Source organism: Larus michahellis, chromosome 24, assembly GCF_964199755.1.
Source record: "Larus michahellis chromosome 24, bLarMic1.1, whole genome shotgun sequence".
NCBI lineage: Eukaryota > Metazoa > Chordata > Aves > Charadriiformes > Laridae > Larus > Larus michahellis.
Genome location: NC_133919.1, coordinates 1,718,682 through 1,853,563, shown reverse-complemented (window position 1 = coordinate 1,853,563; position 134,882 = coordinate 1,718,682). Strand labels below are relative to the sequence as shown.

The following is a 134,882-nucleotide window of genomic DNA, read 5'->3' as shown; positions in this document are numbered from 1 at the left end:
AGGACTCCACAAGATTATGCACAGTTCCTACTTCTGCCAGTCATTTGTCACCTTGGTCATCTTCAGCAAGTCATCTGGGACCACTTTCCCAGGAGTCCCAGTTATACTGGAAACCTCACTGGCACTGCGTTCCCACCCAAATGCGGGAGAATCTGCCAAGGAAACTCTCTTTACAAGCTCTTCAGGGATGTGGCTGCTGCTCATTTTATCTCTGTACAGAGCATGCAGGGGAGCCCTGCTGCCAGCTGTAGCATCTGAAAGATTAGGGAATAACACTGCCATTAACAACCAGGCTTGCCTGAATTTTAGCTCCATCTCTCCTGTTGCCTCACCAAATAACTCTGGGCAATGCATTCACTTCTAACCCTCAGTTACCTCTTCCTTAAAGATGGAATAACAATGACTTGCCTCATACAGCTGTAATAATTACAGGTGGTGCAGAACCAGCACAGGATGTTACTGTATAGGTGCTAGCCAGTGTTTCTTTTCTTTTCTGCAGTTATTTATAAAAAAAAAAAGGTCAAGTGTCACAGTAAGTCAGATTTAACAGGGAATGGTGGAAAGGCAAAATGGGATAGGAGGACAGTTTGAGTTCAAATACACATTTTCCTTGATTGTTAATGATATTTTCATATATCAAATTGGCTCCATAATTAGGAGCCAAAAGAAACAGAGGTTGTTCTGGGGGAGAGGAGGAGGCATGAGAAGACAAGAAAAGGGATATTGCTGTTGAGATAAAACTGAAATCTTCAGCCTCTGTCTGGTCTTCTCGCTACCTTTCATTCTTTCTCTTCAAAGCACAATTTCCACTATATTTGTCCCTGAGCATTCAGCCTTGTGTTGCCTCGGTGTTATGTGTTTCAGATTTATCTGCATTCCCAGAAGATGTCTTCCTACAGACGGATGATCAGCTCCCACTGCCTTGCACCCTGCGAAGTCACCTGCCCACAACCAATTGCAAATGCCTGGAGTGAGCCCTGTGTTACATCCTGTGGTGATTCGAGAGCCGTGATCTACCCGCCACCTGTGGTCATGACCTTCCCTGGCCCCATTCTCAGCTCCTGCCCTCAGGAGAGCATCGTGGGCAGCTCAGCACCATCCACCATTGGGAGCTTGGTTGGATCCATGAGCTCTCTGGGTCCCAGTGGCTCCTATGGCTCTAGGAGCTTGTACAATTATGGGAGGTCATATTCTTCCTATGGATCCAGTGCTTATGGTTTTGGGAGCTGCAGACCATGTTAAATACGCAGGAGCAATCACCCAACACAGAGGAAGATGTTCCTCCTGTTACTGCCACTTTGTTCCTGGAGCATGAACTGTGCGTCTCTGAAAATCATACATGCAATCTCAAGCTAGCAGTTTAATTTAGTTTCCTGACTATTCTTTCCAGTAGCTCCTAATAATGATGGCCTCAGATTAGTTATATCCATGATCTTGGCTGGTTGAAAGTGGGATGAGATTGTATAAATCTTCCCATGCCATGAAAAAGAGTAACATATGTGGAATATATAACCCTGGAGGAATTCTTGGCTTGCAGCCTCTAATGAGACCCTGGCAATATTTTCCCCATGTTTTTAATTCTCCAAAAGATCTTTTACATCTTACTTTCTCATTAAAATATTGTGCATCAGAATTCTGAACTTTCTTGTCTTTTTTTTTGTCCAATATTTTTTGTTTATATACCAGTCTTGGTGAGCATCAGTCCCTGTAGTGAAACACGACAGTGTTTGCTTTCTTTCAATGCCTAAAGTTGTAAGGTGACCAGGTCCTTTAAGCAGGAGCGAACATAATGACACAAAAGTAATTTCATGCTGGATAAACATGTTTTGTAACCCTTACAACTAAGTTTGAAATTTCCTCCAGGACAGGTGTGGTTACAGTGTGTATTTGGTACATGTTAGCAAAGGAGGTTAAACAGACAAGTAACTTTGAAGATCTTCCCTGTGTCTCACTACTTGCCCAAGGCTCCAATTTAATTATATCCCTATACATTGGTTTTGTGAAGTCTTTCATTGTTTAAAAATAGCATGTAGTGATCTGTGGGCAGGACTTTCCTTTGAATAGCCAACAGGAATTTTTAACTGAATAGCAAATCTTCACTGAAATTCTGTGAGTTCTTTGAACTTTCCCATTAATACCTCTACATTTTTGGCAGCCCCAGTTAAGATAAATAAAAGAATAATTCTTAAGTCTTCCCTGAAGAACAAAACATATCATTCAGGCCAAATAATATTTTCCATCTCAGGAATTTTACACTTAAATTACGGTCTACTCACAGATGGCTGTGGATACTCGGCATATCCAGCACTTCTCTTCGTACAACAGCAACCTGGTTCCAGGGTGCTCAGTGTGTCCTGTGGAGCTGTTTTTCTAGTGATGCAATTTGCATAAAATTAGCACAGCTATTAAGAGTCATTCGCCCCATCCTCTGCTTGGAATGCCAATCAGGATGGACCAGACATCAGACACTGCTCAGCACTTCTGCTCCTCTCTGTGTGAAGCCACTGTTCCTGGGAATGCCAGCAAAGCACTGACAAACTTCACTACACTTGAGCAGGCTCATTGCAGGCAAACCCCATCTCAGGCTGCAGAAATTTGTTTGGACAGGATCAAGTATGTGGTAATAACTTCAAAAGGTTTGGAGGTGTGACTTCACTTGTAAAACTAGGTGAAATGAGATGGGGCTACAAAGATGTAGCCAGGCAACACCTCTTTCTTGTTAGGATGTGTCTGAAGGCTTGGTCTTGTTTTCATGCTTCCTCTGTCTCCAATTTGCTGCATGATTATTCTTGGAGTCACTAAGACTAGGTATGAAGAGCACTAAAGCAACTAGATCAGATATTTTCAAGACGCATTGCTATGGTTTTGATCACTATAGAAGTCTTTTCAAGATTTTTGTTTTCATCCCACACAGAATGGTAGAATTACCCATCTTGCTCCACCTCTGCACTGGACTTGCAATAGCAGGCAGTTTGTCCTGCTGCAGTGAAAGGATGCAGTCAGTCATCCTTCATTGTGGATGTTGTCAGCAGACCTGGATGGAGCTGCTCTGCCTACCCACTTGTTATACTACAGAAAAGGCACACATGGGAGCTAGAAGTTAGAGTCTGGACTATTAATAGATCCCTGTAGTATGAATTAATTGATTGATGGACTCTATTGCCTTGGAATGGTGCTTGAAGACATAGTACTCCACAACACCGCTGAAGTGACTGTCCCTTGGAGAGCAGAAACTGCAAAATTCTCATTGCTGGTTCTCATCTGCCAGCCTGAATTTGAATGTTATGACCATAGACGAGAGCAAACACCAAAGGACAGTTCTTTAATTGCCTTCCATTGTTCTGTACTGCTCCTGACTATCAGCAATCTGCCACTTCCCAAATGCCCAGCAGGATTAATTTGCGTTACACTTCCATGTAAGTGTAATCATGTAATCACAGATGAACAGAGTAGAAGAGAATTAAATTCCACTGGCAGACCCAATGCATCTCAGGTCACACCACATGAAGATACAAGATGGGAGGAACATCAGCTGCTGGTAATCATGACTACAGAATCACAGAATGGTTGGAGTTGGAAGGGACCTTTGGAGATCATCTAGTCCAACCCCCCTGCCAAAGCAGGTTCACCTAGAGTGGGTTGGACAGGATCACATCCAGGACGGTTTTGAATATCTCCAGAGAAGGAAACTCCATGATAATCTGGAAACAGTACTGAGATTCTGATGGTTTGTTGGCCACTGCAACACAGGGATCACATAGAATTGTACAATGGTTTGGGTAAGAAGGGAACCTTTAAAGGTCTTCTAATTCCCCCTGAAACGAGCAGGGGTGTCTTCTAGATCAGGTGTAACTGTGAGGTCTTTTGCAGTTCTTGGTCAGCCACAGGACGTCCAGGCTGTTGACAGCACTGACAACTCAGACTCCTGTTCCTCCTGTCAGGGAAACAAGTAATTGTCAAGAACAAGGAAGAAACAATAAATGAAATCACGCTGTCTCATGTTGAACTATAGAGGTCACTACGCTCTCCTCTCTCTCTTCTAAATGTGCTCTGAGCATGTGTTTATATCCTAGTACAAGGTAAGACTATCGGTAAATGAGATGCAATCAGAAGTTGATTCATAAAGGTGTTGTAAACACAGCCTGAAGGATATGTCCTCCCCACGCACTAAATTACAGTTCAAGACAGATATCTGTGGGAGTTAAGCCTTTCATGCTTGATTTAAATAGGTGGATTCACTAAATATTTAGTCACTACTAGAGCCTAATGGTTTTTCATGTGGTTCAGACTCACACCACCAGTAAATAGCCTGCAGGCACAATGGCTCAACATAACAGAACCAGAAATATGCTCTGCTGAATGCCAGCTTCTTTCCCGGGTTTGATTCTGGAGGAATTAGCAAAGTCACTACTTGCAGTCTACCTTTTATCAGTTTTGCAGTTGGAGGACCTGAACTTGAATGTTTCAGATATTTTAAATAAAATGCGCTACCAGATAAACCTCAAGAAAGGAATCTTTTTTTAGTTCATTCTCCCCTTTTACTTAGAAAACAAGTTATGATAAACCATGTCTTGAATCCTGAGGTCACTGGTTTTTGGAAGTGCTCAAGGTCAGGTTGGATGGGGTTTTGAGCAACCTGTTCAGTGAAAGATGTCCCTGCCTGTGGCAGGGTGTTGGACTAGCTGATCTTTAAAAGTTCTTTCCAACCCAAACCATTCCATGATTCCATGATTCTATGATTTGTTAAATTTCCAGTATCCTGTATACTACCAGACCTGCCATGTACAGTCTTTCAGCTAAAATTATTTTCACTTATTTTCCTCTTTTTCTAAAGCAGATGAGAGTAACAGAGAAAAGCAAGCCTGATCTAACCAGTGGAATAGAAAAGTGGAAACAGACTGTATGTCAATTGTTAGATGCAGATATTGGAGAGAGGAATTCAGTTCTGGGCTTTGCCAAGCGATTCCTTTGTCACCTGGGGAAAATATTTACTAATGTTTTTATTGGTATGGAAAACATGGCCTTTAATCTCTGTATAAAAGATGCCTATCTGCAAAGAAGGGAAAAGAGCAATGATGCTCATGCTCTGCTTGTCTTGTTTATTCACTCTGAAAGCACTTGAGGGCAGGGATTGGCTTTATTCTTTGTGCAGCACTGAATGTGCCTCCTTTACAATTTGAGCTAGCTCTATTACCAGAAGCTTAGGACTGAGTCTCTGCTTCTCCTGAGACTGTACTACAGTTATTTCTTAGAGGAAATGGGTATTATTCCTCTTTTTAACTGGGGTGGAAAGGCTGATAACTGCATGCAGGAATAAGTATTAGTTGCATGGAGTGTTTGGGGATTAAGTACTGCTAAGCAAGGTCAATGCTGTAGGTTGAGCATTTGTCGTGGTTTAGCCCTATCCCCACCGGAACCAGGACAGCATTGTATCTGTGATTTTTATAGGTGCAAATTTACATTTGGAAAGTACTCTGCTGAGCAGCACCTTAATGGCATTTGTGGTCATGCCGAGCTCAACATGGAAACCCACAATTCCCTATTTGGATGCTCATGGAAAGGGCCCCGCTGAAATAATGTTTAAATAGCAGGAGTTAAGACACTATGTTATTTTAAACTTTTCATATCTTCAAAGGGTGGAAAGCTGCTACTCAGGAGAATCATAATGGAAACATTTGTGACACTGTAAATTCAGTCTGTGCTAAAATGTTTTGCAGTACAGCTTAGTTAGCAACTTGGTCCTGCCCATGGGGAGATACCAGCCAGGGCAGGCTGTGGAGGAAGGGAGGAAGGGAAACCATAAGGCTGCTGTGTGATGCAACAAAATTTTAATGAGCAAGAAATGCTTATATTTGCAAAGCGAGATATCACAGAATATGAAAAATCTGTTTCCAGACAATTTCAGAGAATGTTCAACAAATGTCCTGCTCAGAGGTATTGCTGTCCTCAGCTGGCTTTCTTCTGTCTGTTGTGCAGCTGCCGATGAAGATACTTGTCATTATAAGTCATGTCCATATGGAACAGGCTGCCCCATGATGGTTAAAAAAAATGGGAAAGCCAGAACAGGCAACAATAGAACCTGAAGAGTAAACAAAAGTAGAAGATCAGAAATGCTAAGTGGCAGTAGCTCCATTGCAGGGCTGCAGGAACGCTGAACACCCATCCTCATTGCTCTGCATTTGGGCCTTCACATGTGGCTCTTCTGAGACCTCTCTGGGTCCTAACAGGGTCCACAGCTGCTGCGGAGGAACCGGCTGGACCGGCGGGAGGAGTACGGGCTGCAGTACCCGCTGCCGAACGTGGAGAGGGCTGAACTCCCATATCCATACTGGGCCCCATATCCTAGAGAGCCCCCATAACCGTAGAGGCTCCCAGCACCACAGAGGCCCCCCAGTCCCAGGGAGCCCCCAAAGGCAGGTGCTCCGGAGGAGCCCACCACGGCTTGCTGGGGGAAGGAGCTGAGGATGGGGCCGGGGAAGGTGATGACAACCGGGGGCGGCTGGATGAGGGCCGTTGAGTCAGGGCACTGGCGGACACATGGCTCATTACAGCTGTTAGCGATGGGCTGGGGGCAGGCGATGCTGCTGGTGGTGGGGCACAGGTCGTAGCAAGACATTTCTTTGCAGGGATGAAGGCGATCCTGAAACACAGAGAACAGAGCTGTGTAAAAACAAAGCATGAGATGTACCGGAACAACATGACAAGGTTTGGTGCTGGTTTGTTGGGGAAGAGGCAAAATGATCACCAGCATAAGCAAAATTGATGATGCTGTTCACAAACTTTCCTGTCAATCAGCATTGCTCTCATCTTCCCCATGCAGTAATCCCTGCACTTGTCAAATCTGCCAAGCCGGTTGAAATAGCTACTTTTTTCTTTTAAAAAAATTTGTGTTCCCTTCCTGAGGAACAGAGTGTCAGCAGCACATTTTTTTACTAAAACGCCAGCTCTCCTCCCTGGTGAATGCGTCTTGGAAGCCAGGAACAGCAGGAGCTACATTAGAGCCGATCTCCTTACATCAAATGGGACAAAAGCAGGTTCTGGCTTAGGAGAGATCGGATGGAGTCAAGAACCCAGCACTGCTTTGATGACACATTTCCTCCTCCTTTCCTGTCCCCTGTTTCTTTTCCATCTCTTCGAGGTAATATACTTTCAGTTGCTCCCTTTTAGTTCTGCATTCTCTTAATCTCTGTAATCCCTCTGGTAAAATCCCCAAAACACTTGAGTCTGGGGATAGATTCATATATTTGATATAATAAGTACAGATACCCTATAATATCCTTCTATCCAAATATTTATTGGCATAGCAGTGTAATGTCATACAGAGTGCGGAGCAGGTTGGTAAAACATAAAGAGCCGATATCCCTCATCAGATAAAAATACAGTTTGCAAACTAACATTTCAGCTAAACATCTGGTCACAAAAGTTTGTGGCTTAGCACTTTTTCCAGTAAAAAAAGGGGAAAGATTATTTTGTTCATAAAGTAGCCCTGAAATGCAGAGAATCAAGTCACTAAGCCTAGCGTATCTGAACAACTAATCACGATCTGGATTTACAAAGGGACACATGACAAACACACTGCCTCAGACCACTGGTCTCTGGTGAAAATAACTAGGGTTTAAATCATACAGCATTTAGTTTTTACCTATCCATGAAAACTAAATACAAGCTAGGATTATTCTGCAATAGATTTTCCTTGTAGATAATGCTCTTTCTTCAGCTGGGTGGTTAAACAGGTCAGAATATGGCCATGTCTCTCTGATTCAGTCATTAACCGAAATGGTACAGGAGAATTCTGCATTTTAAAACTGATGTGATCCTACGTTTTCAATCTGCTAACAGTATAAGAATGCCCAAATATGAATTACAGTGAAATAAATGCCTCAAAACCTGGCCTTGACTCTAAAATCCTACCAGTAATACAACTTGCTAACACGCTAAGAAAAAAAAAAAAGAGAGAGAAAGAGAATTAAAAAATAGTCCTAAAAACTCTAATGTAATAGCAGTGAACAGTATTCTAAGCTGCAGTGCAAAGGCATTCTGCCATCTAGAATGAAATAAAATGAAATGAAATGTCATCAGACTTACCTGATGCAGAGGAGAGTATGAGGAGAGGGAGACGGAATGACTCTGCCTACCTGCTCCTTTTATACAGTACTTCGGATCGCCTGGGGGGGCTGAGGCACACCGTGCACATGAAGTCATAATCATCGACCAGCCCCAATTTGAAGCACATAGAACTTCCCAAAGTGATGAAACTCTTTTCGCTTGCTGTTTGCAAAATCACCCTAAATCTCTGAAGAGCATGATATGCACATTCCAGCTCCCAGTTTTCTTTCATCTTGAAGCCTAATTGACCAGCTTCGTTGCTGGTATCATTCCACCCTGCTAACTGGCATTGAGGGAGGAATTAAACTGGTTCTATTTATTTAACACTTCCTTCATTAACTTCCCGTAATGATTTTAATCAGAGCTATAACCTGCTGTCATATACATGTTTGTATTTAAGTGCTTTAGATCTAGGCTGTCATCTAATCTACTCACACATTTTGCAATGAAATATTCTGTGAGGTGGAAGACACCTTCTGATCCTTTTCCCACCCACAGCCACAAAACATCAGAGAGGTCCTGCATGCATGGCAATCACGGACATCATCTAATGGTCTTTGATTTAGAAATTCTCAATTTTCCTTGCTGCTTGGCAAGACCAGCAGAAAACATAGTATTTTAGTACCTGAAACAGTGTTTAAACCAAAGTCTAAAGTTTTCCCTTCAGGGATATCAGTATTTTTTCCTTATTTTTCCTTATATTTCACTTGGAATCTGCAGAGGCACACAGAGGTTATCTGGCAGGGTCATCAATGTGGAATGGCTGCTAATGCAAACAGATTAATAGTTTCTAGCTAAGCTGTACTGACAAGGCAGAGCTCCGAAGGAGGATATAACACAAGACAGTGGTGAAGCAGGTGCAGATTTCTCAGTTTCTATGTGAAATTATACGTTTCCATCCACCACTGCATTCATTCAGTCTATATCTTCTCTTTCTTTTTGTTCCTATGATGGAGTGCAGTTTGCCTTTAGATCTACCCCTTCAGCTTACAAAGTGATTGAACCAAAGTTTTGATGGAGGATATCACAGGAACCATTTTTGAGTGCTTCTTCCCAGACTACTGAGTAAGTGGTAGGAAAAGGGATGGAATTACCCAAGGAATAGTTATTGCAACAATGGATTTTTTTTTTTCTTCTTTCTTTGCTGACTAGCAGGATATCACCTGCAGAGCACATATTGCTGCAGAGCCCAATTTTCACTGCCAAGATTTCAAGTACTTTGTCTTTTGAAATTACTCAGCCTTCCCCAGTACTTAGTGGGGAGGGACAAGAATTTCTGCGAGACAATTCACCCTGTCTTAGATGCTTACCTTCCCAGAATTGATATCACCCTCAAAACATAACAATTTCGCCTTCATCGACTATGGAGGCAGCTGAAACACCCAGCTTTTAAACAGGGAAGGTTTGATGAAGTATGTCCCACCCATCTTCCCATATTCTGAAATTCTGTGTAATAAGCAGTGCCTGGTCCAGCCTCAGAAATCATCGTTTGCTGATGAATTAGTTTGTTATTTAACAAACACAGCAACATTTCTACCAGAAGTTATATGTAAATGATGAGGTTGTTTTTTCACCCGACTTTGTGATGGCCCTAGGGGATCACAAGAGCAGCAATACTCACAAATGGTGTTCAAATATCTTTTGTCTGTGTTTTTAAGCACTTCCCAAACCCTCCTTAGTAGTTTACACATGAAGTAGTCCGTCATTATTGTAATATAAGTATGTGGTTAGATTCAAGCAGCTCAGCATTTTGAAACATATTTATTAAATTGTACTGCTCAAGTGCACTCTTCCTGTTCCCTTTACCAGCTCATGATTTCTAACCTTAAGATTTCACTTGATTTTCTTTTATAATTTAGGTTTTCATTTATTTGTTTAAGTTTGTGTATAAGCTCCTTCAGTGCCAATGTTGTATTAATTCCCATTCCCTTCAGTGTTTGTAGCACAAAAATCTGCAACCTCTGCCTCTGTTCTCACATTTTGAAAGCTTTTCCTAGGACTTTCCTAGCCTATCAGTGAGTGTTCTGCCTTTCTTCTTGGTTTTAAAGATATGTTCAGCTTCCTTAAAAAATATATTTAACAAGTTGCCTGTATGCTGGCTAAGAAACTGTTTACCTTTGTTGTGACTAATGAATTCACCTCTAAAACATGAAGAAACGGAAGAACTGGGTAGTCTGGGAGACAAGACATGGGTCCAGATGATTTTAAAAAGTACTTTGCAATGTATCTTTTGATTTTTCCCCTTGAAAAGTACAGGATAGTCCTGTCCAAATCTTAATTCCAACTTCACACAAGGGTTGCTGATTTCACAAGAAAGACACGATGTTTTCTAACAATTATACTTTATCTAACATGGGTAAGGAAGGATGGAAAGAGAACCTGCGTATGAAAGCAGATGGTAATTATGATTAACATTTGAGCCACCAGCACTATGTCAACCAATAAAAGAGGTAAATAAATGAAGCCAGCATAATTCCTCCTGTCATTTTAATGTATTTAATGGAATGTTACCAGGAATGAGTCTTGCCAATTAAGTGCTAAGATGAAAGAAATATTTGTTTTGTAATTTGCATTTCATGCAGTGTGAGAATTTGAATCAACTAATAAACATAAATATTGAGCAAAACTGTTTCATCATTTTGAGGTGAACCGTGTGTGATAACTATGGGCTGGTGTTAATGGGACACTCAGGTTCTTCAGGCGGTTTGAGGAAATGTATAAAAAGTCCCTCCTGAAAACCACCTTGTATTTACTTCTCTTGCTTTCTTCTTCCTAGAGCTAGCTGTTTTCTAGATATCAAACTGTTCTTTTTCCGTAAATTTAAGTTAGTCCTCTTTTGTCATTTATGAGGAGGCAAAGCTATATGCGGATTTTAAGGGCTAAACTGGTGTTTTCCACAATGGATTGTATAGGAGGTGTCTGCTCCTATATGGACATTAGATTAGATCTACTTCTAATCTCAAAGTTATAATCTGCTAAACAGATACCAAAACCCGAGGCTGTAGCCCTACAAACGGCTCTGTGCTCTTGCTCCTCAACAGCCTCAGTCGCAGCCATGGTTAACAGAGGATACGTCCTCTTCACAGTTAATTACTTGGTCTTCCAATTGCCTGAGGAAGCGTGTTCTATATTCCCGTTTCCGCTCAGCAATGATTAACCATCACTTAGAAATCATTTTTCTTACAGACCTTATATAAAGTTGAGGAATTACATCCACAGTAGCAAGTAGATCTCGGTGAGGTGGCCACAATCAGGTGGGATGGATCTGGAACTAAATGAGTGTTGCAGAGGATCCAGACTGCTGTGCCTTTCCCATTTCCATGAGATCTCAGCTTTTCTTCCTGTTCCAGGGGACTTCGTGCTGTGTTACACTTACACTTAGTCCTGTCTCCAGTTGGCCAATTCATGTCCAGCGCCAGCGCCAATAGCTGTAAGGAGCAGACTGCCCTGGCTCGAGGGCAGCAGCTCAGCCACTATCCATTGTCACCACCTTACAGCCCAGATGTTCCTTCCTTCAGGATTGCATAGCGGGATCTCTGTTAGCACCCATTCTTAAGGGCTCCTTTTGTTGCAGGAGCTTTTGTTATGGTAGTCTTCATCACAACAGATTTTCTTACAGATTTTCAGGTCCTGGCAGCAAGTAGATCATCCCTGTTGGCTGTTGTTTTTATACTGGGTACCACTGTGGAAGCTGTGGCTCTTGCTGGAAGAGCTATTCAATTTACCAGAGATAACTAAGTAAAAAGAAATAAAAGGCAGATTTAGAGCTGATTTTTTAGGGAATGAGTGCTGGGAAGTGTGCTGTCTGCACTGTTCAGTGACAGAGCATGGACCTGGGCATGCGCAGCAGCTCTTGCCATTCTTTCTTCATATTCTGCCTTTAGTTCCTGGTTGGATATTCTCTGAACGCTGTTACTTTATGCTTAGCCATACTTCTTACTGTAGCAAAATATGTAGCCTAAGATCTTTTGGCAACTGAACCACATAAAGAAAACTATCTTGTGAGATAAACATCTACTTGAATCAGGAGATGGTTACTTGCTTTACTGATAACCTAAAAAGATATGCCATGTATGGTGCAGTATTTTTGTTCAGGTTTAGGCTACCTATATAATATTTACAGAAATTTATTTATATTTAATATATATATAACTTAAACAGAACCAAAGAAGTCCCAAACCCAGAAACTCTATCAGATATACTGTGAAATTATGCACATGGTCCTTCTTGTGGTTTTGGAGAAGTGTCATCTACACACAGCCTGAAATTTGGAGTGTGAGACAATTGAATAGCAAGGATCTAGGCTGGGCTGTGCTAGAGAAACCCAGAATCTGAACTCCATTTAATGTCAGTCACCAATCTTCCAATAAGAGCTGTGCTGGTGAAATGATTTGTATCACGTTGGATTAGAAGTCTGCAGTGGAATAAGGAAGAGCTTAACTTTCTGAGGGTGAACAGACATTTGTGGTCCTAAGAATTATCTGACAAACTCACGAAGGGGTACTCTAACAAAGCGATGTGTAGAGAAGGCTGCTCTTCACCTATGACCAGCATTTTGTGACCCTGTTATTGCAATTCTGTGGTGAAACAGGCCTAGCAAGGGCTCCTCATGGAGACTTTCACTATGTGGGCAGGGTTTGCACAATATCATTGCAGCTATATGTACACCAGGCAGCTTTATCCAGAAAAGTTGGCAAATTCAGAATGGATGAGAGTGCAAAACCACAACACACTTATTTTAAATGATGCAACAGAATTTTAATGAGAAAGAAAAGAACACAAGTACATTGCAATATCAAGAATGTATATCCAAGATGTCAGTCAAATGCATTTTGAAAGATGCTGTTAGATGTCTCACTGCATTCAGTTACAAGGATGATAAAGCAGAAGATAACAAGGAATTGAACCCATGAAGAGATCAGGAGAGAATTCAAAGGAAAAAAAAGGAGAGGTGCAGAACATGCAGATGGCACTGCACTGAGCAGGATTTGTGAGCTCTTTCCCAAAGCCGTCACTCATCTGCTCACTGGTGAATCTGCATTTTGCTTTTCACTTGAACATTATTCAGTGGATTTTCCTGTTGTGTTTAGCAGGGCCCGCAGCTCCCACGGTTGTACCTGTTGTACCAGTAGGAGTAAGGGTTGCAATAGCTGGAACCATAGGGTCTACCATAGCCATACAGACCCCCGTAACCCAGGGAGCCCCCATAGCCCCACAGACCCCCATAGCCCAGGGAGGAGCCATAGCCACCATAGCCCCACAGGCCCCCATAGCCCAGGGAGGAGCCATAGCCTCCGTAGCCCCCAGAGCCCCCAAGGACAGGGGCTCCAGAGGATCCCACAACGGAATCCTGGGGGAAGGAGCTGAGGATGGGGCCAGGGAAGGTGACGACGACGGGAGGTGGCTGGATGACAGTGGTGGAGTCAGGGCACTGGCGGACACAGGGCTCGTTGCAGCTGTCAGCCAGGGGCTGGGGACGGTAGACGCCGCAGGCGGAGGTGGAGCACAGGTCGTAGCAAGCCATCTTGTAGGGATGGAGGTAAGTGGCAACACACACTGATGAATAAAAGAAAGGTATAAATTAAATGGGAAATAAGAGTTTGAAAGTTGGCTACATGGACTAGAATAATGGCATTATCTTTCACGTCTCGATTGTCCTTCCTTCTCTTCAGTCTTTTCCATGTGACATCTCTTCCTCTTGTAAATCAGCACTGCCCAGTTTGCATTCTGAGCAGTCATCTCTTCTAATGGTCTCATTCCTAATTTCTTATACTTGGTTCCCTTTGAAAAGTAGTTCTTTGCTCTACTCCACTGTCAAACACTGCAAAAAGATTATCCATCATTTTACTTTGCAAATTACTTCCACTATACATTTCACCTACCCTTACAATGTCCATGTCTAAAAGATTTTTTTTTGTTTTCTATTAGCAAAAACAAAGCAGTGTAACCTGACAACCAGCAAAGCCCATGGTAAATTAATAGGTAGCTGGAAGAACAACTCTGGCATATTGACTTGTAACGTGCTTCCAGAAGCAATAGCTAAAATCATGCTGCCAGTATGCTGGACATGCTATAAACTTGGATTAAATAAGGCATTCCCTGCCCTGAAATGCTTGCAAAGTAGCTTGAGAGTCGCAGGGTGAGTGAAAAGATTTTTTGATTTCCCAGATGGGAAACTGGTATACTCAGATACCTAGGGCTGAGTTTCTACACCAGTAGGCTGATTTGAGCTCTTCAGAAAGATTTTTTGCCATAGGACCTGATCCAATCTAAAAGAAAACCTGTGGAAGGACTAGGAATCAATACCACCTGTGAACAATTTCTTCCCCCAACTAGAACCAATAAAATGTTAGATTGGGAGGGTCTTCTGGAGGTCATCTAGTCCAACTTCCTGCTCAAAGTGAGGACAATGTAAAGGCTAGGCTAAGATTTCCTAGTTTCATTTCTGTTTTCTAATAATTCTTTAGACAATACTTCTCCATTCTTTCTGGTTAAGCTTGTCACCTCCACAAATATAAACATACACATAGACACATAACAAAAACTTACATGCAAAATCCTTAAAAAATCCCTAGTGATTGAACTAGCCTTCTTTTGATGTTTTGGAAGCTGCTTTGATAGCTCAACTTTCTACTAACAGGAAACAATAATTTTTGAAAAGTCTAGTTTTACCATTTTAAACCCGAATACATGGATATCCAACACTAAATAAGAAAAATAAATTCATGGCAAGATCATCTAACATTATTAAGAATCTTGGAATACTTATGGATGATTCCAACCTTAATTAAAACTATCAGAAAAGAGATACTCAAAGTTTAGGAAAGAGATCAGGTAGAATGATACTTACGTTGTTCACGGAGGTGAATAAAGCGAGCAAAGTGGAATGAAGAGCCCTGAGTTGGGAGAGCTTTTATACAGTTCCCTAGATCATGGGGATCACCTAAGGTGCAATTTCTGCATGTGCGTAATTGGGGCAAACCCAAACCTAATATGACACGTAGGTCCTCAAAGTTTTGCTGACTATTTGTTTATTTGTTGGTTCGAAGTCTCATGAAATATGATAGGTGCATTTCATCACAGAAGCCTCTTTCATCTCAAATGGTTATCTGTCATATTCATTCCTGTTATCATTCCATTCACATCCTTGGTGTTACAACAAGAATTATACTAACGCTCTTTCTCAGCTTCTCCATTATTAATGGCAAAACCGAGCTGCTCACTGCATGGCTGTGGTCCCTTGATGCGCACAGATTTTTCCATTAAATCCAGGCTGTAAGACACCTGGAGACAAAATGGAACTCATTAGAGCAACTTTGGGTTGTCATTTTTATCTTTATCATTTGCACTCTCAGTTACTTAGTGTAAGAACAATACGGCACCCAAAGGAAGCCATAGGAAACCATAGAAACCATCTTCTGGTCCTTAAATGGTTTTATCTTGTTTGGCTTTTGCTCCTGAACACAATGCTGGCCTCATCCAATGAACGAGGAACTTGGGGAAATACCTCTTGCTCTCTTTGTTATGTATTCAGTCATGGATTACCCTTCCTGTCCTTTTCTCAAACACTGGCAAGTCCTTTGGACTATTTTAAGCAAAAGGCAGGGATATAATATAAACCACTCAGATTTTTCTAACAGATCTCTCTCACCGTATTTCAACCCAATTTGTAGCCTAGAAGCAAACTGAAATTTACCCTTTCTGTTCTCAATATTGAAAGGCACTTCCTTTGTGAGGTGTCACCCACATTTTGCAGTCTTCTGTCTCCTGATACAAAACCTTCAGGGATCCATCCTTAGTTCCATCTTCAGATCAGGCAACATTGAAGCCTACTGAGAAAGGAAATTAAATGAAACATGACTGGTGGCATCTTGCTAAAGCTATCTGGAAATATCCCACAATAGAGACAGAGAAATCATTTACATGGATAAAGGCTGATCATTGATAGAATTGTAACATCTCAAGAAAATAATCAAGTCCTCTGTTTCTGTGGTCTGATGTGCAACTGAGAATGATAAAGCTAGACTGATTATACAGCTTATGAAATGCTGTATTTTATTTAAATTTTATATTTCCTTCTGTACTTCTACATTGAAAAATTCTGAACATGCACAAATCCCCAGTATTCAGCCATGAACTGGTTATGCCAAGGACACAAATACCTTGACTTATGTATTTGAATGTGATGTCATTCCATAATTGCTAGGCACCTAAATCCAGGTACATGCCTTTAACCTAATTGTAAGAATGCATTCTCAAACCATTAGTAGATAGTTTGAGGCACTTGAAAGGACTTGCTCCCTGGAAGCTGGAAAATAATGTTGTCCAAAAAAACTTCTAACCACCTCAAAGGCTGAGAAACCCACCTCATAATTTAGAGATAATCTATGGCATAGAGTCTGCAGTATTAAAATAACACATCTGTAAACAAGGGAAGAACCAGCCTTTGTTTGTGTGGTGTGTTCCAAATTCATAATTGTTGCCTGTTCACAGAAACTGCCACCTCAGCCCTGTTCTGGAGTTATGGCTTGCAGCAACAATAGTGTATTGCAGGAAGTCATGAATTCCTGAGAATCAAAGTCAGTAATTCAAAGCACTTCTGTTACATTTCAATTTTTGCATCAGAGGACCCATTTGTACTGAAAAAGCTTAGCTTTCCTCAGCTTCCTATTAAATATTCTCAAGTACCATCTTTGGTACTAACAGCATCAAACCAACAATACCTGGAAAAAGTCTCTTTGTGGTCTTCAATCCCTTTGTAGCTTTACTTAACATCAGAAACTCATTCCTTGTTCATCTCTTAAAAAACAAAAGCAAGCCTCAGGAAGACAAAGCCTTCCTGTCTTCTCCGTGAAATTCTGCAGGCTTAGCCCTACACATCTTTGTAAGACAATACAACTGTTTGAGTGACTGATGGATGGAGAAACTGATTCAGTTCATATCTGCATGAAAAGAGTTCCCAGCACTCCAAAAAAAAGGTTTTCACCATTTTTTTCTGCTCAAGGTTAAATTTCAATTTCCATATGAGCCCTATTTAGAGTCTAGAGCATACATTGTATGTCCCTGGAATTGCTGCTGCTCTTCTGAGTGGAATTGTCCCCATTACAGCCAGTGTCAAATACTACTGGAAAACATCATAAAGGGTGCTGTGTCCCCCAGCTGTAGGTGAGGAAGATAAAACAGGCAGAAACCACCCCCAACTTTTCTGCATATCCCATTGATAGTCTCTAACTTTTGTCCTGGCAGGTTGTAATGTGAATTTTATGTACGTAAACAAAAATCCTGTCCATGACAGTAGTATGTAATTCTGATAAACCCATGAGATGCTCTCCAGGTGTTAAGTTAATACAAGAGGATCTGGTTTAGTAATTTCTGTTGTAATTTCAAGGAAGTGACTGGAATAATGCCAGGTTTTTATTTTCCCAAAGTCATCACAAGATGAAAGAATTCTCTGTAATCTAAAGTAATGTTCAGGTCCTTACTACAAACAAATTTGAAAGGACTCATAAACTCCAATAATGAACTCAGCAATTTCATCATCTTGATGGGTTACACGTGTTTGAAATCGGGGCGGGCAACCAGTGTTGATTTTGTACCTCCAGCTGCTCCAATATAAAAGCTCTTCTCTCTCATAGCTCTTCCAAACACTTCCCTTGACTTCTTGGAGACTTGGGTAAGTCTGATTCTTCTTTATTGCTATCCATGTATCTTTCTATTGCTCGTTTCAACATCAGTTGGTGTCCGCCACCCATACTGTTGAGTGTATCTCTGTTGTTTTGGGACATAGATTCTCTTGCTGGCTCTGGGGTGGCAGGTGCACCTATTTGGTGTGGGGGACCCTCCAGAGTTCTCAGTGTCGGAAACACTGGACCCTGAAGTGACTGGACAATGCTCTTAGTCATCCGGTTTAGTTTTAGGTAGTCCTGTGAGGAGCACAGAGTTGGACTCGATGATCTTCATGGATCCTTTCCAACTTGAGATATTCTATGGTTCTTACTTCAATGTATTTAACCTATTCCAAAATTTGCATATGAAGTTCAACATTTAATAAGGGCTTCACAACTGCAGCCATTCATGCAACCTGATGAACAAGCGATGCATCTGAGAAAGTTGTGTGTGTTGTCCTGGTACAGCAAATCTTCTGGCTGTCCTTTACTTTCTTGCCTTCATATTCTTCCTCAGAACCCTGCTAAGGACTTGCAGGACATAGTGAGTGAAGAATAAAGTCACTCTTGGAGAAAATAACTAAGTTTAGAGGGGAGAACATAGCCTGAATTCTTGGGTTTGCCAAGGACTACTGGTTTGTCCTGGGAATAATAATTTGAAATTAGTTTTTTTGAAAGATATTAGGGACTGAAACACTATTTATATTGAAATTGTCCAGGCTGTGTCCATACAGTGGCTGCATAGATGGGAATTGGGATAATAACACCACCATTTGTCTTTTATTATCTTGTCAAATGGCTTTCTGAGCAATCTGGGTAGTGACAATCCTATAATCTGTTGTTCCTACAACTCAGCAAAATTGGGCTGAGTGGTAAGAAGAAGCTACTATAATTAAGTTATACATAAACTACATCTCATGGAAAACTTGGATTTGGGTTCAGCAGGTTTACTACTGACTCATCAAATGTCCTTGGACAAAGTCACTTTGCTCTCCTTGGTTTTGCTTCTCAGTTTTCAGTTTAATGTGTAGAAATATCTCTAAGTTCTTTGAAGGTTGTTCATGAACACTTTCAGAGCTAGGCAAAACATTTTCTGTGTGCTTTTGGATGTGTAGACATCTTTTAGAGAGTTTTCAAAAATCTACTATTTGAAAAATGAGGGTTATGATTGCAAAGTGGGAAATCAAGTTATTTACTCAAAATCCTGTACTTGACTCATTATTTTAATGTAAAGTCTTGAAGTCTGTCTTCTACTTAGTCTAATAATCAGTGTGTGTTGCAGCTTACCTCCATCCCTACAAGATGGCTTGCTACGACCTGTGCTCCACCTCCGCCTGCGGCGTCTACCGTCCCCAGCCCCTGGCTGACAGCTGCAACGAGCCCTGTGTCCGCCAGTGCCCTGACTCCACCACTGTCATCCAGCCGCCTCCCGTCGTCGTCACCTTCCCTGGCCCCATCCTCAGCTCCTTCCCCCAGGATTCCGTTGTGGGATCCTCTGGAGCCCCTGTCCTTGGGGGCTCTGGGGGCTACGGAGGCTATGGCTCCTCCCTGGGCTATGGGGGCCTGTGGGGCTATGGTGGCTATGGCTCCTCCCTGGGCTATGGGGGTCTGTGGGGCTATGGGGGCTCCCTGGGTTACGGGGGTCTGTATGGCTATGGTAGACCCTATGGTTCCAGCTATTGCAACCCTTACTCCTACTGGTACAACAGGTACAACCGTGGGAGCTGCGGGCCCTGCTAAATACTGCAGAAATATCCCAAGTAAGGAATAACCGGCAACTGTGAGATACGATCTTGATCCACAGCCATCATCCCAAAGGAGATGTTGTGAAGTCCTGCCACCCCACTGCAGTGGAGCTGGGACCACACAGCGCGTCCTTAGTTTCTTCACCCTTTACTCATGGTCTTTTGGGCTTTTTTCCATCTATGTGTATAATGGGCGGGATAAAACACTTAATTTGTATTCTTATAAAATGGCACTTCACTGTCCAGCTGAAGAACAACAATTATGGAAAGAGTTGCCTGCACTCTGATGCATATTCTTCATATTCTACAATGCATTTCTGTGAACGTTCATTAAAGTGATTCTACTCTGCATTAAACAAATCAACTTTTAGTTTTCATTTCTTCTACTATGGATAGACAACTCTCCTCTCTATAGCTGGGGAAAACTCACATCCTTACATAGGATGAGGCTCAGACTTCAAACACACAGCTGAAATGGTCCAGCTATTATTGAAATCAGTCACCACTTGCAGCACTCAGTGCATGCATTTGGGAAGAGGAATCCTCCCTCCCCAGTTGGCCTGGGTTCCAATAACAACAACATTATTTTTAGAAAGAAATCAGACTAAGCCTCCATTCCCTAATGAGCCATTTAAACATCTTTGCTGATCATAGCAGGAGCAGAGCTGGTGGCTCAGCTGAGGCTGGATTCAAAGCAGATTATGGGGCAAAGGGTGGCAGATGAGGCCCTCAGGTGGGAGGGATGGTCCTGAGCCAGAAGTGATTTAAGGAGGTGGGGAGAGAGTGGTGAAGGGTATTGGGATGGAGCTGCTGAGAAGGAGAGAGTTGGAGGAGCTGCAAGAAGAAAAAGAGCTCCTCAGAGGTGGGTAGACTCTATCTAATGGACCTTTTAGATGAGGAATATCATGGGAGAGGCTGAAAGTTAGAGCTGCTCAAAGTAGGGGTTTCTGCTGTGAGGGTTTCCCATGCAGGAGGAGTTGGGAAACACAACAATGGTGTTGAGGATGTGTGTACAGGGTTATGACTTTTTCTACCTTTTAGGCTTTCCAGGTACCATAACTTTGTTTTATCTGTTCCGGCTCTTCTTCTGGCACAGATGAATCAGCCCTTGGGGCAGCTGAATGGAGTTTTCTGTCAAAAAAACATCCAACACCTTAGAGTTCATGATTATACAGAAAGACTATTACACACATTTCAGATTGAAACATTCCATTGTATGGTCCAGAAAACTTTCTTTCTTTAAGGATTTGACAGAAAATTAGGTTAACTTTCAGTAGAAACTATTACTAAGGACAGAGTTTAAGTATTCGAGGGAGAATCTGAAGTTTAAGGAGATAAAGACTTAGTTGGAAGAAATTTTTGCTGAAGTCTAATGTTTTTAGGAAAAAGTTTAAAATTAGTTACCTACTCTTTCATTTCTCTACCACTACTAAACTGTAACCAGTGAATGTTCAACCAAGAAGGCAAATTCTACAAAAATGTCAAGAATCTTTATCTGAAAAATGGGGAGGGCAGGACAGTAGCTATTTCTGGGCTGAGGGCTTCAAACTGCTTTTATTCATTTGAAATCTCTGATTTTTTTTGCGCTGGACACTCATCCTACATAGTTTAGACTGTTATTGACAACTGCACAGGTTAGACTTCTCCAAAGGCAAATAACAAGAGTGAAAACATGAGACAAGAACAGCAGAACATGGCAACTTTGATGCAATAAACTTTTAATGATAGTGAGGTAAAGAATACATTTTCAGAGTCTCCGACAAGTATCAAACTGTTCTCCAGACAGGGATACATTCACACAGGGTTGATTATTTTTTTTCTTCCTGAGTCTTAGCTGTTAATTGCAACAAACAGGAACCATTTTGAGCAACTTTGTTACATGTTTTCCCCCAGGCAATATGGAAATGTGACAGTAGAAGCATTAAGGCAGAAACTGAAAGTACAAGTTAAGAGGAGAAATTCAAGGGGGGCTGCAAGGGTACAGCTCCCTGGTCTTGGAACAGAGCAGTGGAAGCTCAGACCTCTTTAGCTGTGAAACCATCCCATCTCGTTTGTTGGTTATGCCTCACTTGGGATATTTCTGTAGGATTTAGCAGGGCCCACAGCTGCCACGGCGGTACCTGCTGTACCGGTAGGAGTAAGGGCTGCAAGAGCCAGAACCATAAGATCTACCATAGCCATACAGACCCCTGTAACCCAGGGAGCCCCCTCCACAGCCCAGGGATGAGCCCCCATAGCCCCCCAGACTGCCATAGCCCCCCAGACTGCCATAGCCCCCCAGACTGCCATAGCCCCCCAGACTGCCATAGCCCCCCAGACTGCCATAGCCCCCCAGACTGCCATAGCCCCCCAGACTGCCATAGCCCAGGGAGCCCCCAAGGACAGGAGCTCCAGAGGACCCCACAACAGAACCCTGGGGAAAGGAGCTGAGGATGGGGCCGGGGAAGGTGACGACGACGGGAGGTGGCTGGATCACAGTGGTGGAGTCAGGGCACTGACGGACACACGGCTCATTCCCACTGTCAGCCAGGGGCTGGGGACGGTAGACACCACAGGCGGAGGGGGAGCACACATCGTAGCAAGCCATCTCGCAGGGATGGAAGTCAATCTGTAAAACACGGTCATTTAGGTTAACAAAGAAATATCAAACATTAGGTTATGATGAAGCAGTCCAACAGGGTATCAGTAGTAAACCTGAGAAGTAAAAGTGTTTTCTATTACTGTTCTTCCTAGAACTGTAACCTGGAGGCTAGTTTGGACTTTAGTAAGACAAAGTCATGTACTTTTCGATTGTATCTTTGGTATTTCCAGATGAGCTAATTTTAATACTATTACATTACTATTGGTTGAGGGTTTATACTTAGTAAGTTTGATGTTTCCTGTTTTCAGCTCTGCAGAACTCTACTAAATGCAGCCATATGAAACCATGTATATGAACTGTTCTTTATCTTCTAAAATAGTCAAGGAATTCTTTAAAATGGTAAAATGTTGCAAGTTTGGGATTCAAAATTGCTTGATATACCCCTCTTCTGGAGCCTATCTTTACAGAGCCTGGTAATGAATGCGATAACAAACATTATTTCAAGCAGCACATAATCTACGTATCACTGTCAGCCTGGCAGTAACTGAAGAGGACTTGGCCCTAAATTAAGACCCTGGGTTCTTGACAGGAAGTTAAGTTTAGCAAAGTTGTAGAGAAATCTGACTTACCCAATTCACGAAGGCGAGTAAGGCGAGAGAAGTGGATAGAAAGACTTCGTGCAGAGAGTTTTTATACAGCTCTGTCGATCGCCTGGAGGATATTAGGCATCCTGTGCGTGAGTTCATAATTAGGTACCAACCCCAAATTGTAGGACACGTAGTTTCTCAAAGTGCTGAAATTGTTTTTGCTTATTGCTTGTGCGTTGCAGGCATTTCAAACCCACACATAGCATGACATGCACACTCAACCACAGAACTATTATGTCATGGCTTTACATGTAGGATTATTTTTTATTATTCCATTGCTCCCTTTAACATTAGGGGAGGAAGTAAGCTGATTTAATTTATTTAAGAGTCCTGCATTGTTAGGATGGCAGGAAGACAGTCATTTCTTTTGTCCAGTTACAGGTCTTTTAGTGTAATGAACAATATACCTGGAGAAAAAATGGAATTTCTTTTAGGATCTCAAAATGAAGGCCGGAAACAAAAAAAGAAGGGTAACAACATTCTTTCTGCAGGCTTAGTTACCACTTCTACCTCCAGCTACCCAATACAAGCCAAACGCAATAATCGGGAGCATATTTTAATGGCTTTTGGATGGTTTTCTACTAGTTGTATTTCAGTCCCAGAAACAGGGAAATATTTCAGCTGTCAGTCACAGGTCTATAGAAACTGATTCTTCTGAGTTGTTTCATGAGCATTTCTTTACTTTATGCATTACCATGTTTTCTCCTCCTATTGTTATGTGTTAGAGAGACATATCTAAGAACACAGGACTAAGAAAAGCAAGTGTCGTGGTTTTGGCCAGATTGGCCAATCAGAAGGACAGATGGCCCTCCCCCTGGCTCTCTCCCCAGAGAGGAGAGGAAGAGAAAAGGAGATTTATGAGTTTAGAAAAAAGAACTAAACCACTTTAATGAAAATAATAATAAATAAGGAAATACGAAATAATAATAAAACTTAAAAAACGTATACAGCTCCCAGGATGATGGTCGCGTCACCAGCAGACACAGGGAAAGTCCCAGACTGGAGTCAGTGATGGACATGATCTGTATTCCGGAACTAGAGTCAGGAATGCTCGGATTGGGATCAAAGGCAGATGAACAGACAGGGTCCTCCTCAGATGTCGACCATTGAAGAAAGAGAAAAACAAACCAGAGCAGCCTTGCCCCGTTGATCCCTTAGCTTTTATACTGAGCGTGATGCGTATGGGATGGAATACCCTGTTGGTCAGTTTGGGGTCACCTGTCCTGTCCGCTCCTCCCTGCAGGTGGGACCCCTCTATGCTTCTCTGCTTCCGACCCTCTAATGGGGCAAACAGCGAAGTTAGCTGACCTTGGTTGTTATAGCAATAAGTATAAGCAAGAGCCTCGCTCCGTACCATTCCTTGGTATAATCAGGTCTTATCACTCCGAGAGTGAACAGTTTCTGAACAATACGCTGTTAATTTCAGACTTTAGTCAGTTAGAAGAGGCTCAGCTAAAAAGTAAAATTACAAATCAGAAAATTGGTTCTGTTTTACCTCAAACCAGGACAGCAAGTAAATCAGGTGATAAGACATGGCTACTGAAAAGGATTCTAGCCCTGACACAATGAAGAGAGACTCCATTGGTTTTGGGTTTGGTTTTTGGGTTTGGAATTTTTTTGGGGGGGTGTAATAGTTCCATTAACATAAGTAGATTTCTGCTTCTGGACCAATGTGCACTTTAATAAAACATAAGATAGATTTTATTCTTAAAGTCAAAGAAAGGAAGGTCCAAAAAGTGTTATAAAACATGAACTGATTACGGGAAAGACCCAAGTGACTTTAACTTCCTTATTTTAATGTGATAATCTCTCCTAATAGTGGGGTGTATGCATCCAGGCGTACTTTTTATGTAATTATGACACAGTATGTACAAGCTAGTAATGAGTGTTCTTGAGGTATTTGAAAATACCTTGGAATGCCCTCATAAAACTTTGAGGTGGCCCTTTTCAGTATTGTAGCTGAGGAAATTTCCATATGTATCTCCAGATTTGGAAAAGCTCATAATTTGGAAATAATATGTGGTCTGAAGATAACTATGTTCATGATTATGATAACCATGATAATGATATAGTGTTACAACAATGGCATAAACAAAGAAAGAAACCTCAGCAAAAGCCAGCATTTGCTTTTCCCAGCAAATTCCCACCTCATAATTACTCTCTACTGAAAGATGCCATCAATGATGGTGTTACCTGCAAGATCAGGTATAGTCCAGGATCAAGGACTCCTGAGGAGCAAGATAGAAATCAAAGGAAACTTCAGAAAAATGTATCCTCTCAAACTTGTGGATCAAACTGAGCTGAAAGTTTGAATATCCCTGACTGCTTATGATTTCAGATATTCACTGGGAATCTGTCCACTTTTTGATGTCACTTCAATGACACTTTGATGTCTAAAAGGTTGCTTTTATCTATTGGGTATGCAAGTGAAAGAAGAGTCACAGAAATCCTTTAATACCTGTGAATGGTCTTCGATTTAAGCAGGAAGTCTCATCAGTTTATATTAAAAATAAATATCTCTCCTCTCAGAACTAAATTGAGCTTTAAGCTGTAGTTTGAGGGTCCGATAAAACCTAAGGCTGTTTTGGACATGTGCCTCTGTGTGTTCGGGAATGCCCACAATATAATCTCTGCCCAAAATTCAGAGAGTATTGGGAATCCTCCATGGATTCCAATATGAATTTTATCATATCTCGGAAATAAACATAAGCACATAAGAAATATTGCCCACTCTCCTGAGGATTTAACAATAGACTGCATTTTATCTTTAAGAAGAGAGAAAACTTATGTACGGGACTTTGACAGCAACATCTCACAGCAGGTTATTTCTGATAAATGTTTGGGCATTATTGTCATATAAGACAGCAAAAGAAGAATATCTGTGTATAAGCAGTTTACTACATGGCTCAACTCCAAAGAGAATAGAAAATTGATATTAATTTTATGAATCGTGTTTTAGGATGAAAGATGTATTGGTTTCACCCATCACTCTTTTAGATGAAAGAACCTTGTGTGATGTAATGCATGTGTTACGTTACATGATAATTGAAATCAAGTAATAAACAAAAACAGAGAGCAAAAATTTCATCACTTTGTGGAGCCATCAATACAAAAAATGTGCCGTGTCAACTAATTAGATCCACATTCATAAAACCAGCTTCTCATCCCTCAGGCAGTCTGAACTGTATAAAAGCTCTCCCTACTCAGGGTTCTTCCAACCTCTTCTCTTCACGCGCTCTCCTCAGCAAATCGGGTAAGTCTGAATCTGCTCTTTACAACTACTGGAGTAAGTCTTTGCTATACAATTTAATCTAGGATGGTCTCTTCCATTAAGAACTAGTGAGTACAAGGTTAGGTGAAAAGATAAAGCTTACAAAAATGATTGTATTATGGACAGCTATTCTCTGCATTCAGGGTTGGCATTTAACTTCAAAGCAAACTGAAAGTTTCTCGATATTGCAGAAAATTAAGTTCGTTATTAGTTCACTTCCAACAGCTGAAGAAATTATGTGACTAGATCAATATGCATTCCCCTGCCCTGTTTGCCTATATGGGAAATTATTTGAAAAGTTTAAGTCTTCATGGTTCACAGGGAAATCCTGAGCTTAGGAGCAGACCTTCCATTATCTGCAGTTTATTCCATTACAAATCAGTCAAGGTGCTTTTACATTAACTCAAGATAAATGGGCATGAACACTACCAGAGATCAGGCACTGGCTTAGGCAGAGGAGGTCACAGAGATGAATTGAGAGCTGTTGAAAATGCTCTGTAAGAAATTTATTTAATTAAGAGAAAGAGGGGTATTGGAAGGAATTTAAGAAGCTGACAGGAGAAGAGATGGGTTTTTCATGTTAATGGGGGCAAGTTGTTTAGAGTCAGATTTTTTTTTCAAAAGAGATCAGAGCCCAGAATCAAAACAGTGTGGTGTTAAGCTAGTCGCAAATATCTTACTGCCCTGATTCAATGTTTGGAAACTGGCGGCAATAATCTTTGCAATTTTCTTGTAATGGTCTCATCAAACAACTTACTGAGTAAAATCTGAATAGACAATTACTTATAATCCCTGTTCTCACAAGGCTTAGAACAAAGGAGATCAGTGGGAAAGAAGAGTTAGAGTCATGAAATCCATAACAACACACTCTACTCTTGGAGTCCCAGTCCTTGCTGATCCAATGACTCACCAAAGCATCAGAGCAAATAATTTAGCTGTTCTGCTTCAATTTTCCTATGTAATAGACATGAGCAAATTGGTGTACTTCAAAGCACTCCTATCTGGGGAAAGGCAGAGAACTCTCTAGCACTTTTATGTATGTAAATAATATCTTATACTTGGTTAAAATCAACTCTTGTAGATTGACTTCCATTCCTGCGAGATGGCTTGCTACGATGTGTGCTCCCCCTCCGCCTGTGGTGTCTACCGTCCCCAGCCCCTGGCTGACAGTGGGAATGAGCCGTGTGTCCGTCAGTGCCCTGACTCCACCACTGTGATCCAGCCACCTCCCGTCGTCGTCACCTTCCCCGGCCCCATCCTCAGCTCCTTTCCCCAGGGTTCTGTTGTGGGGTCCTCTGGAGCTCCTGTCCTTGGGGGCTCCCTGGGCTATGGCAGTCTGGGGGGCTATGGCAGTCTGGGGGGCTATGGCAGTCTGGGGGGCTATGGAGGCTCTCTGGGCTACGGGGGTCTGTATGGCTATGGGGGCTCGTCCCTGGGCTGTGGGGGTTTCTATGGCTATGGGGGGGGCTCCCTGGGTTACAGGGGTCTGTATGGCTATGGTAGATCTTATGGTTCTGGCTCTTGCAGCCCTTACTCCTACCGGTACAGCAGGTACCGCCGTGGCAGCTGTGGGCCCTGCTAAATCCTACAGAAATATCCCTTTACTAAAGAACGTCTGGGAAATGCATGATACAGTCTTGATCCTCAATGGAGCTCCTGAGTAAGGGGCAGAGCATCAAAGACTTCCACTTAATAGAGTGGAGTCAGAATAACTCCATAAATTACACTTCTCATTTCCTTCTTCATTTGCCTCATCACTTCTTCCTTGCTCCGGCCCCTGCCCAGATGTGCAATTGCACCTTTGTCCCACCGGGCACTTGCTTGTCTCTGCAACGACCACCGCCTGCCAGAAGCCTGAAGGAGCAGCTCTCTTGAAGCCTGGGGGGACAACCTGCCTGCCTCTGCCTTCCGTGTCTTTCTCTGTTCAATAAAACAAGCCTGCCTCCAACCCCTGCCTCTGCGTTTTCCCTCTCAAGGCCCAGGGTGGGCTGCAGGGCCTCCTCGCCCTGCCCGTGCTCCCCGCCAGCCGGGCCAGGGCAGTCTCTCAGCCCCAGCAGAGCCAGGCCCAGCTGCCTTTGGGGACAGCCCCCAGCCCTGGCCACACGCAGTCCTGCTAAAAAACCTATATGCCCAGTATTTCATTTCTATGAGCTGAAATTATCATCTCCCCCACACTAATTATTCTATCTGCCAAACTTTCAGTGATTAGTCCAATTTTTTTTTCCACTAGTTAATTTAGTGCTGGCATTCCTTTTGATTTTTACATCTCCCCAGATAATGTATTAGAAACCATCAAACTGTGTTAAAAGACAAAGTGGAAAAACATGGCCTGAAGTTCTCTCAAAGCATATTCTGAAAAGGAACAATAGGAGGGAGGTAAACAATGGGAAATAATTTTTAAGATAGGTATCTGATGAGCCAAGATGAAGCACTACCTTTTCTTTTTTTTGTTAGTCACTGCTGTGATAACAGTTGCCTCAGGGAAGTTTTGACTGAGCACAAGTTGCTGGAAGAAGCAAAAAGAATATGAACTAATGCATTACAGAGGATTTACCTGTTACTTTGCTGAGACTCTTTCAAAGAAAGACACCGTGCATGAAAGTACATTTTCTTAGTCTCAACCTTCTGTCAGTATCATGCAATAGCAAGTCCGGTTTTAACAGGTAATTTCAACACCCCTGTAACTGGATGGCAAATGGCTGTATGCTGTAAGTACTAACAGGTTGAAATGGAAATTAATGTATAGTACTTGTGAATCTCACTTCTCTTTCAAGAAAATACTATTTTATTTTTACTGATTAGCAAATACTTATTGAGACTATTTTGACCAAAAGAAAAGCCCTTCACTGAAAGGTTCTCCTCTCTCTCCTCACTTTATCCTCCCTGTCCCAATGCTGCCTGCCCTCATGGGCCTGGGCTTTTGGGGAAAAGTCTGGGGGGCCCAGGAAGGTTCTGGATCTTGCAGGGCCTAGCTGAGACACCAACTCCTGCCCCACGAGCGCCTGGACTGTGAGAAGAGTTTTTTTTTGTTTTTTTTTTTTTCCGAGGAGATCAGCTCCAGTGCAGGTAAGTCTGTGCTGGGGAAGGAAATCGCGGCAAAGAAACAGCCAGGGGCTCGTTTTTGAGGCTTTTAAAGCCAGGAAAAGGGGCCAGCCTGAGCTGGTACCTGGCCCTTCAAGGGGGCGGGGACAGCTGAGGAGCCGAGGGCGGAGCCACCACCCCCGGCGGCAGGTGTTAACGAGCAGAGGGTGGGACCACTCTCCCCCCTCATAAAAGAAACCCTTTGGGAGTGCAGCGACCAGGTCGCTGCGCACTGAGCAAACACTGAGCAAGCGAGCTGCAAGTGGGCGTTCCCTGGGTGTGACCCGAGGTATCACCCAGGTGCACCACAACGAGAGTGTACTTCCTGGGCTGGAGAAGGGGGTGGCCAAGCAGGGTGTGACACACCAGTCCAATCACAGCGGTCTGCACAGCAGTTCGTGCAGGACAGAGCTGAAAGACTGCTAACCCGGCTAGGTAGTGATGGTAACTACTCGCAAGATGACTGTGGCGTCCATGAGCTCCACAACCACCAGGTCTGATGCCGCCTCTCAGACGGAGCTCTTGTGGGAACATGCTACCACACAGACATCGGGCTGTAGGGTATGCCCTGCTCTTACGCCAGTGTTGGATGGCAATGATGGGCATACCTGTAGGAGATGTGCTCAGGTAGAGGATCTTCTCCAATTAGTCATGGAGCTCAGGGAGGAGGTAAGTAGGTTGAGGAGCATCAGGGAATGCGAGAGGGAGATAGATTCCTGGAGCAGAATCCTGCATCCCATGACAGAAACCCAGCAGGCAGATAAAACCCCTGCAACAGAGAGCTCCATATCCTCTCTCACCTCAACTGAAGGCGGTAACCTGGAGGACAGGGGGCAATGGCAGGAAGTTCCTGCGCGGCGCAACAGGCGCTGCACTCGAGACTGCCCAATGACTACCCCATCTTCCCAGGTGCCATTACTTAACAGGTACAGTGCTCTACAGAGGAACCTGGATGATGACGAGCACAATATTTCTCCTATTTCTCCTACCCTGGAGCCGTCAGCAAGGTCTAGTCAGACCTCCCCCTGCATCAAAACCTCTGTGGTAAAGAAGAAAAGACGGGTTCTTGTCATAGGTGACTCATTACTGAAAGGAACAGAAGGCCCAATATGCAGGCCGGACCCGGTACATAGGGAGGTCTGCTGCCTCCCTGGGGCCCGGGTCAAGGACGTGAAGAGGATGCTTCCTTCCCTGGTACGGCCCTCAGACTACTATCCACTTTTGCTCTTTCAGGTAGGCAGCGACGAGGTAACAAGAAGAAGTCCAAGGGCAATGAAGAAAGATTTCAAAACCCTGGGACGGCTGGTCAAGGGATCGGGAGCGCAAGTTGTGTTCTCGTCTATTCCCCCAGTTGCGGGGAATGATGAGGGGCTAAATAGAAGGACCCAGCAGATCAATGCCTGGCTTCGAGCTTGGTGCTGCTGGCAGGACTTTGGGTTCTTTGATCATGGCCTGATCTACAAAACGCCTGGCCTGCTGGTAACAGGCAGGAATACCTTGACCTCCAGGGGAAAAAGGGTTCTAGGACAAGAGTTATCGGGGCTCATTGAGAGGGCTTTAAACTAGATCTGAAGGGGGGTGGGGATGGTACTGGGCTTGCTGGTGAGGTGCCAGGGTGTAGTTGCTCAGCGCTCGTGGGCCAGTGTGCCAGTATTTCTGAAAGCCAGAAGGCACACCGCATCTCAAGGGTCAAAACTACACACCCAACTCCCTCTCTGAAATGCTGATACACCAATGCACGCAGCATGGGGAATAAGCAGGAAGAGCTGGAGGTCTGTGTGCGGTTGCGGGGCCATGATCTCATTGCAATTACTGAGACGTGGTGGGACAACTCGCATGACTGGAATGCTGTCATGGATGGCTATGTCCTTTTCAGGAAAGACAGACCAGCAAGGCGTGGTGGTGGAATTGCACTCTATGTGAGAGAGCATTTGGAATGCATCGAGCTCTCACTAGGGGCGGATGAAGAGCGGGTTGAGAGCTTATGGGTGAGGATTAAGGGACAGGCAAATACGAGGGACACTGTTGTGGGTGTTTATTACAGGCCACCTGATCAGGATGGGGAGACTGATGAGGCTTTCTACAGACAACTGAAGGTAGCCTCGCAAGCGCAGGCCCTGGTTCTCATGGGGGACTTCAATCACCCCGATATCTGCTGGGAAGACCACACAGCCAGGCATGCACAGTCCAGGAGGCTCCTCCAGTGCATTGATGACAACTTTTTGACACAGGTGGTACAGGAGCCAACAAGGAGAGGAGCACTTCTAGACCTGGTACTGACAAACACAGAGGGATTGGTGGAGGACATTAAGGTTGGGGGCACCCTAGGTTGTAGTGATCATGAAATGATTGAGTTCAGGGTCATGGGTACTATCCACAAAACAACAACAAGAAGTAAAATTACAACCTTGGATTTCAGGAGGGCTAACTTTGACCTCTTCAAGAAACTGCTTGGAGAGATCCCGTGGGCTAGGGCTCTGGAAGGCAAAGGGGCTCAAGAAAGCTGGTTGATATTCAAAGACCACTTCCTCCAAGCTCAGGATCGGTGCATCCCTAAGAGAAAGAAATCGGCCAAGGGACGCAGGAGACCTGCATGGTTGAGCAGGGAGCTTCAGAAAAAGCTCAAGTGGAAGAAGGAAGTTTATAATAAGTGGAAGAAGGGACTGACCCCTTGGGAGGATTACAAGAATGCCACCAGAGCGTGCAGGGATGAAACAAGGAAAGCCAAGGCCGCCTTGGAATTAGACCTGGCTAGGGACATCAAGCACAACAAAAAGAGCTTCTACAAGTATATTGGAAGCAAAAGGAAGACCAGAGAAGTTGTAGGCCCACTGCTGAATGAGGCAGGAGTCATGGTGACGGAGGATGTGGAGAAGGCAGAGTTACTGAATGCCTTCTTTGCTTCGGTCTTTTCTGCTCGGCCCAGCCCTCAGGAGTCCCAGGCATTGAATAAAGTAACAGGGAAAGAAGACGACTTCCCTTGGGTTGAGGAGGAGCGAGTGAGGGACCAATTAGATCATCTAGATATTCACAAGTCCATGGGCCCTGATGGGATGCACCCGAGAGTGCTGAGGGAGCTGGCAGAAGTCATTGCTGGGCCGCTCTCCATCATCTTTGAAAAGTCCTGGAGAACAGGCGAGGTGCCTGGGGACTGGAGGAAAGCCAATGTCACTCCAGTCTTCAAGAAAGGCAAGAAGGAGGAGCCGGGGAACTACAGGCCGGTCAGCCTCACCTCCATCCCTGGAAAGATGATGGAACAGCTCGTTCTGGGTGTCATCTCGAGGCACGTGGAGGAAAGGAAAGCTATCAGAAGTACTCAGCATGGATTCACCAAGGGGAAATCATGTCTGACTAATCTGATAGCCTTCTACGATGGCATGACTAGATGGATAGATGAGGGGAGGGCGTAGATGTGGTCTACCTTGACTTAAGCAAGGCGTTTGACACGGTCTCCCACAGCATCCTCATAGGGAAGCTTAGGAAGTGTGGGTTAGATGAATGGACAGTGGGGTGGATAGAAAACTGGTTGAAAGATAGAGCTCAGAGGGTTGTGATTAGGGGCACAGAGTCTAGTTGGAGACCAGTGATGAGTGGTGTTCCCCAGGGGTCAGTACTGGGTCCAGTCCTCTTCAACATATTCATCAATGACCTGGATGAGGGGATAGAGTGCACCCTCAGCAAGTTTGCTGATGACACCAAGCTGGGTGGGGTGGCTGACACACCGGAAGGCTGTGCTGCCATACAGAGAGACCTGGACAGGTTGGAGATCTGGGCAGAGAGAAACCTTATGAAGTTCAACAAGGGCAAGTGTAGGGTGCTGCACCTGGGAAGGAACAACCCCATGCACCAGTACAGGTTGGGTGCTGACCTGCTGGAGAGCAGCTCTGTGGAAAGAGACCTGGGAGTCCTGGTGGACAACAGGATGACCATGAGTCAGCAATGTGCCCTTGTGGCCAAGAAGGCCAATGGCATCCTGGGGTGCATCAAGAAGAGCGTGGCCAGCAGGTCAAGGGAGGTCATCCTCCCCCTCTACTCTGCCTTGGTGAGGCCGCACCTGGAGTACTGTGTCCAGTTCTGGGCTCCCCGGTTCAAGAGGGACAGGGAACTGCTGGAAAGGGTGCAGCAGAGGGCTACAAAGATGATTGGGGGACTGGAACACCTCTCTTATGAGGAAAGGCTGAGGGATTTGGGTCTCTTCAGTCTGGAAAAAAGACGTCTGAGGGGTGACCTTATCAACACTTATAAATACTTAAAGGGTGGGTGTCAGGAGGATGGGGCCAGGCTCTTATCAGTGGTGCCCGGGGACAGGACAAGAGGCAATGGGCACAAACTTGAACATAGGAAGTTCCACCTAAACATGAGGAGGAACTTCTTTACCCTGAGGGTGGCAGAGCACTGGAACAGGCTGCCCAGAGAGGTGGTGGAGTCTCCAACTCTGGAGACATTCAAAACCCGCCTGGACATGTTCCTGTGTAACCTGCTCTAGGTGACCCTGCTCTGGCAGGGGGGTTGGACTAGATGATCTCCAGAGGTCCCTTCCAACCCTATGATTCTATGATTCTATAAGAGCCCAGACAGCTGAGGTGAAGGAAGGCTTTTGGGCACAAGGACACAAGGAAATGGCTCTCTCCCTGCTGCTTCTCTCCGTCCTCACATGGTTTGAGGGCGAGGACACTGCTGCTGTGAATTCCCCGGAGACCAGTAACCAACCTCCTGGCTTCTGCCACACCAGCCAGGCATCTCCTTGGCTCGGGTACCTCCCTTGTGCTGAGCAAAGCTCTCTTTCCTCCCAACTGCTCCAGCCAAGGGCAGTTCCTGGGACAGCTTTACAAAACATGGATGCCAGGCGTCCTCTCCATTTCTCTTCTGCTTGACACCAGGATCCTTACTGTCACACGCAGCCTCTAAGAGGTACTTGGGTGTAAATTAAACACGATCATAGCTGAACACCTGAGCTCCGACTGCCAAGTTTTCCTTCCACTGACTCTCTCAAAGAGGCAGTGTCAGGCAGGTACCAGCCAGGACCCAATTAGATGTATATTGTGTCAGAGAGCAAGTGCCTAGCCCAAGATAACAAGATTGGTGAGAGCTATTAGCACGCAGCTAACATGATTACATAGCTTCTATTTGGGATGGATGCCTGTTCAGGGTGAGCTCATGTCTGATTGCAAAATAATGCATAGAGATGCCCTTTCTGTCAGTGTCTAATGTTATATGGGAGTTATAGGTATGGAGGGAGTTTACTACATTGGTCACTCAAGGATCAGTCTCAAAACCTCTAATTACTTGTTTGCATAAATGGCATTGGCACATAATTTGGGAGCACTGTGTTTTATGTGCTGATAATATAAAGCTGAGTGGCAATAAACAGGAGGGAATCAGACTTTAAGACTGGAAAAACAAGATGGCTTAACTGATGGGAGTAACAATAACGGCATGATCTTCAGTAACACAGCGCAAAGCCGTCTGCCCGCTGACTACGGAGAAAAGATCTGGTGTAATACAGGTTATAATCAGAAAGAAGTGACAGAGGAGGAAAAAGTAACTGAGTAGCACCAAATCGGTGTGATAGTAAGGTATTGGGAGACGGCATATTCTTGAGTGAATGCACTGTAAATACAGAATACCAGAAAGTAGTGGTAATATAAGCAGAACCTGTGAAAACAAGGGGAAGAGCACACCCAATTTCCTTTTACTGCCGACATATTACTACTTCTAGAAAAGACAAAGTGAATCAAAGAAATGTGAATGGAAATAATCTCAAGGTAATTAATCTCACATGTACCACAGTAAGTGATAAAATAATATGATAGGATAGGTCAACTTATGCAAAACTAAGAAAAAGATGACCTGTGTTTGCATTTGACCACAGGGAGTTACAAAATCCCTGAATGTGATACAGTAGCAGTTTCACAGAACTACAAAGTTTTGGAGAGTGGGAGGGTGGCATTGTTCCTTCTTCTAGAAGACCATGAGAAGTAGCTGAGACACGAAGACCTAGTGTATGAATATTATGGCCCAAATATATATCTGTACACATATTTATATATAAGTATGCACACAATTAATGAAGAGACATCTCTAGTAAAATCACTTTCTCCCCACTGTTTGTTACACTTCTGCAGTAGACTTATTTCTCTCCCCAGTTAAAGAAAAGAAGATTTTCCCTGAGATAAGCACCACTCATCTGCACCTGGAGGAGAATCCAGAAATTGTATCTTCTCTCCAAGGCCTGGCAAGACATGCAAAATTCCCTGGTAAAATAAAAAGAGGCCAGCATCCTCCCTAATAAAGCTCCCGTGCACTAAACTTCAAAAAAGGAGAAACAGAGACACAACATAAATACAGGAAAATTTTATTGTGCTCAGAGGGGCAGGAGAGAGCGACAGAGAGACAGTGGGCAACACCCAGAGAGGCTGCAAACCACGTGTTTAAGCAGGAAGAGAGATGTTCTCCAGAGGTTCGTTTCTGGAAACAGATGGACCCTTGGTACAGCATTCCAAACGTTGAGAAATTGGCCCATCAGCCCCGCAGAGCCTTTTGGGTCTAGCTCCTTCCCTGAGAGAGAGCTGGGAGGCAAGGGCAGGAGAAGAGGCCAGGGAAGGGCCAAGGGTGCGCAGCACGGCGAGTGCCCCGTGCCCTCCAGCTCAGCCCTGCATGGCTGGTTGTGGTGTTGGCGTTTGGGCTGGGGGCAGCGCCCGGGTCTGGGCTGGGTCTAGCAGGGCCCACAGGTGTCCCAGAGCTTCTTGGTGTAGCGGGGCAAGACGCAAGGGCTGCAGGCAGGAGCAGCGTAGGGTCTGCCAAAGGTGCAGAGGCCTCCCGAGCCCTGGGTGGCCCCGGCACCGTAGAGGCCCCCCAGCCCCAGGGAGCCCCCAAAGGCGGGTGCTCCGGAGGAGCCCACCACGGCTTGCTGGGGGAAGGAGCTGAGGATGGGGCCGGGGAAGGTGACCACGACCGGGGGCGGCTGGATGAAGGCCGAGGAGTCAGGACACTGGCGGGCGCACAGCTCGTTGCAGCTCTCAGCGATGGGCTGAGGGACGGCGACGCTGGTTTTTGGTGGGCACAGGTCGTAGCAAGACATCGTTGCTGTGAGAGAGCTGAGCCTGAAAGACACGGCCGCAAGGAGAGGTGTCGTGAGCGAGGGGGAGATGCCCCAGCCGAGCAGTGCCCTCTTCCCAGAGCTGCCCCGCAGCTGGAGGGGACAGAGCCACCGCCTTGCCCACACCACCCGCCGCTTGCCCTTTGCCCAGCCAGCCCTACTCAGTGCCCTGCTCTCCGCACCCCTCGCCCTGCCCTCTCTGCGTGCACAGAGGGCACGCAAGGCCTCCCCAAGAGCCTGTGCAGGGCCCGGCTGTGGGTGCCGCAGCCACGGGGCTCCTTCCTCCTCCTGCTGCGGCTCAGCGCGCCCTGGCCGTCCAAGGCTGCTGCCAGCACGGCCACTGCCGTCAGGGCTCTCCTGGCCAGGGAGGCCCCACGCTGGCCCCTGCCAGAGGAGGCACAGACCCACAGGCACCACCTACCCTTTTCCTGAGCAGAGCGAGGCAGGAGCACTGGATGCCAGTGCTCGGCCAGGCCAGTGCTTTTATGCTGCTCCAGCGAGCGTGGGGAGGAGCTGGCCATGCTGGGGGCACGTGGCCCGTGGCAACCAAGCCCCTGCCTCCTCCCTGCGTGGCACGGGGCTGTTTTGCTGACGCCGTTTCCTCAGCAGCCCCAACCCGCTCTATCAGCCCCTGCAATTACCCCACTCGCACGCTTGCCAGCTGCCACCTCATGGGCCAAATGAGCCCCGCTGTCTTTTCATTATCTCGCTGTGTAAGCGGGCACGCAGCGTGACAAAGGCTGACTGCAGGCGCCGTGCGTGCCATAGCTCTTCCCCAAGGGCTTGCTCTCGGGGCGGACCCGGGCCTTCTTTGCAGTGCCACAGGGAAGTCCGGGCTTGTGGTGCTGGCCAAGAAGGCAGCCTTGCAAAGGCCTCCCGCATGCCAGCGCCCACATGACGTACACTGTGTGGCTATTATCTGCCGAGGCGCGAGGTTACGAAATGCCAAAGGAAAGGCACTCCTCTCGGACACTGCCTGCTCAGCACGATGCATCACTCGCCAGTCCAACGGAGCCGGCCTCCATGCGCCTGCAGGCCCTGGCCATGGACCTGTGCAAGCCTGGGGGAGAAAGACCCCTCGTGCTCTTCCCGGAGGTACATGGTGCAAGGAGCACAGACACCCACCAGGACCCACAGGGCACAGGCTCCTGCCAGCCCTGCCCCAGCCTTGTAAAGCCCTCTCAAGTGTCCCCGCAAGCCCATTGCTGGGAGATGGTGCTGGTCAGGGGCTGCCCCTGGCGTGCTCTTGACATGGGAGCTCCGTCTGCTGGCGCGACCACAGCAGCCCCCGGCTGGGCTGGCCCCGCTGGCACTCGCGGCTCTCCTGCCAGCAGAGCCTGGCTGCGGGCACAGGGCACAGCTCTCTTTGGAGGGCAGAGCACGAGGCAGGCAGCGAGGAGCTGCAGGAGCAGGGCCCTCTCCTCTTGTGCGCGCCCCCCGCAGGGAGATGCCTGCTCTCATTTCGTCCATGAAGCAGAAAGGGGAGGAAAGCCTGGGAAGCGGCATGTGCTGGTGTGGCGAGGGGATGCTGACTCAGGGAGGGGCAGAAGGACAGCCCCATCTTCCTCAGCAGCAGGGAGTGCCGCCTCTGCAGATTGGCCCAGGTGGTGCTGAGCAATGGCGGGGCCACTATAAAAGCTCTCCCTCTGCCACGCTCTCCCAACCACTGCTCTGGCTGCCTTCTCCTTGAGGAACAGGGTAAGTCCGCGAGCGCTTCTCCTCCTGGACCCCTGCAAGGACCTGGGTTCTTTTGTCTTGGGCGCTCCCCTCTGCTGCTCTCTCACCATCTCTGCCCTCTTGCAGAGCACCATCTCATCCCGCACAAAGATGTCTTGCTACGACCTGTGCCCACCAAAAACCAGCGTCGCCGTCCCTCAGCCCATCGCTGAGAGCTGCAACGAGCTGTGCGCCCGCCAGTGCCCCGACTCCTCGGCCTTCATCCAGCCGCCCCCGGTCGTGGTCACCTTCCCCGGCCCCATCCTCAGCTCCTTCCCCCAGCAAGCCGTGGTGGGCTCCTCCGGAGCACCCGCCTTTGGGGGCTCCCTGGGGCTGGGGGGCCTCTACGGTGCCGGGGCCACCCAGGGCTCGGGAGGCCTCTGCACCTTTGGCAGACCCTACGCTGCTCCTGCCTGCAGCCCTTGCGTCTTGCCCCGCTACACCAAGAAGCTCTGGGACACCTGTGGGCCCTGCTAGACCCAGCCCAGACCCGGGCGCTGCCCCCAGCCCAAACGCCAACGCCACAACCAGCCATGCAGGGCTGAGCTGGAGGGCACGGGGCACTCGCCGTGCCGCACACCCTTGGCCCTTCCCTGGCCTCTTCTCCTGCCCTTGCCTCCCAGCTCTCTCTCAGGGAAGGAGCTGGACCCAAAAGGCTCTGCGGGGCTGATGGGCCAAGTCCTCAACATCTGGAATGCTGCACCAAGGAGCCATCTGGAGCGAGAAGCCATGCCCTGCAGAAGGTTCCTCTGCCTGCTGCTACACGTGGCATCCAGCCTCTCTGGGTCGGGTCTTGCCCACCGTCTCTCTGTCGCTCTCTCCTGCCCCTCTGGGCACAATAAAGGTTTCCTGCATGCAAGTCACGTCTCCCTCCCTCCTTGTGGCAAGTTGGGAAGACCGCCGGTGCGGGGGCCAAGCAGCAGTGGGAGGGCAAATGCTGTTCCTGAGCTTCCCAGGCTGGGAGAGGGTGGGCGGTTTGGGGAGAGGGAGGCTGGAGGCAGCAGGCAGGGGAGAGAGAGCCTTTTGGTGGGGCTTGCAGGATGTGGGGAAAGGGCAGAGGGCAGGAGAGGGGCTGGCAGTGCTTCCTTGCCTGGCCTTCTCCGCCCAGGAGTGGCACCAGCTCTGCCGGGTCCCGCTGCTCTGCAGAAGCAAGGCAGCAGCTCTGGGCACCCGCACAGAGGAGGCTGGACGAGAGCCAGCGTTCAAGCCAAGGCTTGGGAAATGGCCGTCAATGCTGGAGAGCAGCGTGTCAGGAAAGGCCCTGGGGGACACCAAGGTGAGCATGAGTTGTCAAGGTGGCTTGGGGCCAAGGCAGCCAGCGGTGTGTTGGGCTGCATGCGGAGGAGTGTGGCCAGCACGTGAGGGAGGGGATCCTTGCCCTCCTCTCAGCGCTGGCCAGGCCAAATCTGTGGTGCTGTGTGGAGCGCTGGGCTCCCCAGCACAGGAGAGATGTGGGGCTACTGGAGAGAGCGCAGCAAAGGGCCACGCAGGTGATGCAGGGACAGGGAGCAGGTCTCTTGTGGGGAGAGCCTGAGAGAGCTGGGACTGTTCCTCTTGGTGCTGAGGAGGCTCCAGGGGTGGGAGGGGTCTCTTCGAGGTGCACACGTGCCTGAAGGGAAGGCGTGAAGAAGATGGAGGCAGGCTCTTTTCAGAGGTGTCCAGTGCCAGGACAAGAGGCAACGGGCACCAGCTGAAACGCAGGAGGTTCCACCTCCAAATCCCAAACCACTCTTTGCACTGTGAGGGTGAGCGAGCAGCGGCAGCGGCTGACCTGGGAGGTTGCGGGGGTCTCCATCCTTGCACGTTTGCCAAAGTCTTCTGGCGATGGTCCCGGGCAGCTGGCTCTGGGCGACGCTGCTGGAGGCGGCAGCAGGACAAGATGCCCTGCAAAGGCTCCTGCCACAATAATCAGGCTGTGATTTCTGTGATTTTTTTTTGTCTGGGCCAGAGAGCTGACCAGCATGGAGTGTGTTGGTGTGTTGTGGCCGTGAGAAGGTGATGAGGAAGTGGAAGGGGAAAGAGAAGGTGAAGGAGCAAAGGGCAAGGAGAGAGGAAGGAGAATCCGAGGGCAAAGGAATAGAAAGAAGTAGAAGCGGAGGAAGAAGAAGAAGGAACGAAAGGGGAAGAAAAGAGGAAAGGGAATGGGAAGGTGATAGGGAAGAGGAAGGGGTAGCGGGAGCCTCCCCTTTGCTTTTCCTCCCAGGGCCTTTAGCAGAGGTCGGGCAACACAAAGAGGTTGGAGCCACGGCAGGAATTGCTCCTGGCAGGCTCCCGGCCCCTGGGGCAGCCGCACTCAGGCGCAGGGAGGCTGGAGGTCTGCAAACGCCCCAGGGCTGTCTGTGGAAGAGAACGGAGGAGCACGGAGCGTTTTCAGTCTGTGCAGGAGTTGAGAAAGGGAAGGAGGAGGTGGAAGGGGAGAAGGAAGGGTGAGAAGAAGCGGGAAGGGAACCAAAGGGAACCAAAGGGAACGGGGTAGTAAAGAGGAAAAGAAATATTGCCCTTTGCTTTTTGTCATAGGGCATTTGGCAGAGTCGTAGAGACACAAAGGGGCTGGAGCCATGGCGGGAATTGCTCCTGGCTCAGGCGCAGGGAGGCTGTAGGTCTGCAAACGCCCTGGAGCTGCATGTCCTGCAGGACGGGAGCAGCCTGTGTTCAGGCAGGGCCCTTGGAGCGTGTGTGGCCAGAGATGGCAGGGCTGGGGGCTGTCCCCAAAGGCAGCTGGGCCTGTCTCTGCTGGGGCTGAGAGACTGCCCTGGCCCGGCTGGCGGGGAGCACGGGCAGGGCGAGGAGGCCCTGCAGCCCACCCTGGGCCTTGAGAGGGAAAACGCAGAGGCAGGGGTTGGAGGCAGGCTTGTTTTATTGAACGGAGAAAGACACGGAAGGCAGAGGCAGGCAGGTTGTCCCCCCAGGCTTCAAGAGAGCTGCTCCTTCAGGCTTCTGGCAGGCGGTGGTCGTTGCAGAGACAAGCAAGTGCCCGGTGGGACGCTGGTGGAGTTGTGCATGTGGGCACGGGCCAGAGCAAGGCAGAGTGGTGTCATGGAGAGCGGGGCAGGAGAGGAGAAAGGAGAGGGGGCGTGAAGCGGAGGTGGCCCAGAGGCTCTGGGGTCTTTGGGGCTGGGTCTAGCAGGGCCCACAGGTGTCCCAGAGCTTCTTGGTGTAGCGGGGCAAGACGCAAGGGCTGCAGGCAGGAGCAGCGTAGGGTCTGCCAAAGGTGCAGAGGCCTCCCGAGCCCTGGGTGGCCCCGGCACCGTAGAGGCCCCCCAGCCCCAGGGAGCCCCCAAAGGCGGGTGCTCCGGAGGAGCCCACCACGGCTTGCTGGGGGAAGGAGCTGAGGATGGGGCCGGGGAAGGTGACCACGACCGGGGGCGGTTGGATGAAGGCCGAGGAGTCGGGGCACTGGCGGGCGCACAGCTCGTTGCAGCTCTCAGCGATGGGCTGAGGGACGGCGACGCTGGTTTTTGGTGGGCACAGGTCGTAGCAAGACATCGTTGCTGTGAGAGAGCTGAGCCTGAAAGACACGGCCGCAAGGAGAGGTGTCGTGAGCGAGGGGGAGATGCCCCAGCCGAGCAGTGCCCTCTTCCCAGAGCTGCCCCGCAGCTGGAGGGGACAGAGCCACCGCCTTGCCCACACCGCCCGCCGCTTGCCCTTTGCCCAGCCAGCCCTACTCAGTGCCCTGCTCTCCGCACCCCTCGCCTTGCCCTCTCTGCGTGCACAGAGGGCACGCAAGGCCTCCCCAAGAGCCTGTGCAGGGCCCGGCTGTGGGTGCCGCAGCCACGGGGCTCCTTCCTCCTCCTGCTGCGGCTCAGCGCGCCCTGGCCGTCCAAGGCTGCTGCCAGCACGGCCACTGCCGTCAGGGCTCTCCTGGCCAGGGAGGCCCCACGCCGGCCCCTGCCAGAGGAGGCACAGACCCACAGGCACCACCTACCCTTTTCCTGAGCAGAGCGAGGCAGGAGCACTGGATGCCAGTGCTCGGACAGGCCAGTGCTTTTATGCTGCTCCAGCGAGCGTGGGGAGGAGCTGGCCATGCTGGGGGCACGTGGCCCGTGGCAACCAAGCCCCTGCCTCCTCCCTGCGTGGCACGGGGCTGTTTTGCTGACACCGTTTCCTCAGCAGCCCCAACCCGCTCTATCAGCCCCTGCAATTACCCCGCTCGCACGCTTGCCAGCTGCCACCTCATGGGCCAAATGAGCCCCGCTGTCTTTTCATTATCTCGCTGCGTAAGAGGGCACGCAGCGTGACAAAGGCTGACTGCAGGCGCCGTGCGTGCCATAGCTCTTCCCCAAGGGCTTGCTCTCGGGGCGGACCCGGGCCTTCTTTGCAGTGCCACAGGGAAGTCCGGGCTCGTGGCGCTGGCCAAGAAGGCAGCCTTGCAAAGGCCTCCCGCATGCCAGCGCCCACATGACGTACACTGTGTGGCTATTATCTGCCGAGGCGCGAGGTTACGAAATGCCAAAGGAAAGGCACTCCTCTCGGACACTGCCTGCTCAGCACGATGCATCACTCGCCAGTCCAACGGAGCCGGCCTCCATGCGCCTGCGGGCCCTGGCCATGGACCTGTGCAAGCCTGGGGGAGAAAGACCCCTCGTGCTCTTCCCGGAGGTACATGGTGCAAGGAGCACAGACACCCACCTGGACCCACAGGGCACAGGCTCCTGCCAGCCCTGCCCCAGCCTTGTAAAGCCCTCTCAAGTGTCCCCGCAAGCCCATTGCTGGGAGATGGTGCTGGTCAGGGGCTGCCCCTGGTGTGCTCTTGACATGGGAGCTCCGTCTGCTGGCGCGACCACAGCAGCCCCCGGCTGGGCTGGCCCCGCTGGCACTCGCGGCTCTCCTGCCAGCAGAGCCTGGCTGCGGGCACAGGGCACAGCTCTCTTTGGAGGGCAGAGCACGAGGCAGGCAGCGAGGAGCTGCAGGAGCAGGGCCCTCTCCTCTTGTGCGCGCCCCCCGCAGGGAGATGCCTGCTCTCATTTCGTCCATGAAGCAGAAAGGGGAGGAAAGCCTGGGAAGCGGCATGTGCTGGTGTGGCGAGGGGATGCTGACTCAGGGAGGGGCAGAAGGACAGCCCCATCTTCCTCAGCAGCAGGGAGTGCCGCCTCTGCAGATTGGCCCAGGTGGTGCTGAGCAATGGCGGGGCCACTATAAAAGCTCTCCCTCTGCCACGCTCTCCCAACCACTGCTCTGGCTGCCTTCTCCTTGAGGAACAGGGTAAGTCCGCGAGCGCTTCTCCTCCTGGACCCCTGCAAGGACCTGGGTTCTTTTGTCTTGGGCGCTCCCCTCTGCTGCTCTCTCACCATCTCTGCCCTCTTGCAGAGCACCATCTCATCCCGCACAAAGATGTCTTGCTACGACCTGTGCCCACCAAAAACCAGCGTCGCCGTCCCTCAGCCCATCGCTGAGAGCTGCAACGAGCTGTGCGCCCGCCAGTGCCCCGACTCCTCGGCCTTCATCCAGCCGCCCCCGGTCGTGGTCACCTTCCCCGGCCCCATCCTCAGCTCCTTCCCCCAGCAAGCCGTGGTGGGCTCCTCCGGAGCACCCGCCTTTGGGGGCTCCCTGGGGCTGGGGGGCCTCTACGGTGCCGGGGCCACCCAGGGCTCGGGAGGCCTCTGCACCTTTGGCAGACCCTACGCTGCTCCTGCCTGCAGCCCTTGCGTCTTGCCCCGCTACACCAAGAAGCTCTGGGACACCTGTGGGCCCTGCTAGACCCAGCCCAGACCCGGGCGCTGCCCCCAGCCCAAACGCCAACGCCACAACCAGCCATGCAGGGCTGAGCTGGAGGGCACGGGGCACTCGCCGTGCCGCACACCCTTGGCCCTTCCCTGGCCTCTTCTCCTGCCCTTGCCTCCCAGCTCTCTCTCAGGGAAGGAGCTGGACCCAAAAGGCTCTGCGGGGCTGATGGGCCAAGTCCTCAACATCTGGAATGCTGCACCAAGGAGCCATCTGGAGCGAGAAGCCATGCCCTGCAGAAGGTTCCTCTGCCTGCTGCTACACGTGGCATCCAGCCTCTCTGGGTCGGGTCTTGCCCACCGTCTCTCTGTCGCTCTCTCCTGCCCCTCTGGGCACAATAAAGGTTTCCTGCATGCAAGTCACGTCTCCCTCCCTCCTTGTGGCAAGTTGGGAAGACCGCCGGTGCGGGGGCCAAGCAGCAGTGGGAGGGCAAATGCTGTTCCTGAGCTTCCCAGGCTGGGAGAGGGTGGGCGGTTTGGGGAGAGGGAGGCTGGAGGCAGCAGGCAGGGGAGAGAGAGCCTTTTGGTGGGGCTTGCAGGATGTGGGGAAAGGGCAGAGGGCAGGAGAGGGGCTGGCAGTGCTTCCTTGCCTGGCCTTCTCCGCCCAGGAGTGGCACCAGCTCTGCCGGGTCCCGCTGCTCTGCAGAAGCAAGGCAGCAGCTCTGGGCACCCGCACAGAGGAGGCTGGACGAGAGCCAGCGTTCAAGCCAAGGCTTGGGAAATGGCCGTCAATGCTGGAGAGCAGCGTGTCAGGAAAGGCCCTGGGGGACACCAAGGTGAGCATGAGTTGTCAAGGTGGCTTGGGGCCAAGGCAGCCAGCGGTGTGTTGGGCTGCATGCGGAGGAGTGTGGCCAGCACGTGAGGGAGGGGATCCTTGCCCTCCTCTCAGCGCTGGCCAGGCCAAATCTGTGGTGCTGTGTGGAGCGCTGGGCTCCCCAGCACAGGAGAGATGTGGGGCTACTGGAGAGAGCGCAGCAAAGGGCCACGCAGGTGATGCAGGGACAGGGAGCAGGTCTCTTGTGGGGAGAGCCTGAGAGAGCTGGGACTGTTCCTCTTGGTGCTGAGGAGGCTCCAGGGGTGGGAGGGGTCTCTTCGAGGTGCACACGTGCCTGAAGGGAAGGCGTGAAGAAGATGGAGGTAGGCTCTTTTCAGAGGTGTCCAGTGCCAGGACAAGAGGCAACGGGCACCAGCTGAAACGCAGGAGGTTCCACCTCCAAATCCCAAACCACTCTTTGCACTGTGAGGGTGAGCGAGCAGCGGCAGCGGCTGACCTGGGAGGTTGCGGGGGTCTCCATCCTTGCACGTTTGCCAAAGTCTTCTGGTGATGGTCCCGGGCAGCTGGCTCTGGGCGACGCTGCTGGAGGCGGCAGCAGGACAAGATGCCCTGCAAAGGCTCCTGCCACAATAATCAGGCTGTGATTTCTGTGATTTTTTTTTGTCTGGGCCAGAGAGCTGACCAGCATGGAGTGTGTTGGTGTGTTGTGGCCGTGAGAAGGTGATGAGGAAGTGGAAGGGGAAAGAGAAGGTGAAGGAGCAAAGGGCAAGGAGAGAGGAAGGAGAATCCGAGGGCAAAGGAATAGAAAGAAGTAGAAGCGGAGGAAGAAGAAGAAGGAACGAAAGGGGAAGAAAAGAGGAAAGGGAATGGGAAGGTGATAGGGAAGAGGAAGGGGTAGCGGGAGCCTCCCCTTTGCTTTTCCTCCCAGGGCCTTTAGCAGAGGTCGGGCAACACAAAGAGGTTGGAGCCACGGCAGGAATTGCTCCTGGCAGGCTCCCGGCCCCTGGGGCAGCCGCACTCAGGCGCAGGGAGGCTGGAGGTCTGCAAACGCCCCAGGGCTGTCTGTGGAAGAGAACGGAGGAGCACGGAGCGTTTTCAGTCTGTGCAGGAGTTGAGAAAGGGAAGGAGGAGGTGGAAGGGGAGAAGGAAGGGTGAGAAGAAGCGGGAAGGGAACCAAAGGGAACCAAAGGGAACGGGGTAGTAAAGAGGAAAAGAAATATTGCCCTTTGCTTTTTGTCATAGGGCATTTGGCAGAGTCATAGAGACACAAAGGGGCTGGAGCCATGGCGGGAATTGCTCCTGGCTCAGGCGCAGGGAGGCTGTAGGTCTGCAAACGCCCTGGAGCTGCATGTCCTGCAGGACGGGAGCAGCCTGTGTTCAGGCAGGGCCCTTGGAGCGTGTGTGGCCAGAGATGGCAGGGCTGGGGGCTGTCCCCAAAGGCAGCTGGGCCTGGCTCTGCTGGGGCTGAGAGACTGCCCTGGCCCGGCTGGCGGGGAGCACGGGCAGGGCGAGGAGGCCCTGCAGCCCACCCTGGGCCTTGAGAGGGAAAACGCAGAGGCAGGGGTTGGAGGCAGGCTTGTTTTATTGAACGGAGAAAGACACGGAAGGCAGAGGCAGGCAGGTTGTCCCCCCAGGCTTCAAGAGAGCTGCTCCTTCAGGCTTCTGGCAGGCGGTGGTCGTTGCAGAGACAAGCAAGTGCCCGGTGGGACGCTGGTGGAGTTGTGCATGTGGGCACGGGCCAGAGCAAGGCAGAGTGGTGTCATGGAGAGCGGGGCAGGAGAGGAGAAAGGAGAGGGGGCGTGAAGCGGAGGTGGCCCAGAGGCTCTGGGGTCTTTGGGGCTGGGTCTAGCAGGGCCCACAGGTGTCCCAGAGCTTCTTGGTGTAGCGGGGCAAGACGCAAGGGCTGCAGGCAGGAGCAGCGTAGGGTCTGCCAAAGGTGCAGAGGCCTCCCGAGCCCTGGGTGGCCCCGGCACCGTAGAGGCCCCCCAGCCCCAGGGAGCCCCCAAAGGCGGGTGCTCCGGAGGAGCCCACCACGGCTTGCTGGGGGAAGGAGCTGAGGATGGGGCCGGGGAAGGTGACCACGACCGGGGGCGGCTGGATGAAGGCCGAGGAGTCGGGGCACTGGCGGGCGCACAGCTCGTTGCAGCTCTCAGCGATGGGCTGAGGGACGGCGACGCTGGTTTTTGGTGGGCACAGGTCGTAGCAAGACATCGTTGCTGTGAGAGAGCTGAGCCTGAAAGACACGGCCGCAAGGAGAGGTGTCGTGAGCGAGGGGGAGATGCCCCAGCCGAGCAGTGCCCTCTTCCCAGAGCTGCCCCGCAGCTGGAGGGGACAGAGCCACCGCCTTGCCCACACCGCCCGCCGCTTGCCCTTTGCCCAGCCAGCCCTACTCAGTGCCCTGCTCTCCGCACCCCTCGCCTTGCCCTCTCTGCGTGCACAGAGGGCACGCAAGGCCTCCCCAAGAGCCTGTGCAGGGCCCGGCTGTGGGTGCCGCAGCCACGGGGCTCCTTCCTCCTCCTGCTGCGGCTCAGCGCGCCCTGGCCGTCCAAGGCTGCTGCCAGCACGGCCACTGCCGTCAGGGCTCTCCTGGCCAGGGAGGCCCCACGCCGGCCCCTGCCAGAGGAGGCACAGACCCACAGGCACCACCTACCCTTTTCCTGAGCAGAGCGAGGCAGGAGCACTGGATGCCAGTGCTCGGACAGGCCAGTGCTTTTATGCTGCTCCAGCGAGCGTGGGGAGGAGCTGGCCATGCTGGGGGCACGTGGCCCGTGGCAACCAAGCCCCTGCCTCCTCCCTGCGTGGCACGGGGCTGTTTTGCTGACGCCGTTTCCTCAGCAGCCCCAACCCGCTCTATCAGCCCCTGCAATTACCCCGCTCGCACGCTTGCCAGCTGCCACCTCATGGGCCAAATGAGCCCCGCTGTCTTTTCATTATCTCGCTGCGTAAGAGGGCACGCAGCGTGACAAAGGCTGACTGCAGGCGCCGTGCGTGCCATAGCTCTTCCCCAAGGGCTTGCTCTCGGGGCGGACCCGGGCCTTCTTTGCAGTGCCACAGGGAAGTCCGGGCTCGTGGCGCTGGCCAAGAAGGCAGCCTTGCAAAGGCCTCCCGCATGCCAGCGCCCACATGACGTACACTGTGTGGCTATTATCTGCCGAGGCGCGAGGTTACGAAATGCCAAAGGAAAGGCACTCCTCTCGGACACTGCCTGCTCAGCACGATGCATCACTCGCCAGTCCAACGGAGCTGGCCTCCATGCGCCTGCGGGCCCTGGCCATGGACCTGTGCAAGCCTGGGGGAGAAAGACCCCTCGTGCTCTTCCCGGAGGTACATGGTGCAAGGAGCACAGACACCCACCTGGACCCACAGGGCACAGGCTCCTGCCAGCCCTGCCCCAGCCTTGTAAAGCCCTCTCAAGTGTCCCCGCAAGCCCATTGCTGGGAGATGGTGCTGGTCAGGGGCTGCCCCTGGTGTGCTCTTGACATGGGAGCTCCGTCTGCTGGCGCGACCACAGCAGCCCCCGGCTGGGCTGGCCCCGCTGGCACTCGCGGCTCTCCTGCCAGCAGAGCCTGGCTGCGGGCACAGGGCACAGCTCTCTTTGGAGGGCAGAGCACGAGGCAGGCAGCGAGGAGCTGCAGGAGCAGGGCCCTCTCCTGTTGTGCGCGCCCCCCGCAGGGAGATGCCTGCTCTCATTTCGTCCATGAAGCAGAAAGGGGAGGAAAGCCTGGGAAGCGGCATGTGCTGGTGTGGCGAGGGGATGCTGACTCAGGGAGGGGCAGAAGGACAGCCCCATCTTCCTCAGCAGCAGGGAGTGCCGCCTCTGCAGATTGGCCCAGGTGGTGCTGAGCAATGGCGGGGCCACTATAAAAGCTCTCCCTCTGCCACGCTCTCCCAACCACTGCTCTGGCTGCCTTCTCCTTGAGGAACAGGGTAAGTCCGCGAGCGCTTCTCCTCCTGGACCCCTGCAAGGACCTGGGTTCTTTTGTCTTGGGCGCTCCCCTCTGCTGCTCTCTCACCATCTCTGCCCTCTTGCAGAGCACCATCTCATCCCGCACAAAGATGTCTTGCTACGACCTGTGCCCACCAAAAACCAGCGTCGCCGTCCCTCAGCCCATCGCTGAGAGCTGCAACGAGCTGTGCGCCCGCCAGTGCCCCGACTCCTCGGCCTTCATCCAGCCGCCCCCGGTCGTGGTCACCTTCCCCGGCCCCATCCTCAGCTCCTTCCCCCAGCAAGCCGTGGTGGGCTCCTCCGGAGCACCCGCCTTTGGGGGCTCCCTGGGGCTGGGGGGCCTCTACGGTGCCGGGGCCACCCAGGGCTCGGGAGGCCTCTGCACCTTTGGCAGACCCTACGCTGCTCCTGCCTGCAGCCCTTGCGTCTTGCCCCGCTACACCAAGAAGCTCTGGGACACCTGTGGGCCCTGCTAGACCCAGCCCAGACCCGGGCGCTGCCCCCAGCCCAAACGCCAACGCCACAACCAGCCATGCAGGGCTGAGCTGGAGGGCACGGGGCACTCGCCGTGCCGCACACCCTTGGCCCTTCCCTGGCCTCTTCTCCTGCCCTTGCCTCCCAGCTCTCTCTCAGGGAAGGAGCTGGACCCAAAAGGCTCTGCGGGGCTGATGGGCCAAGTCCTCAACATCTGGAATGCTGCACCAAGGAGCCATCTGGAGCGAGAAGCCATGCCCTGCAGAAGGTTCCTCTGCCTGCTGCTACACGTGGCATCCAGCCTCTCTGGGTCGGGTCTTGCCCACCGTCTCTCTGTCGCTCTCTCCTGCCCCTCTGGGCACAATAAAGGTTTCCTGCATGCAAGTCACGTCTCCCTCCCTCCTTGTGGCAAGTTGGGAAGACCGCCGGTGCGGGGGCCAAGCAGCAGTGGGAGGGCAAATGCTGTTCCTGAGCTTCCCAGGCTGGGAGAGGGTGGGCGGTTTGGGGAGAGGGAGGCTGGAGGCAGCAGGCAGGGGAGAGAGAGCCTTTTGGTGGGGCTTGCAGGATGTGGGGAAAGGGCAGAGGGCAGGAGAGGGGCTGGCAGTGCTTCCTTGCCTGGCCTTCTCCGCCCAGGAGTGGCACCAGCTCTGCCGGGTCCCGCTGCTCTGCAGAAGCAAGGCAGCAGCTCTGGGCACCCGCACAGAGGAGGCTGGACGAGAGCCAGCGTTCAAGCCAAGGCTTGGGAAATGGCCGTCAATGCTGGAGAGCAGCGTGTCAGGAAAGGCCCTGGGGGACACCAAGGTGAGCATGAGTTGTCAAGGTGGCTTGGGGCCAAGGCAGCCAGCGGTGTGTTGGGCTGCATGCGGAGGAGTGTGGCCAGCACGTGAGGGAGGGGATCCTTGCCCTCCTCTCAGCGCTGGCCAGGCCAAATCTGTGGTGCTGTGTGGAGCGCTGGGCTCCCCAGCACAGGAGAGATGTGGGGCTACTGGAGAGAGCGCAGCAAAGGGCCACGCAGGTGATGCAGGGACAGGGAGCAGGTCTCTTGTGGGGAGAGCCTGAGAGAGCTGGGACTGTTCCTCTTGGTGCTGAGGAGGCTCCAGGGGTGGGAGGGGTCTCTTCGAGGTGCACACGTGCCTGAAGGGAAGGCGTGAAGAAGATGGAGGTAGGCTCTTTTCAGAGGTGTCCAGTGCCAGGACAAGAGGCAACGGGCACCAGCTGAAACGCAGGAGGTTCCACCTCCAAATCCCAAACCACTCTTTGCACTGTGAGGGTGAGCGAGCAGCGGCAGCGGCTGACCTGGGAGGTTGCGGGGGTCTCCATCCTTGCACGTTTGCCAAAGTCTTCTGGTGATGGTCCCGGGCAGCTGGCTCTGGGCGACGCTGCTGGAGGCGGCAGCAGGACAAGATGCCCTGCAAAGGCTCCTGCCACAATAATCAGGCTGTGATTTCTGTGATTTTTTTTTGTCTGGGCCAGAGAGCTGACCAGCATGGAGTGTGTTGGTGTGTTGTGGCCGTGAGAAGGTGATGAGGAAGTGGAAGGGGAAAGAGAAGGTGAAGGAGCAAAGGGCAAGGAGAGAGGAAGGAGAATCCGAGGGCAAAGGAATAGAAAGAAGTAGAAGCGGAGGAAGAAGAAGAAGGAACGAAAGGGGAAGAAAAGAGGAAAGGGAATGGGAAGGTGATAGGGAAGAGGAAGGGGTAGCGGGAGCCTCCCCTTTGCTTTTCCTCCCAGGGCCTTTAGCAGAGGTCGGGCAACACAAAGAGGTTGGAGCCACGGCAGGAATTGCTCCTGGCAGGCTCCCGGCCCCTGGGGCAGCCGCACTCAGGCGCAGGGAGGCTGGAGGTCTGCAAACGCCCCAGGGCTGTCTGTGGAAGAGAACGGAGGAGCACGGAGCGTTTTCAGTCTGTGCAGGAGTTGAGAAAGGGAAGGAGGAGGTGGAAGGGGAGAAGGAAGGGTGAGAAGAAGCGGGAAGGGAACCAAAGGGAACCAAAGGGAACGGGGTAGTAAAGAGGAAAAGAAATATTGCCCTTTGCTTTTTGTCATAGGGCATTTGGCAGAGTCATAGAGACACAAAGGGGCTGGAGCCATGGCGGGAATTGCTCCTGGCTCAGGCGCAGGGAGGCTGTAGGTCTGCAAACGCCCTGGAGCTGCATGTCCTGCAGGACGGGAGCAGCCTGTGTTCAGGCAGGGCCCTTGGAGCGTGTGTGGCCAGAGATGGCAGGGCTGGGGGCTGTCCCCAAAGGCAGCTGGGCCTGGCTCTGCTGGGGCTGAGAGACTGCCCTGGCCCGGCTGGCGGGGAGCACGGGCAGGGCGAGGAGGCCCTGCAGCCCACCCTGGGCCTTGAGAGGGAAAACGCAGAGGCAGGGGTTGGAGGCAGGCTTGTTTTATTGAACGGAGAAAGACACGGAAGGCAGAGGCAGGCAGGTTGTCCCCCCAGGCTTCAAGAGAGCTGCTCCTTCAGGCTTCTGGCAGGCGGTGGTCGTTGCAGAGACAAGCAAGTGCCCGGTGGGACGCTGGTGGAGTTGTGCATGTGGGCACGGGCCAGAGCAAGGCAGAGTGGTGTCATGGAGAGCGGGGCAGGAGAGGAGAAAGGAGAGGGGGCGTGAAGCGGAGGTGGCCCAGAGGCTCTGGGGTCTTTGGGGCTGGGTCTAGCAGGGCCCACAGGTGTCCCAGAGCTTCTTGGTGTAGCGGGGCAAGACGCAAGGGCTGCAGGCAGGAGCAGCGTAGGGTCTGCCAAAGGTGCAGAGGCCTCCCGAGCCCTGGGTGGCCCCGGCACCGTAGAGGCCCCCCAGCCCCAGGGAGCCCCCAAAGGCGGGTGCTCCGGAGGAGCCCACCACGGCTTGCTGGGGGAAGGAGCTGAGGATGGGGCCGGGGAAGGTGACCACGACCGGGGGCGGCTGGATGAAGGCCGAGGAGTCGGGGCACTGGCGGGCGCACAGCTCGTTGCAGCTCTCAGCGATGGGCTGAGGGACGGCGACGCTGGTTTTTGGTGGGCACAGGTCGTAGCAAGACATCGTTGCTGTGAGAGAGCTGAGCCTGAAAGACACGGCCGCAAGGAGAGGTGTCGTGAGCGAGGGGGAGATGCCCCAGCCGAGCAGTGCCCTCTTCCCAGAGCTGCCCCGCAGCTGGAGGGGACAGAGCCACCGCCTTGCCCACACCGCCCGCCGCTTGCCCTTTGCCCAGCCAGCCCTACTCAGTGCCCTGCTCTCCGCACCCCTCGCCTTGCCCTCTCTGCGTGCACAGAGGGCACGCAAGGCCTCCCCAAGAGCCTGTGCAGGGCCCGGCTGTGGGTGCCGCAGCCACGGGGCTCCTTCCTCCTCCTGCTGCGGCTCAGCGCGCCCTGGCCGTCCAAGGCTGCTGCCAGCACGGCCACTGCCGTCAGGGCTCTCCTGGCCAGGGAGGCCCCACGCCGGCCCCTGCCAGAGGAGGCACAGACCCACAGGCACCACCTACCCTTTTCCTGAGCAGAGCGAGGCAGGAGCACTGGATGCCAGTGCTCGGACAGGCCAGTGCTTTTATGCTGCTCCAGCGAGCGTGGGGAGGAGCTGGCCATGCTGGGGGCACGTGGCCCGTGGCAACCAAGCCCCTGCCTCCTCCCTGCGTGGCACGGGGCTGTTTTGCTGACGCCGTTTCCTCAGCAGCCCCAACCCGCTCTATCAGCCCCTGCAATTACCCCGCTCGCACGCTTGCCAGCTGCCACCTCATGGGCCAAATGAGCCCCGCTGTCTTTTCATTATCTCGCTGCGTAAGAGGGCACGCAGCGTGACAAAGGCTGACTGCAGGCGCCGTGCGTGCCATAGCTCTTCCCCAAGGGCTTGCTCTCGGGGCGGACCCGGGCCTTCTTTGCAGTGCCACAGGGAAGTCCGGGCTCGTGGCGCTGGCCAAGAAGGCAGCCTTGCAAAGGCCTCCCGCATGCCAGCGCCCACATGACGTACACTGTGTGGCTATTATCTGCCGAGGCGCGAGGTTACGAAATGCCAAAGGAAAGGCACTCCTCTCGGACACTGCCTGCTCAGCACGATGCATCACTCGCCAGTCCAACGGAGCCGGCCTCCATGCGCCTGCGGGCCCTGGCCATGGACCTGTGCAAGCCTGGGGGAGAAAGACCCCTCGTGCTCTTCCCGGAGGTACATGGTGCAAGGAGCACAGACACCCACCTGGACCCACAGGGCACAGGCTCCTGCCAGCCCTGCCCCAGCCTTGTAAAGCCCTCTCAAGTGTCCCCGCAAGCCCATTGCTGGGAGATGGTGCTGGTCAGGGGCTGCCCCTGGTGTGCTCTTGACATGGGAGCTCCGTCTGCTGGCGCGACCACAGCAGCCCCCGGCTGGGCTGGCCCCGCTGGCACTCGCGGCTCTCCTGCCAGCAGAGCCTGGCTGCGGGCACAGGGCACAGCTCTCTTTGGAGGGCAGAGCACGAGGCAGGCAGCGAGGAGCTGCAGGAGCAGGGCCCTCTCCTGTTGTGCGCGCCCCCCGCAGGGAGATGCCTGCTCTCATTTCGTCCATGAAGCAGAAAGGGGAGGAAAGCCTGGGAAGCGGCATGTGCTGGTGTGGCGAGGGGATGCTGACTCAGGGAGGGGCAGAAGGACAGCCCCATCTTCCTCAGCAGCAGGGAGTGCCGCCTCTGCAGATTGGCCCAGGTGGTGCTGAGCAATGGCGGGGCCACTATAAAAGCTCTCCCTCTGCCACGCTCTCCCAACCACTGCTCTGGCTGCCTTCTCCTTGAGGAACAGGGTAAGTCCGCGAGCGCTTCTCCTCCTGGACCCCTGCAAGGACCTGGGTTCTTTTGTCTTGGGCGCTCCCCTCTGCTGCTCTCTCACCATCTCTGCCCTCTTGCAGAGCACCATCTCATCCCGCACAAAGATGTCTTGCTACGACCTGTGCCCACCAAAAACCAGCGTCGCCGTCCCTCAGCCCATCGCTGAGAGCTGCAACGAGCTGTGCGCCCGCCAGTGCCCCGACTCCTCGGCCTTCATCCAGCCGCCCCCGGTCGTGGTCACCTTCCCCGGCCCCATCCTCAGCTCCTTCCCCCAGCAAGCCGTGGTGGGCTCCTCCGGAGCACCCGCCTTTGGGGGCTCCCTGGGGCTGGGGGGCCTCTACGGTGCCGGGGCCACCCAGGGCTCGGGAGGCCTCTGCACCTTTGGCAGACCCTACGCTGCTCCTGCCTGCAGCCCTTGCGTCTTGCCCCGCTACACCAAGAAGCTCTGGGACACCTGTGGGCCCTGCTAGACCCAGCCCAGACCCGGGCGCTGCCCCCAGCCCAAACGCCAACGCCACAACCAGCCATGCAGGGCTGAGCTGGAGGGCACGGGGCACTCGCCGTGCCGCACACCCTTGGCCCTTCCCTGGCCTCTTCTCCTGCCCTTGCCTCCCAGCTCTCTCTCAGGGAAGGAGCTGGACCCAAAAGGCTCTGCGGGGCTGATGGGCCAAGTCCTCAACATCTGGAATGCTGCACCAAGGAGCCATCTGGAGCGAGAAGCCATGCCCTGCAGAAGGTTCCTCTGCCTGCTGCTACACGTGGCATCCAGCCTCTCTGGGTCGGGTCTTGCCCACCGTCTCTCTGTCGCTCTCTCCTGCCCCTCTGGGCACAATAAAGGTTTCCTGCATGCAAGTCACGTCTCCCTCCCTCCTTGTGGCAAGTTGGGAAGACCGCCGGTGCGGGGGCCAAGCAGCAGTGGGAGGGCAAATGCTGTTCCTGAGCTTCCCAGGCTGGGAGAGGGTGGGCGGTTTGGGGAGAGGGAGGCTGGAGGCAGCAGGCAGGGGAGAGAGAGCCTTTTGGTGGGGCTTGCAGGATGTGGGGAAAGGGCAGAGGGCAGGAGAGGGGCTGGCAGTGCTTCCTTGCCTGGCCTTCTCCGCCCAGGAGTGGCACCAGCTCTGCCGGGTCCCGCTGCTCTGCAGAAGCAAGGCAGCAGCTCTGGGCACCCGCACAGAGGAGGCTGGACGAGAGCCAGCGTTCAAGCCAAGGCTTGGGAAATGGCCGTCAATGCTGGAGAGCAGCGTGTCAGGAAAGGCCCTGGGGGACACCAAGGTGAGCATGAGTTGTCAAGGTGGCTTGGGGCCAAGGCAGCCAGCGGTGTGTTGGGCTGCATGCGGAGGAGTGTGGCCAGCACGTGAGGGAGGGGATCCTTGCCCTCCTCTCAGCGCTGGCCAGGCCAAATCTGTGGTGCTGTGTGGAGCGCTGGGCTCCCCAGCACAGGAGAGATGTGGGGCTACTGGAGAGAGCGCAGCAAAGGGCCACGCAGGTGATGCAGGGACAGGGAGCAGGTCTCTTGTGGGGAGAGCCTGAGAGAGCTGGGACTGTTCCTCTTGGTGCTGAGGAGGCTCCAGGGGTGGGAGGGGTCTCTTCGAGGTGCACACGTGCCTGAAGGGAAGGCGTGAAGAAGATGGAGGCAGGCTCTTTTCAGAGGTGTCCAGTGCCAGGACAAGAGGCAACGGGCACCAGCTGAAACGCAGGAGGTTCCACCTCCAAATCCCAAACCACTCTTTGCACTGTGAGGGTGAGCGAGCAGCGGCAGCGGCTGACCTGGGAGGTTGCGGGGGTCTCCATCCTTGCACGTTTGCCAAAGTCTTCTGGTGATGGTCCCGGGCAGCTGGCTCTGGGCGACGCTGCTGGAGGCGGCAGCAGGACAAGATGCCCTGCAAAGGCTCCTGCCACAATAATCAGGCTGTGATTTCTGTGATTTTTTTTTGTCTGGGCCAGAGAGCTGACCAGCATGGAGTGTGTTGGTGTGTTGTGGCCGTGAGAAGGTGATGAGGAAGTGGAAGGGGAAAGAGAAGGTGAAGGAGCAAAGGGCAAGGAGAGAGGAAGGAGAATCCGAGGGCAAAGGAATAGAAAGAAGTAGAAGCGGAGGAAGAAGAAGAAGGAACGAAAGGGGAAGAAAAGAGGAAAGGGAATGGGAAGGTGATAGGGAAGAGGAAGGGGTAGCGGGAGCCTCCCCTTTGCTTTTCCTCCCAGGGCCTTTAGCAGAGGTCGGGCAACACAAAGAGGTTGGAGCCACGGCAGGAATTGCTCCTGGCAGGCTCCCGGCCCCTGGGGCAGCCGCACTCAGGCGCAGGGAGGCTGGAGGTCTGCAAACGCCCCAGGGCTGTCTGTGGAAGAGAACGGAGGAGCACGGAGCGTTTTCAGTCTGTGCAGGAGTTGAGAAAGGGAAGGAGGAGGTGGAAGGGGAGAAGGAAGGGTGAGAAGAAGCGGGAAGGGAACCAAAGGGAACCAAAGGGAACGGGGTAGTAAAGAGGAAAAGAAATATTGCCCTTTGCTTTTTGTCATAGGGCATTTGGCAGAGTCGTAGAGACACAAAGGGGCTGGAGCCATGGCGGGAATTGCTCCTGGCTCAGGCGCAGGGAGGCTGTAGGTCTGCAAACGCCCTGGAGCTGCATGTCCTGCAGGACGGGAGCAGCCTGTGTTCAGGCAGGGCCCTTGGAGCGTGTGTGGCCAGAGATGGCAGGGCTGGGGGCTGTCCCCAAAGGCAGCTGGGCCTGTCTCTGCTGGGGCTGAGAGACTGCCCTGGCCCGGCTGGCGGGGAGCACGGGCAGGGCGAGGAGGCCCTGCAGCCCACCCTGGGCCTTGAGAGGGAAAACGCAGAGGCAGGGGTTGGAGGCAGGCTTGTTTTATTGAACGGAGAAAGACACGGAAGGCAGAGGCAGGCAGGTTGTCCCCCCAGGCTTCAAGAGAGCTGCTCCTTCAGGCTTCTGGCAGGCGGTGGTCGTTGCAGAGACAAGCAAGTGCCCGGTGGGACGCTGGTGGAGTTGTGCATGTGGGCACGGGCCAGAGCAAGGCAGAGTGGTGTCATGGAGAGCGGGGCAGGAGAGGAGAAAGGAGAGGGGGCGTGAAGCGGAGGTGGCCCAGAGGCTCTGGGGTCTTTGGGGCTGGGTCTAGCAGGGCCCACAGGTGTCCCAGAGCTTCTTGGTGTAGCGGGGCAAGACGCAAGGGCTGCAGGCAGGAGCAGCGTAGGGTCTGCCAAAGGTGCAGAGGCCTCCCGAGCCCTGGGTGGCCCCGGCACCGTAGAGGCCCCCCAGCCCCAGGGAGCCCCCAAAGGCGGGTGCTCCGGAGGAGCCCACCACGGCTTGCTGGGGGAAGGAGCTGAGGATGGGGCCGGGGAAGGTGACCACGACCGGGGGCGGCTGGATGAAGGCCGAGGAGTCGGGGCACTGGCGGGCGCACAGCTCGTTGCAGCTCTCAGCGATGGGCTGAGGGACGGCGACGCTGGTTTTTGGTGGGCACAGGTCGTAGCAAGACATCGTTGCTGTGAGAGAGCTGAGCCTGAAAGACACGGCCGCAAGGAGAGGTGTCGTGAGCGAGGGGGAGATGCCCCAGCCGAGCAGTGCCCTCTTCCCAGAGCTGCCCCGCAGCTGGAGGGGACAGAGCCACCGCCTTGCCCACACCGCCCGCCGCTTGCCCTTTGCCCAGCCAGCCCTACTCAGTGCCCTGCTCTCCGCACCCCTCGCCTTGCCCTCTCTGCGTGCACAGAGGGCACGCAAGGCCTCCCCAAGAGCCTGTGCAGGGCCCGGCTGTGGGTGCCGCAGCCACGGGGCTCCTTCCTCCTCCTGCTGCGGCTCAGCGCGCCCTGGCCGTCCAAGGCTGCTGCCAGCACGGCCACTGCCGTCAGGGCTCTCCTGGCCAGGGAGGCCCCACGCCGGCCCCTGCCAGAGGAGGCACAGACCCACAGGCACCACCTACCCTTTTCCTGAGCAGAGCGAGGCAGGAGCACTGGATGCCAGTGCTCGGACAGGCCAGTGCTTTTATGCTGCTCCAGCGAGCGTGGGGAGGAGCTGGCCATGCTGGGGGCACGTGGCCCGTGGCAACCAAGCCCCTGCCTCCTCCCTGCGTGGCACGGGGCTGTTTTGCTGACGCCGTTTCCTCAGCAGCCCCAACCCGCTCTATCAGCCCCTGCAATTACCCCGCTCGCACGCTTGCCAGCTGCCACCTCATGGGCCAAATGAGCCCCGCTGTCTTTTCATTATCTCGCTGCGTAAGAGGGCACGCAGCGTGACAAAGGCTGACTGCAGGCGCCGTGCGTGCCATAGCTCTTCCCCAAGGGCTTGCTCTCGGGGCGGACCCGGGCCTTCTTTGCAGTGCCACAGGGAAGTCCGGGCTCGTGGCGCTGGCCAAGAAGGCAGCCTTGCAAAGGCCTCCCGCATGCCAGCGCCCACATGACGTACACTGTGTGGCTATTATCTGCCGAGGCGCGAGGTTACGAAATGCCAAAGGAAAGGCACTCCTCTCGGACACTGCCTGCTCAGCACGATGCATCACTCGCCAGTCCAACGGAGCCGGCCTCCATGCGCCTGCAGGCCCTGGCCATGGACCTGTGCAAGCCTGGGGGAGAAAGACCCCTCGTGCTCTTCCCGGAGGTACATGGTGCAAGGAGCACAGACACCCACCTGGACCCACAGGGCACAGGCTCCTGCCAGCCCTGCCCCAGCCTTGTAAAGCCCTCTCAAGTGTCCCCGCAAGCCCATTGCTGGGAGATGGTGCTGGTCAGGGGCTGCCCCTGGCGTGCTCTTGACATGGGAGCTCCGTCTGCTGGCGCGACCACAGCAGCCCCCGGCTGGGCTGGCCCCGCTGGCACTCGCGGCTCTCCTGCCAGCAGAGCCTGGCTGCGGGCACAGGGCACAGCTCTCTTTGGAGGGCAGAGCACGAGGCAGGCAGCGAGGAGCTGCAGGAGCAGGGCCCTCTCCTGTTGTGCGCGCCCCCCGCAGGGAGATGCCTGCTCTCATTTCGTCCATGAAGCAGAAAGGGGAGGAAAGCCTGGGAAGCGGCATGTGCTGGTGTGGCGAGGGGATGCTGACTCAGGGAGGGGCAGAAGGACAGCCCCATCTTCCTCAGCAGCAGGGAGTGCCGCCTCTGCAGATTGGCCCAGGTGGTGCTGAGCAATGGCGGGGCCACTATAAAAGCTCTCCCTCTGCCACGCTCTCCCAACCACTGCTCTGGCTGCCTTCTCCTCGAGGAACAGGGTAAGTCCGCGAGCGCTTCTCCTCCTGGACCCCTGCAAGGACCTGGGTTCTTTTGTCTTGGGCGCTCCCCTCTGCTGCTCTCTCACCATCTCTGCCCTCTTGCAGAGCACCATCTCATCCCGCACAAAGATGTCTTGCTACGACCTGTGCCCACCAAAAACCAGCGTCGCCGTCCCTCAGCCCATCGCTGAGAGCTGCAACGAGCTGTGCGCCCGCCAGTGCCCCGACTCCTCGGCCTTCATCCAGCCGCCCCCGGTCGTGGTCACCTTCCCCGGCCCCATCCTCAGCTCCTTCCCCCAGCAAGCCGTGGTGGGCTCCTCCGGAGCACCCGCCTTTGGGGGCTCCCTGGGGCTGGGGGGCCTCTACGGTGCTGGGGCCACCCAGGGCTCGGGAGGCCTCTGCACCTTTGGCAGACCCTACGCTGCTCCTGCCTGCAGCCCTTGCGTCTTGCCCCGCTACACCAAGAAGCTCTGGGACACCTGTGGGCCCTGCTAGACCCAGCCCAGACCCGGGCGCTGCCCCCAGCCCAAACGCCAACGCCACAACCAGCCATGCAGGGCTGAGCTGGAGGGCACGGGGCACTCGCCGTGCCGCACACCCTTGGCCCTTCCCTGGCCTCTTCTCCTGCCCTTGCCTCCCAGCTCTCGCTCAGGGAAGGAGCTGGACCCAAAAGGCTCTGCGGGGCTGATGGGCCAAGTCCTCAACATCTGGAATGCTGCACCAAGGAGCCATCTGGAGCGAGAAGCCATGCCCTGCAGAAGGTTCCTCTGCCTGCTGCTACACGTGGCATCCAGCCTCTCTGGGTCGGGTCTTGCCCACCGTCTCTCTGTCGCTCTCTCCTGCCCCTCTGGGCACAATAAAGGTTTCCTGCATGCAAGTCACGTCTCCCTCCCTCCTTGTGGCAAGTTGGGAAGACCGCCGGTGGGGGGGCCAAGCAGCAGTGGGAGGGCAAATGCTGTTCCTGAGCTTCCCAGGCTGGGAGAGGGTGGGCGGTTTGGGGAGAGGGAGGCTGGAGGCAGCAGGCAGGGGAGAGAGAGCCTTTTGGTGGGGCTTGCAGGATGTGGGGAAAGGGCAGAGGGCAGGAGAGGGGCTGGCAGTGCTTCCTTGCCTGGCCTTCTCCGCCCAGGAGTGGCACCAGCTCTGCCGGGTCCCGCTGCTCTGCAGAAGCAAGGCAGCAGCTCTGGGCACCCGCACAGAGGAGGCTGGACGAGAGCCAGCGTTCAAGCCAAGGCTTGGGAAATGGCCGTCAATGCTGGAGAGCAGCGTGTCAGGAAAGGCCCTGGGGGACACCAAGGTGAGCATGAGTTGTCAAGGTGGCTTGGGGCCAAGGCAGCCAGCGGTGTGTTGGGCTGCATGCGGAGGAGTGTGGCCAGCACGTGAGGGAGGGGATCCTTGCCCTCCTCTCAGCGCTGGCCAGGCCAAATCTGTGGTGCTGTGTGGAGCGCTGGGCTCCCCAGCACAGGAGAGATGTGGGGCTACTGGAGAGAGCGCAGCAAAGGGCCACGCAGGTGATGCAGGGACAGGGAGCAGGTCTCTTGTGGGGAGAGCCTGAGAGAGCTGGGACTGTTCCTCTTGGTGCTGAGGAGGCTCCAGGGGTGGGAGGGGTCTCTTCGAGGTGCACACGTGCCTGAAGGGAAGGCGTGAAGAAGATGGAGGCAGGCTCTTTTCAGAGGTGTCCAGTGCCAGGACAAGAGGCAACGGGCACCAGCTGAAACGCAGGAGGTTCCACCTCCAAATCCCAAACCACTCTTTGCACTGTGAGGGTGAGCGAGCAGCGGCAGCGGCTGACCTGGGAGGTTGCGGGGGTCTCCATCCTTGCACGTTTGCCAAAGTCTTCTGGCGATGGTCCCGGGCAGCTGGCTCTGGGCGACGCTGCTGGAGGCGGCAGCAGGACAAGATGCCCTGCAAAGGCTCCTGCCACAATAATCAGGCTGTGATTTCTGTGATTTTTTTTTGTCTGGGCCAGAGAGCTGACCAGCATGGAGTGTGTTGGTGTGTTGTGGCCGTGAGAAGGTGATGAGGAAGTGGAAGGGGAAAGAGAAGGTGAAGGAGCAAAGGGCAAGGAGAGAGGAAGGAGAATCCGAGGGCAAAGGAATAGAAAGAAGTAGAAGCGGAGGAAGAAGAAGAAGGAACGAAAGGGGAAGAAAAGAGGAAAGGGAATGGGAAGGTGATAGGGAAGAGGAAGGGGTAGCGGGAGCCTCCCCTTTGCTTTTCCTCCCAGGGCCTTTAGCAGAGGTCGGGCAACACAAAGAGGTTGGAGCCACGGCAGGAATTGCTCCTGGCAGGCTCCCGGCCCCTGGGGCAGCCGCACTCAGGCGCAGGGAGGCTGGAGGTCTGCAAACGCCCCAGGGCTGTCTGTGGAAGAGAACGGAGGAGCACGGAGCGTTTTCAGTCTGTGCAGGAGTTGAGAAAGGGAAGGAGGAGGTGGAAGGGGAGAAGGAAGGGTGAGAAGAAGCGGGAAGGGAACCAAAGGGAACGGGGTAGTAAAGAGGAAAAGAAATATTGCCCTTTGCTTTTTGTCATAGGGCATTTGGCAGAGTCATAGAGACACAAAGGGGCTGGAGCCATGGCGGGAATTGCTCCTGGCTCAGGCGCAGGGAGGCTGTAGGTCTGCAAACGCCCTGGAGCTGCATGTCCTGCAGGACGGGAGCAGCCTGTGTTCAGGCAGGGCCCTTGGAGCGTGTGTGGCCAGAGATGGCAGGGCTGGGGGCTGTCCCCAAAGGCAGCTGGGCCTGTCTCTGCTGGGGCTGAGAGACTGCCCTGGCCCGGCTGGCGGGGAGCACGGGCAGGGCGAGGAGGCCCTGCAGCCCACCCTGGGCCTTGAGAGGGAAAACGCAGAGGCAGGGGTTGGAGGCAGGCTTGTTTTATTGAACGGAGAAAGACACGGAAGGCAGAGGCAGGCAGGTTGTCCCCCCAGGCTTCAAGAGAGCTGCTCCTTCAGGCTTCTGGCAGGCGGTGGTCGTTGCAGAGACAAGCAAGTGCCCGGTGGGACGCTGGTGGAGTTGTGCATGTGGGCACGGGCCAGAGCAAGGCAGAGTGGTGTCATGGAGAGCGGGGCAGGAGAGGAGAAAGGAGAGGGGGCGTGAAGCGGAGGTGGCCCAGAGGCTCTGGGGTCTTTGGGGCTGGGTCTAGCAGGGCCCACAGGTGTCCCAGAGCTTCTTGGTGTAGCGGGGCAAGACGCAAGGGCTGCAGGCAGGAGCAGCGTAGGGTCTGCCAAAGGTGCAGAGGCCTCCCGAGCCCTGGGTGGCCCCGGCACCGTAGAGGCCCCCCAGCCCCAGGGAGCCCCCAAAGGCGGGTGCTCCGGAGGAGCCCACCACGGCTTGCTGGGGGAAGGAGCTGAGGATGGGGCCGGGGAAGGTGACCACGACCGGGGGCGGCTGGATGAAGGCCGAGGAGTCGGGGCACTGGCGGGCGCACAGCTCGTTGCAGCTCTCAGCGATGGGCTGAGGGACAGCGACGCTGGTTTTTGGTGGGCACAGGTCGTAGCAAGACATCGTTGCTGTGAGAGAGCTGAGCCTGAAAGACACGGCCGCAAGGAGAGGTGTCGTGAGCGAGGGGGAGATGCCCCAGCCGAGCAGTGCCCTCTTCCCAGAGCTGCCCCGCAGCTGGAGGGGACAGAGCCACCGCCTTGCCCACACCGCCCGCCGCTTGCCCTTTGCCCAGCCAGCCCTACTCAGTGCCCTGCTCTCCGCACCCCTCGCCTTGCCCTCTCTGCGTGCACAGAGGGCACGCAAGGCCTCCCCAAGAGCCTGTGCAGGGCCCGGCTGTGGGTGCCGCAGCCACGGGGCTCCTTCCTCCTCCTGCTGCGGCTCAGCGCGCCCTGGCCGTCCAAGGCTGCTGCCAGCACGGCCACTGCCGTCAGGGCTCTCCTGGCCAGGGAGGCCCCACGCCGGCCCCTGCCAGAGGAGGCACAGACCCACAGGCACCACCTACCCTTTTCCTGAGCAGAGCGAGGCAGGAGCACTGGATGCCAGTGCTCGGACAGGCCAGTGCTTTTATGCTGCTCCAGCGAGCGTGGGGAGGAGCTGGCCATGCTGGGGGCACGTGGCCCGTGGCAACCAAGCCCCTGCCTCCTCCCTGCGTGGCACGGGGCTGTTTTGCTGACACCGTTTCCTCAGCAGCCCCAACCCGCTCTATCAGCCCCTGCAATTACCCCGCTCGCACGCTTGCCAGCTGCCACCTCATGGGCCAAATGAGCCCCGCTGTCTTTTCATTATCTCGCTGCGTAAGAGGGCACGCAGCGTGACAAAGGCTGACTGCAGGCGCCGTGCGTGCCATAGCTCTTCCCCAAGGGCTTGCTCTCGGGGCAGACCCGGGCCTTCTTTGCAGTGCCACAGGGAAGTCCGGGCTCGTGGCGCTGGCCAAGAAGGCAGCCTTGCAAAGGCCTCCCGCATGCCAGCGCCCACATGACGTACACTGTGTGGCTATTATCTGCCGAGGCGCGAGGTTACGAAATGCCAAAGGAAAGGCACTCCTCTCGGACACTGCCTGCTCAGCACGATGCATCACTCGCCAGTCCAACGGAGCCGGCCTCCATGCGCCTGCGGGCCCTGGCCATGGACCTGTGCAAGCCTGGGGGAGAAAGACCCCTCGTGCTCTTCCCGGAGGTACATGGTGCAAGGAGCACAGACACCCACCAGGACCCACAGGGCACAGGCTCCTGCCAGCCCTGCCCCAGCCTTGTAAAGCCCTCTCAAGTGTCCCCGCAAGCCCATTGCTGGGAGATGGTGCTGGTCAGGGGCTGCCCCTGGCGTGCTCTTGACATGGGAGCTCCGTCTGCTGGCGCGACCACAGCAGCCCCCGGCTGGGCTGGCCCCGCTGGCACTCGCGGCTCTCCTGCCAGCAGAGCCTGGCTGCGGGCACAGGGCACAGCTCTCTTTGGAGGGCAGAGCACGAGGCAGGCAGCGAGGAGCTGCAGGAGCAGGGCCCTCTCCTCTTGTGCGCGCCCCCCGCAGGGAGATGCCTGCTCTCATTTCGTCCATGAAGCAGAAAGGGGAGGAAAGCCTGGGAAGCGGCATGTGCTGGTGTGGCGAGGGGATGCTGACTCAGGGAGGGGCAGAAGGACAGCCCCATCTTCCTCAGCAGCAGGGAGTGCCGCCTCTGCAGATTGGCCCAGGTGGTGCTGAGCAATGGCGGGGCCACTATAAAAGCTCTCCCTCTGCCACGCTCTCCCAACCACTGCTCTGGCTGCCTTCTCCTCGAGGAACAGGGTAAGTCCGCGAGCGCTTCTCCTCCTGGACCCCTGCAAGGACCTGGGTTCTTTTGTCTTGGGCGCTCCCCTCTGCTGCTCTCTCACCATCTCTGCCCTCTTGCAGAGCACCATCTCATCCCGCACAAAGATGTCTTGCTACGACCTGTGCCCACCAAAAACCAGCGTCGCCGTCCCTCAGCCCATCGCTGAGAGCTGCAACGAGCTGTGCACCCGCCAGTGCCCCGACTCCTCGGCCTTCATCCAGCCGCCCCCGGTCGTGGTCACCTTCCCCGGCCCCATCCTCAGCTCCTTCCCCCAGCAAGCCGTGGTGGGCTCCTCCGGAGCACCCGCCTTTGGGGGCTCCCTGGGGCTGGGGGGCCTCTACGGTGCCGGGGCCACCCAGGGCTCGGGAGGCCTCTGCACCTTTGGCAGACCCTACGCTGCTCCTGCCTGCAGCCCTTGCGTCTTGCCCCGCTACACCAAGAAGCTCTGGGACACCTGTGGGCCCTGCTAGACCCAGCCCAGACCCGGGCGCTGCCCCCAGCCCAAACGCCAACGCCACAACCAGCCATGCAGGGCTGAGCTGGAGGGCACGGGGCACTCGCCGTGCCGCACACCCTTGGCCCTTCCCTGGCCTCTTCTCCTGCCCTTGCCTCCCAGCTCTCGCTCAGGGAAGGAGCTGGACCCAAAAGGCTCTGCGGGGCTGATGGGCCAAGTCCTCAACATCTGGAATGCTGCACCAAGGAGCCATCTGGAGCGAGAAGCCATGCCCTGCAGAAGGTTCCTCTGCCTGCTGCTACACGTGGCATCCAGCCTCTCTGGGTCGGGTCTTGCCCACCGTCTCTCTGTCGCTCTCTCCTGCCCCTCTGGGCACAATAAAGGTTTCCTGCATGCAAGTCACGTCTCCCTCCCTCCTTGTGGCAAGTTGGGAAGACCGCCGGTGCGGGGGCCAAGCAGCAGTGGGAGGGCAAATGCTGTTCCTGAGCTTCCCAGGCTGGGAGAGGGTGGGCGGTTTGGGGAGAGGGAGGCTGGAGGCAGCAGGCAGGGGAGAGAGAGCCTTTTGGTGGGGCTTGCAGGATGTGGGGAAAGGGCAGAGGGCAGGAGAGGGGCTGGCAGTGCTTCCTTGCCTGGCCTTCTCCGCCCAGGAGTGGCACCAGCTCTGCCGGGTCCCGCTGCTCTGCAGAAGCAAGGCAGCAGCTCTGGGCACCCGCACAGAGGAGGCTGGACGAGAGCCAGCGTTCAAGCCAAGGCTTGGGAAATGGCCGTCAATGCTGGAGAGCAGCGTGTCAGGAAAGGCCCTGGGGGACACCAAGGTGAGCATGAGTTGGCAAGGTGGCTTGGGGCCAAGGCAGCCAGCGGTGTGTTGGGCTGCATGCGGAGGAGTGTGGCCAGCACGTGAGGGAGGGGATCCTTGCCCTCCTCTCAGCGCTGGCCAGGCCAAATCTGTGGTGCTGTGTGGAGCGCTGGGCTCCCCAGCACAGGAGAGATGTGGGGCTACTGGAGAGAGCGCAGCAAAGGGCCACGCAGGTGATGCAGGGACAGGGAGCAGGTCTCTTGTGGGGAGAGCCTGAGAGAGCTGGGACTGTTCCTCTTGGTGCTGAGGAGGCTCCAGGGGTGGGAGGGGTCTCTTCGAGGTGCACACGTGCCTGAAGGGAAGGCGTGAAGAAGATGGAGGCAGGCTCTTTTCAGAGGTGTCCAGTGCCAGGACAAGAGGCAACGGGCACCAGCTGAAACGCAGGAGGTTCCACCTCCAAATCCCAAACCACTCTTTGCACTGTGAGGGTGAGCGAGCAGCGGCAGCGGCTGACCTGGGAGGTTGCGGGGGTCTCCATCCTTGCACGTTTGCCAAAGTCTTCTGGCGATGGTCCCGGGCAGCTGGCTCTGGGCGACGCTGCTGGAGGCGGCAGCAGGACAAGATGCCCTGCAAAGGCTCCTGCCACAATAATCAGGCTGTGATTTCTGTGATTTTTTTTTGTCTGGGCCAGAGAGCTGACCAGCATGGAGTGTGTTGGTGTGTTGTGGCCGTGAGAAGGTGATGAGGAAGTGGAAGGGGAAAGAGAAGGTGAAGGAGCAAAGGGCAAGGAGAGAGGAAGGAGAATCCGAGGGCAAAGGAATAGAAAGAAGTAGAAGCGGAGGAAGAAGAAGAAGGAACGAAAGGGGAAGAAAAGAGGAAAGGGAATGGGAAGGTGATAGGGAAGAGGAAGGGGTAGCGGGAGCCTCCCCTTTGCTTTTCCTCCCAGGGCCTTTAGCAGAGGTCGGGCAACACAAAGAGGTTGGAGCCACGGCAGGAATTGCTCCTGGCAGGCTCCTGGCCCCTGGGGCAGCCGCACTCAGGCGCAGGGAGGCTGGAGGTCTGCAAACGCCCCAGGGCTGTCTGTGGAAGAGAACGGAGGAGCACGGAGCGTTTTCAGTCTGTGCAGGAGTTGAGAAAGGGAAGGAGGAGGTGGAAGGGGAGAAGGAAGGGTGAGAAGAAGCGGGAAGGGAACCAAAGGGAACCAAAGGGAACGGGGTAGTAAAGAGGAAAAGAAATATTGCCCTTTGCTTTTTGTCATAGGGCATTTGGCAGAGTCGTAGAGACACAAAGGGGCTGGAGCCATGGCGGGAATTGCTCCTGGCTCAGGCGCAGGGAGGCTGTAGGTCTGCAAACGCCCTGGAGCTGCATGTCCTGCAGGACGGGAGCAGCCTGTGTTCAGGCAGGGCCCTTGGAGCGTGTGTGGCCAGAGATGGCAGGGCTGGGGGCTGTCCCCAAAGGCAGCTGGGCCTGGCTCTGCTGGGGCTGAGAGACTGCCCTGGCCCGGCTGGCGGGGAGCACGGGCAGGGCGAGGAGGCCCTGCAGCCCACCCTGGGCCTTGAGAGGGAAAACGCAGAGGCAGGGGTTGGAGGCAGGCTTGTTTTATTGAACGGAGAAAGACACGGAAGGCAGAGGCAGGCAGGTTGTCCCCCCAGGCTTCAAGAGAGCTGCTCCTTCAGGCTTCTGGCAGGCGGTGGTCGTTGCAGAGACAAGCAAGTGCCCGGTGGGACGCTGGTGGAGTTGTGCATGTGGGCACGGGCCAGAGCAAGGCAGAGTGGTGTCATGGAGAGCGGGGCAGGAGAGGAGAAAGGAGAGGGGGCGTGAAGCGGAGGTGGCCCAGAGGCTCTGGGGTCTTTGGGGCTGGGTCTAGCAGGGCCCACAGGTGTCCCAGAGCTTCTTGGTGTAGCGGGGCAAGACGCAAGGGCTGCAGGCAGGAGCAGCGTAGGGTCTGCCAAAGGTGCAGAGGCCTCCCGAGCCCTGGGTGGCCCCGGCACCGTAGAGGCCCCCCAGCCCCAGGGAGCCCCCAAAGGCGGGTGCTCCGGAGGAGCCCACCACGGCTTGCTGGGGGAAGGAGCTGAGGATGGGGCCGGGGAAGGTGACCACGACCGGGGGCGGCTGGATGAAGGCCGAGGAGTCGGGGCACTGGCGGGCGCACAGCTCGTTGCAGCTCTCAGCGATGGGCTGAGGGACAGCGACGCTGGTTTTTGGTGGGCACAGGTCGTAGCAAGACATCGTTGCTGTGAGAGAGCTGAGCCTGAAAGACACGGCCGCAAGGAGAGGTGTCGTGAGCGAGGGGGAGATGCCCCAGCCGAGCAGTGCCCTCTTCCCAGAGCTGCCCCGCAGCTGGAGGGGACAGAGCCACCGCCTTGCCCACACCGCCCGCCGCTTGCCCTTTGCCCAGCCAGCCCTACTCAGTGCCCTGCTCTCCGCACCCCTCGCCTTGCCCTCTCTGCGTGCACAGAGGGCACGCAAGGCCTCCCCAAGAGCCTGTGCAGGGCCCGGCTGTGGGTGCCGCAGCCACGGGGCTCCTTCCTCCTCCTGCTGCGGCTCAGCGCGCCCTGGCCGTCCAAGGCTGCTGCCAGCACGGCCACTGCCGTCAGGGCTCTCCTGGCCAGGGAGGCCCCACGCCGGCCCCTGCCAGAGGAGGCACAGACCCACAGGCACCACCTACCCTTTTCCTGAGCAGAGCGAGGCAGGAGCACTGGATGCCAGTGCTCGGACAGGCCAGTGCTTTTATGCTGCTCCAGCGAGCGTGGGGAGGAGCTGGCCATGCTGGGGGCACGTGGCCCGTGGCAACCAAGCCCCTGCCTCCTCCCTGCGTGGCACGGGGCTGTTTTGCTGACACCGTTTCCTCAGCAGCCCCAACCCGCTCTATCAGCCCCTGCAATTACCCCGCTCGCACGCTTGCCAGCTGCCACCTCATGGGCCAAATGAGCCCCGCTGTCTTTTCATTATCTCGCTGCGTAAGAGGGCACGCAGCGTGACAAAGGCTGACTGCAGGCGCCGTGCGTGCCATAGCTCTTCCCCAAGGGCTTGCTCTCGGGGCAGACCCGGGCCTTCTTTGCAGTGCCACAGGGAAGTCCGGGCTCGTGGCGCTGGCCAAGAAGGCAGCCTTGCAAAGGCCTCCCGCATGCCAGCGCCCACATGACGTACACTGTGTGGCTATTATCTGCCGAGGCGCGAGGTTACGAAATGCCAAAGGAAAGGCACTCCTCTCGGACACTGCCTGCTCAGCACGATGCATCACTCGCCAGTCCAACGGAGCCGGCCTCCATGCGCCTGCGGGCCCTGGCCATGGACCTGTGCAAGCCTGGGGGAGAAAGACCCCTCGTGCTCTTCCCGGAGGTACATGGTGCAAGGAGCACAGACACCCACCAGGACCCACAGGGCACAGGCTCCTGCCAGCCCTGCCCCAGCCTTGTAAAGCCCTCTCAAGTGTCCCCGCAAGCCCATTGCTGGGAGATGGTGCTGGTCAGGGGCTGCCCCTGGCGTGCTCTTGACATGGGAGCTCCGTCTGCTGGCGCGACCACAGCAGCCCCCGGCTGGGCTGGCCCCGCTGGCACTCGCGGCTCTCCTGCCAGCAGAGCCTGGCTGCGGGCACAGGGCACAGCTCTCTTTGGAGGGCAGAGCACGAGGCAGGCAGCGAGGAGCTGCAGGAGCAGGGCCCTCTCCTCTTGTGCGCGCCCCCCGCAGGGAGATGCCTGCTCTCATTTCGTCCATGAAGCAGAAAGGGGAGGAAAGCCTGGGAAGCGGCATGTGCTGGTGTGGCGAGGGGATGCTGACTCAGGGAGGGGCAGAAGGACAGCCCCATCTTCCTCAGCAGCAGGGAGTGCCGCCTCTGCAGATTGGCCCAGGTGGTGCTGAGCAATGGCGGGGCCACTATAAAAGCTCTCCCTCTGCCACGCTCTCCCAACCACTGCTCTGGCTGCCTTCTCCTCGAGGAACAGGGTAAGTCCGCGAGCGCTTCTCCTCCTGGACCCCTGCAAGGACCTGGGTTCTTTTGTCTTGGGCGCTCCCCTCTGCTGCTCTCTCACCATCTCTGCCCTCTTGCAGAGCACCATCTCATCCCGCACAAAGATGTCTTGCTACGACCTGTGCCCACCAAAAACCAGCGTCGCCGTCCCTCAGCCCATCGCTGAGAGCTGCAACGAGCTGTGCACCCGCCAGTGCCCCGACTCCTCGGCCTTCATCCAGCCGCCCCCGGTCGTGGTCACCTTCCCCGGCCCCATCCTCAGCTCCTTCCCCCAGCAAGCCGTGGTGGGCTCCTCCGGAGCACCCGCCTTTGGGGGCTCCCTGGGGCTGGGGGGCCTCTACGGTGCCGGGGCCACCCAGGGCTCGGGAGGCCTCTGCACCTTTGGCAGACCCTACGCTGCTCCTGCCTGCAGCCCTTGCGTCTTGCCCCGCTACACCAAGAAGCTCTGGGACACCTGTGGGCCCTGCTAGACCCAGCCCAGACCCGGGCGCTGCCCCCAGCCCAAACGCCAACGCCACAACCAGCCATGCAGGGCTGAGCTGGAGGGCACGGGGCACTCGCCGTGCCGCACACCCTTGGCCCTTCCCTGGCCTCTTCTCCTGCCCTTGCCTCCCAGCTCTCGCTCAGGGAAGGAGCTGGACCCAAAAGGCTCTGCGGGGCTGATGGGCCAAGTCCTCAACATCTGGAATGCTGCACCAAGGAGCCATCTGGAGCGAGAAGCCATGCCCTGCAGAAGGTTCCTCTGCCTGCTGCTACACGTGGCATCCAGCCTCTCTGGGTCGGGTCTTGCCCACCGTCTCTCTGTCGCTCTCTCCTGCCCCTCTGGGCACAATAAAGGTTTCCTGCATGCAAGTCACGTCTCCCTCCCTCCTTGTGGCAAGTTGGGAAGACCGCCGGTGCGGGGGCCAAGCAGCAGTGGGAGGGCAAATGCTGTTCCTGAGCTTCCCAGGCTGGGAGAGGGTGGGCGGTTTGGGGAGAGGGAGGCTGGAGGCAGCAGGCAGGGGAGAGAGAGCCTTTTGGTGGGGCTTGCAGGATGTGGGGAAAGGGCAGAGGGCAGGAGAGGGGCTGGCAGTGCTTCCTTGCCTGGCCTTCTCCGCCCAGGAGTGGCACCAGCTCTGCCGGGTCCCGCTGCTCTGCAGAAGCAAGGCAGCAGCTCTGGGCACCCGCACAGAGGAGGCTGGACGAGAGCCAGCGTTCAAGCCAAGGCTTGGGAAATGGCCGTCAATGCTGGAGAGCAGCGTGTCAGGAAAGGCCCTGGGGGACACCAAGGTGAGCATGAGTTGGCAAGGTGGCTTGGGGCCAAGGCAGCCAGCGGTGTGTTGGGCTGCATGCGGAGGAGTGTGGCCAGCACGTGAGGGAGGGGATCCTTGCCCTCCTCTCAGCGCTGGCCAGGCCAAATCTGTGGTGCTGTGTGGAGCGCTGGGCTCCCCAGCACAGGAGAGATGTGGGGCTACTGGAGAGAGCGCAGCAAAGGGCCACGCAGGTGATGCAGGGACAGGGAGCAGGTCTCTTGTGGGGAGAGCCTGAGAGAGCTGGGACTGTTCCTCTTGGTGCTGAGGAGGCTCCAGGGGTGGGAGGGGTCTCTTCGAGGTGCACACGTGCCTGAAGGGAAGGCGTGAAGAAGATGGAGGCAGGCTCTTTTCAGAGGTGTCCAGTGCCAGGACAAGAGGCAACGGGCACCAGCTGAAACGCAGGAGGTTCCACCTCCAAATCCCAAACCACTCTTTGCACTGTGAGGGTGAGCGAGCAGCGGCAGCGGCTGACCTGGGAGGTTGCGGGGGTCTCCATCCTTGCACGTTTGCCAAAGTCTTCTGGCGATGGTCCCGGGCAGCTGGCTCTGGGCGACGCTGCTGGAGGCGGCAGCAGGACAAGATGCCCTGCAAAGGCTCCTGCCACAATAATCAGGCTGTGATTTCTGAGATTTTTTTTTTGTCTGGGCCAGAGAGCTGACCAGCATGGAGTGTGTTGGTGTGTTGTGGCCGTGAGAAGGTGATGAGGAAGTGGAAGGGGAAAGAGAAGGTGAAGGAGCAAAGGGCAAGGAGAGAGGAAGGAGAATCCGAGGGCAAAGGAATAGAAAGAAGTAGAAGCGGAGGAAGAAGAAGAAGGAACGAAAGGGGAAGAAAAGAGGAAAGGGAATGGGAAGGTGATAGGGAAGAGGAAGGGGTAGCGGGAGCCTCCCCTTTGCTTTTCCTCCCAGGGCCTTTAGCAGAGGTCGGGCAACACAAAGAGGTTGGAGCCACGGCAGGAATTGCTCCTGGCAGGCTCCCGGCCCCTGGGGCAGCCGCACTCAGGCGCAGGGAGGCTGGAGGTCTGCAAACGCCCCAGGGCTGTCTGTGGAAGAGAACGGAGGAGCACGGAGCGTTTTCAGTCTGTGCAGGAGTTGAGAAAGGGAAGGAGGAGGTGGAAGGGGAGAAGGAAGGGTGAGAAGAAGCGGGAAGGGAACCAAAGGGAACCAAAGGGAACGGGGTAGTAAAGAGGAAAAGAAATATTGCCCTTTGCTTTTTGTCATAGGGCATTTGGCAGAGTCGTAGAGACACAAAGGGGCTGGAGCCATGGCGGGAATTGCTCCTGGCTCAGGCGCAGGGAGGCTGTAGGTCTGCAAACGCCCTGGAGCTGCATGTCCTGCAGGACGGGAGCAGCCTGTGTTCAGGCAGGGCCCTTGGAGCGTGTGTGGCCAGAGATGGCAGGGCTGGGGGCTGTCCCCAAAGGCAGCTGGGCCTGTCTCTGCTGGGGCTGAGAGACTGCCCTGGCCCGGCTGGCGGGGAGCACGGGCAGGGCGAGGAGGCCCTGCAGCCCACCCTGGGCCTTGAGAGGGAAAACGCAGAGGCAGGGGTTGGAGGCAGGCTTGTTTTATTGAACGGAGAAAGACACGGAAGGCAGAGGCAGGCAGGTTGTCCCCCCAGGCTTCAAGAGAGCTGCTCCTTCAGGCTTCTGGCAGGCGGTGGTCGTTGCAGAGACAAGCAAGTGCCCGGTGGGACGCTGGTGGAGTTGTGCATGTGGGCACGGGCCAGAGCAAGGCAGAGTGGTGTCATGGAGAGCGGGGCAGGAGAGGAGAAAGGAGAGGGGGCGTGAAGCGGAGGTGGCCCAGAGGCTCTGGGGTCTTTGGGGCTGGGTCTAGCAGGGCCCACAGGTGTCCCAGAGCTTCTTGGTGTAGCGGGGCAAGACGCAAGGGCTGCAGGCAGGAGCAGCGTAGGGTCTGCCAAAGGTGCAGAGGCCTCCCGAGCCCTGGGTGGCCCCGGCACCGTAGAGGCCCCCCAGCCCCAGGGAGCCCCCAAAGGCGGGTGCTCCGGAGGAGCCCACCACGGCTTGCTGGGGGAAGGAGCTGAGGATGGGGCCGGGGAAGGTGACCACGACCGGGGGCGGCTGGATGAAGGCCGAGGAGTCGGGGCACTGGCGGGCGCACAGCTCGTTGCAGCTCTCAGCGATGGGCTGAGGGACGGCGACGCTGGTTTTTGGTGGGCACAGGTCGTAGCAAGACATCGTTGCTGTGAGAGAGCTGAGCCTGAAAGACACGGCCGCAAGGAGAGGTGTCGTGAGCGAGGGGGAGATGCCCCAGCCGAGCAGTGCCCTCTTCCCAGAGCTGCCCCGCAGCTGGAGGGGACAGAGCCACCGCCTTGCCCACACCGCCCGCCGCTTGCCCTTTGCCCAGCCAGCCCTACTCAGTGCCCTGCTCTCCGCACCCCTCGCCTTGCCCTCTCTGCGTGCACAGAGGGCACGCAAGGCCTCCCCAAGAGCCTGTGCAGGGCCCGGCTGTGGGTGCCGTAGCCACGGGGCTCCTTCCTCCTCCTGCTGCGGCTCAGCGCGCCCTGGCCGTCCAAGGCTGCTGCCAGCACGGCCACTGCCGTCAGGGCTCTCCTGGCCAGGGAGGCCCCACGCCGGCCCCTGCCAGAGGAGGCACAGACCCACAGGCACCACCTACCCTTTTCCTGAGCAGAGCGAGGCAGGAGCACTGGATGCCAGTGCTCGGACAGGCCAGTGCTTTTATGCTGCTCCAGCGAGCGTGGGGAGGAGCTGGCCATGCTGGGGGCACGTGGCCCGTGGCAACCAAGCCCCTGCCTCCTCCCTGCGTGGCACGGGGCTGTTTTGCTGATGCCGTTTCCTCAGCAGCCCCAACCCGCTCTATCAGCCCCTGCAATTACCCCGCTCGCACGCTTGCCAGCTGCCACCTCATGGGCCAAATGAGCCCCGCTGTCTTTTCATTATCTCGCTGCGTAAGAGGGCACGCAGCGTGACAAAGGCTGACTGCAGGCGCCGTGCGTGCCATAGCTCTTCCCCAAGGGCTTGCTCTCGGGGCGGACCCGGGCCTTCTTTGCAGTGCCACAGGGAAGTCCGGGCTCGTGGCGCTGGCCAAGAAGGCAGCCTTGCAAAGGCCTCCCGCATGCCAGCGCCCACATGACGTACACTGTGTGGCTATTATCTGCCGAGGCGCGAGGTTACGAAATGCCAAAGGAAAGGCACTCCTCTCGGACACTGCCTGCTCAGCACGATGCATCACTCGCCAGTCCAACGGAGCCGGCCTCCATGCGCCTGCAGGCCCTGGCCATGGACCTGTGCAAGCCTGGGGGAGAAAGACCCCTCGTGCTCTTCCCGGAGGTACATGGTGCAAGGAGCACAGACACCCACCAGGACCCACAGGGCACAGGCTCCTGCCAGCCCTGCCCCAGCCTTGTAAAGCCCTCTCAAGTGTCCCCGCAAGCCCATTGCTGGGAGATGGTGCTGGTCAGGGGCTGCCCCTGGCGTGCTCTTGACATGGGAGCTCCGTCTGCTGGCGCGACCACAGCAGCCCCCGGCTGGGCTGGCCCCGCTGGCACTCGCGGCTCTCCTGCCAGCAGAGCCTGGCTGTGGGCACAGGGCACAGCTCTCTTTGGAGGGCAGAGCACGAGGCAGGCAGCGAGGAGCTGCAGGAGCAGGGCCCTCTCCTCTTGTGCGCGCCCCCCGCAGGGAGATGCCTGCTCTCATTTCGTCCATGAAGCAGAAAGGGGAGGAAAGCCTGGGAAGCGGCATGTGCTGGTGTGGCGAGGGGATGCTGACTCAGGGAGGGGCAGAAGGACAGCCCCATCTTCCTCAGCAGCAGGGAGTGCCGCCTCTGCAGATTGGCCCAGGTGGTGCTGAGCAATGGCGGGGCCACTATAAAAGCTCTCCCTCTGCCACGCTCTCCCAACCACTGCTCTGGCTGCCTTCTCCTCGAGGAACAGGGTAAGTCCGCGAGCGCTTCTCCTCCTGGACCCCTGCAAGGACCTGGGTTCTTTTGTCTTGGGCGCTCCCCTCTGCTGCTCTCTCACCATCTCTGCCCTCTTGCAGAGCACCATCTCATCCCGCACAAAGATGTCTTGCTACGACCTGTGCCCACCAAAAACCAGCGTCGCCGTCCCTCAGCCCATCGCTGAGAGCTGCAACGAGCTGTGCGCCCGCCAGTGCCCCGACTCCTCGGCCTTCATCCAGCCGCCCCCGGTCGTGGTCACCTTCCCCGGCCCCATCCTCAGCTCCTTCCCCCAGCAAGCCGTGGTGGGCTCCTCCGGAGCACCCGCCTTTGGGGGCTCCCTGGGGCTGGGGGGCCTCTACGGTGCCGGGGCCACCCAGGGCTCGGGAGGCCTCTGCACCTTTGGCAGACCCTACGCTGCTCCTGCCTGCAGCCCTTGCGTCTTGCCCCGCTACACCAAGAAGCTCTGGGACACCTGTGGGCCCTGCTAGACCCAGCCCAGACCCGGGCGCTGCCCCCAGCCCAAACGCCAACGCCACAACCAGCCATGCAGGGCTGAGCTGGAGGGCACGGGGCACTCGCCGTGCCGCACACCCTTGGCCCTTCCCTGGCCTCTTCTCCTGCCCTTGCCTCCCAGCTCTCGCTCAGGGAAGGAGCTGGACCCAAAAGGCTCTGCGGGGCTGATGGGCCAAGTCCTCAACATCTGGAATGCTGCACCAAGGAGCCATCTGGAGCGAGAAGCCATGCCCTGCAGAAGGTTCCTCTGCCTGCTGCTACACGTGGCATCCAGCCTCTCTGGGTCGGGTCTTGCCCACCGTCTCTCTGTCGCTCTCTCCTGCCCCTCTGGGCACAATAAAGGTTTCCTGCATGCAAGTCACGTCTCCCTCCCTCCTTGTGGCAAGTTGGGAAGACCGCCGGTGCGGGGGCCAAGCAGCAGTGGGAGGGCAAATGCTGTTCCTGAGCTTCCCAGGCTGGGAGAGGGTGGGCGGTTTGGGGAGAGGGAGGCTGGAGGCAGCAGGCAGGGGAGAGAGAGCCTTTTGGTGGGGCTTGCAGGATGTGGGGAAAGGGCAGAGGGCAGGAGAGGGGCTGGCAGTGCTTCCTTGCCTGGCCTTCTCCGCCCAGGAGTGGCACCAGCTCTGCCGGGTCCCGCTGCTCTGCAGAAGCAAGGCAGCAGCTCTGGGCACCCGCACAGAGGAGGCTGGACGAGAGCCAGCGTTCAAGCCAAGGCTTGGGAAATGGCCGTCAATGCTGGAGAGCAGCGTGTCAGGAAAGGCCCTGGGGGACACCAAGGTGAGCATGAGTTGGCAAGGTGGCTTGGGGCCAAGGCAGCCAGCGGTGTGTTGGGCTGCATGCGGAGGAGTGTGGCCAGCACGTGAGGGAGGGGATCCTTGCCCTCCTCTCAGCGCTGGCCAGGCCAAATCTGTGGTGCTGTGTGGAGCGCTGGGCTCCCCAGCACAGGAGAGATGTGGGGCTACTGGAGAGAGCGCAGCAAAGGGCCACGCAGGTGATGCAGGGACAGGGAGCAGGTCTCTTGTGGGGAGAGCCTGAGAGAGCTGGGACTGTTCCTCTTGGTGCTGAGGAGGCTCCAGGGGTGGGAGGGGTCTCTTCGAGGTGCACACGTGCCTGAAGGGAAGGCGTGAAGAAGATGGAGGCAGGCTCTTTTCAGAGGTGTCCAGTGCCAGGACAAGAGGCAACGGGCACCAGCTGAAACGCAGGAGGTTCCACCTCCAAATCCCAAACCACTCTTTGCACTGTGAGGGTGAGCGAGCAGCGGCAGCGGCTGACCTGGGAGGTTGCGGGGGTCTCCATCCTTGCACGTTTGCCAAAGTCTTCTGGTGATGGTCCCGGGCAGCTGGCTCTGGGCGACGCTGCTGGAGGCGGCAGCAGGACAAGATGCCCTGCAAAGGCTCCTGCCACAATAATCAGGCTGTGATTTCTGTGATTTTTTTTTGTCTGGGCCAGAGAGCTGACCAGCATGGAGTGTGTTGGTGTGTTGTGGCCGTGAGAAGGTGATGAGGAAGTGGAAGGGGAAAGAGAAGGTGAAGGAGCAAAGGGCAAGGAGAGAGGAAGGAGAATCCGAGGGCAAAGGAATAGAAAGAAGTAGAAGCGGAGGAAGAAGAAGAAGGAACGAAAGGGGAAGAAAAGAGGAAAGGGAATGGGAAGGTGATAGGGAAGAGGAAGGGGTAGCGGGAGCCTCCCCTTTGCTTTTCCTCCCAGGGCCTTTAGCAGAGGTCGGGCAACACAAAGAGGTTGGAGCCACGGCAGGAATTGCTCCTGGCAGGCTCCCGGCCCCTGGGGCAGCCGCACTCAGGCGCAGGGAGGCTGGAGGTCTGCAAACGCCCCAGGGCTGTCTGTGGAAGAGAACGGAGGAGCACGGAGCGTTTTCAGTCTGTGCAGGAGTTGAGAAAGGGAAGGAGGAGGTGGAAGGGGAGAAGGAAGGGTGAGAAGAAGCGGGAAGGGAACCAAAGGGAACCAAAGGGAACGGGGTAGTAAAGAGGAAAAGAAATATTGCCCTTTGCTTTTTGTCATAGGGCATTTGGCAGAGTCGTAGAGACACAAAGGGGCTGGAGCCATGGCGGGAATTGCTCCTGGCTCAGGCGCAGGGAGGCTGTAGGTCTGCAAACGCCCTGGAGCTGCATGTCCTGCAGGACGGGAGCAGCCTGTGTTCAGGCAGGGCCCTTGGAGCGTGTGTGGCCAGAGATGGCAGGGCTGGGGGCTGTCCCCAAAGGCAGCTGGGCCTGTCTCTGCTGGGGCTGAGAGACTGCCCTGGCCCGGCTGGCGGGGAGCACGGGCAGGGCGAGGAGGCCCTGCAGCCCACCCTGGGCCTTGAGAGGGAAAACGCAGAGGCAGGGGTTGGAGGCAGGCTTGTTTTATTGAACGGAGAAAGACACGGAAGGCAGAGGCAGGCAGGTTGTCCCCCCAGGCTTCAAGAGAGCTGCTCCTTCAGGCTTCTGGCAGGCGGTGGTCGTTGCAGAGACAAGCAAGTGCCCGGTGGGACGCTGGTGGAGTTGTGCATGTGGGCACGGGCCAGAGCAAGGCAGAGTGGTGTCATGGAGAGCGGGGCAGGAGAGGAGAAAGGAGAGGGGGCGTGAAGCGGAGGTGGCCCAGAGGCTCTGGGGTCTTTGGGGCTGGGTCTAGCAGGGCCCACAGGTGTCCCAGAGCTTCTTGGTGTAGCGGGGCAAGACGCAAGGGCTGCAGGCAGGAGCAGCGTAGGGTCTGCCAAAGGTGCAGAGGCCTCCCGAGCCCTGGGTGGCCCCGGCACCGTAGAGGCCCCCCAGCCCCAGGGAGCCCCCAAAGGCGGGTGCTCCGGAGGAGCCCACCACGGCTTGCTGGGGGAAGGAGCTGAGGATGGGGCCGGGGAAGGTGACCACGACCGGGGGCGGCTGGATGAAGGCCGAGGAGTCGGGGCACTGGCGGGCGCACAGCTCGTTGCAGCTCTCAGCGATGGGCTGAGGGACGGCGACACTGGTTTTTGGTGGGCACAGGTCGTAGCAAGACATCGTTGCTGTGAGAGAGCTGAGCCTGAAAGACACGGCCGCAAGGAGAGGTATCGTGAGCGAGGGGGAGATGCCCCAGCCGAGCAGTGCCCTCTTCCCAGAGCTGCCCCGCAGCTGGAGGGGACAGAGCCACCGCCTTGCCCACACCGCCCGCCGCTTGCCCTTTGCCCAGCCAGCCCTACTCAGTGCCCTGCTCTCCGCACCCCTCGCCTTGCCCTCTCTGCGTGCACAGAGGGCACGCAAGGCCTCCCCAAGAGCCTGTGCAGGGCCCGGCTGTGGGTGCCGCAGCCACGGGGCTCCTTCCTCCTCCTGCTGCGGCTCAGCGCGCCCTGGCCGTCCAAGGCTGCTGCCAGCACGGCCACTGCCGTCAGGGCTCTCCTGGCCAGGGAGGCCCCACGCCGGCCCCTGCCAGAGGAGGCACAGACCCACAGGCACCACCTACCCTTTTCCTGAGCAGAGCGAGGCAGGAGCACTGGATGCCAGCGCTCGGCCAGGCCAGTGCTTTTATGCTGCTCCAGCGAGCATGGGGAGGAGCTGGCCACGCTGGGGGCACGTGGCCCGTGGCAACCAAGCCCCTGCCTCCTCCCTGCGTGGCACGGGGCTGTTTTGCTGACGCCGTTTCCTCAGCAGCCCCAACCCGCTCTATCAGCCCCTGCAATTACCCCGCTCGCACGCTTGCCAGCTGCCACCTCATGGGCCAAATGAGCCCCGCTGTCTTTTCATTATCTCGCTGCGTAAGAGGGCACGCAGCGTGACAAAGGCTGACTGCAGGCGCCGTGCGTGCCATAGCTCTTCCCCAAGGGCTTGCTCTCGGGGCGGACCCGGGCCTTCTTTGCAGTGCCACAGGGAAGTCCGGGCTTGTGGTGCTGGCCAAGAAGGCAGCCTTGCAAAGGCCTCCCGCATGCCAGCGCCCACATGACGTACACTGTGTGGCTATTATCTGCCGAGGCGCGAGGTTACGAAATGCCAAAGGAAAGGCACTCCTCTCGGACACTGCCTGCTCAGCACGATGCATCACTCGCCAGTCCAACGGAGCCGGCCTCCATGCGCCTGCGGGCCCTGGCCATGGACCTGTGCAAGCCTGGGGGAGAAATACCCCTCGTGCTCTTCCCGGAGGTACATGGTGCAAGGAGCACGGACACCCACCTGGACCCACAGGGCACAGGCTCCTGCCAGCCCTGCCCCAGCCTTGTAAAGCCCTCTCAAGTGTCCCCGCAAGCCCATTGCTGGGAGATGGTGCTGGTCAGGGGCTGCCCCTGGCGTGCTCTTGACATGGGAGCTCCGTCTGCTGGCGCGACCACAGCAGCCCCCGGCTGGGCTGGCCCCGCTGGCACTCGCGGCTCTCCTGCCAGCAGAGCCTGGCTGCGGGCACAGGGCACAGCTCTCTTTGGAGGGCAGAGCACGAGGCAGGCAGCGAGGAGCTGCAGGAGCAGGGCCCTCTCCTCTTGTGCGCGCCCCCCGCAGGGAGATGCCTGCTCTCATTTCGTCCATGAAGCAGAAAGGGGAGGAAAGCCTGGGAAGCGGCATGTGCTGGTGTGGCGAGGGGATGCTGACTCAGGGAGGGGCAGAAGGACAGCCCCATCTTCCTCAGCAGCAGGGAGTGCCGCCTCTGCAGATTGGCCCAGGTGGTGCTGAGCAATGGCGGGGCCACTATAAAAGCTCTCCCTCTGCCACGCTCTCCCAACCACTGCTCTGGCTGCCTTCTCCTCGAGGAACAGGGTAAGTCCGCGAGCGCTTCTCCTCCTGGACCCCTGCAAGGACCTGGGTTCTTTTGTCTTGGGCGCTCCCCTCTGCTGCTCTCTCACCATCTCTGCCCTCTTGCAGAGCACCATCTCATCCCGCACAAAGATGTCTTGCTACGACCTGTGCCCACCAAAAACCAGCGTCGCCGTCCCTCAGCCCATCGCTGAGAGCTGCAACGAGCTGTGCGCCCGCCAGTGCCCCGACTCCTCGGCCTTCATCCAGCCGCCCCCGGTCGTGGTCACCTTCCCCGGCCCCATCCTCAGCTCCTTCCCCCAGCAAGCCGTGGTGGGCTCCTCCGGAGCACCCGCCTTTGGGGGCTCCCTGGGGCTGGGGGGCCTCTACGGTGCCGGGGCCACCCAGGGCTCGGGAGGCCTCTGCACCTTTGGCAGACCCTACGCTGCTCCTGCCTGCAGCCCTTGCGTCTTGCCCCGCTACACCAAGAAGCTCTGGGACACCTGTGGGCCCTGCTAGACCCAGCCCAGACCCGGGCGCTGCCCCCAGCCCAAACGCCAACGCCACAACCAGCCATGCAGGGCTGAGCTGGAGGGCACGGGGCACTCGCCGTGCCGCACACCCTTGGCCCTTCCCTGGCCTCTTCTCCTGCCCTTGCCTCCCAGCTCTCGCTCAGGGAAGGAGCTGGACCCAAAAGGCTCTGCGGGGCTGATGGGCCAAGTCCTCAACATCTGGAATGCTGCACCAAGGAGCCATCTGGAGCGAGAAGCCATGCCCTGCAGAAGGTTCCTCTGCCTGCTGCTACACGTGGCATCCAGCCTCTCTGGGTCGGGTCTTGCCCACCGTCTCTCTGTCGCTCTCTCCTGCCCCTCTGGGCACAATAAAGGTTTCCTGCATGCAAGTCACGTCTCCCTCCCTCCTTGTGGCAAGTTGGGAAGACCGCCGGTGCGGGGGCCAAGCAGCAGTGGGAGGGCAAATGCTGTTCCTGAGCTTCCCAGGCTGGGAGAGGGTGGGCGGTTTGGGGAGAGGGAGGCTGGAGGCAGCAGGCAGGGGAGAGAGAGCCTTTTGGTGGGGCTTGCAGGATGTGGGGAAAGGGCGGAGGGCAGGAGAGGGGCTGGCAGTGCTTCCTTGCCTGGCCTTCTCCGCCCAGGAGTGGCACCAGCTCTGCCGGGTCCCGCTGCTCTGCAGAAGCAAGGCAGCAGCTCTGGGCACCCGCACAGAGGAGGCTGGACGAGAGCCAGCGTTCAAGCCAAGGCTTGGGAGATGGCCGTCAATGCTGGAGAGCAGCGTGTCAGGAAAGGCCCTGGGGGACACCAAGGTGAGCATGAGTTGGCAAGGTGGCTTGGGGCCAAGGCAGCCAGCGGTGTGTTGGGCTGCATGCGGAGGAGTGTGGCCAGCACGTGAGGGAGGGGATCCTTGCCCTCCTCTCAGCGCTGGCCAGGCCAAATCTGTGGTGCTGTGTGGAGCGCTGGGCTCCCCAGCACAGGAGAGATGTGGGGCTACTGGAGAGAGCGCAGCAAAGGGCCACGCAGGTGATGCAGGGACAGGGAGCAGGTCTCTTGTGGGGAGAGCCTGAGAGAGCTGGGACTGTTCCTCTTGGTGCTGAGGAGGCTCCAGGGGTGGGAGGGGTCTCTTCGAGGTGCACACGTGCCTGAAGGGAAGGCGTGAAGAAGATGGAGGCAGGCTCTTTTCAGAGGTGTCCAGTGCCAGGACAAGAGGCAACGGGCACCAGCTGAAACGCAGGAGGTTCCACCTCCAAATCCCAAACCACTCTTTGCACTGTGAGGGTGAGCGAGCAGCGGCAGCGGCTGACCTGGGAGGTTGCGGGGGTCTCCATCCTTGCACGTTTGCCAAAGTCTTCTGGCGATGGTCCCGGGCAGCTGGCTCTGGGCGACGCTGCTGGAGGCGGCAGCAGGACAAGATGCCCTGCAAAGGCTCCTGCCACAATAATCAGGCTGTGATTTCTGAGATTTTTTTTTGTCTGGGCCAGAGAGCTGACCAGCATGGAGTGTGTTGGTGTGTTGTGGCCGTGAGAAGGTGATGAGGAAGTGGAAGGGGAAAGAGAAGGTGAAGGAGCAAAGGGCAAGGAGAGAGGAAGGAGAATCCGAGGGCAAAGGAATAGAAAGAAGTAGAAGCGGAGGAAGAAGAAGAAGGAACGAAAGGGGAAGAAAAGAGGAAAGGGAATGGGAAGGTGATAGGGAAGAGGAAGGGGTAGCGGGAGCCTCCCCTTTGCTTTTCCTCCCAGGGCCTTTAGCAGAGGTCGGGCAACACAAAGAGGTTGGAGCCACGGCAGGAATTGCTCCTGGCAGGCTCCCGGCCCCTGGGGCAGCCGCACTCAGGCGCAGGGAGGCTGGAGGTCTGCAAACGCCCCAGGGCTGTCTGTGGAAGAGAACGGAGGAGCACGGAGCGTTTTCAGTCTGTGCAGGAGTTGAGAAAGGGAAGGAGGAGGTGGAAGGGGAGAAGGAAGGGTGAGAAGAAGCGGGAAGGGAACCAAAGGGAACCAAAGGGAACGGGGTAGTAAAGAGGAAAAGAAATATTGCCCTTTGCTTTTTGTCATAGGGCATTTGGCAGAGTCGTAGAGACACAAAGGGGCTGGAGCCATGGCGGGAATTGCTCCTGGCTCAGGCGCAGGGAGGCTGTAGGTCTGCAAACGCCCTGGAGCTGCATGTCCTGCAGGACGGGAGCAGCCTGTGTTCAGGCAGGGCCCTTGGAGCGTGTGTGGCCAGAGATGGCAGGGCTGGGGGCTGTCCCCAAAGGCAGCTGGGCCTGTCTCTGCTGGGGCTGAGAGACTGCCCTGGCCCGGCTGGCGGGGAGCACGGGCAGGGCGAGGAGGCCCTGCAGCCCACCCTGGGCCTTGAGAGGGAAAACGCAGAGGCAGGGGTTGGAGGCAGGCTTGTTTTATTGAACGGAGAAAGACACGGAAGGCAGAGGCAGGCAGGTTGTCCCCCCAGGCTTCAAGAGAGCTGCTCCTTCAGGCTTCTGGCAGGCGGTGGTCGTTGCAGAGACAAGCAAGTGCCCGGTGGGACGCTGGTGGAGTTGTGCATGTGGGCACGGGCCAGAGCAAGGCAGAGTGGTGTCATGGAGAGCGGGGCAGGAGAGGAGAAAGGAGAGGGGGCGTGAAGCGGAGGTGGCCCAGAGGCTCTGGGGTCTTTGGGGCTGGGTCTAGCAGGGCCCACAGGTGTCCCAGAGCTTCTTGGTGTAGCGGGGCAAGACGCAAGGGCTGCAGGCAGGAGCAGCGTAGGGTCTGCCAAAGGTGCAGAGGCCTCCCGAGCCCTGGGTGGCCCCGGCACCGTAGAGGCCCCCCAGCCCCAGGGAGCCCCCAAAGGCGGGTGCTCCGGAGGAGCCCACCACGGCTTGCTGGGGGAAGGAGCTGAGGATGGGGCCGGGGAAGGTGACCACGACCGGGGGCGGCTGGATGAAGGCCGAGGAGTCGGGGCACTGGCGGGCGCACAGCTCGTTGCAGCTCTCAGCGATGGGCTGAGGGACGGCGACACTGGTTTTTGGTGGGCACAGGTCGTAGCAAGACATCGTTGCTGTGAGAGAGCTGAGCCTGAAAGACACGGCCGCAAGGAGAGGTATCGTGAGCGAGGGGGAGATGCCCCAGCCGAGCAGTGCCCTCTTCCCAGAGCTGCCCCGCAGCTGGAGGGGACAGAGCCACCGCCTTGCCCACACCGCCCGCCGCTTGCCCTTTGCCCAGCCAGCCCTACTCAGTGCCCTGCTCTCCGCACCCCTCGCCTTGCCCTCTCTGCGTGCACAGAGGGCACGCAAGGCCTCCCCAAGAGCCTGTGCAGGGCCCGGCTGTGGGTGCCGCAGCCACGGGGCTCCTTCCTCCTCCTGCTGCGGCTCAGCGCGCCCTGGCCGTCCAAGGCTGCTGCCAGCACGGCCACTGCCGTCAGGGCTCTCCTGGCCAGGGAGGCCCCACGCCGGCCCCTGCCAGAGGAGGCACAGACCCACAGGCACCACCTACCCTTTTCCTGAGCAGAGCGAGGCAGGAGCACTGGATGCCAGCGCTCGGCCAGGCCAGTGCTTTTATGCTGCTCCAGCGAGCATGGGGAGGAGCTGGCCACGCTGGGGGCACGTGGCCCGTGGCAACCAAGCCCCTGCCTCCTCCCTGCGTGGCACGGGGCTGTTTTGCTGACGCCGTTTCCTCAGCAGCCCCAACCCGCTCTATCAGCCCCTGCAATTACCCCGCTCGCACGCTTGCCAGCTGCCACCTCATGGGCCAAATGAGCCCCGCTGTCTTTTCATTATCTCGCTGCGTAAGAGGGCACGCAGCGTGACAAAGGCTGACTGCAGGCGCCGTGCGTGCCATAGCTCTTCCCCAAGGGCTTGCTCTCGGGGCGGACCCGGGCCTTCTTTGCAGTGCCACAGGGAAGTCCGGGCTTGTGGTGCTGGCCAAGAAGGCAGCCTTGCAAAGGCCTCCCGCATGCCAGCGCCCACATGACGTACACTGTGTGGCTATTATCTGCCGAGGCGCGAGGTTACGAAATGCCAAAGGAAAGGCACTCCTCTCGGACACTGCCTGCTCAGCACGATGCATCACTCGCCAGTCCAACGGAGCCGGCCTCCATGCGCCTGCGGGCCCTGGCCATGGACCTGTGCAAGCCTGGGGGAGAAATACCCCTCGTGCTCTTCCCGGAGGTACATGGTGCAAGGAGCACGGACACCCACCTGGACCCACAGGGCACAGGCTCCTGCCAGCCCTGCCCCAGCCTTGTAAAGCCCTCTCAAGTGTCCCCGCAAGCCCATTGCTGGGAGATGGTGCTGGTCAGGGGCTGCCCCTGGCGTGCTCTTGACATGGGAGCTCCGTCTGCTGGCGCGACCACAGCAGCCCCCGGCTGGGCTGGCCCCGCTGGCACTCGCGGCTCTCCTGCCAGCAGAGCCTGGCTGCGGGCACAGGGCACAGCTCTCTTTGGAGGGCAGAGCACGAGGCAGGCAGCGAGGAGCTGCAGGAGCAGGGCCCTCTCCTCTTGTGCGCGCCCCCCGCAGGGAGATGCCTGCTCTCATTTCGTCCATGAAGCAGAAAGGGGAGGAAAGCCTGGGAAGCGGCATGTGCTGGTGTGGCGAGGGGATGCTGACTCAGGGAGGGGCAGAAGGACAGCCCCATCTTCCTCAGCAGCAGGGAGTGCCGCCTCTGCAGATTGGCCCAGGTGGTGCTGAGCAATGGCGGGGCCACTATAAAAGCTCTCCCTCTGCCACGCTCTCCCAACCACTGCTCTGGCTGCCTTCTCCTCGAGGAACAGGGTAAGTCCGCGAGCGCTTCTCCTCCTGGACCCCTGCAAGGACCTGGGTTCTTTTGTCTTGGGCGCTCCCCTCTGCTGCTCTCTCACCATCTCTGCCCTCTTGCAGAGCACCATCTCATCCCGCACAAAGATGTCTTGCTACGACCTGTGCCCACCAAAAACCAGCGTCGCCGTCCCTCAGCCCATCGCTGAGAGCTGCAACGAGCTGTGCGCCCGCCAGTGCCCCGACTCCTCGGCCTTCATCCAGCCGCCCCCGGTCGTGGTCACCTTCCCCGGCCCCATCCTCAGCTCCTTCCCCCAGCAAGCCGTGGTGGGCTCCTCCGGAGCACCCGCCTTTGGGGGCTCCCTGGGGCTGGGGGGCCTCTACGGTGCCGGGGCCACCCAGGGCTCGGGAGGCCTCTGCACCTTTGGCAGACCCTACGCTGCTCCTGCCTGCAGCCCTTGCGTCTTGCCCCGCTACACCAAGAAGCTCTGGGACACCTGTGGGCCCTGCTAGACCCAGCCCAGACCCGGGCGCTGCCCCCAGCCCAAACGCCAACGCCACAACCAGCCATGCAGGGCTGAGCTGGAGGGCACGGGGCACTCGCCGTGCCGCACACCCTTGGCCCTTCCCTGGCCTCTTCTCCTGCCCTTGCCTCCCAGCTCTCGCTCAGGGAAGGAGCTGGACCCAAAAGGCTCTGCGGGGCTGATGGGCCAAGTCCTCAACATCTGGAATGCTGCACCAAGGAGCCATCTGGAGCGAGAAGCCATGCCCTGCAGAAGGTTCCTCTGCCTGCTGCTACACGTGGCATCCAGCCTCTCTGGGTCGGGTCTTGCCCACCGTCTCTCTGTCGCTCTCTCCTGCCCCTCTGGGCACAATAAAGGTTTCCTGCATGCAAGTCACGTCTCCCTCCCTCCTTGTGGCAAGTTGGGAAGACCGCCGGTGCGGGGGCCAAGCAGCAGTGGGAGGGCAAATGCTGTTCCTGAGCTTCCCAGGCTGGGAGAGGGTGGGCGGTTTGGGGAGAGGGAGGCTGGAGGCAGCAGGCAGGGGAGAGAGAGCCTTTTGGTGGGGCTTGCAGGATGTGGGGAAAGGGCGGAGGGCAGGAGAGGGGCTGGCAGTGCTTCCTTGCCTGGCCTTCTCCGCCCAGGAGTGGCACCAGCTCTGCCGGGTCCCGCTGCTCTGCAGAAGCAAGGCAGCAGCTCTGGGCACCCGCACAGAGGAGGCTGGACGAGAGCCAGCGTTCAAGCCAAGGCTTGGGAGATGGCCGTCAATGCTGGAGAGCAGCGTGTCAGGAAAGGCCCTGGGGGACACCAAGGTGAGCATGAGTTGGCAAGGTGGCTTGGGGCCAAGGCAGCCAGCGGTGTGTTGGGCTGCATGCGGAGGAGTGTGGCCAGCACGTGAGGGAGGGGATCCTTGCCCTCCTCTCAGCGCTGGCCAGGCCAAATCTGTGGTGCTGTGTGGAGCGCTGGGCTCCCCAGCACAGGAGAGATGTGGGGCTACTGGAGAGAGCGCAGCAAAGGGCCACGCAGGTGATGCAGGGACAGGGAGCAGGTCTCTTGTGGGGAGAGCCTGAGAGAGCTGGGACTGTTCCTCTTGGTGCTGAGGAGGCTCCAGGGGTGGGAGGGGTCTCTTCGAGGTGCACACGTGCCTGAAGGGAAGGCGTGAAGAAGATGGAGGCAGGCTCTTTTCAGAGGTGTCCAGTGCCAGGACAAGAGGCAACGGGCACCAGCTGAAACGCAGGAGGTTCCACCTCCAAATCCCAAACCACTCTTTGCACTGTGAGGGTGAGCGAGCAGCGGCAGCGGCTGACCTGGGAGGTTGCGGGGGTCTCCATCCTTGCACGTTTGCCAAAGTCTTCTGGCGATGGTCCCGGGCAGCTGGCTCTGGGCGACGCTGCTGGAGGCGGCAGCAGGACAAGATGCCCTGCAAAGGCTCCTGCCACAATAATCAGGCTGTGATTTCTGAGATTTTTTTTTGTCTGGGCCAGAGAGCTGACCAGCATGGAGTGTGTTGGTGTGTTGTGGCCGTGAGAAGGTGATGAGGAAGTGGAAGGGGAAAGAGAAGGTGAAGGAGCAAAGGGCAAGGAGAGAGGAAGGAGAATCCGAGGGCAAAGGAATAGAAAGAAGTAGAAGCGGAGGAAGAAGAAGAAGGAACGAAAGGGGAAGAAAAGAGGAAAGGGAATGGGAAGGTGATAGGGAAGAGGAAGGGGTAGCGGGAGCCTCCCCTTTGCTTTTCCTCCCAGGGCCTTTAGCAGAGGTCGGGCAACACAAAGAGGTTGGAGCCACGGCAGGAATTGCTCCTGGCAGGCTCCCGGCCCCTGGGGCAGCCGCACTCAGGCGCAGGGAGGCTGGAGGTCTGCAAACGCCCCAGGGCTGTCTGTGGAAGAGAACGGAGGAGCACGGAGCGTTTTCAGTCTGTGCAGGAGTTGAGAAAGGGAAGGAGGAGGTGGAAGGGGAGAAGGAAGGGTGAGAAGAAGCGGGAAGGGAACCAAAGGGAACCAAAGGGAACGGGGTAGTAAAGAGGAAAAGAAATATTGCCCTTTGCTTTTTGTCATAGGGCATTTGGCAGAGTCGTAGAGACACAAAGGGGCTGGAGCCATGGCGGGAATTGCTCCTGGCTCAGGCGCAGGGAGGCTGTAGGTCTGCAAACGCCCTGGAGCTGCATGTCCTGCAGGACGGGAGCAGCCTGTGTTCAGGCAGGGCCCTTGGAGCGTGTGTGGCCAGAGATGGCAGGGCTGGGGGCTGTCCCCAAAGGCAGCTGGGCCTGTCTCTGCTGGGGCTGAGAGACTGCCCTGGCCCGGCTGGCGGGGAGCACGGGCAGGGCGAGGAGGCCCTGCAGCCCACCCTGGGCCTTGAGAGGGAAAACGCAGAGGCAGGGGTTGGAGGCAGGCTTGTTTTATTGAACGGAGAAAGACACGGAAGGCAGAGGCAGGCAGGTTGTCCCCCCAGGCTTCAAGAGAGCTGCTCCTTCAGGCTTCTGGCAGGCGGTGGTCGTTGCAGAGACAAGCAAGTGCCCGGTGGGACGCTGGTGGAGTTGTGCATGTGGGCACGGGCCAGAGCAAGGCAGAGTGGTGTCATGGAGAGCGGGGCAGGAGAGGAGAAAGGAGAGGGGGCGTGAAGCGGAGGTGGCCCAGAGGCTCTGGGGTCTTTGGGGCTGGGTCTAGCAGGGCCCACAGGTGTCCCAGAGCTTCTTGGTGTAGCGGGGCAAGACGCAAGGGCTGCAGGCAGGAGCAGCGTAGGGTCTGCCAAAGGTGCAGAGGCCTCCCGAGCCCTGGGTGGCCCCGGCACCGTAGAGGCCCCCCAGCCCCAGGGAGCCCCCAAAGGCGGGTGCTCCGGAGGAGCCCACCACGGCTTGCTGGGGGAAGGAGCTGAGGATGGGGCCGGGGAAGGTGACCACGACCGGGGGCGGCTGGATGAAGGCCGAGGAGTCGGGGCACTGGCGGGCGCACAGCTCGTTGCAGCTCTCAGCGATGGGCTGAGGGACGGCGACACTGGTTTTTGGTGGGCACAGGTCGTAGCAAGACATCGTTGCTGTGAGAGAGCTGAGCCTGAAAGACACGGCCGCAAGGAGAGGTATCGTGAGCGAGGGGGAGATGCCCCAGCCGAGCAGTGCCCTCTTCCCAGAGCTGCCCCGCAGCTGGAGGGGACAGAGCCACCGCCTTGCCCACACCGCCCGCCGCTTGCCCTTTGCCCAGCCAGCCCTACTCAGTGCCCTGCTCTCCGCACCCCTCGCCTTGCCCTCTCTGCGTGCACAGAGGGCACGCAAGGCCTCCCCAAGAGCCTGTGCAGGGCCCGGCTGTGGGTGCCGCAGCCACGGGGCTCCTTCCTCCTCCTGCTGCGGCTCAGCGCGCCCTGGCCGTCCAAGGCTGCTGCCAGCACGGCCACTGCCGTCAGGGCTCTCCTGGCCAGGGAGGCCCCACGCCGGCCCCTGCCAGAGGAGGCACAGACCCACAGGCACCACCTACCCTTTTCCTGAGCAGAGCGAGGCAGGAGCACTGGATGCCAGCGCTCGGCCAGGCCAGTGCTTTTATGCTGCTCCAGCGAGCATGGGGAGGAGCTGGCCACGCTGGGGGCACGTGGCCCGTGGCAACCAAGCCCCTGCCTCCTCCCTGCGTGGCACGGGGCTGTTTTGCTGACGCCGTTTCCTCAGCAGCCCCAACCCGCTCTATCAGCCCCTGCAATTACCCCGCTCGCACGCTTGCCAGCTGCCACCTCATGGGCCAAATGAGCCCCGCTGTCTTTTCATTATCTCGCTGCGTAAGAGGGCACGCAGCGTGACAAAGGCTGACTGCAGGCGCCGTGCGTGCCATAGCTCTTCCCCAAGGGCTTGCTCTCGGGGCGGACCCGGGCCTTCTTTGCAGTGCCACAGGGAAGTCCGGGCTTGTGGTGCTGGCCAAGAAGGCAGCCTTGCAAAGGCCTCCCGCATGCCAGCGCCCACATGACGTACACTGTGTGGCTATTATCTGCCGAGGCGCGAGGTTACGAAATGCCAAAGGAAAGGCACTCCTCTCGGACACTGCCTGCTCAGCACGATGCATCACTCGCCAGTCCAACGGAGCCGGCCTCCATGCGCCTGCGGGCCCTGGCCATGGACCTGTGCAAGCCTGGGGGAGAAATACCCCTCGTGCTCTTCCCGGAGGTACATGGTGCAAGGAGCACGGACACCCACCTGGACCCACAGGGCACAGGCTCCTGCCAGCCCTGCCCCAGCCTTGTAAAGCCCTCTCAAGTGTCCCCGCAAGCCCATTGCTGGGAGATGGTGCTGGTCAGGGGCTGCCCCTGGCGTGCTCTTGACATGGGAGCTCCGTCTGCTGGCGCGACCACAGCAGCCCCCGGCTGGGCTGGCCCCGCTGGCACTCGCGGCTCTCCTGCCAGCAGAGCCTGGCTGCGGGCACAGGGCACAGCTCTCTTTGGAGGGCAGAGCACGAGGCAGGCAGCGAGGAGCTGCAGGAGCAGGGCCCTCTCCTCTTGTGCGCGCCCCCCGCAGGGAGATGCCTGCTCTCATTTCGTCCATGAAGCAGAAAGGGGAGGAAAGCCTGGGAAGCGGCATGTGCTGGTGTGGCGAGGGGATGCTGACTCAGGGAGGGGCAGAAGGACAGCCCCATCTTCCTCAGCAGCAGGGAGTGCCGCCTCTGCAGATTGGCCCAGGTGGTGCTGAGCAATGGCGGGGCCACTATAAAAGCTCTCCCTCTGCCACGCTCTCCCAACCACTGCTCTGGCTGCCTTCTCCTCGAGGAACAGGGTAAGTCCGCGAGCGCTTCTCCTCCTGGACCCCTGCAAGGACCTGGGTTCTTTTGTCTTGGGCGCTCCCCTCTGCTGCTCTCTCACCATCTCTGCCCTCTTGCAGAGCACCATCTCATCCCGCACAAAGATGTCTTGCTACGACCTGTGCCCACCAAAAACCAGCGTCGCCGTCCCTCAGCCCATCGCTGAGAGCTGCAACGAGCTGTGCGCCCGCCAGTGCCCCGACTCCTCGGCCTTCATCCAGCCGCCCCCGGTCGTGGTCACCTTCCCCGGCCCCATCCTCAGCTCCTTCCCCCAGCAAGCCGTGGTGGGCTCCTCCGGAGCACCCGCCTTTGGGGGCTCCCTGGGGCTGGGGGGCCTCTACGGTGCCGGGGCCACCCAGGGCTCGGGAGGCCTCTGCACCTTTGGCAGACCCTACGCTGCTCCTGCCTGCAGCCCTTGCGTCTTGCCCCGCTACACCAAGAAGCTCTGGGACACCTGTGGGCCCTGCTAGACCCAGCCCAGACCCGGGCGCTGCCCCCAGCCCAAACGCCAACGCCACAACCAGCCATGCAGGGCTGAGCTGGAGGGCACGGGGCACTCGCCGTGCCGCACACCCTTGGCCCTTCCCTGGCCTCTTCTCCTGCCCTTGCCTCCCAGCTCTCGCTCAGGGAAGGAGCTGGACCCAAAAGGCTCTGCGGGGCTGATGGGCCAAGTCCTCAACATCTGGAATGCTGCACCAAGGAGCCATCTGGAGCGAGAAGCCATGCCCTGCAGAAGGTTCCTCTGCCTGCTGCTACACGTGGCATCCAGCCTCTCTGGGTCGGGTCTTGCCCACCGTCTCTCTGTCGCTCTCTCCTGCCCCTCTGGGCACAATAAAGGTTTCCTGCATGCAAGTCACGTCTCCCTCCCTCCTTGTGGCAAGTTGGGAAGACCGCCGGTGCGGGGGCCAAGCAGCAGTGGGAGGGCAAATGCTGTTCCTGAGCTTCCCAGGCTGGGAGAGGGTGGGCGGTTTGGGGAGAGGGAGGCTGGAGGCAGCAGGCAGGGGAGAGAGAGCCTTTTGGTGGGGCTTGCAGGATGTGGGGAAAGGGCGGAGGGCAGGAGAGGGGCTGGCAGTGCTTCCTTGCCTGGCCTTCTCCGCCCAGGAGTGGCACCAGCTCTGCCGGGTCCCGCTGCTCTGCAGAAGCAAGGCAGCAGCTCTGGGCACCCGCACAGAGGAGGCTGGACGAGAGCCAGCGTTCAAGCCAAGGCTTGGGAGATGGCCGTCAATGCTGGAGAGCAGCGTGTCAGGAAAGGCCCTGGGGGACACCAAGGTGAGCATGAGTTGGCAAGGTGGCTTGGGGCCAAGGCAGCCAGCGGTGTGTTGGGCTGCATGCGGAGGAGTGTGGCCAGCACGTGAGGGAGGGGATCCTTGCCCTCCTCTCAGCGCTGGCCAGGCCAAATCTGTGGTGCTGTGTGGAGCGCTGGGCTCCCCAGCACAGGAGAGATGTGGGGCTACTGGAGAGAGCGCAGCAAAGGGCCACGCAGGTGATGCAGGGACAGGGAGCAGGTCTCTTGTGGGGAGAGCCTGAGAGAGCTGGGACTGTTCCTCTTGGTGCTGAGGAGGCTCCAGGGGTGGGAGGGGTCTCTTCGAGGTGCACACGTGCCTGAAGGGAAGGCGTGAAGAAGATGGAGGCAGGCTCTTTTCAGAGGTGTCCAGTGCCAGGACAAGAGGCAACGGGCACCAGCTGAAACGCAGGAGGTTCCACCTCCAAATCCCAAACCACTCTTTGCACTGTGAGGGTGAGCGAGCAGCGGCAGCGGCTGACCTGGGAGGTTGCGGGGGTCTCCATCCTTGCACGTTTGCCAAAGTCTTCTGGCGATGGTCCCGGGCAGCTGGCTCTGGGCGACGCTGCTGGAGGCGGCAGCAGGACAAGATGCCCTGCAAAGGCTCCTGCCACAATAATCAGGCTGTGATTTCTGAGATTTTTTTTTGTCTGGGCCAGAGAGCTGACCAGCATGGAGTGTGTTGGTGTGTTGTGGCCGTGAGAAGGTGATGAGGAAGTGGAAGGGGAAAGAGAAGGTGAAGGAGCAAAGGGCAAGGAGAGAGGAAGGAGAATCCGAGGGCAAAGGAATAGAAAGAAGTAGAAGCGGAGGAAGAAGAAGAAGGAACGAAAGGGGAAGAAAAGAGGAAAGGGAATGGGAAGGTGATAGGGAAGAGGAAGGGGTAGCGGGAGCCTCCCCTTTGCTTTTCCTCCCAGGGCCTTTAGCAGAGGTCGGGCAACACAAAGAGGTTGGAGCCACGGCAGGAATTGCTCCTGGCAGGCTCCCGGCCCCTGGGGCAGCCGCACTCAGGCGCAGGGAGGCTGGAGGTCTGCAAACGCCCCAGGGCTGTCTGTGGAAGAGAACGGAGGAGCACGGAGCGTTTTCAGTCTGTGCAGGAGTTGAGAAAGGGAAGGAGGAGGTGGAAGGGGAGAAGGAAGGGTGAGAAGAAGCGGGAAGGGAACCAAAGGGAACCAAAGGGAACGGGGTAGTAAAGAGGAAAAGAAATATTGCCCTTTGCTTTTTGTCATAGGGCATTTGGCAGAGTCGTAGAGACACAAAGGGGCTGGAGCCATGGCGGGAATTGCTCCTGGCTCAGGCGCAGGGAGGCTGTAGGTCTGCAAACGCCCTGGAGCTGCATGTCCTGCAGGACGGGAGCAGCCTGTGTTCAGGCAGGGCCCTTGGAGCGTGTGTGGCCAGAGATGGCAGGGCTGGGGGCTGTCCCCAAAGGCAGCTGGGCCTGTCTCTGCTGGGGCTGAGAGACTGCCCTGGCCCGGCTGGCGGGGAGCACGGGCAGGGCGAGGAGGCCCTGCAGCCCACCCTGGGCCTTGAGAGGGAAAACGCAGAGGCAGGGGTTGGAGGCAGGCTTGTTTTATTGAACGGAGAAAGACACGGAAGGCAGAGGCAGGCAGGTTGTCCCCCCAGGCTTCAAGAGAGCTGCTCCTTCAGGCTTCTGGCAGGCGGTGGTCGTTGCAGAGACAAGCAAGTGCCCGGTGGGACGCTGGTGGAGTTGTGCATGTGGGCACGGGCCAGAGCAAGGCAGAGTGGTGTCATGGAGAGCGGGGCAGGAGAGGAGAAAGGAGAGGGGGCGTGAAGCGGAGGTGGCCCAGAGGCTCTGGGGTCTTTGGGGCTGGGTCTAGCAGGGCCCACAGGTGTCCCAGAGCTTCTTGGTGTAGCGGGGCAAGACGCAAGGGCTGCAGGCAGGAGCAGCGTAGGGTCTGCCAAAGGTGCAGAGGCCTCCCGAGCCCTGGGTGGCCCCGGCACCGTAGAGGCCCCCCAGCCCCAGGGAGCCCCCAAAGGCGGGTGCTCCGGAGGAGCCCACCACGGCTTGCTGGGGGAAGGAGCTGAGGATGGGGCCGGGGAAGGTGACCACGACCGGGGGCGGCTGGATGAAGGCCGAGGAGTCGGGGCACTGGCGGGCGCACAGCTCGTTGCAGCTCTCAGCGATGGGCTGAGGGACGGCGACACTGGTTTTTGGTGGGCACAGGTCGTAGCAAGACATCGTTGCTGTGAGAGAGCTGAGCCTGAAAGACACGGCCGCAAGGAGAGGTATCGTGAGCGAGGGGGAGATGCCCCAGCCGAGCAGTGCCCTCTTCCCAGAGCTGCCCCGCAGCTGGAGGGGACAGAGCCACCGCCTTGCCCACACCGCCCGCCGCTTGCCCTTTGCCCAGCCAGCCCTACTCAGTGCCCTGCTCTCCGCACCCCTCGCCTTGCCCTCTCTGCGTGCACAGAGGGCACGCAAGGCCTCCCCAAGAGCCTGTGCAGGGCCCGGCTGTGGGTGCCGCAGCCACGGGGCTCCTTCCTCCTCCTGCTGCGGCTCAGCGCGCCCTGGCCGTCCAAGGCTGCTGCCAGCACGGCCACTGCCGTCAGGGCTCTCCTGGCCAGGGAGGCCCCACGCCGGCCCCTGCCAGAGGAGGCACAGACCCACAGGCACCACCTACCCTTTTCCTGAGCAGAGCGAGGCAGGAGCACTGGATGCCAGCGCTCGGCCAGGCCAGTGCTTTTATGCTGCTCCAGCGAGCATGGGGAGGAGCTGGCCACGCTGGGGGCACGTGGCCCGTGGCAACCAAGCCCCTGCCTCCTCCCTGCGTGGCACGGGGCTGTTTTGCTGACGCCGTTTCCTCAGCAGCCCCAACCCGCTCTATCAGCCCCTGCAATTACCCCGCTCGCACGCTTGCCAGCTGCCACCTCATGGGCCAAATGAGCCCCGCTGTCTTTTCATTATCTCGCTGCGTAAGAGGGCACGCAGCGTGACAAAGGCTGACTGCAGGCGCCGTGCGTGCCATAGCTCTTCCCCAAGGGCTTGCTCTCGGGGCGGACCCAGGCCTTCTTTGCAGTGCCACAGGGAAGTCCGGGCTTGTGGTGCTGGCCAAGAAGGCAGCCTTGCAAAGGCCTCCCGCATGCCAGCGCCCACATGACGTACACTGTGTGGCTATTATCTGCCGAGGCGCGAGGTTACGAAATGCCAAAGGAAAGGCACTCCTCTCGGACACTGCCTGCTCAGCACGATGCATCACTCGCCAGTCCAACGGAGCCGGCCTCCATGCGCCTGCGGGCCCTGGCCATGGACCTGTGCAAGCCTGGGGGAGAAATACCCCTCGTGCTCTTCCCGGAGGTACATGGTGCAAGGAGCACGGACACCCACCTGGACCCACAGGGCACAGGCTCCTGCCAGCCCTGCCCCAGCCTTGTAAAGCCCTCTCAAGTGTCCCCGCAAGCCCATTGCTGGGAGATGGTGCTGGTCAGGGGCTGCCCCTGGCGTGCTCTTGACATGGGAGCTCCGTCTGCTGGCGCGACCACAGCAGCCCCCGGCTGGGCTGGCCCCGCTGGCACTCGCGGCTCTCCTGCCAGCAGAGCCTGGCTGCGGGCACAGGGCACAGCTCTCTTTGGAGGGCAGAGCACGAGGCAGGCAGCGAGGAGCTGCAGGAGCAGGGCCCTCTCCTCTTGTGCGCGCCCCCCGCAGGGAGATGCCTGCTCTCATTTCGTCCATGAAGCAGAAAGGGGAGGAAAGCCTGGGAAGCGGCATGTGCTGGTGTGGCGAGGGGATGCTGACTCAGGGAGGGGCAGAAGGACAGCCCCATCTTCCTCAGCAGCAGGGAGTGCCGCCTCTGCAGATTGGCCCAGGTGGTGCTGAGCAATGGCGGGGCCACTATAAAAGCTCTCCCTCTGCCACGCTCTCCCAACCACTGCTCTGGCTGCCTTCTCCTCGAGGAACAGGGTAAGTCCGCGAGCGCTTCTCCTCCTGGACCCCTGCAAGGACCTGGGTTCTTTTGTCTTGGGCGCTCCCCTCTGCTGCTCTCTCACCATCTCTGCCCTCTTGCAGAGCACCATCTCATCCCGCACAAAGATGTCTTGCTACGACCTGTGCCCACCAAAAACCAGCGTCGCCGTCCCTCAGCCCATCGCTGAGAGCTGCAACGAGCTGTGCGCCCGCCAGTGCCCTGACTCCTCGGCCTTCATCCAGCCGCCCCCGGTCGTGGTCACCTTCCCCGGCCCCATCCTCAGCTCCTTCCCCCAGCAAGCCGTGGTGGGCTCCTCCGGAGCACCCGCCTTTGGGGGCTCCCTGGGGCTGGGGGGCCTCTACGGTGCCGGGGCCACCCAGGGCTCGGGAGGCCTCTGCACCTTTGGCAGACCCTACGCTGCTCCTGCCTGCAGCCCTTGCGTCTTGCCCCGCTACACCAAGAAGCTCTGGGACACCTGTGGGCCCTGCTAGACCCAGCCCAGACCCGGGCGCTGCCCCCAGCCCAAACGCCAACGCCACAACCAGCCATGCAGGGCTGAGCTGGAGGGCACGGGGCACTCGCCGTGCCGCACACCCTTGGCCCTTCCCTGGCCTCTTCTCCTGCCCTTGCCTCCCAGCTCTCGCTCAGGGAAGGAGCTGGACCCAAAAGGCTCTGCGGGGCTGATGGGCCAAGTCCTCAACATCTGGAATGCTGCACCAAGGAGCCATCTGGAGCGAGAAGCCATGCCCTGCAGAAGGTTCCTCTGCCTGCTGCTACACGTGGCATCCAGCCTCTCTGGGTCGGGTCTTGCCCACCGTCTCTCTGTCGCTCTCTCCTGCCCCTCTGGGCACAATAAAGGTTTCCTGCATGCAAGTCACGTCTCCCTCCCTCCTTGTGGCAAGTTGGGAAGACCGCCGGTGCGGGGGCCAAGCAGCAGTGGGAGGGCAAATGCTGTTCCTGAGCTTCCCAGGCTGGGAGAGGGTGGGCGGTTTGGGGAGAGGGAGGCTGGAGGCAGCAGGCAGGGGAGAGAGAGCCTTTTGGTGGGGCTTGCAGGATGTGGGGAAAGGGCAGAGGGCAGGAGAGGGGCTGGCAGTGCTTCCTTGCCTGGCCTTCTCCGCCCAGGAGTGGCACCAGCTCTGCCGGGTCCCGCTGCTCTGCAGAAGCAAGGCAGCAGCTCTGGGCACCCGCACAGAGGAGGCTGGACGAGAGCCAGCGTTCAAGCCAAGGCTTGGGAAATGGCCGTCAATGCTGGAGAGCAGCGTGTCAGGAAAGGCCCTGGGGGACACCAAGGTGAGCATGAGTTGGCAAGGTGGCTTGGGGCCAAGGCAGCCAGCGGTGTGTTGGGCTGCATGCGGAGGAGTGTGGCCAGCACGTGAGGGAGGGGATCCTTGCCCTCCTCTCAGCGCTGGCCAGGCCAAATCTGTGGTGCTGTGTGGAGCGCTGGGCTCCCCAGCACAGGAGAGATGTGGGGCTACTGGAGAGAGCGCAGCAAAGGGCCACGCAGGTGATGCAGGGACAGGGAGCAGGTCTCTTGTGGGGAGAGCCTGAGAGAGCTGGGACTGTTCCTCTTGGTGCTGAGGAGGCTCCAGGGGTGGGAGGGGTCTCTTCGAGGTGCACACGTGCCTGAAGGGAAGGCGTGAAGAAGATGGAGGCAGGCTCTTTTCAGAGGTGTCCAGTGCCAGGACAAGAGGCAACGGGCACCAGCTGAAACGCAGGAGGTTCCACCTCCAAATCCCAAACCACTCTTTGCACTGTGAGGGTGAGCGAGCAGCGGCAGCGGCTGACCTGGGAGGTTGCGGGGGTCTCCATCCTTGCACGTTTGCCAAAGTCTTCTGGCGATGGTCCCGGGCAGCTGGCTCTGGGCGACGCTGCTGGAGGCGGCAGCAGGACAAGATGCCCTGCAAAGGCTCCTGCCACAATAATCAGGCTGTGATTTCTGAGATTTTTTTTTGTCTGGGCCAGAGAGCTGACCAGCATGGAGTGTGTTGGTGTGTTGTGGCCGTGAGAAGGTGATGAGGAAGTGGAAGGGGAAAGAGAAGGTGAAGGAGCAAAGGGCAAGGAGAGAGGAAGGAGAATCCGAGGGCAAAGGAATAGAAAGAAGTAGAAGCGGAGGAAGAAGAAGAAGGAACGAAAGGGGAAGAAAAGAGGAAAGGGAATGGGAAGGTGATAGGGAAGAGGAAGGGGTAGCGGGAGCCTCCCCTTTGCTTTTCCTCCCAGGGCCTTTAGCAGAGGTCGGGCAACACAAAGAGGTTGGAGCCACGGCAGGAATTGCTCCTGGCAGGCTCCCGGCCCCTGGGGCAGCCGCACTCAGGCGCAGGGAGGCTGGAGGTCTGCAAACGCCCCAGGGCTGTCTGTGGAAGAGAACGGAGGAGCACGGAGCGTTTTCAGTCTGTGCAGGAGTTGAGAAAGGGAAGGAGGAGGTGGAAGGGGAGAAGGAAGGGTGAGAAGAAGCGGGAAGGGAACCAAAGGGAACCAAAGGGAACGGGGTAGTAAAGAGGAAAAGAAATATTGCCCTTTGCTTTTTGTCATAGGGCATTTGGCAGAGTCGTAGAGACACAAAGGGGCTGGAGCCATGGCGGGAATTGCTCCTGGCTCAGGCGCAGGGAGGCTGTAGGTCTGCAAACGCCCTGGAGCTGCATGTCCTGCAGGACGGGAGCAGCCTGTGTTCAGGCAGGGCCCTTGGAGCGTGTGTGGCCAGAGATGGCAGGGCTGGGGGCTGTCCCCAAAGGCAGCTGGGCCTGGCTCTGCTGGGGCTGAGAGACTGCCCTGGCCCGGCTGGCGGGGAGCACGGGCAGGGCGAGGAGGCCCTGCAGCCCACCCTGGGCCTTGAGAGGGAAAACGCAGAGGCAGGGGTTGGAGGCAGGCTTGTTTTATTGAACGGAGAAAGACACGGAAGGCAGAGGCAGGCAGGTTGTCCCCCCAGGCTTCAAGAGAGCTGCTCCTTCAGGCTTCTGGCAGGCGGTGGTCGTTGCAGAGACAAGCAAGTGCCCGGTGGGACGCTGGTGGAGTTGTGCATGTGGGCACGGGCCAGAGCAAGGCAGAGTGGTGTCATGGAGAGCGGGGCAGGAGAGGAGAAAGGAGAGGGGGCGTGAAGCGGAGGTGGCCCAGAGGCTCTGGGGTCTTTGGGGCTGGGTCTAGCAGGGCCCACAGGTGTCCCAGAGCTTCTTGGTGTAGCGGGGCAAGACGCAAGGGCTGCAGGCAGGAGCAGCGTAGGGTCTGCCAAAGGTGCAGAGGCCTCCCGAGCCCTGGGTGGCCCCGGCACCGTAGAGGCCCCCCAGCCCCAGGGAGCCCCCAAAGGCGGGTGCTCCGGAGGAGCCCACCACGGCTTGCTGGGGGAAGGAGCTGAGGATGGGGCCGGGGAAGGTGACCACGACCGGGGGCGGCTGGATGAAGGCCGAGGAGTCGGGGCACTGGCGGGCGCACAGCTCGTTGCAGCTCTCAGCGATGGGCTGAGGGACGGCGACGCTGGTTTTTGGTGGGCACAGGTCGTAGCAAGACATCGTTGCTGTGAGAGAGCTGAGCCTGAAAGACACGGCCGCAAGGAGAGGTATCGTGAGCGAGGGGGAGATGCCCCAGCCGAGCAGTGCCCTCTTCCCAGAGCTGCCCCGCAGCTGGAGGGGACAGAGCCACCGCCTTGCCCACACCGCCCGCCGCTTGCCCTTTGCCCAGCCAGCCCTACTCAGTGCCCTGCTCTCCGCACCCCTCGCCTTGCCCTCTCTGCGTGCACAGAGGGCACGCAAGGCCTCCCCAAGAGCCTGTGCAGGGCCCGGCTGTGGGTGCCGCAGCCACGGGGCTCCTTCCTCCTCCTGCTGCGGCTCAGCGCGCCCTGGCCGTCCAAGGCTGCTGCCAGCACGGCCACTGCCGTCAGGGCTCTCCTGGCCAGGGAGGCCCCACGCCGGCCCCTGCCAGAGGAGGCACAGACCCACAGGCACCACCTACCCTTTTCCTGAGCAGAGCGAGGCAGGAGCACTGGATGCCAGCGCTCGGCCAGGCCAGTGCTTTTATGCTGCTCCAGCGAGCATGGGGAGGAGCTGGCCACGCTGGGGGCACGTGGCCCGTGGCAACCAAGCCCCTGCCTCCTCCCTGCGTGGCACGGGGCTGTTTTGCTGACGCCGTTTCCTCAGCAGCCCCAACCCGCTCTATCAGCCCCTGCAATTACCCCGCTCGCACGCTTGCCAGCTGCCACCTCATGGGCCAAATGAGCCCCGCTGTCTTTTCATTATCTCGCTGCGTAAGAGGGCACGCAGCGTGACAAAGGCTGACTGCAGGTGCCGTGCGTGCCATAGCTCTTCCCCAAGGGCTTGCTCTCGGGGCGGACCCAGGCCTTCTTTGCAGTGCCACAGGGAAGTCCGGGCTTGTGGTGCTGGCCAAGAAGGCAGCCTTGCAAAGGCCTCCCGCATGCCAGCGCCCACATGACGTACACTGTGTGGCTATTATCTGCCGAGGCGCGAGGTTACGAAATGCCAAAGGAAAGGCACTCCTCTCGGACACTGCCTGCTCAGCACGATGCATCACTCGCCAGTCCAACGGAGCCGGCCTCCATGCGCCTGCGGGCCCTGGCCATGGACCTGTGCAAGCCTGGGGGAGAAATACCCCTCGTGCTCTTCCCGGAGGTACATGGTGCAAGGAGCACGGACACCCACCTGGACCCACAGGGCACAGGCTCCTGCCAGCCCTGCCCCAGCCTTGTAAAGCCCTCTCAAGTGTCCCCGCAAGCCCATTGCTGGGAGATGGTGCTGGTCAGGGGCTGCCCCTGGCGTGCTCTTGACATGGGAGCTCCGTCTGCTGGCGCGACCACAGCAGCCCCCGGCTGGGCTGGCCCCGCTGGCACTCGCGGCTCTCCTGCCAGCAGAGCCTGGCTGCGGGCACAGGGCACAGCTCTCTTTGGAGGGCAGAGCACGAGGCAGGCAGCGAGGAGCTGCAGGAGCAGGGCCCTCTCCTCTTGTGCGCGCCCCCCGCAGGGAGATGCCTGCTCTCATTTCGTCCATGAAGCAGAAAGGGGAGGAAAGCCTGGGAAGCGGCATGTGCTGGTGTGGCGAGGGGATGCTGACTCAGGGAGGGGCAGAAGGACAGCCCCATCTTCCTCAGCAGCAGGGAGTGCCGCCTCTGCAGATTGGCCCAGGTGGTGCTGAGCAATGGCGGGGCCACTATAAAAGCTCTCCCTCTGCCACGCTCTCCCAACCACTGCTCTGGCTGCCTTCTCCTCGAGGAACAGGGTAAGTCCGCGAGCGCTTCTCCTCCTGGACCCCTGCAAGGACCTGGGTTCTTTTGTCTTGGGCGCTCCCCTCTGCTGCTCTCTCACCATCTCTGCCCTCTTGCAGAGCACCATCTCATCCCGCACAAAGATGTCTTGCTACGACCTGTGCCCACCAAAAACCAGCGTCGCCGTCCCTCAGCCCATCGCTGAGAGCTGCAACGAGCTGTGCGCCCGCCAGTGCCCTGACTCCTCGGCCTTCATCCAGCCGCCCCCGGTTGTGGTCACCTTCCCCGGCCCCATCCTCAGCTCCTTCCCCCAGCAAGCCGTGGTGGGCTCCTCCGGAGCACCCGCCTTTGGGGGCTCCCTGGGGCTGGGGGGCCTCTACGGTGCCGGGGCCACCCAGGGCTCGGGAGGCCTCTGCACCTTTGGCAGACCCTACGCTGCTCCTGCCTGCAGCCCTTGCGTCTTGCCCCGCTACACCAAGAAGCTCTGGGACACCTGTGGGCCCTGCTAGACCCAGCCCAGACCCGGGCGCTGCCCCCAGCCCAAACGCCAACGCCACAACCAGCCATGCAGGGCTGAGCTGGAGGGCACGGGGCACTCGCCGTGCCGCACACCCTTGGCCCTTCCCTGGCCTCTTCTCCTGCCCTTGCCTCCCAGCTCTCGCTCAGGGAAGGAGCTGGACCCAAAAGGCTCTGCGGGGCTGATGGGCCAAGTCCTCAACATCTGGAATGCTGCACCAAGGAGCCATCTGGAGCGAGAAGCCATGCCCTGCAGAAGGTTCCTCTGCCTGCTGCTACACGTGGCATCCAGCCTCTCTGGGTCGGGTCTTGCCCACCGTCTCTCTGTCGCTCTCTCCTGCCCCTCTGGGCACAATAAAGGTTTCCTGCATGCAAGTCACGTCTCCCTCCCTCCTTGTGGCAAGTTGGGAAGACCGCCGGTGCGGGGGCCAAGCAGCAGTGGGAGGGCAAATGCTGTTCCTGAGCTTCCCAGGCTGGGAGAGGGTGGGCGGTTTGGGGAGAGGGAGGCTGGAGGCAGCAGGCAGGGGAGAGAGAGCCTTTTGGTGGGGCTTGCAGGATGTGGGGAAAGGGCAGAGGGCAGGAGAGGGGCTGGCAGTGCTTCCTTGCCTGGCCTTCTCCGCCCAGGAGTGGCACCAGCTCTGCCGGGTCCCGCTGCTCTGCAGAAGCAAGGCAGCAGCTCTGGGCACCCGCACAGAGGAGGCTGGACGAGAGCCAGCGTTCAAGCCAAGGCTTGGGAAATGGCCGTCAATGCTGGAGAGCAGCGTGTCAGGAAAGGCCCTGGGGGACACCAAGGTGAGCATGAGTTGGCAAGGTGGCTTGGGGCCAAGGCAGCCAGCGGTGTGTTGGGCTGCATGCGGAGGAGTGTGGCCAGCACGTGAGGGAGGGGATCCTTGCCCTCCTCTCAGCGCTGGCCAGGCCAAATCTGTGGTGCTGTGTGGAGCGCTGGGCTCCCCAGCACAGGAGAGATGTGGGGCTACTGGAGAGAGCGCAGCAAAGGGCCACGCAGGTGATGCAGGGACAGGGAGCAGGTCTCTTGTGGGGAGAGCCTGAGAGAGCTGGGACTGTTCCTCTTGGTGCTGAGGAGGCTCCAGGGGTGGGAGGGGTCTCTTCGAGGTGCACACGTGCCTGAAGGGAAGGCGTGAAGAAGATGGAGGCAGGCTCTTTTCAGAGGTGTCCAGTGCCAGGACAAGAGGCAACGGGCACCAGCTGAAACGCAGGAGGTTCCACCTCCAAATCCCAAACCACTCTTTGCACTGTGAGGGTGAGCGAGCAGCGGCAGCGGCTGACCTGGGAGGTTGCGGGGGTCTCCATCCTTGCACGTTTGCCAAAGTCTTCTGGCGATGGTCCCGGGCAGCTGGCTCTGGGCGACGCTGCTGGAGGCGGCAGCAGGACAAGATGCCCTGCAAAGGCTCCTGCCACAATAATCAGGCTGTGATTTCTGAGATTTTTTTTTGTCTGGGCCAGAGAGCTGACCAGCATGGAGTGTGTTGGTGTGTTGTGGCCGTGAGAAGGTGATGAGGAAGTGGAAGGGGAAAGAGAAGGTGAAGGAGCAAAGGGCAAGGAGAGAGGAAGGAGAATCCGAGGGCAAAGGAATAGAAAGAAGTAGAAGCGGAGGAAGAAGAAGAAGGAACGAAAGGGGAAGAAAAGAGGAAAGGGAATGGGAAGGTGATAGGGAAGAGGAAGGGGTAGCGGGAGCCTCCCCTTTGCTTTTCCTCCCAGGGCCTTTAGCAGAGGTCGGGCAACACAAAGAGGTTGGAGCCACGGCAGGAATTGCTCCTGGCAGGCTCCCGGCCCCTGGGGCAGCCGCACTCAGGCGCAGGGAGGCTGGAGGTCTGCAAACGCCCCAGGGCTGTCTGTGGAAGAGAACGGAGGAGCACGGAGCGTTTTCAGTCTGTGCAGGAGTTGAGAAAGGGAAGGAGGAGGTGGAAGGGGAGAAGGAAGGGTGAGAAGAAGCGGGAAGGGAACCAAAGGGAACCAAAGGGAACGGGGTAGTAAAGAGGAAAAGAAATATTGCCCTTTGCTTTTTGTCATAGGGCATTTGGCAGAGTCGTAGAGACACAAAGGGGCTGGAGCCATGGCGGGAATTGCTCCTGGCTCAGGCGCAGGGAGGCTGTAGGTCTGCAAACGCCCTGGAGCTGCATGTCCTGCAGGACGGGAGCAGCCTGTGTTCAGGCAGGGCCCTTGGAGCGTGTGTGGCCAGAGATGGCAGGGCTGGGGGCTGTCCCCAAAGGCAGCTGGGCCTGGCTCTGCTGGGGCTGAGAGACTGCCCTGGCCCGGCTGGCGGGGAGCACGGGCAGGGCGAGGAGGCCCTGCAGCCCACCCTGGGCCTTGAGAGGGAAAACGCAGAGGCAGGGGTTGGAGGCAGGCTTGTTTTATTGAACGGAGAAAGACACGGAAGGCAGAGGCAGGCAGGTTGTCCCCCCAGGCTTCAAGAGAGCTGCTCCTTCAGGCTTCTGGCAGGCGGTGGTCGTTGCAGAGACAAGCAAGTGCCCGGTGGGACGCTGGTGGAGTTGTGCATGTGGGCACGGGCCAGAGCAAGGCAGAGTGGTGTCATGGAGAGCGGGGCAGGAGAGGAGAAAGGAGAGGGGGCGTGAAGCGGAGGTGGCCCAGAGGCTCTGGGGTCTTTGGGGCTGGGTCTAGCAGGGCCCACAGGTGTCCCAGAGCTTCTTGGTGTAGCGGGGCAAGACGCAAGGGCTGCAGGCAGGAGCAGCGTAGGGTCTGCCAAAGGTGCAGAGGCCTCCCGAGCCCTGGGTGGCCCCGGCACCGTAGAGGCCCCCCAGCCCCAGGGAGCCCCCAAAGGCGGGTGCTCCGGAGGAGCCCACCACGGCTTGCTGGGGGAAGGAGCTGAGGATGGGGCCGGGGAAGGTGACCACGACCGGGGGCGGCTGGATGAAGGCCGAGGAGTCGGGGCACTGGCGGGCGCACAGCTCGTTGCAGCTCTCAGCGATGGGCTGAGGGACGGCGACGCTGGTTTTTGGTGGGCACAGGTCGTAGCAAGACATCGTTGCTGTGAGAGAGCTGAGCCTGAAAGACACGGCCGCAAGGAGAGGTGTCGTGAGCGAGGGGGAGATGCCCCAGCCGAGCAGTGCCCTCTTCCCAGAGCTGCCCCGCAGCTGGAGGGGAGAGAGCCACCGCCTTGCCCACACCGCCCGCCGCTTGCCCTTTGCCCAGCCAGCCCTACTCAGTGCCCTGCTCTCCGCACCCCTCGCCTTGCCCTCTCTGCGTGCACAGAGGGCACGCAAGGCCTCCCCAAGAGCCTGTGCAGGGCCCGGCTGTGGGTGCCGTAGCCACGGGGCTCCTTCCTCCTCCTGCTGCGGCTCAGCGCGCCCTGGCCGTCCAAGGCTGCTGCCAGCACGGCCACTGCCGTCAGGGCTCTCCTGGCCAGGGAGGCCCCACGCCGGCCCCTGCCAGAGGAGGCACAGACCCACAGGCACCACCTACCCTTTTCCTGAGCAGAGCGAGGCAGGAGCACTGGATGCCAGCGCTCGGCCAGGCCAGTGCTTTTATGCTGCTCCAGCGAGCATGGGGAGGAGCTGGCCACGCTGGGGGCACGTGGCCCGTGGCAACCAAGCCCCTGCCTCCTCCCTGCGTGGCACGGGGCTGTTTTGCTGACGCCGTTTCCTCAGCAGCCCCAACCCGCTCTATCAGCCCCTGCAATTACCCCGCTCGCACGCTTGCCAGCTGCCACCTCATGGGCCAAATGAGCCCCGCTGTCTTTTCATTATCTCGCTGCGTAAGAGGGCACGCAGCGTGACAAAGGCTGACTGCAGGCGCCGTGCGTGCCATAGCTCTTCCCCAAGGGCTTGCTCTCGGGGCGGACCCGGGCCTTCTTTGCAGTGCCACAGGGAAGTCCGGGCTTGTGGTGCTGGCCAAGAAGGCAGCCTTGCAAAGGCCTCCCGCATGCCAGCGCCCACATGACGTACACTGTGTGGCTATTATCTGCCGAGGCGCGAGGTTACGAAATGCCAAAGGAAAGGCACTCCTCTCGGACACTGCCTGCTCAGCACGATGCATCACTCGCCAGTCCAACGGAGCCGGCCTCCATGCGCCTGCGGGCCCTGGCCATGGACCTGTGCAAGCCTGGGGGAGAAATACCCCTCGTGCTCTTCCCGGAGGTACATGGTGCAAGGAGCACGGACACCCACCTGGACCCACAGGGCACAGGCTCCTGCCAGCCCTGCCCCAGCCTTGTAAAGCCCTCTCAAGTGTCCCCGCAAGCCCATTGCTGGGAGATGGTGCTGGTCAGGGGCTGCCCCTGGCGTGCTCTTGACATGGGAGCTCCGTCTGCTGGCGCGACCACAGCAGCCCCCGGCTGGGCTGGCCCCGCTGGCACTCGCGGCTCTCCTGCCAGCAGAGCCTGGCTGCGGGCACAGGGCACAGCTCTCTTTGGAGGGCAGAGCACGAGGCAGGCAGCGAGGAGCTGCAGGAGCAGGGCCCTCTCCTCTTGTGCGCGCCCCCCGCAGGGAGATGCCTGCTCTCATTTCGTCCATGAAGCAGAAAGGGGAGGAAAGCCTGGGAAGCGGCATGTGCTGGTGTGGCGAGGGGATGCTGACTCAGGGAGGGGCAGAAGGACAGCCCCATCTTCCTCAGCAGCAGGGAGTGCCGCCTCTGCAGATTGGCCCAGGTGGTGCTGAGCAATGGCGGGGCCACTATAAAAGCTCTCCCTCTGCCACGCTCTCCCAACCACTGCTCTGGCTGCCTTCTCCTCGAGGAACAGGGTAAGTCCGCGAGCGCTTCTCCTCCTGGACCCCTGCAAGGACCTGGGTTCTTTTGTCTTGGGCGCTCCCCTCTGCTGCTCTCTCACCATCTCTGCCCTCTTGCAGAGCACCATCTCATCCCGCACAAAGATGTCTTGCTACGACCTGTGCCCACCAAAAACCAGCGTCGCCGTCCCTCAGCCCATCGCTGAGAGCTGCAACGAGCTGTGCGCCCGCCAGTGCCCCGACTCCTCGGCCTTCATCCAGCCGCCCCCGGTCGTGGTCACCTTCCCCGGCCCCATCCTCAGCTCCTTCCCCCAGCAAGCCGTGGTGGGCTCCTCCGGAGCACCCGCCTTTGGGGGCTCCCTGGGGCTGGGGGGCCTCTACGGTGCCGGGGCCACCCAGGGCTCGGGAGGCCTCTGCACCTTTGGCAGACCCTACGCTGCTCCTGCCTGCAGCCCTTGCGTCTTGCCCCGCTACACCAAGAAGCTCTGGGACACCTGTGGGCCCTGCTAGACCCAGCCCAGACCCGGGCGCTGCCCCCAGCCCAAACGCCAACGCCACAACCAGCCATGCAGGGCTGAGCTGGAGGGCACGGGGCACTCGCCGTGCCGCACACCCTTGGCCCTTCCCTGGCCTCTTCTCCTGCCCTTGCCTCCCAGCTCTCGCTCAGGGAAGGAGCTGGACCCAAAAGGCTCTGCGGGGCTGATGGGCCAAGTCCTCAACATCTGGAATGCTGCACCAAGGAGCCATCTGGAGCGAGAAGCCATGCCCTGCAGAAGGTTCCTCTGCCTGCTGCTACACGTGGCATCCAGCCTCTCTGGGTCGGGTCTTGCCCACCGTCTCTCTGTCGCTCTCTCCTGCCCCTCTGGGCACAATAAAGGTTTCCTGCATGCAAGTCACGTCTCCCTCCCTCCTTGTGGCAAGTTGGGAAGACCGCCGGTGCGGGGGCCAAGCAGCAGTGGGAGGGCAAATGCTGTTCCTGAGCTTCCCAGGCTGGGAGAGGGTGGGCGGTTTGGGGAGAGGGAGGCTGGAGGCAGCAGGCAGGGGAGAGAGAGCCTTTTGGTGGGGCTTGCAGGATGTGGGGAAAGGGCGGAGGGCAGGAGAGGGGCTGGCAGTGCTTCCTTGCCTGGCCTTCTCCGCCCAGGAGTGGCACCAGCTCTGCCGGGTCCCGCTGCTCTGCAGAAGCAAGGCAGCAGCTCTGGGCACCCGCACAGAGGAGGCTGGACGAGAGCCAGCGTTCAAGCCAAGGCTTGGGAGATGGCCGTCAATGCTGGAGAGCAGCGTGTCAGGAAAGGCCCTGGGGGACACCAAGGTGAGCATGAGTTGGCAAGGTGGCTTGGGGCCAAGGCAGCCAGCGGTGTGTTGGGCTGCATGCGGAGGAGTGTGGCCAGCACGTGAGGGAGGGGATCCTTGCCCTCCTCTCAGCGCTGGCCAGGCCAAATCTGTGGTGCTGTGTGGAGCGCTGGGCTCCCCAGCACAGGAGAGATGTGGGGCTACTGGAGAGAGCGCAGCAAAGGGCCACGCAGGTGATGCAGGGACAGGGAGCAGGTCTCTTGTGGGGAGAGCCTGAGAGAGCTGGGACTGTTCCTCTTGGTGCTGAGGAGGCTCCAGGGGTGGGAGGGGTCTCTTCGAGGTGCACACGTGCCTGAAGGGAAGGCGTGAAGAAGATGGAGGCAGGCTCTTTTCAGAGGTGTCCAGTGCCAGGACAAGAGGCAACGGGCACCAGCTGAAACGCAGGAGGTTCCACCTCCAAATCCCAAACCACTCTTTGCACTGTGAGGGTGAGCGAGCAGCGGCAGCGGCTGACCTGGGAGGTTGCGGGGGTCTCCATCCTTGCACGTTTGCCAAAGTCTTCTGGCGATGGTCCCGGGCAGCTGGCTCTGGGCGACGCTGCTGGAGGCGGCAGCAGGACAAGATGCCCTGCAAAGGCTCCTGCCACAATAATCAGGCTGTGATTTCTGAGATTTTTTTTTGTCTGGGCCAGAGAGCTGACCAGCATGGAGTGTGTTGGTGTGTTGTGGCCGTGAGAAGGTGATGAGGAAGTGGAAGGGGAAAGAGAAGGTGAAGGAGCAAAGGGCAAGGAGAGAGGAAGGAGAATCCGAGGGCAAAGGAATAGAAAGAAGTAGAAGCGGAGGAAGAAGAAGAAGGAACGAAAGGGGAAGAAAAGAGGAAAGGGAATGGGAAGGTGATAGGGAAGAGGAAGGGGTAGCGGGAGCCTCCCCTTTGCTTTTCCTCCCAGGGCCTTTAGCAGAGGTCGGGCAACACAAAGAGGTTGGAGCCACGGCAGGAATTGCTCCTGGCAGGCTCCCGGCCCCTGGGGCAGCCGCACTCAGGCGCAGGGAGGCTGGAGGTCTGCAAACGCCCCAGGGCTGTCTGTGGAAGAGAACGGAGGAGCACGGAGCGTTTTCAGTCTGTGCAGGAGTTGAGAAAGGGAAGGAGGAGGTGGAAGGGGAGAAGGAAGGGTGAGAAGAAGCGGGAAGGGAACCAAAGGGAACCAAAGGGAACGGGGTAGTAAAGAGGAAAAGAAATATTGCCCTTTGCTTTTTGTCATAGGGCATTTGGCAGAGTCGTAGAGACACAAAGGGGCTGGAGCCATGGCGGGAATTGCTCCTGGCTCAGGCGCAGGGAGGCTGTAGGTCTGCAAACGCCCTGGAGCTGCATGTCCTGCAGGACGGGAGCAGCCTGTGTTCAGGCAGGGCCCTTGGAGCGTGTGTGGCCAGAGATGGCAGGGCTGGGGGCTGTCCCCAAAGGCAGCTGGGCCTGGCTCTGCTGGGGCTGAGAGACTGCCCTGGCCCGGCTGGCGGGGAGCACGGGCAGGGCGAGGAGGCCCTGCAGCCCACCCTGGGCCTTGAGAGGGAAAACGCAGAGGCAGGGGTTGGAGGCAGGCTTGTTTTATTGAACGGAGAAAGACACGGAAGGCAGAGGCAGGCAGGTTGTCCCCCCAGGCTTCAAGAGAGCTGCTCCTTCAGGCTTCTGGCAGGCGGTGGTCGTTGCAGAGACAAGCAAGTGCCCGGTGGGACGCTGGTGGAGTTGTGCATGTGGGCACGGGCCAGAGCAAGGCAGAGTGGTGTCATGGAGAGCGGGGCAGGAGAGGAGAAAGGAGAGGGGGCGTGAAGCGGAGGTGGCCCAGAGGCTCTGGGGTCTTTGGGGCTGGGTCTAGCAGGGCCCACAGGTGTCCCAGAGCTTCTTGGTGTAGCGGGGCAAGACGCAAGGGCTGCAGGCAGGAGCAGCGTAGGGTCTGCCAAAGGTGCAGAGGCCTCCCGAGCCCTGGGTGGCCCCGGCACCGTAGAGGCCCCCCAGCCCCAGGGAGCCCCCAAAGGCGGGTGCTCCGGAGGAGCCCACCACGGCTTGCTGGGGGAAGGAGCTGAGGATGGGGCCGGGGAAGGTGACCACGACCGGGGGCGGCTGGATGAAGGCCGAGGAGTCGGGGCACTGGCGGGCGCACAGCTCGTTGCAGCTCTCAGCGATGGGCTGAGGGACGGCGACACTGGTTTTTGGTGGGCACAGGTCGTAGCAAGACATCGTTGCTGTGAGAGAGCTGAGCCTGAAAGACACGGCCGCAAGGAGAGGTATCGTGAGCGAGGGGGAGATGCCCCAGCCGAGCAGTGCCCTCTTCCCAGAGCTGCCCCGCAGCTGGAGGGGACAGAGCCACCGCCTTGCCCACACCGCCCGCCGCTTGCCCTTTGCCCAGCCAGCCCTACTCAGTGCCCTGCTCTCCGCACCCCTCGCCTTGCCCTCTCTGCGTGCACAGAGGGCACGCAAGGCCTCCCCAAGAGCCTGTGCAGGGCCCGGCTGTGGGTGCCGCAGCCACGGGGCTCCTTCCTCCTCCTGCTGCGGCTCAGCGCGCCCTGGCCGTCCAAGGCTGCTGCCAGCACGGCCACTGCCGTCAGGGCTCTCCTGGCCAGGGAGGCCCCACGCCGGCCCCTGCCAGAGGAGGCACAGACCCACAGGCACCACCTACCCTTTTCCTGAGCAGAGCGAGGCAGGAGCACTGGATGCCAGCGCTCGGCCAGGCCAGTGCTTTTATGCTGCTCCAGCGAGCATGGGGAGGAGCTGGCCACGCTGGGGGCACGTGGCCCGTGGCAACCAAGCCCCTGCCTCCTCCCTGCGTGGCACGGGGCTGTTTTGCTGACGCCGTTTCCTCAGCAGCCCCAACCCGCTCTATCAGCCCCTGCAATTACCCCGCTCGCACGCTTGCCAGCTGCCACCTCATGGGCCAAATGAGCCCCGCTGTCTTTTCATTATCTCGCTGCGTAAGAGGGCACGCAGCGTGACAAAGGCTGACTGCAGGCGCCGTGCGTGCCATAGCTCTTCCCCAAGGGCTTGCTCTCGGGGCGGACCCAGGCCTTCTTTGCAGTGCCACAGGGAAGTCCGGGCTTGTGGTGCTGGCCAAGAAGGCAGCCTTGCAAAGGCCTCCCGCATGCCAGCGCCCACATGACGTACACTGTGTGGCTATTATCTGCCGAGGCGCGAGGTTACGAAATGCCAAAGGAAAGGCACTCCTCTCGGACACTGCCTGCTCAGCACGATGCATCACTCGCCAGTCCAACGGAGCCGGCCTCCATGCGCCTGCGGGCCCTGGCCATGGACCTGTGCAAGCCTGGGGGAGAAATACCCCTCGTGCTCTTCCCGGAGGTACATGGTGCAAGGAGCACGGACACCCACCTGGACCCACAGGGCACAGGCTCCTGCCAGCCCTGCCCCAGCCTTGTAAAGCCCTCTCAAGTGTCCCCGCAAGCCCATTGCTGGGAGATGGTGCTGGTCAGGGGCTGCCCCTGGCGTGCTCTTGACATGGGAGCTCCGTCTGCTGGCGCGACCACAGCAGCCCCCGGCTGGGCTGGCCCCGCTGGCACTCGCGGCTCTCCTGCCAGCAGAGCCTGGCTGCGGGCACAGGGCACAGCTCTCTTTGGAGGGCAGAGCACGAGGCAGGCAGCGAGGAGCTGCAGGAGCAGGGCCCTCTCCTCTTGTGCGCGCCCCCCGCAGGGAGATGCCTGCTCTCATTTCGTCCATGAAGCAGAAAGGGGAGGAAAGCCTGGGAAGCGGCATGTGCTGGTGTGGCGAGGGGATGCTGACTCAGGGAGGGGCAGAAGGACAGCCCCATCTTCCTCAGCAGCAGGGAGTGCCGCCTCTGCAGATTGGCCCAGGTGGTGCTGAGCAATGGCGGGGCCACTATAAAAGCTCTCCCTCTGCCACGCTCTCCCAACCACTGCTCTGGCTGCCTTCTCCTCGAGGAACAGGGTAAGTCCGCGAGCGCTTCTCCTCCTGGACCCCTGCAAGGACCTGGGTTCTTTTGTCTTGGGCGCTCCCCTCTGCTGCTCTCTCACCATCTCTGCCCTCTTGCAGAGCACCATCTCATCCCGCACAAAGATGTCTTGCTACGACCTGTGCCCACCAAAAACCAGCGTCGCCGTCCCTCAGCCCATCGCTGAGAGCTGCAACGAGCTGTGCGCCCGCCAGTGCCCTGACTCCTCGGCCTTCATCCAGCCGCCCCCGGTCGTGGTCACCTTCCCCGGCCCCATCCTCAGCTCCTTCCCCCAGCAAGCCGTGGTGGGCTCCTCCGGAGCACCCGCCTTTGGGGGCTCCCTGGGGCTGGGGGGCCTCTACGGTGCCGGGGCCACCCAGGGCTCGGGAGGCCTCTGCACCTTTGGCAGACCCTACGCTGCTCCTGCCTGCAGCCCTTGCGTCTTGCCCCGCTACACCAAGAAGCTCTGGGACACCTGTGGGCCCTGCTAGACCCAGCCCAGACCCGGGCGCTGCCCCCAGCCCAAACGCCAACGCCACAACCAGCCATGCAGGGCTGAGCTGGAGGGCACGGGGCACTCGCCGTGCCGCACACCCTTGGCCCTTCCCTGGCCTCTTCTCCTGCCCTTGCCTCCCAGCTCTCGCTCAGGGAAGGAGCTGGACCCAAAAGGCTCTGCGGGGCTGATGGGCCAAGTCCTCAACATCTGGAATGCTGCACCAAGGAGCCATCTGGAGCGAGAAGCCATGCCCTGCAGAAGGTTCCTCTGCCTGCTGCTACACGTGGCATCCAGCCTCTCTGGGTCGGGTCTTGCCCACCGTCTCTCTGTCGCTCTCTCCTGCCCCTCTGGGCACAATAAAGGTTTCCTGCATGCAAGTCACGTCTCCCTCCCTCCTTGTGGCAAGTTGGGAAGACCGCCGGTGCGGGGGCCAAGCAGCAGTGGGAGGGCAAATGCTGTTCCTGAGCTTCCCAGGCTGGGAGAGGGTGGGCGGTTTGGGGAGAGGGAGGCTGGAGGCAGCAGGCAGGGGAGAGAGAGCCTTTTGGTGGGGCTTGCAGGATGTGGGGAAAGGGCAGAGGGCAGGAGAGGGGCTGGCAGTGCTTCCTTGCCTGGCCTTCTCCGCCCAGGAGTGGCACCAGCTCTGCCGGGTCCCGCTGCTCTGCAGAAGCAAGGCAGCAGCTCTGGGCACCCGCACAGAGGAGGCTGGACGAGAGCCAGCGTTCAAGCCAAGGCTTGGGAAATGGCCGTCAATGCTGGAGAGCAGCGTGTCAGGAAAGGCCCTGGGGGACACCAAGGTGAGCATGAGTTGGCAAGGTGGCTTGGGGCCAAGGCAGCCAGCGGTGTGTTGGGCTGCATGCGGAGGAGTGTGGCCAGCACGTGAGGGAGGGGATCCTTGCCCTCCTCTCAGCGCTGGCCAGGCCAAATCTGTGGTGCTGTGTGGAGCGCTGGGCTCCCCAGCACAGGAGAGATGTGGGGCTACTGGAGAGAGCGCAGCAAAGGGCCACGCAGGTGATGCAGGGACAGGGAGCAGGTCTCTTGTGGGGAGAGCCTGAGAGAGCTGGGACTGTTCCTCTTGGTGCTGAGGAGGCTCCAGGGGTGGGAGGGGTCTCTTCGAGGTGCACACGTGCCTGAAGGGAAGGCGTGAAGAAGATGGAGGCAGGCTCTTTTCAGAGGTGTCCAGTGCCAGGACAAGAGGCAACGGGCACCAGCTGAAACGCAGGAGGTTCCACCTCCAAATCCCAAACCACTCTTTGCACTGTGAGGGTGAGCGAGCAGCGGCAGCGGCTGACCTGGGAGGTTGCGGGGGTCTCCATCCTTGCACGTTTGCCAAAGTCTTCTGGCGATGGTCCCGGGCAGCTGGCTCTGGGCGACGCTGCTGGAGGCGGCAGCAGGACAAGATGCCCTGCAAAGGCTCCTGCCACAATAATCAGGCTGTGATTTCTGAGATTTTTTTTTGTCTGGGCCAGAGAGCTGACCAGCATGGAGTGTGTTGGTGTGTTGTGGCCGTGAGAAGGTGATGAGGAAGTGGAAGGGGAAAGAGAAGGTGAAGGAGCAAAGGGCAAGGAGAGAGGAAGGAGAATCCGAGGGCAAAGGAATAGAAAGAAGTAGAAGCGGAGGAAGAAGAAGAAGGAACGAAAGGGGAAGAAAAGAGGAAAGGGAATGGGAAGGTGATAGGGAAGAGGAAGGGGTAGCGGGAGCCTCCCCTTTGCTTTTCCTCCCAGGGCCTTTAGCAGAGGTCGGGCAACACAAAGAGGTTGGAGCCACGGCAGGAATTGCTCCTGGCAGGCTCCCGGCCCCTGGGGCAGCCGCACTCAGGCGCAGGGAGGCTGGAGGTCTGCAAACGCCCCAGGGCTGTCTGTGGAAGAGAACGGAGGAGCACGGAGCGTTTTCAGTCTGTGCAGGAGTTGAGAAAGGGAAGGAGGAGGTGGAAGGGGAGAAGGAAGGGTGAGAAGAAGCGGGAAGGGAACCAAAGGGAACCAAAGGGAACGGGGTAGTAAAGAGGAAAAGAAATATTGCCCTTTGCTTTTTGTCATAGGGCATTTGGCAGAGTCGTAGAGACACAAAGGGGCTGGAGCCATGGCGGGAATTGCTCCTGGCTCAGGCGCAGGGAGGCTGTAGGTCTGCAAACGCCCTGGAGCTGCATGTCCTGCAGGACGGGAGCAGCCTGTGTTCAGGCAGGGCCCTTGGAGCGTGTGTGGCCAGAGATGGCAGGGCTGGGGGCTGTCCCCAAAGGCAGCTGGGCCTGGCTCTGCTGGGGCTGAGAGACTGCCCTGGCCCGGCTGGCGGGGAGCACGGGCAGGGCGAGGAGGCCCTGCAGCCCACCCTGGGCCTTGAGAGGGAAAACGCAGAGGCAGGGGTTGGAGGCAGGCTTGTTTTATTGAACGGAGAAAGACACGGAAGGCAGAGGCAGGCAGGTTGTCCCCCCAGGCTTCAAGAGAGCTGCTCCTTCAGGCTTCTGGCAGGCGGTGGTCGTTGCAGAGACAAGCAAGTGCCCGGTGGGACGCTGGTGGAGTTGTGCATGTGGGCACGGGCCAGAGCAAGGCAGAGTGGTGTCATGGAGAGCGGGGCAGGAGAGGAGAAAGGAGAGGGGGCGTGAAGCGGAGGTGGCCCAGAGGCTCTGGGGTCTTTGGGGCTGGGTCTAGCAGGGCCCACAGGTGTCCCAGAGCTTCTTGGTGTAGCGGGGCAAGACGCAAGGGCTGCAGGCAGGAGCAGCGTAGGGTCTGCCAAAGGTGCAGAGGCCTCCCGAGCCCTGGGTGGCCCCGGCACCGTAGAGGCCCCCCAGCCCCAGGGAGCCCCCAAAGGCGGGTGCTCCGGAGGAGCCCACCACGGCTTGCTGGGGGAAGGAGCTGAGGATGGGGCCGGGGAAGGTGACCACGACCGGGGGCGGCTGGATGAAGGCCGAGGAGTCGGGGCACTGGCGGGCGCACAGCTCGTTGCAGCTCTCAGCGATGGGCTGAGGGACGGCGACGCTGGTTTTTGGTGGGCACAGGTCGTAGCAAGACATCGTTGCTGTGAGAGAGCTGAGCCTGAAAGACACGGCCGCAAGGAGAGGTGTCGTGAGCGAGGGGGAGATGCCCCAGCCGAGCAGTGCCCTCTTCCCAGAGCTGCCCCGCAGCTGGAGGGGACAGAGCCACTGCCCTGCCCACACCGCCCGCCGCTTGCCCTTTGCCCAGCCAGCCCTACTCAGTGCCCTGCTCTCCGCACCCCTCGCCTTGCCCTCTCTGCGTGCACAGAGGGCACGCAAGGCCTCCCCAAGAGCCTGTGCAGGGCCCGGCTGTGGGTGCCGCAGCCACGGGGCTCCTTCCTCCTCCTGCTGCGGCTCAGCGCGCCCTGGCCGTCCAAGGCTGCTGCCAGCACGGCCACTGCCGTCAGGGCTCTCCTGGCCAGGGAGGCCCCACGCCGGCCCCTGCCAGAGGAGGCACAGACCCACAGGCACCACCTACCCTTTTCCTGAGCAGAGCGAGGCAGGAGCACTGGATGCCAGCGCTCGGCCAGGCCAGTGCTTTTATGCTGCTCCAGCGAGCATGGGGAGGAGCTGGCCACGCTGGGGGCACGTGGCCCGTGGCAACCAAGCCCCTGCCTCCTCCCTGCGTGGCACGGGGCTGTTTTGCTGACGCCGTTTCCTCAGCAGCCCCAACCCGCTCTATCAGCCCCTGCAATTACCCCGCTCGCACGCTTGCCAGCTGCCACCTCATGGGCCAAATGAGCCCCGCTGTCTTTTCATTATCTCGCTGCGTAAGAGGGCACGCAGCGTGACAAAGGCTGACTGCAGGCGCCGTGCGTGCCATAGCTCTTCCCCAAGGGCTTGCTCTCGGGGCGGACCCAGGCCTTCTTTGCAGTGCCACAGGGAAGTCCGGGCTTGTGGTGCTGGCCAAGAAGGCAGCCTTGCAAAGGCCTCCCGCATGCCAGCACCCACATGACGTACACTGTGTGGCTATTATCTGCCGAGGCGCGAGGTTACGAAATGCCAAAGGAAAGGCACTCCTCTCGGACACTGCCTGCTCAGCACGATGCATCACTCGCCAGTCCAACGGAGCCGGCCTCCATGTGCCTGCGGGCCCTGGCCATGGACCTGTGCAAGCCTGGGGGAGAAAGACCCCTCGTGCTCTTCCCGGAGGTACATGGTGCAAGGAGCACGGACACCCACCTGGACCCACAGGGCACAGGCTCCTGCCAGCCCTGCCCCAGCCTTGTAAAGCCCTCTCAAGTGTCCCCGCAAGCCCATTGCTGGGAGATGGTGCTGGTCAGGGGCTGCCCCTGGCGTGCTCTTGACATGGGAGCTCCGTCTGCTGGCGCGACCACAGCAGCCCCCGGCTGGGCTGGCCCCGCTGGCACTCGCGGCTCTCCTGCCAGCAGAGCCTGGCTGCGGGCACAGGGCACAGCTCTCTTTGGAGGGCAGAGCACGAGGCAGGCAGCGAGGAGCTGCAGGAGCAGGGCCCTCTCCTCTTGTGCGCGCCCCCCGCAGGGAGATGCCTGCTCTCATTTCGTCCATGAAGCAGAAAGGGGAGGAAAGCCTGGGAAGCGGCATGTGCTGGTGTGGCGAGGGGATGCTGACTCAGGGAGGGGCAGAAGGACAGCCCCATCTTCCTCAGCAGCAGGGAGTGCCGCCTCTGCAGATTGGCCCAGGTGGTGCTGAGCAATGGCGGGGCCACTATAAAAGCTCTCCCTCTGCCACGCTCTCCCAACCACTGCTCTGGCTGCCTTCTCCTCGAGGAACAGGGTAAGTCCGCGAGCGCTTCTCCTCCTGGACCCCTGCAAGGACCTGGGTTCTTTTGTCTTGGGCGCTCCCCTCTGCTGCTCTCTCACCATCTCTGCCCTCTTGCAGAGCACCATCTCATCCCGCACAAAGATGTCTTGCTACGACCTGTGCCCACCAAAAACCAGCGTCGCCGTCCCTCAGCCCATCGCTGAGAGCTGCAATGAGCTGTGCGCCCGCCAGTGCCCCGACTCCTCGGCCTTCATCCAGCCGCCCCCGGTCGTGGTCACCTTCCCCGGCCCCATCCTCAGCTCCTTCCCCCAGCAAGCCGTGGTGGGCTCCTCCGGAGCACCCGCCTTTGGGGGCTCCCTGGGGCTGGGGGGCCTCTACGGTGCCGGGGCCACCCAGGGCTCGGGAGGCCTCTGCACCTTTGGCAGACCCTACGCTGCTCCTGCCTGCAGCCCTTGCGTCTTGCCCCGCTACACCAAGAAGCTCTGGGACACCTGTGGGCCCTGCTAGACCCAGCCCAGACCCGGGCGCTGCCCCCAGCCCAAACGCCAACGCCACAACCAGCCATGCAGGGCTGAGCTGGAGGGCACGGGGCACTCGCCGTGCCGCACACCCTTGGCCCTTCCCTGGCCTCTTCTCCTGCCCTTGCCTCCCAGCTCTCGCTCAGGGAAGGAGCTAGACCCAAAAGGCTCTGCGGGGCTGATGGGCCAAGTCCTCAACATCTGGAATGCTGCACCAAGGAGCCATCTGGAGCGAGAAGCCATGCCCTGCAGAAGGTTCCTCTGCCTGCTGCTACACGTGGCATCCAGCCTCTCTGGGTCGGGTCTTGCCCACCGTCTCTCTGTCGCTCTCTCCTGCCCCTCTGGGCACAATAAAGGTTTCCTGCATGCAAGTCACGTCTCCCTCCCTCCTTGTGGCAAGTTGGGAAGACCGCCGGTGCGGGGGCCAAGCAGCAGTGGGAGGGCAAATGCTGTTCCTGAGCTTCCCAGGCTGGGAGAGGGTGGGCGGTTTGGGGAGAGGGAGGCTGGAGGCAGCAGGCAGGGGAGAGAGAGCCTTTTGGTGGGGCTTGCAGGATGTGGGGAAAGGGCAGAGGGCAGGAGAGGGGCTGGCAGTGCTTCCTTGCCTGGCCTTCTCCGCCCAGGAGTGGCACCAGCTCTGCCGGGTCCCGCTGCTCTGCAGAAGCAAGGCAGCAGCTCTGGGCACCCGCACAGAGGAGGCTGGACGAGAGCCAGCGTTCAAGCCAAGGCTTGGGAAATGGCCGTCAATGCTGGAGAGCAGCGTGTCAGGAAAGGCCCTGGGGGACACCAAGGTGAGCATGAGTTGGCAAGGTGGCTTGGGGCCAAGGCAGCCAGCGGTGTGTTGGGCTGCATGCGGAGGAGTGTGGCCAGCACGTGAGGGAGGGGATCCTTGCCCTCCTCTCAGCGCTGGCCAGGCCAAATCTGTGGTGCTGTGTGGAGCGCTGGGCTCCCCAGCACAGGAGAGATGTGGGGCTACTGGAGAGAGCGCAGCAAAGGGCCACGCAGGTGATGCAGGGACAGGGAGCAGGTCTCTTGTGGGGAGAGCCTGAGAGAGCTGGGACTGTTCCTCTTGGTGCTGAGGAGGCTCCAGGGGTGGGAGGGGTCTCTTCGAGGTGCACACGTGCCTGAAGGGAAGGCGTGAAGAAGATGGAGGCAGGCTCTTTTCAGAGGTGTCCAGTGCCAGGACAAGAGGCAACGGGCACCAGCTGAAACGCAGGAGGTTCCACCTCCAAATCCCAAACCACTCTTTGCACTGTGAGGGTGAGCGAGCAGCGGCAGCGGCTGACCTGGGAGGTTGCGGGGGTCTCCATCCTTGCACGTTTGCCAAAGTCTTCTGGCGATGGTCCCGGGCAGCTGGCTCTGGGCGACGCTGCTGGAGGCGGCAGCAGGACAAGATGCCCTGCAAAGGCTCCTGCCACAATAATCAGGCTGTGATTTCTGAGATTTTTTTTTGTCTGGGCCAGAGAGCTGACCAGCATGGAGTGTGTTGGTGTGTTGTGGCCGTGAGAAGGTGATGAGGAAGTGGAAGGGGAAAGAGAAGGTGAAGGAGCAAAGGGCAAGGAGAGAGGAAGGAGAATCCGAGGGCAAAGGAATAGAAAGAAGTAGAAGCGGAGGAAGAAGAAGAAGGAACGAAAGGGGAAGAAAAGAGGAAAGGGAATGGGAAGGTGATAGGGAAGAGGAAGGGGTAGCGGGAGCCTCCCCTTTGCTTTTCCTCCCAGGGCCTTTAGCAGAGGTCGGGCAACACAAAGAGGTTGGAGCCACGGCAGGAATTGCTCCTGGCAGGCTCCCGGCCCCTGGGGCAGCCGCACTCAGGCGCAGGGAGGCTGGAGGTCTGCAAACGCCCCAGGGCTGTCTGTGGAAGAGAACGGAGGAGCACGGAGCGTTTTCAGTCTGTGCAGGAGTTGAGAAAGGGAAGGAGGAGGTGGAAGGGGAGAAGGAAGGGTGAGAAGAAGCGGGAAGGGAACCAAAGGGAACCAAAGGGAACGGGGTAGTAAAGAGGAAAAGAAATATTGCCCTTTGCTTTTTGTCATAGGGCATTTGGCAGAGTCGTAGAGACACAAAGGGGCTGGAGCCATGGCGGGAATTGCTCCTGGCTCAGGCGCAGGGAGGCTGTAGGTCTGCAAACGCCCTGGAGCTGCATGTCCTGCAGGACGGGAGCAGCCTGTGTTCAGGCAGGGCCCTTGGAGCGTGTGTGGCCAGAGATGGCAGGGCTGGGGGCTGTCCCCAAAGGCAGCTGGGCCTGGCTCTGCTGGGGCTGAGAGACTGCCCTGGCCCGGCTGGCGGGGAGCACGGGCAGGGCGAGGAGGCCCTGCAGCCCACCCTGGGCCTTGAGAGGGAAAACGCAGAGGCAGGGGTTGGAGGCAGGCTTGTTTTATTGAACGGAGAAAGACACGGAAGGCAGAGGCAGGCAGGTTGTCCCCCCAGGCTTCAAGAGAGCTGCTCCTTCAGGCTTCTGGCAGGCGGTGGTCGTTGCAGAGACAAGCAAGTGCCCGGTGGGACGCTGGTGGAGTTGTGCATGTGGGCACGGGCCAGAGCAAGGCAGAGTGGTGTCATGGAGAGCGGGGCAGGAGAGGAGAAAGGAGAGGGGGCGTGAAGCGGAGGTGGCCCAGAGGCTCTGGGGTCTTTGGGGCTGGGTCTAGCAGGGCCCACAGGTGTCCCAGAGCTTCTTGGTGTAGCGGGGCAAGACGCAAGGGCTGCAGGCAGGAGCAGCGTAGGGTCTGCCAAAGGTGCAGAGGCCTCCCGAGCCCTGGGTGGCCCCGGCACCGTAGAGGCCCCCCAGCCCCAGGGAGCCCCCAAAGGCGGGTGCTCCGGAGGAGCCCACCACGGCTTGCTGGGGGAAGGAGCTGAGGATGGGGCCGGGGAAGGTGACCACGACCGGGGGCGGCTGGATGAAGGCCGAGGAGTCGGGGCACTGGCGGGCGCACAGCTCATTGCAGCTCTCAGCGATGGGCTGAGGGACGGCGACGCTGGTTTTTGGTGGGCACAGGTCGTAGCAAGACATCGTTGCTGTGAGAGAGCTGAGCCTGAAAGACACGGCCGCAAGGAGAGGTGTCGTGAGCGAGGGGGAGATGCCCCAGCCGAGCAGTGCCCTCTTCCCAGAGCTGCCCCGCAGCTGGAGGGGACAGAGCCACCGCCTTGCCCACACCGCCCGCCGCTTGCCCTTTGCCCAGCCAGCCCTACTCAGTGCCCTGCTCTCCGCACCCCTCGCCCTGCCCTCTCTGCGTGCACAGAGGGCACGCAAGGCCTCCCCAAGAGCCTGTGCAGGGCCCGGCTGTGGGTGCCGCAGCCACGGGGCTCCTTCCTCCTCCTGCTGCGGCTCAGCGCGCCCTGGCCGTCCAAGGCTGCTGCCAGCACGGCCGCTGCCGTCAGGGCTCTCCTGGCCAGGGAGGCCCCACGCCGGCCCCTGCCAGAGGAGGCACAGACCCACAGGCACCACCTACCCTTTTCCTGAGCAGAGCGAGGCAGGAGCACTGGATGCCAGCGCTCGGCCAGGCCAGTGCTTTTATGCTGCTCCAGCGAGCGTGGGGAGGAGCTGGCCACGCTGGCGGCACGTGGCCCGTGGCAACCAAGCCCCTGCCTCCTCCCTGCGTGGCACGGGGCTGTTTTGCTGACGCCGTTTCCTCAGCAGCCCCAACCCGCTCTATCAGCCCCTGCAATTACCCCGCTCGCACGCTTGCCAGCTGCCACCTCATGGGCCAAATGAGCCCCGCTGTCTTTTCATTATCTCGCTGCGTAAGAGGGCACGCAGCGTGACAAAGGCTGACTGCAGGCGCCGTGCGTGCCATAGCTATTCCCCAAGGGCTTGCTCTCGGGGCGGACCCAGGCCTTCTTTGCAGTGCCACAGGGAAGTCCGGGCTCATGGCGCTGGCCAAGAAGGCAGCCTTGCAAAGGCCTCCCGCATGCCAGCACCCACATGACGTACACTGTGTGGCTATTATCTGCCGAGGCGCGAGGTTACGAAATGCCAAAGGAAAGGCACTCCTCTCGGACACTGCCTGCTCAGCACGATGCATCACTCGCCAGTCCAACGGAGCCGGCCTCCATGCGCCTGCGGGCCCTGGCCATGGACCTGTGCAAGCCTGGGGGAGAAAGACCCCTCGTGCTCTTCCCGGAGGTACATGGTGCAAGGAGCACAGACACCCACCTGGACCCACAGGGCACAGGCTCCTGCCAGCCCTGCCCCAGCCTTGTAAAGCCCTCTCAAGTGTCCCCGCAAGCCCATTGCTGGGAGATGGTGCTGGTCAGGGGCTGCCCCTGGCGTGCTCTTGACATGGGAGCTCCGTCTGCTGGCGTGACCACAGCAGCCCCCGGCTGGGCTGGCCCCGCTGGCACTCGCGGCTCTCCTGCCAGCAGAGCCTGGCTGCGGGCACAGGGCACAGCTCTCTTTGGAGGGCAGAGCACAAGGCAGGCAGCGAGGAGCTGCAGGAGCAGGGCCCTCTCCTGTTGTGCGCGCCCCCCGCAGGGAGATGCCTGCTCTCATTTCGTCCATGAAGCAGAAAGGGGAGGAAAGCCTGGGAAGCGGCATGTGCTGGTGTGGCGAGGGGATGCTGACTCAGGGAGGGGCAGAAGGACAGCCCCATCTTCCTCAGCAGCAGGGAGTGCCGCCTCTGCAGATTGGCCCAGGTGGTGCTGAGCAATGGCGGGGCCACTATAAAAGCTCTCCCTCTGCCACGCTCTCCCAACCACTGCTCTGGCTGCCTTCTCCTCGAGGAACAGGGTAAGTCCGCGAGCGCTTCTCCTCCTGGACCCCTGCAAGGACCTGGGTTCTTTTGTCTTGGGCGCTCCCCTCTGCTGCTCTCTCACCATCTCTGCCCTCTTGCAGAGCACCATCTCATCCCGCACAAAGATGTCTTGCTACGACCTGTGCCCACCAAAAACCAGCGTCGCCGTCCCTCAGCCCATCGCTGAGAGCTGCAACGAGCTGTGCGCCCGCCAGTGCCCCGACTCCTCGGCCTTCATCCAGCCGCCCCCGGTCGTGGTCACCTTCCCCGGCCCCATCCTCAGCTCCTTCCCCCAGCAAGCCGTGGTGGGCTCCTCCGGAGCACCCGCCTTTGGGGGCTCCCTGGGGCTGGGGGGCCTCTACGGTGCCGGGGCCACCCAGGGCTCGGGAGGCCTCTGCACCTTTGGCAGACCCTACGCTGCTCCTGCCTGCAGCCCTTGCGTCTTGCCCCGCTACACCAAGAAGCTCTGGGACACCTGTGGGCCCTGCTAGATCTAACCTGCGATACATCATATCTGTCAGGAATGGAGAATCTTCAAAGAACCTAATCATCCACAATTTTGGCGTTTTCATGTTTTACTTTCTATGTTGTCTTCTGTATAATGCTGTTTTGTTTGGGTTTTTATATTTTACATTTTTAGGTTTCTTTCACTCTTTCATTTTCTATATTTTTTAAATTGTTAACGTCATGTAAAATATTCTAATTATTTAGCTATGTTTGATGTTTCATCTTGATAGCTGTATGTGTACAATGTTACCTTCAGTTTTTCATTTCTTGTTGTTCCTCTTGTCTTCCTATTGTTTTTTGGTAGACTCTGATTTATTCAATTTATTTTTCCAATAAATCTTTTATGCATCGAATTTTTAGTGTGTTTTTTTAATCTCTTTTTTTATTTCAAACATTGTTGAGGATTCACCTGACTTTATTCGTCTTCATATCACAGATGACATTCTGCTCTACTGCCATAGTCCTTACTTTATCTTTTATTTTAATAATGTATTACATTGCCTCCTGTTATATTTTCTACTATTATTCATTTTGAGTAGCACTTATCATTCATGGCCAGTTCAGTATGCATATTAGTTGGAGAGAGCAGCAGAGTTAAAAATTATAAACACCTGTTTCCATCCTGGATATATTTTTTCCCTCAAGTTTTTTCTTTAACTTCATAAATTATTTCCTGCACCTCCATCCCTAAGTTTTTCCTGCTTAGTTGATGTTCATTAACATATAGTTGATGAGAAGCTCAACATGATCCAGCAACATGCACTGGCAGCCCAGAACCCCCCGCAGCCTGGGCTGCATCCCCAGCAGCGTGGGCAGGGGGGCGAGGGGGGGATTCTGCCCCTCTGCTCTGCTTGGGGGAGACCAGCACAGGAGAGACACAGAGCTGCTGGAGCAGGGCCAGAGGAAGGCCCAGAGATGCTGGGAGGGCTGGAGCCCCTCTGCTGGGAGGACAGGCTGAGAGAGCTGGGGGGGGGGTCAGCCTGGAGAAGAGAAGGCTCCGGGGAGACATTGGAGCCCTTCCAGTCCCTAAAGGGGCTCCAGGAAAGCTGGGGAGGGACTCTGGAGCAGGGAGGGGAGCCATGGGACAATGGGGAATGGTTTTTCACTGAAAGAGGGGAGATTGAGATGAGATGAGATGTGAGGAAGGAATTCTTGGCTGTGAGGGGGGTGAGCCCCTGGCGCAGGTTGCCCAGAGAAGCTGTGGCTGCCCCATCCCTGGAGGGGTTCAAGGCCAGGTTGGACGGGGCTTGGAGCAACCTGGGCTGGTGGGAGGTGTCCCTGCCCAGGGCGGGGGGGCTGGAAGGAGATGATCTTTAAGGTCCCTTCCAACTCTAACCCTTCTATGATTCTATTACTCTATGATCAGATTATCAATGTATTTTCAAATACACAGTGAATTTTCACTGGTTGATGCCATTACTGTTATGGTACAAAACCTTTGTTTCCTTATCTTCCAGGAAAATACATTCTACGTTCTCTCCTATGATAAATTTTGTCACACTTCCTTTAGTTTTAAAGGTACTTTGAGACACTAATAGATCTCCAGACCAGTCAAATACTCCTCTCTCTCATTTAAAGTGGAGAAATTGTGATTAATTTTGTACATATCACCTTTCAGCTGTTTTAATTTCCTCTCTTTAACATCCAGCTTTTCAGTTTCACCCTTTCTGGTTGCTTAAAGTTCTAGAGAGACACTGGAAAGAATAGTAAGTTTTTATCACAGTCCACCAGGCTCCTGCTAAAGACAGATGTAGCCACTCTGTGAAAGGTGCAGACTATCCTGGATGACACAAAAGGGAAAGCAGGGCAGGGACAGAGGTGGCCAGCCCCAGCAGCTATGACCCACCCTTTGATTAGCAGAGTGACACGACTGACGGTGTCTCCCTGTTTAGACTAATATTATTACTCACCATTGGGACAGGCAAGTCACATTATAACAACACAACAGCAGGCATAAATCATTAGTCAGTGTTTCTAAAGTGCTTTGATATCCTTTGTTTCCAAGTCGTTGAGAAAATCTGCAATAAGCACTTTTTTTCCCACGGGAACCCCCAAAAGACATTTTGTAATTCGGCTAGCATTTAAATCACAATGTTATTAAATACAAAGTCAGGCTAGCAACTGGAGAGAGGAAATCAAGGACTTTGATGTGGGGAGGGTTTGTTGCCCCCAGACAGAGTAATGAGGCACAACTTGCTCTGACTTACAGACTTTGCTGTAAAATGTAAATCTAGGCAAAGAAGTCACCCCCAAGCTGGGAGATGCGGATTGCAGGAATTCACTTTCTATGCCTGGAGAGTGTCTTTTGTCTTCCCTTGCAATAAACACAGGGCAGTTTTTGTTGGGGAAACAGCCACTTCAGCCAGCTGTTGTTTCCACTCACCTCCCCAGCCACAACTCCTCCCAAATTGCAACAATACTTGTCACATTAAAAAAAAAAAAAAATCCAACCCAGAAACCTAAACATAATTCCTTTATCACCTGAACAGAAAAAGAAAACATTGGGGTGAAGCTGTATCACAACAAAAACATTCAGCTTAGTCACTGCAAGACTAAGACCAGATATTTCAACTCTGAGGGTGTTCTCAGTGATGACAAAGAGAAGGGTCTGTAAAATGCCTTGCATGTGGGTAAAAACCTAAAAGTTGGAATAAAAGATACTGACTGTCCTCTTAAATAGCACAGAAAAAAGGTAAATAATCACAAATGTATGTAGATTTTTTTCTGGAATATATAGTTTTGAATAACGACATATTTTCACCTGATATACAGCAAGTGTGACATCTTATACTAACAGAGGATTTGATCAATAACGTTGAAAGAATGTTTAATGAAAGAAAAGAAGAGCTACATTAACACTGACCCATGACTTCCAATGGCACAAATCACAATCTAATTAAAATAATGGCTTGCACCACCTTGTTTCCTGCACATTAAAGCAAATGGGATTGTGTAACACCTAAGTGTTTAAATCACTCACACATTTTCATTCATTAACACAACACCAGACATTAGCTGGGTTGAACACCAACTAATGAATGTTTCTGATATCACTACAAAGCACTTTTTTCTCCAGAAGCCTCAGAACATACTTGATAAGAGTTAACACCCACAACAACTAACAAAAAACCTTTATCTGCTTCTTTGGTTTTGCCTCAAAATTGTTACCTGTTTTGGTGGATCATGGGCAGAGGTGGGACTTCATACCTTTCTGGATGGTGGTTTCTTTGACTTCCAACTCCAATCACTGTCAGCAGAATCATGGGCCCCTTTAAAGCTCAATTTCAATTTCCACTTAAACTCTTTTAGTGAAACAAAATTATTTTTATGTAGGACTGAGGTGCCACTCAAAGGACTGTTCCTCTCAATGGGAAGCTGCTGGGGAATTGTCATGTGTATTGTATGATCTTGGCTCATATTCATGACCACTTGAATTCCATCTTAGGTCAAGAAGGTCTGTTTAAATTGGGTATGGAAAAGACAAATTCCTGGGTACTCCTAGGATAAGATGCACTCTGTCTGCAATTAATTTACCAGATAAATTTAAATGGCTGTTAAGGAAAAATGTACATGTCAGCCAAAGATGAGTCTTACAAAATCTCTGAGCAGACGAGCTTATGACAACTTTGTAAAGGGAGAAGTAACATGTGGAGTCAGCTTAATGCACCTGGTATATAATGACACCAGGAATTACACTAGCCAATTAAGACCCAAGATTAAAGAAATAAGGATGGTGTAACATGGACATCACACGCGGTGATAATTTAAGTAAAATCATAATCACGATAAAGACAAAACTTTCATCACTCAAAGCTGTTAAGTTCTGTTAGTCAGCCAAATACAACCCCCAGCACCAAGCAAGTTTCAAATCCCATAGGAATGCTGAGAAACTCTATATAACTCCAGCCCACGAGTTCATCCAGACACTTCTTTTGGCTCATTCGCCTCGCTGAGCTTAGTGAGTATGGTTTTTAATTTATTTCTAGATACTTAATTGGAATTTATATCACAGTAGATGAATAAGATTCCTATAGGTATGCTCGTATTTTGAACAGCATTAGATTGCTTCTGTCTATAACTACTGTTAGTGAGAGCAGTGAGAAATGCAGGAGTTGGGAGACCAGGTTCAAGTGCAGAAAGTCTGAGAAATTGAGTGTTCTAAGCCAATTAGAAGCTTAAAAATCGCAGATGAAAATACTCTTCTTTCAAATAATTATTTTAAATTTTTATAACATTTAAGATAAATATAAAAGATAGCCAACTTTTCAATGGCATTCTGGGAGACATAACTAAACCATCCTATTTCAAGCAAAGCCACATCTAACTTGGGTCTCTTTCCCCACTTTGGGGAATTCTGTGGTAGAGGTCATAAGGTTCTTACATTGTTCATCAGGATGTGTGCTTGCAGGAAATGTAAGACAAATCTGTGCAAGGAAAGAAGAAAGATTCATCTGTGGGGTCTACTCTTTCTTGGGGTGGACTTTATACAGCCCAAAAAATTGGATTCAGGTGCTCAGCTAGTGTCAATCAAGCTGATGAAGGCTGCAAGTAAACCAAACGCTCTAGCAAAGGAAATTGCAACACGGCTATTTCACTCGTACCAGCATTATGAATTTTCTCTCATAAACCTTCTGCTTTTTGTTTTAGTCTTTTCCATCTCTCAGTTGCAAACCGATCTCCACCCCTGCAAGATGTCTTGCTACGACCTGTGCCCACCAAAAACCAGCGTCGCCGTCCCTCAGCCCATCGCTGAGAGCTGCAACGAGCTGTGCGCCCGCCAGTGCCCCGACTCCTCGGCCTTCATCCAGCCGCCCCCGGTCGTGGTCACCTTCCCCGGCCCCATCCTCAGCTCCTTCCCCCAGCAAGCCGTGGTGGGCTCCTCCGGAGCACCCGCCTTTGGGGGCTCCCTGGGGCTGGGGGGCCTCTACGGTGCCGGGGCCACCCAGGGCTCGGGAGGCCTCTGCACCTTTGGCAGACCCTACGCTGCTCCTGCCTGCAGCCCTTGCGTCTTGCCCCGCTACACCAAGAAGCTCTGGGACACCTGTGGGCCCTGCTAGACCCAGCCCAGACCCGGGCGCTGCCCCCAGCCCAAACACCAACGCCACAACCAGCCATGCAGGGCTGAGCTGGAGGGCACGGGGCACTCGCCGTGCCGCACACCCTTGGCCCTTCCCTGGCCTCTTCTCCTGCCCTTGCCTCCCAGCTCTCTCTCAGGGAAGGAGCTGGACCCAAAAGGCTCTGCGGGGCTGATGGGCCAAGTCCTCAACATCTGGAATGCTGCACCAAGGAGCCATCTGGAGCGAGAAGCCATGCCCTGCAGAAGGTTCCTCTGCCTGCTGCTACACGTGGCATCCAGCCTCTCTGGGTCGGGTCTTGCCCACCGTCTCTCTGTCGCTCTCTCCTGCCCCTCTGGGCACAATAAAGGTTTCCTGCATGCAAGTCACGTCTCCCTCCCTCCTTGTGGCAAGTTGGGAAGACCGCCGGTGCGGGGGCCAAGCAGCAGTGGGAGGGCAAATGCTGTTCCTGAGCTTCCCAGGCTGGGAGAGGGTGGGCGGTTTGGGGAGAGGGAGGCTGGAGGCAGCAGGCAGGGGAGAGAGAGCCTTTTGGTGGGGCTTGCAGGATGTGGGGAAAGGGCAGAGGGCAGGAGAGGGGCTGGCAGTGCTTCCTTGCCTGGCCTTCTCCGCCCAGGAGTGGCACCAGCTCTGCCAGGTCCTGCTGCTCTTTTGCTTCTGGGTGATGATACCTTGGACTGCGGAGCCCCTTCAGTTACCTGTACAACTCCAGGGCCCCTCTTGGCTATGAGATTTCTGCCTTCTCCATGCTCCGCAGCAGTTACTGCAGACCATACTCCTCATGCCAGTGCACCCAGTTCCTCTGCAGCAGTTTAGGTCAAGCTAAAGTGAGCAGGAGCATCCCTGGTTAGTCTCCTGAAAACGTAAATTTCCTTTTTCTTTGGATTAATGATCTACATTCTTGGTTCTCATTTTATGCTGGTTGAGGATAGGTGTCATGGACTAATTTAAGAAATGTGGGAATTTTAAACGCTGTCAATGAAGAAGAGTTTGCATTGTTTTCCTCTAACTTTCATTCTTATTAAAGTTCTGCTGTATAATACAATCAGATTTCTGCTTTCCCCCCTCCCCTTTTAAGTGCAGCTTTGGTAACACTCTTACAGATTGTGAAGTTCAGCTGTTGATATCAAGTTTCCATCCTCAACACCGGCAAACAAAAGCACTTCATACATCCCAATCCTGCCTTTCATGGGGCTTTCCCCTTGTTCCCTTGGCTACTGTTGTTTTATGGTAACAAGAACTGAAAGATAATCTATGCGTGCATCACATTTCAACATAATGGCATGAATACAGAAAAATATTTTCTAGCCATTTTTAGATCACGTAGCACTGACAGAAAACCTGCAGATTACCTGTTGAATAAAGTCCTGCAAAAAAAAAACCCAAACATTAAACACACACACCTAAGAAATGCATAAAGGGCTGAAACAAAGTTCATTTTTTGTCAATGACTCCTAAGGGACTCCAGGCACTTTTTCCTTGCAGAACAGTGAATATTTCTCCAAGAGGAGGCTGAAGAATACATGAAAACCAGAGAAGTTCTTGTGCATCACCACGGGGTTTTAATGTGAAAGAGGAGCAGAGCAGCCAGTTACAGAAAATCAAGGCAATACAAGGGGAAACACGCGATGCAGGTGTCATGCTCTGGTACCAGTGCCCTGCTGAGGACCCAGGGGACAGCCAAGGGGATGGAGGGATGCAGGGGCTACTGAGGCTCAGCCATGCCACCAGGGCACATGGTGGCACAGGGTAGTGGGCTGCTGGGCACACACGGCCTCCTCCTACGCCCGTGCCAGGGCAGCTGGTGAGTGCTGCTGGTCCCCGTGGCTCTTGCTCCATGTCCTCATGACGTGGTCCTCGCTTCAGGGCTGTTGCTGGTTCAGGGCACCATCCTGGGGGTCTTAGAACGACCCACAGCTGCCGCGGCGGGACCTGCCCCACCTCTGGGCACCAGGGAGGTAATACCCCGTGCCGTAGGAGGAGAAACCAGAGCTGTAGGACCTCCTGCAATTGCCAAAGCCACTGGACCCATAGCCCAGGGAGCCCCCATAGCCCACATTACCTCCATAACCGAGGGAACGGCCATACCCAAGGGAGCCACCATAGCCCCCACAGCCCCCCAAACCAAAGGAGTTCCCATAGCCCCGGGAGCCCCCAAAGCCAGAGGAGCCCCCAAAGCCCAGGGAGCTCCCACAGCCCCCCAGACCAAAGGAGCTTCCGGAGCCCCGGGAGCCCCCATAGCCCCCCAAACCAAAGGAGGCCCCATAGCCAGAGGAGCCCCCATAGCCCAGGGAGCTCCCGTAACTCCCATAGCCTCCCAGACCAAAGGAGCTCTCATAACCCCGGGAGCTCCCATACCCCAAGGAACGCCCAGAGGCCCCCACACCAAAGGAGCCCCCCCCATAGCCCTGCAAGCTTCGGGAACTGAAGGAACTCCCCAACCCAGCTGGCCCTGACGATCCCACAATGCTCTCCTGAGGAAAAGAGCTGAGTATGGGGCCTGGGATTGTCACCACAGCTGGTGGGGGGAAGACGACTGCTCTGGAGTCGGGGCATTGCTGCACACACGGCTCATTGTAGCTCTCGGCAATCGGCTGAGGGCAGGTCACCTCACAGGGTCTGCAGGACTCGCTGTAGTAAGACATCCTTCTTGTGATGGATGAGACTCTATCAGTAAGGAGGTTTAAGGTAAATGAACAAGTATCAGACTGGAGCCAGGAAGAGATGAACTAAGATTATTAAGTAAAGACTCTGTGTCCGAAGTATCAGAAGTTAACAGGGAAACAGAAAAATTTATACATGCTAACAAATAAAATTCTTGTATCAACTCAACCTTTATTCTTTCTTTCATCTCGGTATGATCACCTTTGTAAATAACTTGATGTGAAATACAAATTCAGTACTGGATAAATTAGACAGGCTGATCTATCTGTAGCAACATGGACCTTCGAGGATGAACTCATGAAGAGTAAGAACCAGTGAAAAAGAAGCCAACAGGAACGGAAGATTCTACGTATTGATTCAGACTTTTTGAGGTGCAAGTCACCCGAAGTATTTCTATAGCTTGGAGATCTACTTTCTATCCTAATACAGTGACTCCTGATACTGTATCTGAACAAAGACACACTTTCAGAAGGAAACAAAGGATATAAGTCTAAAAGCACATGCAGGAATCACCTCTGTGACAAAAGCATTTTTGGAGTAAACACTAATAGTAGTAGAAAGAATGAGTGAAATCACACTTACCTTGTTCACTGCGGAGACTGAGACAAGAGAAATGGATAGAAGGGCTGCGGGTGATACGAGCTCTTATATGCTTCTTCCAGCCACCCCTTGTGCCTCTTGTCCAAATTTCTTACAAAACAAACATCATAGTGGGAGCTTTAATCTTGCCACCTCAGCACTGTCCCTCCCAAATGTTAGTGTGGGTGTGATACAACTGCTGATGACAATAACAATCAGTTATCTGTGATTGTCATTTTAGGGGATTTGGGGAACTTGCAGCTGAAGGTTTGCCATACAGTCATCAACTGAAAGCCATAGCAATAGTCTTGCATCATGTTAGTCCCATTTTAATGTTCAAGGTAATGCTCAAGTGGTGTGTAGCCCTTTATGGTGCCATGTGCACGAACCAGGTGAAGGTCATCCAACGTGAGCTAGTAGTTTGGCTCTGAGAGGACCCAATTTCTCCCTGCAGTTGGCTAGAGATCTATAAATGTTGTTATATAGCAGAGCAAAAAGCTGGCACAGTGCAAGCTTACTCCTGATGGGACATCACTATTGCTAATAACAGCACGAAAGCAGTAAGGCCTGGAAAAGATTTTAGTTTGTGCTCTAAGCTTTTCATTTTACCTACAATTAACTGAGGCAGGATGGTCAGTGTCTGATTTACTGCACTTGTGAAATGATAGAGGGGAATGATACAATCCCATCATCACTAGAAATACTAAGTACAACCCAAGTGGAGCTAGAATCAGTCCATCGAAACCTCTCCCAACATCCTTCTCTCAAATCTTCTGAGACAATTCAGGTGCCACCAGGTTAACAGAGCAACGGCTGGGCTGAGTGACACCCCCAAGCAGGCAGAAAAAGCCTTATTGACAGAGCCACAACTGTTGACAGGATCTCTCTCTAAAGCTAATACCAAACATTTCAAATTTCCTTTGAAATCTCTACTTCTAGAAATTCGGTTAGAAATACATTTTAAAACTATCCTAATTTTCTTTCCCCCCACCCCTGAAGTGCTGACCACTTAAGAAAAGGTGAGAAATTAATAAAATAGTATTAAAAGGGATATACTTTAATGGGGTAAGCCTGTAGCATCATACAGTTATTTGCAAATCTGATGTTTTATAATTTTACAATATTGCAAAAGATAGGCTATAAATTGCCTTTAAATTGTAAGGTAGCTGTGCCTTTGAAGTGTCATCAGGATGTGCTGATAATAACGAGAGGCACCTGGAAGATAATGACTTTAAGCTGCTTCACAAATACTCATTACTACTTAGTGCTTACAATTTCTGTTATTATCACATTAAAAGAAGCTCCCTTGTTATGAAACAGCATCATTTAAAAATATGCCAACCAATGTCACTCCTTTTGAGTCCCTAAACAGACTGTGATTTAGAACTTCAATGTTTGCGATGGTTTGATTTTCTTTCATGATATCAAGTTCTTTATTTTACTAAGTATTACTATGTTTGGGGAGATTATGACATGTCCATGCTACAGACTCTAGATAGTAGCTTTATCTCCCTTTATGAGCCAGTATTTTGCTAATATGCCTGAAATGTTTATTGCCTTTTATTCTAGGGGGGAGAGGGGAAGAGCCCCATTAAAAATTATCTGAATTTTCAGACTTAATTGGCTATCCGTCCATGTTCTGAAAAACAAGGGGTCTCAAATTGGTGCCCTAAAATCTCTACTCCAGACTTTCCAGATTGCTTGCTCTCACCTCTAAATGACTCCCTGGCTCATGCATGATGCTGTACCTAATGACACAGAGCACTTCATTCACACATGCCTGAACTGATGCTCTTGCACAAGAGTTACGTGCTGATAGCTGGGTGTTTGTGTATAACACAATGGTACAACACATCAAATATTAATTTTTAGTGGGTGTTTGTAAAGCCTCTTGTCATTCCTAGGAGAATCTGGAACATCTCTGAAGTGCTACTACCTCAATGACAGTTCAGAAGACAGCAGTAAAAATAACAATGGAATCCACCATGTAATTAATGAGTAATTAATGATATTTGATCAGCCAATACAGATGATGGAAACCTCATTTCTAAACTAGATGCAGATACCTGAAATTCTGCCTCTTTCTATTACCTTTCTTCCTCTTCTTATCCAGCTTGCACATATTTTCTTAGTATTCACTTATATGGCACTATTCTTAAAAGACAGATAACTTTAATTGATCCTTAATCATCTACCCTAAAGATCAAACTTACTATCTTGAAACTTAAAGTTGAATAGCAGATGCCCCAGTGCTGGTGCTGGGTACCAGATGTCTGAATGGTCTCACCATCCACAGGGCCAATGCCCACAAATTGGTATTGCCATTGTATCGCAATTGTTTTTGTAGGTGGGGAGTGGCAGTGCAAAGCAAGCAAAATTAAATCCCTCAATGGAGAGGTTGTTTTGTCACTATGTAGGACCTGAGGCACAAAGGGTGTTTCATACCTGTAAGCAGTTTGAGAAATGTATAAAAGCTGTCTCCACTCAAAGCCTCTCTACCCACATCTCCTGCCTCATTCTCCTCGGTGAACAGGGTAAGTCCAATTTGGTTGAATTTCTAGCTTCCTCAAGCCTTTTTCTCTTCATGCTAAATTCTACGTGATGTTATGGATTGGTAGGTTAGAGAACTGCAGGTGCGAGAAGGTGTTATCCTTAGAACAAAATGGGAAGCTTTACTATTCCACTTTGAATAACCATTGCCCAGGCATTTCAGTTCCAATTCAGGATCTACATACATCATAAAATTTAAAAATATCAGAGTGATCATAATATCTACCATCTTGTGGTAGTATTTGCCCCATAAGAGCAAATATTCCTATTTGGGAGTGCTACTAGGGAAGCAATAGGAAACTGTAGAAATAACTGGTTCTGTCTGATACTTTTCTTAACTTGCTGTAAATACCATACTTCAGCCTGTTTCAGCTGGTTTTAGTAAGTTAGATTTATCATGCTACAAGCAAGAGCAGTGAAATCAAGTGTGGGATTGACCACAAATGACATTAGATGTCTACATCTGTGCATGATGTCTAGAGAAACCTGACAGCAAACAGTCTAGGATGTGATATATGTGGCCAGATGTAGATGTACTTTGCAAGGTAATGAACTCTGGGCTGTCACAATTTCCATGAATGACAAAGCAAGCACAGGCATCTAGAGGCAGGTGAAAAATTCTGTATCTGAAACCTCCTTACTGCTGTGCTTTGCAGATTCACAGCCATCACAAGAAGGATGTCTTACTACAGTGAGTCTTGCAGACCCTGTGAGGTGACCTGCCCTCAGCCAATTGCCGAGAGCTACAATGAGCCGTGTGTGCAGCAATGCCCCGACTCCAGAGCAGTCGTCTTCCCCCCACCAGCTGTGGTGACAATCCCAGGCCCCATACTCAGCTCTTTTCCTCAGGAGAGCATTGTGGGATCGTCAGGGCCAGCTGGGTTGGGGAGTTCCTTCAGTTCCCGAAGCTTGCAGGGCTATGGGGGGGGCTCCTTTGGTGTGGGGGCCTCTGGGCGTTCCTTGGGGTATGGGAGCTCCCGGGGTTATGAGAGCTCCTTTGGTCTGGGAGGCTATGGGAGTTACGGGAGCTCCCTGGGCTATGGGGGCTCCTCTGGCTATGGGGCCTCCTTTGGTTTGGGGGGCTATGGGGGCTCCCGGGGCTCCGGAAGCTCCTTTGGTCTGGGGGGCTGTGGGAGCTCCCTGGGCTTTGGGGGCTCCTCTGGCTTTGGGGGCTCCCGGGGCTATGGGAACTCCTTTGGTTTGGGGGGCTGTGGGGGCTATGGTGGCTCCCTTGGGTATGGCCGTTCCCTCGGTTATGGAGGTAATGTGGGCTATGGGGGCTCCCTGGGCTATGGGTCCAGTGGCTTTGGCAATTGCAGGAGGTCCTACAGCTCTGGTTTCTCCTCCTACGGCACGGGGTATTACCTCCCTGGTGCCCAGAGGTGGGGCAGGTCCCGCCGCGGCAGCTGTGGGTCGTTCTAAGACCCCCAGGATGGTGCCCTGAACCAGCAACAGCCCTGAAGCGAGGACCACGTCATGAGGACATGGAGCAAGAGCCACGGGGACCAGCAGCACGCACCAGCTGCCCTGGCACGGGCGTAGGAGGAGGCCGTGTGTGCCCAGCAGCCCACTACCCTGTGCCACCATGTGCCCTGGTGGCATGGCTGAGCCTCAGTAGCCCCTGCATCCCTCCATCCCCTTGGCTGTCCCCTGGGTCCTCAGCAGGGCACTGGTACCAGAGCATGACACCTGCATCACGTGTTTCCCCTTGTATTGCCTTGATTTTCTGTAACTGGCTGCTCTGCTCCTCTTTCACATTAAAACCCCGTGGTGATGCACAAGACCTTCTCTGGTTTTCTTTTGTCCTTTAGCCTCCCTCAGGAGCAAAACTCCCTGTCATGGCGAGTTACTTTATCCGTCAATCTGCCCTGCTCAATCTCTCTTTAAAATGTGGAATGAAAGTTTAATTGGGATCCTTAAGGCATCAACAGCATTGCGTTCATGAATGTTTGTTTAGCAATTTAGCAGTCATTATCTTCCCCAAGGTTCAGAATGGGCAGGGTAATTGCTATTGTTGTGAGGATTTCTGGTGACACCCCAAAGGCCCCCAAATCATTACATAATTTAGCAACCAATTACCACGTAATTGCAGCATTCCTAAA

The 134,882-nt window shown here is 57.0% G+C and overlaps 14 protein-coding genes across 19 annotated transcripts; 9 read left to right on the top strand and 5 right to left on the bottom strand.

The window, feature by feature from the left end:
* The first annotated feature begins 885 nt into the window (after positions 1–885).
* Positions 886–1,266, top strand: LOC141734484 (feather keratin B-4-like). The gene has a single exon (XM_074566323.1). It carries the CDS (start codon positions 886–888, stop codon positions 1,240–1,242), a length of 357 nt encoding a protein of 118 aa, XP_074422424.1. The 3' UTR covers positions 1,243–1,266.
* Positions 1,267–13,192: 11,926 nt separating this feature from the next.
* Positions 13,193–13,630, bottom strand: LOC141734570 (scale keratin-like). The gene has a single exon (XM_074566457.1). The coding sequence runs from the start codon at positions 13,628–13,630 to the stop codon at positions 13,193–13,195; it is 438 nt and encodes a 145-aa protein (XP_074422558.1).
* Positions 13,631–19,073: 5,443 nt separating this feature from the next.
* LOC141734568 (scale keratin-like) lies at positions 19,074–27,850 on the top strand. 4 transcript variants are annotated; one of them, XM_074566452.1, is made up of 3 exons: positions 20,323–20,378; positions 25,917–25,997; positions 27,097–27,850. In XM_074566452.1, exon 3 carries the CDS (start codon positions 27,118–27,120, stop codon positions 27,595–27,597), a length of 480 nt encoding a protein of 159 aa, XP_074422553.1. In that variant the 5' UTR covers positions 20,323–20,378; positions 25,917–25,997; positions 27,097–27,117; the 3' UTR covers positions 27,598–27,850. The 4 variants fall into 4 exon arrangements, with proteins under 4 accessions (XP_074422552.1, XP_074422553.1, XP_074422555.1 ...); XM_074566453.1 differs by having other exon boundaries at positions 20,337–20,378; positions 25,902–25,997; XM_074566451.1 differs by lacking the exons at positions 20,323–20,378; positions 25,917–25,997 and adding an exon at positions 19,074–19,404 and having other exon boundaries at positions 27,404–27,850.
* On the bottom strand, positions 21,606–22,103 carry LOC141734569 (scale keratin-like). Of its 2 annotated transcripts, XM_074566456.1 has the most exons (2): positions 21,836–22,103; positions 21,606–21,724 (listed from the first exon to the last, which is right to left on the bottom strand). In XM_074566456.1, exons 1-2 carry the CDS (start codon positions 22,101–22,103, stop codon positions 21,606–21,608), a joined length of 387 nt encoding a protein of 128 aa, XP_074422557.1. The 2 variants fall into 2 exon arrangements, with proteins under 2 accessions (XP_074422557.1, XP_074422556.1); XM_074566455.1 differs by having other exon boundaries at positions 21,606–22,103.
* A 46,639-nt stretch (positions 27,851–74,489) lies between the features above and the next one.
* On the top strand, positions 74,490–75,309 carry LOC141734483 (feather keratin 3-like). Its single transcript, XM_074566322.1, has one exon. It carries the CDS (start codon positions 74,554–74,556, stop codon positions 74,917–74,919), a length of 366 nt encoding a protein of 121 aa, XP_074422423.1. The 5' UTR covers positions 74,490–74,553; the 3' UTR covers positions 74,920–75,309.
* A 4,400-nt stretch (positions 75,310–79,709) lies between these two features.
* On the top strand, positions 79,710–80,529 carry LOC141734498 (feather keratin 3-like). Its single transcript, XM_074566341.1, has one exon. The coding sequence runs from the start codon at positions 79,774–79,776 to the stop codon at positions 80,137–80,139; it is 366 nt and encodes a 121-aa protein (XP_074422442.1). The 5' UTR covers positions 79,710–79,773; the 3' UTR covers positions 80,140–80,529.
* Positions 80,530–84,929: 4,400 nt separating this feature from the next.
* LOC141734497 (feather keratin 3-like) lies at positions 84,930–85,749 on the top strand. Its single transcript, XM_074566340.1, has one exon. It carries the CDS (start codon positions 84,994–84,996, stop codon positions 85,357–85,359), a length of 366 nt encoding a protein of 121 aa, XP_074422441.1. The 5' UTR covers positions 84,930–84,993; the 3' UTR covers positions 85,360–85,749.
* A 4,400-nt stretch (positions 85,750–90,149) lies between these two features.
* On the top strand, positions 90,150–90,969 carry LOC141734499 (feather keratin 3-like). The gene has a single exon (XM_074566342.1). It carries the CDS (start codon positions 90,214–90,216, stop codon positions 90,577–90,579), a length of 366 nt encoding a protein of 121 aa, XP_074422443.1. The 5' UTR covers positions 90,150–90,213; the 3' UTR covers positions 90,580–90,969.
* Positions 90,970–98,414: 7,445 nt separating this feature from the next.
* LOC141734565 (feather keratin 3-like) lies at positions 98,415–99,030 on the bottom strand. Its single transcript, XM_074566447.1, has one exon. The coding sequence runs from the start codon at positions 98,806–98,808 to the stop codon at positions 98,443–98,445; it is 366 nt and encodes a 121-aa protein (XP_074422548.1). The 5' UTR covers positions 98,809–99,030; the 3' UTR covers positions 98,415–98,442.
* Positions 99,031–105,809: 6,779 nt separating this feature from the next.
* On the top strand, positions 105,810–106,629 carry LOC141734496 (feather keratin 3-like). The gene has a single exon (XM_074566339.1). The coding sequence runs from the start codon at positions 105,874–105,876 to the stop codon at positions 106,237–106,239; it is 366 nt and encodes a 121-aa protein (XP_074422440.1). The 5' UTR covers positions 105,810–105,873; the 3' UTR covers positions 106,240–106,629.
* Positions 106,630–114,077: 7,448 nt separating this feature from the next.
* On the bottom strand, positions 114,078–114,468 carry LOC141734514 (feather keratin 3-like). Its single transcript, XM_074566362.1, has one exon. It carries the CDS (start codon positions 114,466–114,468, stop codon positions 114,103–114,105), a length of 366 nt encoding a protein of 121 aa, XP_074422463.1. The 3' UTR covers positions 114,078–114,102.
* Positions 114,469–119,297: 4,829 nt separating this feature from the next.
* Positions 119,298–119,688, bottom strand: LOC141734571 (feather keratin 3-like). Its single transcript, XM_074566459.1, has one exon. It carries the CDS (start codon positions 119,686–119,688, stop codon positions 119,323–119,325), a length of 366 nt encoding a protein of 121 aa, XP_074422560.1. The 3' UTR covers positions 119,298–119,322.
* Positions 119,689–121,469: 1,781 nt separating this feature from the next.
* Positions 121,470–122,631, top strand: LOC141734729 (feather keratin 3-like). The gene has a single exon (XM_074566830.1). It carries the CDS (start codon positions 121,534–121,536, stop codon positions 121,897–121,899), a length of 366 nt encoding a protein of 121 aa, XP_074422931.1. The 5' UTR covers positions 121,470–121,533; the 3' UTR covers positions 121,900–122,631.
* A 3,975-nt stretch (positions 122,632–126,606) lies between these two features.
* On the top strand, positions 126,607–134,242 carry LOC141734585 (feather keratin 3-like). Of its 2 annotated transcripts, XM_074566489.1 has the most exons (2): positions 126,607–126,827; positions 133,917–134,242. In XM_074566489.1, exons 1-2 carry the CDS (start codon positions 126,607–126,609, stop codon positions 134,200–134,202), a joined length of 507 nt encoding a protein of 168 aa, XP_074422590.1. In that variant the 3' UTR covers positions 134,203–134,242. The 2 variants fall into 2 exon arrangements, with proteins under 2 accessions (XP_074422590.1, XP_074422591.1); XM_074566490.1 differs by lacking the exon at positions 133,917–134,242 and having other exon boundaries at positions 126,607–126,972.
* The last annotated feature ends 640 nt before the right edge of the window (positions 134,243–134,882 follow it).

What these genes read in the sequence shown, in the direction of transcription:
- LOC141734484 (XM_074566323.1), top strand. Translation starts at nt 886, where the DNA reads ATGTCTTCCTACAGACGGATGATCAGCTCCCACTGCCTTGCACCCTGC.
- LOC141734570 (XM_074566457.1), bottom strand. Translation starts at nt 13,630, where the DNA reads ATGGCTTGCTACGACCTGTGCTCCACCTCCGCCTGCGGCGTCTACCGT.
- LOC141734568 (XM_074566451.1), top strand. Translation starts at nt 19,074, where the DNA reads ATGGCTTGCTACGACCTGTGCTCCACCTCCGCCTGCGGCGTCTACCGT. An exon ending in GGGCTATGGGGGCTCCCTGG is followed by an intron (nt 19,405 to 27,403) that starts GTTACGGGGGTC and finishes GGGGCTATGGAG; the next exon opens with GCTCTCTGGGCTACGGGGGT.
- LOC141734569 (XM_074566455.1), bottom strand. Translation starts at nt 22,103, where the DNA reads ATGGCTTGCTACGATGTGTGCTCCCCCTCCGCCTGTGGTGTCTACCGT.
- LOC141734483 (XM_074566322.1), top strand. Translation starts at nt 74,554, where the DNA reads ATGTCTTGCTACGACCTGTGCCCACCAAAAACCAGCGTCGCCGTCCCT.
- LOC141734498 (XM_074566341.1), top strand. Translation starts at nt 79,774, where the DNA reads ATGTCTTGCTACGACCTGTGCCCACCAAAAACCAGCGTCGCCGTCCCT.
- LOC141734497 (XM_074566340.1), top strand. Translation starts at nt 84,994, where the DNA reads ATGTCTTGCTACGACCTGTGCCCACCAAAAACCAGCGTCGCCGTCCCT.
- LOC141734499 (XM_074566342.1), top strand. Translation starts at nt 90,214, where the DNA reads ATGTCTTGCTACGACCTGTGCCCACCAAAAACCAGCGTCGCCGTCCCT.
- LOC141734565 (XM_074566447.1), bottom strand. Translation starts at nt 98,808, where the DNA reads ATGTCTTGCTACGACCTGTGCCCACCAAAAACCAGCGTCGCCGTCCCT.
- LOC141734496 (XM_074566339.1), top strand. Translation starts at nt 105,874, where the DNA reads ATGTCTTGCTACGACCTGTGCCCACCAAAAACCAGCGTCGCCGTCCCT.
- LOC141734514 (XM_074566362.1), bottom strand. Translation starts at nt 114,468, where the DNA reads ATGTCTTGCTACGACCTGTGCCCACCAAAAACCAGCGTCGCCGTCCCT.
- LOC141734571 (XM_074566459.1), bottom strand. Translation starts at nt 119,688, where the DNA reads ATGTCTTGCTACGACCTGTGCCCACCAAAAACCAGCGTCGCCGTCCCT.
- LOC141734729 (XM_074566830.1), top strand. Translation starts at nt 121,534, where the DNA reads ATGTCTTGCTACGACCTGTGCCCACCAAAAACCAGCGTCGCCGTCCCT.
- LOC141734585 (XM_074566489.1), top strand. Translation starts at nt 126,607, where the DNA reads ATGTCTTGCTACGACCTGTGCCCACCAAAAACCAGCGTCGCCGTCCCT. An exon ending in GCCTTTGGGGGCTCCCTGGG is followed by an intron (nt 126,828 to 133,916) that starts GCTGGGGGGCCT and finishes GGGCTGTGGGAG; the next exon opens with CTCCCTGGGCTTTGGGGGCT.